Source organism: Lepidothrix coronata, unplaced genomic scaffold (genome assembly GCF_001604755.1).
Source record: "Lepidothrix coronata isolate B3197 unplaced genomic scaffold, Lepidothrix_coronata-1.0 Scaffold15, whole genome shotgun sequence".
Taxonomy (NCBI): domain Eukaryota; kingdom Metazoa; phylum Chordata; class Aves; order Passeriformes; family Pipridae; genus Lepidothrix; species Lepidothrix coronata.
In genome coordinates, this window is record NW_016690195.1 from 316928 (window position 1) to 461106 (window position 144179).

The 144179-nt window shown below is 40.5% G+C and overlaps 2 protein-coding genes across 3 annotated transcripts in view; both read left to right on the plus strand.

The window, feature by feature from the left end:
* Positions 1–4765: 4765 nt before the first annotated feature.
* Positions 4766–65258, plus strand: SDC2 (syndecan 2). Its single transcript, XM_017806416.1, has 5 exons — positions 4766–4900; positions 53013–53124; positions 60732–60865; positions 61662–61797; positions 63017–65258. The coding sequence occupies exons 1-5, from the start codon at positions 4841–4843 to the stop codon at positions 63178–63180; spliced, it is 606 nt and encodes a 201-aa protein (XP_017661905.1). The 5' UTR covers positions 4766–4840; the 3' UTR covers positions 63181–65258.
* A 10381-nt stretch (positions 65259–75639) lies between these two features.
* CPQ (carboxypeptidase Q) overlaps positions 75640–144179 on the plus strand; it is a 162683-nt gene continuing 94143 nt past the window's right edge. For both annotated transcript variants that reach the window (XM_017806518.1, XM_017806519.1), the window contains exons 1-4: positions 75640–75727; positions 95326–95783; positions 108025–108232; positions 130589–130796. In XM_017806518.1, the coding sequence (XP_017662007.1) occupies positions 95357–95783; positions 108025–108232; positions 130589–130796 (843 nt within the window). In that variant the 5' untranslated portion in view covers positions 75640–75727; positions 95326–95356. The remainder of the gene's footprint in view (positions 75728–95325; positions 95784–108024; positions 108233–130588; positions 130797–144179) is intronic.

The following is a 144179-nucleotide window of genomic DNA, read 5'->3' on the forward strand; positions in this document are numbered from 1 at the left end:
CTCCTCGCTCCCTGCTCCATCCCCCTCTGCATCTCCTCACTGGAGCGAAGCCCCCAGCCTAGGTGCATATCTCTGTCTCTTTTCATCAATACTCACTCCTTTTGCTGCACAGTGACAAACACAAACCAGCTCCATTGGCAGGGTACTCCTGGGCTGCTTCACCCAACCCATCATCTTGTAGGAGGCTGTTGCTTGTGCTCTGCCCACAATGTCAGCCTTTTATTTTCTTCTTTATTAGGTCTTCCTACCACTATACTTTTCCACGAAAAATGAACAAAAAAAAAGTTTTGTCAGCTGCACCTTTCTGTTGTCAGTTGTTGCAGGCCAAGCTCAGACCTTCTGCTGCATTCATATAAAGCCCAGTATTATAAACCACCACATAACCCCCATACAGTCCAGCTGTGCAGCCCCAGCAGTGCCACAGCAGACACAACAAGAACTGGTTGCTCAGCGATGCCCTTAGCTCCTGTTGGCTGTTGTTTCAGCTATCAGGGATGCCTGCTTCTGTGCAGACATATTTTGTATTTCATATCTAACCAAAATAAAAATATAGACGGAATAAAAAATAAATAACCTGCATTAGTCTACGATTCAGAAGCCGCATAGCAAAAGAGACCATTGGATCAAAGAGAAGCAAAGATGTCCTAGGGTATTTTGGAGATGCTTGGAAGAGCTACCCTTGGAACAAGAGCCTGTTGAAGGATGCATGTTCATGTAATTACACTGTTAAGAACTGATGCAGAAAAAACCCATTCAGTGACATGTTACCAAAAATTTCTGCCACCTCTCCTGTGATTCAACAGTCCCGTGAGTACCAGTTCCATCCTACCACATCCCTCAATTCAGATTCTAATACAGAAATGAACACAACTGCACTTAAATATATTTTGTGAGACATTTTTATAGAAGAGATGAGCAGTTCTATTGTTCTTAAATTAGAAGCATAAAATTTGGGAGTTTGGGAATGTGGTAATAAATCTTTCTGAACTGTCCTACCAACATATTTTGGGAAGTTTTTTTAGATAATTGCCAGTGTGGGTTCAAACAGATCTAATGTCAGCTGCTTTTTCCCTTTTCACAGGTTCTGTCCCTCCTTGAATAAGGGAAAAATTTGCCACCTCTTATGACCTTTAAGTGTGATGCCAAGGCTATCCCATCCTGGATACAAATACAGCCAACAGTAATTCACATAACAAACATGAGCTCTCGCCAACACCACCTTGCACCCGCTTGACTGCAATTTGAGGCTCAGGGTTGTGCTTTGGGCCAGGCATTCTCAATCACAACCTCTATTACTGAACAAATCTTAATGGAGAAATGGCATGATTAGGAATTCTTCTCCCTATGTAGATCTCTTTCCTTAGCCCTGCTGGTTGTGCAAGTCACCTGGAGGACTTGGCCATGCAGAAATTAATACTTGGGAAGCAGTCTGAAACTTGTGATGCACACATATCCTTAATGGTATCTTGGCAGCCATAGGCTGGAAAACTTTTTCCCAAGATCTCCATGCTTGTTTTTTGCACAGCTCCCATCTCTTTCTAACTGTGACTCTTCTCTAAACTTCCAGTCACTCCATGGCACATGCCACTAGAAGGGTCCTGCAAAGCCCTCTCTGTGCTCCTCCTAGCCTTAGAAATGTTTGTGTTTGTGTGAAGTCATTCAGTGTTTTGACTGTACAGTGCAAATGAGCCAGAGATGGGAACATAGACTATAAATCCAGAAGGCTTATTTCCCCTCTGGAGAGACACAAAACAGAATTTTAAAATTTGGTGGACATCTGGGTCTTTTCTGTAGTTGATAACCACATTGCACAAGCTACATGTGAGGCCCTCTTGTATCCTTCCAGCATATAACACATTTTGAAGAAAAATGGCCTTTGGTGAAGTTTGTGCCTTAATCCCACCTCAATTCCACTCCAGCCTGGTTTGACTCAATGTCAACGTTGAGATCAGGTGGCCTGTGACCACTGGAGGGCTGGGGGGACTCAGGGTGACACAAAGGCAGTGTGGTGATCACTGCCTGACAGTCTGCTTAAGAAATGCCCAGGCCTGTAGCTTTCTCTTGGCACCTCTGTCTCATCATCTGGCTCTGGTTACTTTCTCATTGCAGTTCTTATTACATAATTCATTTGGGTTAAAAACATTTGGTTTCAGCTTTGTGCTGGGCTTTCCACTTACCTCTGTATCTATAAAATCAGGCTGACAAGAAGAGGAGGTGATGAAACACTTGGCTGTGATAAGGTAGCACAGCTGTTCTCCATGGGACCACATGTGGAAATGCTCTTACTGCTGTAGGGTGCTCTCAGACAGAGGACTCAAGAGTGTGGGGAGAGAGCAAGTGGGCTTCATGACAATATTTTGTTATTTCTGCAAGGCTTATTTCTTTTCTATTCTTTACTCTATCTTTCCAAATCATCCATCTGGCTTCTGGCCTTTAGTTCTGCTCCTTCTAGTATTAACGTGTGTGTTTATCTTTGTGTTTGGCATCAGGAATTGTCCCCACAGAGGTTTAAGGATGTGTGTAGGCATTTGGAGATTTTGCAGATCTTAGCCCCTAATCCTTTAAGGGCACTGCCCATCTGGACACTGCAGGTCCATGAGGAGCCCATTAGTTGCTGCTGTCTTTGCCTGGGGAAGGCCTTCTCTTTGCTGGTTGCAGAGGATATTTTGATTTTTGATAGATTCTAACACATACATAAAACCCTGATAATCATGAATTGTAACACAAGAGTAAAGCTGAGCTTCATTGATACATTAAAGACATGACTGTAAGGTCTGAATGCTACAAAATACCCTACTGTAGTAAATCCCCTGCCCCTTGATGTCTGACAACCCCTCTCCCTGCTGCCTGTAAGACCCCACGCCTACGTGAGGTCCTACAGATTTTGCCCAAACAGAGTTTTCCTTCCTTTGCTTCACTGCACTTCACTTCACTCACCCACATCAAACAGTGCTGAAATTATTGCTTTGTTGGATTGCAATCCTGCTGCCTACAAAGGAAGAAGATACACAGAATTAGGTCTTAAGTATTTGCAACATACTTTGAAGGAGAAATATTATATGAAACAATCTGTTTAATATAAGAAACACACAAACAATTTCAGTGTGTGACACCAACAAGGAGCAGATGACTGAAAATCTGGTAGGATTTCAGTGGGGAATGCAGCCTAAAAATCAATGACACGGCATGTCCGGAAGGTGGATCTAGAAATAGCAAGTGTAGTAACTGTTGAGAAGTATCATGTTCCTGGGGGTCACACACAGTGAGAGTACTCCAGGCATGGCCAGCTACCCCTCTGGGCACAAGGGTCCTGCCACTTCCCAGCACTGAGTCAGCCGCTGCGCCCACACTGCACAGGGATCGCCAGGGAAGTGGTTGCCTGGGAGAGGCTGGGAAAGTGATGAGTGGGGTGAGAGATTGCTTGTGCCAAATTAACTTTATTTTCTTAGATAGCATTCCTGTTTTGATAGGAAGGCAACCAGAGCAGGAACTGGAGGTAACTGGGATCTCAACACCACTCGTTCACCGAAGTATTCCACAGAGCATGAGGCAAGCAAAGTGAAGGGCATGGAAAAACATCTGCTCAGGGAATCTCCTTGGGCTCTTCTTGCCCCCTTCCAGGCTGGGGTCCTCTGAGAGGGATATGCTTTGCTAAAACAAAAGAGAACATTACAGTTCTTGTGGCCATTTGATTCGGGCTATAAAACGCTGCTTGCGACCATCTGACTTAAATCACCAGTGGCAGTTTGCAAGTGAGACTGATGTATTTTGCTTTCCTGGTTATTGCTCCTTTCCCATGTCCAACAACTGATGTAATATATGCACACGTTCAGCGGTGGAAACACTCTGGCAGAGGCAAATGGATCGGGCTGAGGCTCCTAAGGTCTTCAATACCACCATTTCCCCCAGCTGAGAAATACCATGGACTAGTCGTAGCAAGACTTCTTGTTTTGGCTTCTGGAGCACACATTCTTGCTGCTGTCAATTCCTGCACTATTTATTTTGAAGACATAACTCCTGGATCCATGTAACTAGGTAAAAATCACGGCCCTCTCTTAGTCGCCACCCCTCACCCCTAAAACTTTCTAGTCTTGTTGAGGGAGAAAAGTCTGAGGGAAAAAGACAAGTGGGAATCCACAATGGGCTGGCATTTTGGAATAGCCTCCCTTCCCGTGATTTTCAACCCCTCCGTTTTACTTTTTTCCGACACTTGAAGCTGCCGCCCAGGTTAACTGGGGAGGGTGGCGCGGAGCAGCGGTGCGGACTCCAGAGGCACAGCGCCGAAAAAAACGCGGCCGCGGCCCGATTCTCCTTTCGAAAGGGGAGCCTTTCCACGTCTCCGCTTTCATACCGGGCCAGCCCTCGCTCCGTCGGCCCGTGGCGCTGCTCATGTTTTCCACTGGGGGGGAGGACGAGAGAGGGAAGACCGGGTCGGAGGAGGAGGAGGGAGGGGGGCAAGTTGGTTGAATTTGCGAGGGGCGAGAGCCGGCGGCAGCGGCGCGCCGCCTCCTTCCACTGGCTGGGGGAGCTGCCAATCTGTGTTGTAATCCTGCAGGAATTTCTGCGGGGTTTAACTGGGAGCCGCGGCGCCGCCGCCGCGCACTCGGGGCGGAGGGAGGGCGGCGGAGCCGGCAGCGCGCAGCCTGCAGCCCGGGCGCCCCAGCGCCGCGCAGCACCGGGCCCGCGGCAGCGGAGCGCGGGGACCAGCGGAAGGAGCGCGGCGAACCGGACCCGGGGCGCCGGCGGCCCTGCCCCGCGCCCCTCGGGCGCTGCCGAGCGCCGCCCGGTTTCTCCTTTGTGCCCGGCCCCCGGCGGCCGCCGCGCCGGCTCCGCGGGAATAATGCGGGGCGTGTGGCTGGCGCTCACCGTCAGCTTCGTGGCCTGCGCCTCCGGGCAGCCGGTGAGTGCTGGGGCGGAGGGGAGGGGGGCGGCGGCAGCCCCGCGGGACGGGACGCGATGGGACGGGACGGGGGCGGCCGCCTCGGCTCCGTCAGCCGAGTGCGGGGCGCGCAGTCCCGGCCCTGCCCCGTGGCATCGCCGCCCGCCGGGGCGCTGGGTTGGCTCGGCGGGGCATCTGTTGATCGCCGAGCACTCTGCAAGCAGCAGGCACCATTTCTCCCGCCCAAGACAAAAAGAAAAGAGACGCTTCCCCCCCCCCCAAAAAAAAAAAAATCCCACGAAGGCAGGCGGAGCACCCTGCCAGAGCCGCGCTCCAGCGAACCTCAGCCGAAGTTTGCTGCGACGACCCAGCCGCCTGCCGGCCCCGGAGCCCCCGCGGTGCGTCTTTCCCTCCTCCCTGGAGGCGGGGGGAGCTGCCCGGTGGCCGTGGGGCGCCCAAGGGGCGGCGGCGTTGGGTTGGGTCCCGGAGCGGGGCTTTGTAGACGTCCCGGACCAGCGCCGGGAGCCGCCGGGCCGCCCCGTGTCCCAGCAGCCGCCCGAAGACAACGTCGCCTCCTCCTGGTTTCACGGGAGGTGAGGTGGGAGCCTTTCCTTTGCAAAATCCACCCTCCCTGGCCGGTTGCTAAAAAGAGAAAAAAAAGGCAGTAACTCCCCTTGGCTGCGCGGCTCAGGACTCCCAAAAACCCTCGGATACGCCGCGCTGCTGTGCCTCTCTGTGTGCGGGTGCGCAGCGCTGCGCATCTCCCGGCCAGCCCCCGGCCAGCCCCGGGCCCGGCTCCGCACAGCCCGGGCCCGGCTCCGCAGAGCCCGAGCCCGGCGCTGGCCCGGCCGGCCCTTCCCCACGGGATTGCCGCGAGCTTCTCGGCATAATGCCGCTATTTACACTTTTTCCGCGCCACAAGTGTATTCGCTAACCGGGCCCTCTGCTTAATGCAATTAGCTCGGTTGCCGGGATTTGTACCTCTGGGAAAGCCTCGCTCCGGCGAACGCTCCCACCGTTTCGTGGTACGGAGCTGGCGAGGGCCGGCCAGAGAGTTTTGGTCTTTTCCATCTGTGGATCTGAGACTGTCTTGAGGGAAGGGAGCATGCAAATGACACTGTTGCAGTGTTTGGGCAAATATTAGGAAATGATAAATTGCGGTTTCAATATGAAATTAAAAAACCATGACAATTTAATCCAATTAAAATGAGCCGCTTCACTGAACTAAATAATGTCACTAGCTTGGGTTAACTTTTGAAGTTCTCTAGCTATTGTATAAATTAGCCAAGTCACAACCCTTGTGAAATCTGGCTCATCATTAGGGATTTCTAAGGATACAATTGTAAAACACTTTTCTTAGGGACTAATTAAAAAGGGTTGGGTAGAACATCGACTACTGTTTCCGCTAAGTATAACTGCGCTGCAGAAACACCCTTGGCTAATGAGGTACAATATACTTTAATTTTATAGAAATACTGTTATTACAAAGTTCTGTGATGGTGGAGTAGCTATTAAACTGCCACAGTAATTAGTAAAGTATTAAGTTTGATGGGTTTTTGCCTTAGGATGAACACACTGCAGCAGAGTGAGGCAGGTTGTTGGGGCATACTGGGTCAGCTCGGTTCGGGGGACAGTGGGGAGAGCAAGGCAGCGGGAGCCTGCCTGGCTCTGCTGCAGCGCCCTTGCTGCTGCCAGAAGGTTGTGGAAAGACTGACTGGAAAAGTAAAAGGAGGTTGGTCTTTTTCCTTTTTTTTCACCCCCCTTCTTTTTCCTTTAACCGTGCCTGGCAGCAGCTTCATGGTCCCTTAAGGTAGGATTTTGTAGACCAGTCTTTGGGAAAAACAGATGCTAAATCCGTCCTTTCTGCAGAAGGCTGTCCTGGTCATAAGAGGAATTTTATATGGATGCTTAAAAAAACCCCAACTAGCTCGCCAGAGCACTGTCAAGTGGATTTGGCTTTAAATTTCTTCTCCTTTATTTGATTCTATTATTTTCTATTATTATCTACACAAAGCCTTACGGTAAAAATCTCTCTCATTTCTGATGAAGTAAATTATCTGTGAGTTTTTTGAGTGGAGGAGAGGAAAGCAGCAGATTTTGTTTCCTAAAGCAGGGAGTTCCCTGTGTTTGTTCCATGTAACCAACAAACATTTTTATTGGGGTGGGCCAATTAGATGTCAGAGCCGTGTTAAAAATGTACTGGAAGTGCGACCTGCCGCTGAACCAGGGAGCGGTTTACCCGTACTGGGTGCATGCTTTGTGTGCCCTGACATGGGCTGTCACACCGCAGATGTGCTCTGCTGCACCATGCCAGCTCCCCCGGGGGAGCAGCCCTTTGAGGACATGGCTATGATGAAGAGGGTGAGAGGAAGTCTGACCTGTTTGTGCCAGCCTGCGCATGGTGGCAACTGTTGCCCACATCAAAGCTGGTGGATTTCAGCCAGGGCTTGTGGAGTGCTTTGCTGCCATCAGTGCAGTGTGTGGTGACACATCGGATTAGAGTGGGGTCTGGTAACCCCAGTGGGCCTGAAAGGATGTGGGAGATTCACCCCCAGTTGGCTGAATGGCAAAAAATGTGCTTTTTAGCTACCTTGAAAGTTTCTTTGCTTGCTTATAGGAGAGGAAAAGATGGTGACATGAAACTGGAAAGAAAAGGAAAACTGTGAATGAGAGGCCTGGTGTGCCTTTTAAAAGGTTGGGTCCAGTCCTGATATGTTGGGAGTCAGCTTTTGCTGATTTTAATAGCACTAGAGGGCACTGCCAAGTATCCAGCTGTAGTTGTCAGCTCCCATTCGGAAGCTGATAAAACTTTCTGTTTCGTTCTAGTTTGCAGCAGTGGGACAAATGGTTTTCCAGAGCTTGTGTGACAGTCTGATCTTCTTTGCATGCCCAACTGCACGTTGAGAAACTTTGCTGGCTAGCAGGTTGTGCTGCATACTACAGCATTATGGTGCTGCTCTCCTCACGGAAGGTTAATCACATCTCTCCTCAGGAGGCTTCTGGGGTCTGCAGGCTGCTTCACATTAGCATTGCATGAGTGTGGGGTTGATTTTTGGGCTTTCAGTGAAACAAAGTGGTCTTTCTGTTTCTTCTGTAAGCATCTGAGCACTGAGTTGTTGGTATAAATAATAGTTATTGAAGGATGATCCAAGTTAATATTTTTCAGAAGTATTTAGTATTTTAGAACGTGATTCTGTAATCTTCCTGCATTTGTTTCCAATGGTTGCTTTGGTTTTGGAATTTGGAGAATTGATAGTGTGTTGGAGAGGAGGAATGTTGGGGTTTTTTTTGAAAAAGGGAGTTAGACTTTGGAGATGGTAATTAGAGGAGAAAAAGAGATAGGTGGCATTTTATATTTATATGCTGCGTGTGTCTCTCCTAAGTGTGTTAAATTTGCATTGTTAAATAAGTTCCAAAGAAAGGGGGAAGCCTTTTCCGTCTTATTTCCACCCTTCCTCAATTCATGTAAGCTTTTTCTTTTATTGTAGCATTAATAAATACTTGTCCGTTCCTTTTTTGTGGCTTGGCAGCACCTGGAATCAGCCAGCAGCATCTGCCATGGCTGCTTCTTTTGCTCTGGCCGAACATCTGGGTTCTCCCATCCAACAACTGCCTGCACTGCCATGCACTGAAAATTCTGTGGAGCTCTGGGGTTTGCCACCAGTCTCAGGTATTACAGGTGCCCCTTAGATGGATGTTCTCAGGAGCCACTTTCTGGAAATAGAGTTCCCTCTCAGGTTATCTTATCTTTTAAAAATTATTCTTGACCCAAGATCAAACACTGAAGAAGTTCCTCTTTTTGATATCTTAGCCCTGAGGTCTGCATTGGAACTGACTTTGTATTCTGGCCTAAAGTGCAGAGTTGTTTTCTCTGCATTTTTTCCTAGATCCTTATCAAGGAAGTAGATGAGAGCATCCTCTTCAGTAACAAGTCGGGACAAATATTTTAGGGTTTGAAGTTGAGTACTGGGATTGTGATTCTTGGGCAGATAACACCTCTGTGGTAGGTTTGAGACACTTGGTGCACCTAATGGGATAAAGATGGCGGACTTTGGAGAATGAGCCGTAAGTCTTGGATTTGCTTGGAGGTTTGGTGGATCTAAGTCTCTACAGTTCTAAGTATAATCTCAGGATGACAATGAAGACCTAATTTCTTGACTAGTAGAGGTGCAAGTTATGAGAAGTCCCATGTCAAACACACAGCCATGATCTAATGCCTGCAGGGAGGATGGTGGAAAACTACCTTGCATCCTCCCTGGGGAATGTGGTGTTTTGGCAGGGAGTCCTGAGCTTGTAGAAGAGCTCGGTCCTCCCTGCAGAGCAGCCGGTTGTTTGATCTCTCCATTTGCCCTGCTCCTCGTGGCCAGTTGTCTCTACAGAATGTCAAGCAGAAGCATATGGATGGCATTTATTAATTACATTTTCTCACCAAATTGACTTTTGCTATTGAGCAGTTTAAATGTTTTGCTTATGGCAAAGAATTGCAGGCTTTAGTAAGGCCCAGCAGCTGAACAAAGAGCTCTTGTCTAGTTACGGAAAAGTGCTCTTTTGTCTTCTGAATAGATTTGACTGACTATGATTTTTAACAGAAATGTTGTGTTTGAGATTGGCAAGCTTATTCGAGGCCCCATATAAGACTCTACTTGACTGTAAGTCATAAAGATGCCCTCTGTGCTGATGCATTTGAGAGAGGATGCAGAAGCTGTGACCAAGTGATTTGGTCCACATTCAAGTTGTTTTGCACTTTATGTTGTAGCAAGCATGAGAGAATTACTGGAGGGTGTTCTGTGAACACCTCGTTGTTTGGTTTTCTTTGGTTCGTGCTTACAAGACACTAATAAACTGCTATCTGTAATCTTTTCAGCACTAGTAATTTATTCATAGGTTACATGACACTATTCAGTGATTTGGGAACAAGATTTCTCCTGCTCACATTGAAGTGTAATTTGCAATCTCTTGAGTAAAGACTGCATTAGTGTTTGACCCTGTAATAATGACAGTTCTCAGTATGTATGTTGTTTTCTTGATTAGCTCAGCCCTGGGGGATGCTTTCAAAAGCATACTAGATATTTAGGCAGAAATACAAAATACATGTAATCCTCAAAAGTATTGGAAAACTGATTGCAGTAGGAGAAAACATAGCATTTAACAACCACTTACAACAAGTGCACTTGTGCTGAACAAATTATTTTTGTCGATGTCTCAAGTAGGAGTTTCATATAAAGTGAAATAATAACTAATAGAGCAGTTATGAATCTGCAGAAGTTGACCTTGTCTGTAGATAGGCTATTGGAGCGTAGTGTCATGTAAACTGTGCTTAACTACGGCCTGAGCTGGATGGTCCATGTGAAAACACTATTTTTAGTTTATATATAAACACCTTCTTCAGAAATCTCCCTTCTAAACTGAACTGTTTTGTTCCCAAGGTGAATTGATTTGTGAAAGTTCAAATAAAAACCTCTTTGGCTGTGTTTCAGTTGTGAGCATGAAGACAAATATGTTGTACTTTTATTAATGGTAAGGAGACAAAGGGACTTGCAGAAGGTCAAACAGCCTGTAGTATGTGCAGGAACAGAATCAAAATGTTCAGAAGCCAGCATTGTGATTAACAACCAGAATGTATTGCCTGTATTTAAATATGATGTTGTCAGACATGTTTTGTTCCTGTTTGATTAACCATAATAAAGCATAATTTTCTCTAGAGGTGCTTCCACACTAATGGAGGTCACTTGTCACCTTTTAGATCACTGTGAAGTGGCCCATCCCTATTTTTTGAAGTGTATTTCGTAAGTGTGACTATCTCTCTGGACTGAGAGTACTGACTTCACAGAGCTGTAGGAAACAGTGGTGCTAAAGTAATATAACCTGGGAGGTGAAGTACTCAGGGAGCAGTTGGGTGCGTGACCAGTGTAGCCTCAAGACTAAGGATGTTTCAAGAGAGAACAAAAAATGTATCATACTTACTGCCACAGGAATGAATAACCTAACTAGGTCTTCCCCCTCTCCTACCTTCCCCAGGATCCTCTCTGGTATGTCTTCTGTCCTTCCATTAATTATACAAGTAGAAGCAAGCTTTCCTCTTTCTCTGGGCTGAGCTGCATTAATTCCACCTGTGATGACTCTGCAGTACCTGCTGGAACATCTGGCTGGACACAGCACCTGGAGGAGACAGCCCAACTGCATGCATTTGATATCTTTTGCCTTTCAGAGCTGAATCCTGTTTGCTTTTTGAACTGGAGCCTGCAGGGGAAGGCTAATAATGGGTTTGAATACGTGGCATATCTTGCAGGCTGCAGAGAGATTCTTCCTTTGCTGAGTTGTTTATCCATGCTCACTCTGGATGTGGAGATCCCAGAATCAGTGTGTCATTTAACCTGATTACCAGATGAAAGCTTCCACAAAACCTTTCCATTCAAATCCCTTTCAAGCATTGTGCAGTTCCAGGTTCAAAATGCAGGCGCGGAGGTGTGATATTGATGGTGTACTTACTATTTAAAATAAAAACCTGTAAGGGAAGCAAAGCAGAAAGGTGAAGGTAGTTCAAAGTAAAGGAAACACCATCATTGGGACATCTAAAAGTTGAGCTTCCATTGAACATAAATTTGTCACATTGTATAAATAAAAATAGGTATGGCTTAGCCCTATAAATAATAATAATGCATAATTCCTGCAGCAAGGATGTGCATAAGATAATGTTGCTGAGAAGCAAGATTCTGAGTTTTTTTGTGGAAGGGGGATTGCAGAACATTCAGGTCCTGTCCTGGTCATGGGATTGCATCTGCTCCCAGTTGGTTGCTCAGAGGCACTTGATACATGCCACTAGTGGCAGTGCAAACATGGTAGAGGAAAGCATTTGTCCAGCAAGTAGAAGAAGCATCCATGAACATGCTGTGTGAAATCTGGTTGTGTTAGTTATGGGCTTGTGTAAGTCTTATTGTGAGAAGGTGTAAGTTCCAAGAACTGCTGTGGCAGCATATGATGTTAGAAGATTAAAGCTTTAGAATAATTGGTGACTTCAGCATCTGTAGCATGTGTGACTCACAAATTTTCTTTTCCATGGCAGAACAAGAAAAATGGCTAGTCCTAGAGATAGATAGGAAAAGTGCCATTGCCATGCATATAGTCTAAATTTTTGTCTTTGGTGAGACTGTTTATAATTTTCCAGTCGTGCAGTCTTTGATTATTTCTCATCCATGAAGGCCGATCTTTTTGATTGTAACCTCTAAAATGTCACAAACTTCTTGGGGTACATTTGAAATTATGTGTTCACAGAGACTGTCTTCCACAGAGCACTCAGCACTGACCTCTCTCCAGCTGTTGTAGTTCTAGCTGGGAAAGTCTTTGAAACTCTGTGTGTGTATGTGTTTTATATAGAACTTTATTCTACTTAGAGCTCTATTTTACATATATTTAAATTTTTTATACTGTCATGTGTGTGTCTTTTACAAAAGGCAGCATGTCTTTCAAGTGTCAGGAAAAGAAATGCCCCACAGAATATGAGCAGGACTCCTAGTTAAATAAACAGAGCAAAATTGCTCTCAGAATTTTCTTGGCCTGAATTAGTGTGGAAGGAGCATCTTCTCTGACCGTACTTACCAGGAAAAAAGCGTTAAACAGAAGGTGCTCTTTGAAAATTGTTTTTGTCTTGTTTCTTTACTTGTAATTTAATACAACAGTTGCATAAATTTTCCTCTGTAAGTAAGATTTGATCCTCTATAGCTCCGACAGGTGCTTTTGGTTGGATACTCCAGTGCAGCCCTGTTAGGGGACAGGCATGGTCATTGTTGCAGAATGTGAGTTGGAAATATTTTGTTCTAAAGAGAAAAACTGAGAATAGTGGTTAGCATAGATCTGGACCTGACCTGACCAGGCTGGGAGGTCACACCAGAGCTGTTGTGACCCAAATGGACCCCTGGCTCAACTGAAATTGTCTGTCCGTATTGCAATTGAATTTGCGCTTTCCTCTTGACCAAAATGCTTTGGTGGACAAGTCTTTCTGGTTCATGAAAACATGACAGAAGTCTCCAGAAATTTTCAGAGGGTTTGGCAGTGAGCAGGAGGTGGGGGATGAAGACCTGTGGCAAACCATGCGATGGTTTTTGCTCTTCTGGTAGGAGCTGTGGTTCTTCCTGCAGAGCAGCATAGAACATCTGATGGTGTGCAGAGGGGAGGAATGGCATGAGGGCATTGGAAGAAGAGGCAAGTCTGATATCATGGCTAGGCTTTATGAACGAAGATTTAAGAAGGCTCTATCCACATTTGTTACAAGCACGCTGGTGGCTAATGAGGCCAATACGAGACAGACATATCCGATTGGCCAAAAGGCACAGCAGAAAGACTGCTTAGGTGGTAAATTCTGCAAGGCACAATTCTTTCTGCGTTGTCTTTTCTCCTCGAGAGTGATCCTGCGTGCGTTCTCAAAGGAAACAGCAGTGTTATAGATGGTGTGTCTCCAGGCCTCCCGACTGGAGGCCAGAGTAGAGCAGTTATGTTGATCAATATGGCCAAGGCTGAGATGTTGTTTCAGGGAGTCCTTGTATCTTTTCTTCGGGGCTCCTCTCTTGCAGCAGCCAGTGGCAAGTTCACCATAAAGCAAGATCTTAGGGAGGTGGTGGTCCTTCATCCTTGAGACATGCCCTGCCCAGCGCAGCTGTGTTCTCAGTAACATGGCCTCAATACTTGTGACTGCTACATGTTCTAGAACAGATGTATTAGTCACATAATCTGACCAGTGGATGTTTAGGATTGTACGGAGGCAGCACTGATGGAAGTGTTCTAGGATATGCAGGTGGTGGTGGTAGATGACCCATGATTCGAAACCATAGACAGCACTATGGCTCTGTAAACACTGATCTTTGTACTTTTCTTCAAGTGTTTATTTCACCAAACTCTTTTATGGAGTTTTCCAAAAGCACTATATGCCTTTACTAACCTGTTGTCTGTCTCTCCGTCGATCTTACCGTCCAAGGAGATGAGGCTACCTAGGTAATTAAACTGCTGGACTGATTTGAGCTCTGATTGGCCAATGGTGGTATGGGGATGATGGGGGACTTCCTGAGGTGCCGGTTGATAGAAAACTTCTGTCTTCTTTAAGCTGACTTCCAGCCCAAAGAGCTCAGCAGCGTCTGCAAAGCAGGATGTTAAATGCTGCAGAACTACTTCTGTGTGGGTGACGAGGGCGGCGTCATCAGCATAGAGCAGCTCCCGGACAAGATGGTTTAAGGTCTTAGTGTGAGCCTTCAGTCGCCTTAGATTGAATAGGCTTCCATCAGTACGATAACGAATGTAGATACTGTCCTGATCACTGAGGTCTGCCATGGCCCTTTGGAGCATCATGCTGAAAAAGACTGTGAATAGGGTTGGAGTGAGAACACAGCCTTGTTTCACCCCATTGGTTATTTGAAAGGGCTCAGAAAGTGCATTGCCATATCTGACCTGACCATGCTGATCCTCATGAAGTCAGATGATTATTTTAAGGAACCTGGGGGGACAACCTAAACATTCCAAAATCTGCCACAGACCTTTTCTGCTCACAGTATTGAAAGCCTTGGTGAGGTCAACAAAGGTTACATAGAGACCTTTGTTCTGTTCCCTACACTTCTCTTGCAGTTGTCTGAGAACAAACACCATGTCTGTGGTACTCCTCTTGGCTCTGAAACCACACTGACTTTCAGGTAGAATTCCTTCTGCTATAGCGGGTATTAGTCTGTTCAAGTTCTTGCCAGGATTTTGCCAGCAATGGAGAGCAGAGTAATACCACGGTAATTTGAGCAATCTGATTTAATTCCTTTCTTCTTATACAAAGTGATGATTACTGCATCACGAAGGTCTAATGGTAGTTTGCCTAGTTCCTAACAGCACACCACAAACTTGTGAAATTTGGCATGGAGTGCAAGGCCCCCATGTTTCCAGACTTCAGGTGGAATTCCATCAATCCCAGCTGCCTTGCCGATTTTCACCTGGTGAATGGCCTTGAGGGTTTCTCCTAAAGTGGGGGCAGTATCCAATTCATATTTTACTGGTTGTTGTGTGATGGACTGAATTGCTGAGTCTTGGACTACACGGTTGGTACTGAAAAGAGTCTGAAAGTGTTCAGACCATCGATTCAGAATGGCAAGTCTGATAACTGACTATAAAAAAATCTATCATTTAACAACCTCAAATAATGAAAAATCATGAACATGTTTGGATAATGTTTGGATACTTCATTATCACTCGATGGCCTGACTGTGCAGGGTTTGAGGGTGAGGAAAGTAGGTACCATGGCCACCTGTTAAAAACAGACTTAACTCCTTACAGTGTGCAGGTGCTGGAGGAGACAGGGCCTTAAAGGTATTACTGGTTGTCTCCAGTCACGTTGCCTATTGCAAATGCTTTTCTCTCTGGTGCTATTTAGCCCAAGCAGCCATGTCCTGTTGAAGAGCTGTGTCTGTAAGGGGGATTCTTTGCCTTTGGTGAGGCTCAGGTTCAGTAACAGACAGACTTTCTGCTGGGGTGGAGAGACAGAGGTGCTGCCATTCTGGGGCTCCCGGATAGAGGGAACTTCTGAGCTCCTGGTAACAAAGAAACATTGGGTCTAAAAGGTCTAAAATGGTTTGAGACAGCACTCTTGACAGTATTGCCGTGATGAAAATGCAACTTCTTGTCTGTTTTGCAACGGTAGGGCATTAGAAAAGGGAAATTATCTTTCTTTCCTTTTGTTCCTGTTCACAACCTGAAAAGCTTATTCTGCCCTTGGCTGGTTTGGGTTCTGTGCTTGCAGTAATGCTGTTTTCTTGACGGTATCTCTCCTACTTTAACAAAAGCTGGTGACTTGGCATCTTGATGTAGGTGCCTTCTGGTGGACACTTGGAACTGGTCTTCTGCCTGGTGGCATAAATCGTCATGTAGCAAGAGCCAGATAAGCTTAAAAGTGATGAAGATTTCCTGATACTTTTTTTGAGAACCATGAATCTTGTCTGTGGGTTAAAGGAGCCTTCTGGGCATGTGAATATTTTGTAATTCTACTAATGTCATGTGCCAGTCATTTTATTTTGGGGTGTTTTTTTTTTTTTTTCTCTGACTTTCTCTATCTGCATTGAAAGAATTAGACAGCTTTGGGTTATGACAAAAAGACCCAACAATCTTACTTTGGGGAAAAAAAGTGTGGTGGTTCTATAATACACAGGTAGGAGTCTCTGTGATGCTTCTTCGCTGTGTTACTTCTTGCTGTTTCACATAATATCTGAGGATCTTGCCTTCACTGGTTTATGCAGTATTTGACTTGAGGAACCTGAGGAAGACTGAGGAGAAAACTTCTGGCAGACACTGTCAGTCTTAAAAAAAGTAGGTAGGATCCCTTGTCATGAAGCTTGTGGCTGTACAGTCAGAACTGGCACAGTTCCCACATAGTAGAGTAGTTCACATGGCATTTCTGTATTTGTGACCAGAGATAAAGGGGTCCTAAGGGAGGATTAGCAGGAGTATTTTTGGGGATTTCTCCATGGCTTCCTAGAGATGCACAGAAAAAGCTAATCTCTTTCTCTCTCTCTCTCATTATTTAATTCAGCTAATCTAATTGGAAAACCTCCTTAGAGCATTCTCTGGCAGCTAGCTGTAGCAGCTGCACAATTAGTAGTGTCACCTAACAGGAGAGCAAAACAAGGAGCAGTAGGAAACTGGAGTAGGATGTTACTGTGTATCTTAACAACTCTCCCAAGGGCCAAGCTTGCTGAAGTGAATTCAGCTGTGAATTTCAAAAGCTTAAAAAAACCCAGTAAAAGTCTGAATTTTTAAAGACTTAAAATTCTGAATGCCTCAATGAAGTAGTTTTGGGCTTTGGGCATTGTTGTAGTTTATTTATGGATTGATTTATTAATGGAAATTTACACAAACATGACTGGGATTGGTGGGCTCTGTTGCCCATTCCTCAGGGCAGTAAAGCTGAGTGGGGAAAAGGTGTATAACTAACTGCTTTATATATCTGGGGACAATTCTTTGTCCTTTGACCTCTCAGCTTGGCTCCTGGACTATGCTTTATTTGGGGATAGCCCTGAAGTCCATCAAGAACAGGAGCTGGCGTGGAGGAGAGCATGAGCCTCATCAGGAAGTGACGGAGCCATTGGCAGTGATGCTCCCTAGTTGCACAGTTCAGGGCTGTACGTAGGCACCAAGGGCAGAGGCAGGTTTGCATTTGAATCACGAACTTGGCACTTTACAGCTTCACATCATTTATTACTAGGATACTAAAGTCACTTAGCCATACCTGTATATTCAGGCAGCATTTAGTTAAGAGTATGTGTGGGGCAAGTCATGATCTCCTGATCTGCATGGAGGTATGTGGTTGTCATATTTGAAATGTGTGACCCATGGTTATAAAGGATAGGTTTTGGAAGCGCTATTAACAGAGTGGCATATGTCAGGGACTGGAAAATCTAGGCTATTTATAATTATCCACAGGTGGAGAGGGAAGCAGCAGTGCATAGTACCAGTAATAATTATCAGCAGTATAGAAGTTCATCTCTTAAGCCGTTGGGTCTAACGCACTAAAAAGTATTTGATCAGAAGTCTGGCACAGCCTTCAAATGGAGCCGTTCAAAGGCGTCCTGACCTAATTTTGCTGCGGAAGTGTGTGAGCCTTTCCTCATTCCCCTAATTTCTTGCAGAAGGTTTCAATGATAAAGTCTTCATCGCCTACATGTGCATATATTGTGCGGCAGAGCTTTTGAATAAAAGCAGCCCTTGCAGGCCAGGTGGTAAATATAGCATGCAGCTTAACAGAAAGGACCTTCAATTAAGCAGAGACGGATCTTTCTCCTGCATTTTGCAGTTGTCAATTAGCTTTCCTTAAGACTTTTTTTTTAATTTGCTGAATCTTTCTGTGATTAATTACAAAGTCTGAAGTTCAGTGCTGGCTCTGTATCTGTGAGTAAAAGCTTCATATTACTCTGAACTTCAATTTCAGTGAACACCTCTAAAATGTAAAGCAGCTTGTAAATAAATCATTACATTACAAAACATTGTCAACAGAGCTAGGTAAATTTATCATTTCGAGCATACAGCATAAGTACTTTGATTTTTCCTTTGGATAACTAAAAGCAGATGTAATGACATTATGTCTTAATGGACTTTTGTCTTCAAATAAAATGGGGAAAAAGAAGCCTATTTTTTCAACAGTGGCACAATGGAGCATACTGCAGGGATGGGTAGTGCTCTGTGTTATTGTCTGTGTAGGTGTAGACTGTTTTTATTGGAAGATAAAAACAAAATAACATGAACTGAGAGCTTTTGAATTCTGACTTGTCACTTGTACAATTTCTCATGCCATTATCACCATAGTGGTGGTATAAGACTACCAGTTTCCTGGTGAGAAAGGTTACTTTTTGTTCAGTGTGGGGTTTTTCGACTTTTGTTAGTGGTATTTCTGAGCAATACTGCACTGTACATGGTAACTATAGTGCACTTAATTGTAATTTATACCTTAAGTTATTTATTTGCTTGCTTTCTTTTCAATCTCTTGTGCTTGCAACCTCATTAGACTGCTTTTTTTTCTTTCCCTCCTGCTGCTTTCGTGCTATCAGGCAAGCCAGGTAACTGTTAGCATTGGCACTGCTCTTCAGTCTCAAGTTGCAAGTAAAAGATCCAAGAGCAGAAGAAAAGGTAGATTAAAAACTGGGCCAGCTCTGGGTCTTTGCCTACCCTCAGGAATCCTTCTGCTCACTCAGCTCATGGCAGTGAAAAAGAGGGGAGGGGGAAGAGTTGTGAGTGACCAAAGTATTGGCAGAGCTGTTGGCAGGAAGGGAATGCTGGACTGCTGACATATCTTGGCCAGACCTTAATTCAAGGAAAAACCTGGAGATGACTGATCTGGGGTGGAAAAGAGTTGCTGTATCAGGGATGCTAACTCCATCTTTGACTCATCAGCTGTGCCTGTTTGACAGCACTGGAGCACACAAACCAAGTGTTTAAGCAGACATGGATGATTTGAGCACTGCATCCCTCATCCCCTTTGCTTTTTGAAAGTGAATGTGTGGTGCCAAACTTTGTAGCTTGGCATTTCTCTCTGTTCTTCGGTTTTTCTTGGAAGCCTTTGTATTCTCCTCTCTGACTGGGGAAGAATGGGAATAGTGGGTGCAAGTTGCTCCTCCTCTGACCTACAGCCTCACTTCAAAACTTATTTTGTGCAAATCACCATTTGTCTGTTTAAGTGATCAGTAACTATGCTCCCTCAAATGGAGGGGGAGCTGGCTGAAGTTGGGACTAGTTGAAGTATCAGGTTACGGAGGGCACTATCATGAAGGTGACAGCTGCTTTCCTTATGCTGTGCTGAAACAAAATATCCCAAACCATTCCACAGAGCCTCACCAAATAATTAACCTCAGTGCTTTTACTCTTTCCACAAGTTGGTGGAATACTTAGCACTCTCAGTTAACGAAGTATTGGAGTGCTAATCTCTCTCCATAGATACCTGGGAAAATGTTGAGTGTTGCTACCCCAAGAGTGGAAATGTATGCTTGACCTAACGACCATTTTCAAGGCCCACAGAGCAGGGAGGGAAGCAGTTTCTTCCTGAAGTGCTTGTACACCCACTGTAGGTGCTGAGCCTGGCATAGGGGGAGAGGATTATCTGTGGCTCAGCAGCTGCTGTGTGGATGTACGACTCTTCATACTGTGTGCAGTGAGCAATCCGTTAACCCAACCCTGTCTCCCTCCCACCTCTTCCAAAGTATTTACACTTACCCTTAAGTAACCATTTCTTTCTTTGACTACTTGAGCTGACACACTTTGAGATACTCAGGAGTGAAAAATGGGAGGTGCTACTTGAAATAGCCTTGATGTACTGCACAGGAGAAGTGTGTTTGAGGAGCAGGCTATAAGAGTCCTCCCTGAGCTCTATTTTTACCTCTCTTCTAATAATACCATTTTATTTTTTTTATTTTAAACAAAAACTCCTATGGGTGTCTTAGCCACAGAAAAAGAACCCACAGAAATACCTTACTGAGGTTTGGTTGCAGTTTGTTTCCAGTAATGAAGGGCAAACCTTTGTAGGGAAGAAGTTTAAATGAAAGAATAAGGTAAATTAAGACCGTGAGAATATGCTGGTGCTGGGCTTTGTGGGACCATGAGTAAAGTTTTGGGAATCACCCTCTGATGCAAAGTCTTTTCTTAATATTTGCCCCTTCAGAAAGAAGTGGTCTTGGGATTAGTCTTTGGTCTGCCAGAGACTTACTCCCAGAGTGGTCAGAGGGCTGTAAGATATGATTTCTTTTGAGGCAGAGGGACCTTTTCCCAGGCCTCTGAGGAAGGGTCTGCTCTGACAGAAGGCGTCAGAGAAAGGGAGGTTGAACTGGGAAGCCTGAGTCTGTAGAGACAGCAGGGATGAGAGACTTAAAAATTGTGGGGGGTAAAGCTGAGAGTAATCCTCTAATTGCTGAGCTGCACTGTATGGCAAGCGTAGCTTTAGTTGTTACATGCCAACTGCCTCATCCCCTTTCTGGTTAGGAAAAGCAAGAACAAGGAGTGAAAGGATGCTGAGAAAATCACCTGGGTCAAACTTGACTCACACAGGTCTGATAAAATGCACCGGGAGTTTCACTGAGTGTGTTTTAATAGATAGCTGTAACAGCCTGAGGCAGGTGGAGCTGCAGCAGGAGGGAAGCTGGGCAGCCTCCGGCCGCAGGGTTTGCAGGAGGCTCCTTCCCTACTCCCTCTGTGCAGCCCTCCTGTTCCAGTGGGCTGCCAGTGTCACTGGAAACCTCACCTTTCCCTGACCATAGAGCTTTCTCCAGCTTATGGAAAAGAATGTCTGTATCACTTCATTTGTGGTCAATGATGTGAAATGTTTCCAGAGCTGAAAGTGTGCTCTGAGCAGTGCTGATACTCCTGTCGGGGCAAACAGGGTGAGAGTTAAGGTATTGATAGAGCACCAACTTTGCATTTTTTGTCTTGCAGCTGCTTGGCTATTTCAAAGCAGCTGGTTTATCTTTTTATCTTTCTCCGTCACACCTAACTTGAGCAAAGCCTGTGCTCTGCAGAGCCTGTTGGAACACATGCATTTTGAAGTGGAGAAACTGCTCAGCAGTGAGGAAGCAGGAAGATCTGACAAAAAAGTTTGGTACCTCATGATTCTTACTCTTAGAAGGTCTGGAGCACTAGGTGCCCCAATAACAAATCTCTCAGGAGCATAAAACTAGGTGATGCATACAGGCTTTGCCAGGGAGACTATTTAACCTGAACTTTTGCAGGAGGATGAGTGGGGTTTGCAAAGTCCCTGCTCATGCAGCAGAGATCCTGCACGCCTCACCTCACCTCCATTTGCCAAATTCTTGAGGCTTCTTTGCTTTAAAAAGCAAGTAGAGGCTGAAACTCTATGACTGACCTCTTCCATGAGGTGATGCCTTCTTGCAAGGGAGAAGGAACAAACCAAGGAAATTAAAGGGAGAGTTGTTGCAATAAGAATTTTTTAGCGCTGTTTTGTTTTCTTTTTCCGTAATTATTTTTAATCCTCTTCTGCTGGCAATGTAAGAGGCATCAGAAGGCGGCAGTGTGTTCATTAGGTGTGGTGCAGGAGTTATGGAGCCTAACCAAAATGAATAAGCTTCACTGGATGGTCATTGAGCACATGCTTTGGAAATAACTCCTCCATTTTCTCTTGGGGTTTGGGAGATGAAGGGAGACATTCTTTCAGGCCTTCTACTTTTAAAATAATATGCTGGCATGCCAAGCAGAGCAGGATTTATTTTTTTCTGATGCTGGGAGAAGAAGTCTGTGATTAAGAAACTCTGGCAGTCTGTGACACTTGGTTTTCTTGTATTTTTGATGCTTGTGTTTGTCTGCTAGGGTGTTCACAAAAGCATAAGAAAGTGTATTTTTGGGAAAGTTGTGAAATGGATGACATTTTCCAAAAGGACAGTATGTCTCTTGGCAGCATCACTGTCAAACAAGTAAATATGTGTTTTGGTAAGGAGCCTAATTTTGAGAACATCTATGGATCTGCCCTGTCATACCCTCCTTAATATGATTGCAATTCCAGGCAGTCTTGGAAATACCACAAATAACAAATTCAATTATTTTTCCTTCATATTTCATGAATTTAAAGTTATTTTTTAATTCTATGATAATGGCCTGGATTAATGGACTGTAAAAACTCTGGACTTCTAGCAAAATTAGCACAAGTTAGCCTGGAAGTGGTGGTGTCTCAGCACTTTCTGTGGAGAAAAAGGTGGCTGAGTACCAACTTCTGTTCACTTTTTACCTCTCAGCTGAAACTCTTGCTAACAGAGCTTGTTTGGGTGTTTGTATTTCCAACATAGAGGGATCTTCCCTCAACTAATGAAAAGTGTCAAACTGCTGAAAATTTGGTGGAGGGGGAGGTGTAATGCTGCGCTATTGCTGCTGATCTCTTGTGTGAAGGGAGGGCATCAACAAAGTCAGATGGAGAGACACGATAAATGATGACAAAAGAGTCACAGCATGACTTTACATGCTGAAAACCATCCTGTGACTTGTCACAGCCGTTAACTAATGCCATTCCAGAAAATTATGCATGTTTTGGAAGTGGCTGCAGCAATGGATGGGAGAGAGGCAGCTTTCCGTGAAAAGGAGGAAAAACTCTTAACTTTTGATTCCTTCTGCTTTTGTTGTTTTTTTTTTGGTTTTTGTTATATGCAAGACATAACTACAGTCAGTTCCTTGCTCTATTCTGCCCAAGGGCCAAGCAAAGCACTGACGGTACCTGGTGTTGTCACTCCCAGCACAGGTGCCAGAGGGTGAAGGAGTTGACATGTCTCACCAGTCCCTGAGCTGCTCACCTCCTCCAAACCAGTCCTTCATTGGGGAAGTTGTTGCAAATAATATAGTGTTGCAAATAATGCTGTGAGAGATGAGGGCGAAGGTAATGGTGGATTTATCTGTGTGACTTCTGGAAGATGACCTAGGGAAGCGGAGGTACTCTTGTGTAGCTCTTGTGAAAGCAGAGGACCACCTTCACTAGGAGAAGTGGGACAGAGTGGCAAGTTGGAGCTGACTATTTGGGTGAAAAAAAGCACAAATACCCCTTGTGGTATTTGGTATCTGAACTGATATGAAAATGCACAGACTGATGTGGCTGTTATGGCAATACTTCAGCAGAATTTAAGGAATTATGCTCCTTCTGCAACACCAGCAAATCAATTATTGCTCTGTTATGCTCATGTAAGAAGTAAAGTACCTGTATTTTATCAGTTTTATCTTTGAAAATCTGTGTTATTCAGGGCTTTCAGTATATGAATTAACCAAGTTAAAGTCCATGCATCACAGTGCATATGGTTAAAACATTCTTACTTATATGGTGAAAATTAGCTAATATTTTGTATGAGCTATTAAAACTTATTTAGTTCTTGCTTAATAAATATTTATTAGCTGCTAAGTATCAGTTATTCATGCCTGATGAATGAGGTTCTCCAGGAGACAGCTTCAGCTGGGAAGGCATCTCTCTTCCTGCCCGGATCTACATTAAGCAACGTCTTTCCCACCTGCTGCTTTTTGCCCACCATTGGAATATCCCTTTTTGGTGCTTGTCAGCGAGTCTGGATGGAGATGTGGGTATCTGGCACTTCCCAGCACTCAGAAAGGGGCCAGTTCTCCAGGAAAAATCCTCTTAGAGATATGAATTTGTTTGTTACACAGGGAGGATTGAAATGGATCATCTACTCAGGCGATGCTGTGGTTTCTCCTTGGGAATTTAGGTGGATATTATGCATGTCACATAGCTGAGTTTCTGAACACATTTTTCTTTTTAAAATCTGTTTTTAAATGTCAATAGACTCATCTCTGAAGCTTAAGCATCCAGAATTGACAGGTATCTCTTCAAGACTAGAGAGTCTTTGTGAAGAGGCAAGTAGTAAGGCAGTATTAAAATAAAGTATTAGGCTGTTTGGGATTGCTGTTTATCTTTAGTGTTGGAGGGTGACAGGTCTGGATGTACTACAGATACCATTTTCCAGGACATTGTGGACCATGTGAATGCGTGTAGACTTCAGGCTGGAGGGGACAGGATTTTCTACAGGACAAGAAAACAGTAATTCATTTGTATGCATTATGGCTGTTTGATAGCAAAGGCAAAACTCCACTTATATATGAAAGGCAGGACAAAGGGAAGCCAGAAAGAGCTGACCAGAATTTTATTGGTTTGTTTAAGAAACAATGGACTAGGTACAAACACAGCAAAAGAAAAGATCCGCCCCAAAATTCTGTACTGCTTTTAGTGTGATCAATGAGAGCCTAGCAATGTAGCCTCAAACAACAGCTTGGGATGTGCTGCTGGGTCTTTTGAAAAAAATGATTGGTAAGTGGTATTTTGCTGATGCATTAAGTGGCAGTTTGCTGCAGAATTGCCTTGAGGAATCAAAATAAGTTAGAGACTTCACTTTTTCAAATGTAAAGTTTCTATTGCCTAGCAGTTCAGGGATTGCCAGGCCATCAGCATGATCTGCCCAGATTTTGGAGATGGATTTAGTTATATACTTTAACCTTATAAAAGAGTCAATGCTTCTTAGCAATTTTATATAAGGAACACTAGATACTGTATTAATTTCCTTTTCAGTCAGTGTGTTCTGTGTGAGATTTTATTTATTTTTTTAAAGAGACCACATGAAACCTTGAGGATTAAAAGTAACTTTCAAGGGTGTAATTACAATGCAGTTCTCCACTGCATTACACTTGTTTTGTAAACTGTCACTATGAAGCTGAACTTACCCTTTGAATGAAGCCTTATGTACCACCCAGAGTTAATATTTAAACCAAACCACACGCTTAAAATTGGCTACCCATTACCCCAGTTACATTAAATTAGAAACTCTCATAACAAAGTGAAAAGGTTCTTGTTTATAAGCATAAGCCGCTTTCCCACCCTCAGGCAGCAAACTTACAATATTTTAAGTCTTTTGCTCTGAAGAAAATAGAATTCAGTCCTCCAGCTGCACGTGGCCGTCTCAGCACTGCAAAAATAGAACCTGGTGCTATCCCAAATGCATAATTCGTCCCATAGCTTGGAGGCATTTGTGCAATACGGCAAATGGCAGTGGCTTCTTGAGCGTGCCGTGGGTGAAGAGGGCACGGGGGCTGTGGGGTCCATGGTCGTGTGCCTGTTCCCAGCTTGGACTCTTCCGTCCTGTGCCAGGTGAGAAAGGCACCCTAAGGATGATATGGGCAGCTTGGCAGCCTCGCTGGAGAGTGCAGGGACCGCTCTGCTTTTGGGAAAGTAAAGACCGACCTTGCAGCCACTGAAGTTGCGGAGAAACCGAACCTGATGTTGTCTTGGTTGAATGCAAAGAAAAAGAGTTGTAGAAGTGAGTAAATCCCAACTTTACTGGTGTCCTTTGGATGGAAATATATTGATTGAAGCTTTAGAGAACATGATTATGTTCTGAATTTGTATAGGAAAAAGCAGTTTTGTAAGCTATATAACTGCTGTGTGGTGTTTTGCTTCTTTCCTTCTTTCCCGCAAACCAGTATTTGTTTCTCCCCTTCCATCAACATCAGTCTTACTGCCACCAAAAGCAGAGTTGGGATCAAGGTGGTGATCAATGTTGACTATTAGAGAAGCGCAGCATAAAGTAGCTCATGTTAATAGCATTACCTTGTCTGCTTCTGAGCAAAATTTACTAGAGCATTTATTAATTACCATTAATAAATTTGGTGTCCTAAAGTATTTTAGAGTTGTAAATAAGTAAATAAAACAAAAAATAAAAAGAACTTGTATTTTCAGAGTAATTCCTTTACAGTATCATCATCATGGCGAGGCTTCGCGAACGAAGATTTGGGAAGGCTCTATCCACATTTGCTACAGGCACGCTGGTGGCTTATGAGGCCAATACGAGACAGACATATCCGATTGCAAAAGGCACAGCAGAAAGACTCCTTAGGAGGTGTATTCTGCAATTTACGGTTCTTTCTGCGCTGCCTTTTTTCCTCGAGAGTGATCTTACGTGTGTTCTCGAAGGAGACAGCTGCGTTATAGATACAGTATGAATTAAAAATAAACGGGAAAAAAACCTCAAATCAGATGCAATCCATAACTTAAGCACACGCTCTAAGTTAAGCACACTGAGCAAACCCAGATGGGGTCCCTGGTGGGACTCCTTGTTGTGTATAAAGTGAGACATGCATGGAGCCATCAGATAAAGGTCCAAGTTCAGAGTCACAGGTGCAAGCCCTAATCCAAAAGTGATAGCAGGGTACAGAGCCAAAACTGACCAAATGTGTTCCTTAGAGGGTTTGTTGGCTTCATTAAAATGCTCCATGAAGTGTTTTCACGGTTTTGGATTGATTTGAGGCAGGCTAGAGCATGCTCTTGTCTGCTGGAGATCTGTTAATGTATTTATGAACTTACAAAATAATGTAAACAATTTTAGTGCTCTAGGTGGAGGAGAGAATGGTACAAAATTCAGTATAAGCATGAGATGGCATGAACACTTAGACTAACACTGCACAGGTTGCTTTATTCAGTATCATATCTTAGTGAAAAGACAGAATTAAGCCAAACTTACCAAGTGTTGCATTGAGAGGAGCAGGCTGAGCAGGAGGAGCTGACAAATGCAGAGAAGAGGCAGCTGGCTGCCTTGCAAGTTTGTCCTAGGAACTGTTGCCTCTTAAAAACAGAAAATAAATCAAATTTTATATACCAAAGGCAGTTTATGTGCTGTGTTTGGCAATTAAAGTTAGAAGTGCAGCTGAGAGGGGGGATGCAAATCACTGCAGACAAACATAGAATTGTCTCAGTGGAAAAGATGAGTAAGAGAAGAAAGTGCTGTACAAGTGGCTCACTTATTTTGGTCAGCCCTTCAGAGAGGAAATCAAAATTACAGAACTCTGTGAATCTTAACAATTTTCCACCATGCTAACTGGGAGAAAGGATGTTTCTTCTTTGCCTCATATGAAGGACACCAGGGGTTGTCATTGCCTGTGTAATTCTGTTAACCTGCTGTTCCTGTGTGTGACTGAAGTACAACATGTGGGAGATGTTCCTGTTTCGGTTAAGTAAGACTTTCCGTCCCAAGCTCTCCTTGCTAAGTATTTGTGAAGCAGTCATGTTTTTCTTACTTGATAACTGGCAGTTGCCTGCTCTTTTCTCTTCCCAGATCCTCTTACCCCCGCCCCAAACTCAAGTTACTAAGCAGTGTAGGGATAAACCCATGGCATCTTGCCTGTCTCTGAAACTGCAGCCTGGGGCTGGCTGGAGCCCAGGTTTTTGGATGGCCACTGCCTTGCTCTTGCTTGAGGATGCTCCTCAGGGCAAAAGCAGTGGATTTTTGCAAGGGCTGGAATTACACTATAGCATCTGGGAATCTGCAGCTGTAGACTTTGGTCTAGCATTTAGTTGAACAACTCATACCAGGTGTAGGGACTGGTGCACATGAACCTCAGTGACATTGCAGAGTGGGTGCTCCAAAGTCTGTGACATATGTGACATGTGGACTTAATTCTACTCTTACATACTCACCATCCCTGGAAGTTGTTTGTATTTCCGATTCTGTTCTTTGTTTCCTGGCAGAGAATCTTCGGTGGTATGTCCCGTATAGATCAGGGACAGATGAGTTCTAGATTATTGGAGTGAAGAGTTTGCTTGAAACTGTACTCAATCCTGTGTTCCTCCAAAGGTGGTTGTTCTGCCCCTGGACTGGGGAGCTGGCAGGATTTGTAGGCACATACCGTGCAGTAAGGTCGTACCTCCAAAGCCTGTAGTCAGTTCTGTTCTGTTTCAGGGGATTTGGCTTTGTCAAATCCTTCCCGCTCTGCCGTGAGGCCTGGCAGATGAACGTGATTAAAAATAGATCTGGCTTCTAACTGTTTGAATTCCCAGGTGGCTGAATTTTTATGTAATAGGACTTTCACCATAATTTATCCTCTTGGGGTGTATTAGTGATGAAAAGCCGCCTTTCCGCAATCACAGTTTGATTCATCGTGTTTTGTTGCTGCAGTTGCTCAACCTTTATGTCACTCATTTTTGCTACTAGGTTGCTTTTGCTACTGTAAAATTCAAGGTACTCTATTGAAGAGAAGCTATACTGGGAAATTACCCTTTTATTACACTTGTTCTAATATATCCTTTCCTTCTTTTCTTTCTCTCTCTGTTTTTCTCATACCACTTCAGCCTCAGAGCTCACATGATGAGACCTCTTTTGCTGTCCGGTAGCAAGGCCTTCCTCCTGACTGAGGAGTAGCCAGCAGGCAGCAATTTACACCTGGGCATTCATGTGTCGCAACAAACCCTGTCTTGGGTGTGCACGGTGCTCCTGCGGTGCCTGCTGCTCCCATGGGCAGGTCTGTCCTGGGCGAGGGAGGGCTGGGCTCCACCGGAGGCTGCCTTGCCAGCAGCAGAGGGAGGGGCGATGTCTTGGAAAGTAGAGCTAACTGGTGTAGGCTACATGGCAAAATGGATTTTCTTTCTGGCAACTCTGCCAGATTTCTCTTGACAGAAATTCCAGCAACCGTGCTTCGTGTGTGACTCCTGGGGAAGTAGGTTTCCAAATCGTAGTGGTGCTGTGGCTTAGCTGGTGCCAGCAGTCGGTCTGACCTATATTTGTCCTTCAAGGTGTGTGACACCTGCTTGTGTAATGCTGATAAAAGCAAAATATTTAGAGGAGGTTTTTTCCCCCCTCCCCTTGTCCAAGTGAAGTGTCAGCTTTGGACCTCTCTCCTCAGATATGCTGTCGGAATACACCTCAAAAAAGGTGTTGTGTGAGTTTGAAAGCACGGTGTAATCTGCAATGTGGAATTTCTCTTGGCGTGTCACCTCATGCTGCTTCACCAGCCATTCAAGGAACTTGATGAGGAAAGTATTAAAAAAGTATTAAATTTATAGTTTATGACATTTATACAGAAACAACAGTATTTTACCGTAGTCTCCTATTTTTCATTCTCTTCCCATAACTCATCTTAAACTGCTCAATTTTAGAAAATGTATTCATTATAAATTGATTTTATGTTTCTATATCCTTTACATATATTCTGCAGGAAGTTTTTATAAAATACAACTTTTTAAAATGTCATTAACTTTCTATATAATGTTGAATGAGCGTTCCTCCTGTTTCTTGAAGCATCTTGCCTTTGTTAGTGTATAATGTTTCTGCAATTCATTAAGCTTTATAAGAGTTTCTTCATAGTGAATGAAAAGAATTGCAGGTATTTCAGGAATCTATGAATAGCTATTTCATAATAAAAGGCTAATAAGAGGAGAGTATTTTTTTCCTGGTAACTTGAGTTTCAACAGAGGTGAGTACTGAGAGCTCAGTGTTAGAGCCTCCTCCCTAGAGCTTGATACTTCAGTTGTGTAAAAGAAAGCTGTAGTCTTCAATGAGATTGCAGAGAGATAAAAATACAGATCCGTGCTGTGTCAGAATATTTCTCACCACAGCACTGATCAAGCACTGAAGTCTCTTTATCTAAACCAGAAGTGACAGCACTGTTGCCTTCAACATGGCCAAGAGCTAAGGTAAAAGGAGGAGGACTGGATAACAAGTCCCATTTGAGTGCCTGTAAAAAGTAAATAATTAAATTACTTGCAAATTCTGTAGTATGCTGTAAGTCCTTCTCTGTTAAGGAACATTAAATAATTCTGATTTGGAAAGACATCTCAGGATGACCATTTTACTTTTTAGAAAAGGAATTATTGTAGATTTGCTTTGCTCGGTGTAGTGAATTGCAGTAGCTGCTATGAGAGCCCTTCAACCTTAATTCCTTCCTTTTAGGAAGTGGTATTGGTAATGGGAAGTTGTTCAGATTAGGTTATATCAGTGCCTGGTTTCTATCAAACAGCTTGGCAGGAATTGCTGCATTCTCTGCTAATAGATTCGTTCCTCTAATGGCATCTCTTTCTAAATGCAATCTCAGATGAGATGCTGTAGTACAACTTTTGTTTCATGACTGTATTTAAGAGCATTGCCTTTAAATCATGAAGTCTTGTTGAAGGCTTATTGTGCTTCAGTTTATTTATGTTTAATTTTTAAGCAGGGATTCCCTTGAGCTAGGTACTCAGTTTTACTTAAGGCACGTAATAAGTAAGTATCAGATGTGGATGATTATTTTACCGGCTATGGATTTTTACAGTATAATTAAGGTTAATGTTTTCCTAAACTTATTTGGTTTTGTATCTTTTTGAATTAGTGTCCAATATAAAAGATAGGTTTGGTTTTTTTTTTCTAATGTGATTCAATTATTTCTGAAGGGGAAAAACATCTCTCTGGTTTGGCTTCAGTGTTTCAGCAATGTGTGACCTTAGAGGAATATGCTAAAGCCTGAACTTTTCTTTTTTTCTCTCTCATCACTGATTGTCAGGAACAGGTTCCCATAATTTAAGGCTACCTCTCCAAGGACAGTAGTATTACCTATGCTTTGGATTCAACCCACACAAGGTGGGTGTCATGGTTTAACCCCAGCCAGCAACCAAGCCCCACGTAGCCACTTGCTCACTCCTCCAACCAGCAAGATCAGGGAGAGGATTGGAAGGGTAAAAGCCAGAAAACTCGTGCACTGAGATAAAGACAGAAAGCAAAGGCCATGTACACAAACAAAGCAAAATATGGAATTAATTCTCTGCTTCCCATGGGCAGGCAGGTGTTCAGCCATTCCCAGGAAAGGAGAGCTACACCATGCGTAATGGTGACTTGGGAAGACAAACACCATCACTCCAAACATCCCCTCTTCCTCCTTCCTCCCCCCACATGATGTCATATGGTATGGAATATCCTTTTGGTCAGTTTGAATCACCTGTCCCAGATGTGTCTCCTCCCAGCTTCCCATGCATTCCCAACTTCCTTGCCAGTGTTGCAGTATGAAAAGCAGAAAAGGCCTTGGCTCTGTGTAAGTGCTGCTCAGCAATAACAAAAACATCACTATATTATCAACCTTGTGTTCCAAATCCAAAACATAGCCCCATACACAGCCACTGTGAAGAAAGTGAACTGGACCCGAGCCAAAACCAGCACAGTGGGTTTCATTACAGGTGCTGAAGGGGGGACATCTCTCAGTCAGTAGTTCCAACAAAATAAAGGTGGGATTTTTTCCCGTTGTCGGAAGCAGCCTTAGGATTTTGCTAAGGGAAAATTTTGTTGGGGAAAGTTACTCCAATTAAGTCTGAATTTATACATAGTACTAATGCTCTATCAATTTTGAAGATAATGCTCATTCCTTTCTAAGTAAGAGACCTTTGGTTTCATGCTACTGATTCAAGGCAGTATCAGGAAGACACAGACAAATAAATCTTTCCTGTGTATTTGAAAACAGTAGAAACATGTAGATGATTTCTCTCTTCACACAGGAAAAATTTTAGGCCCAGGTAATAGAGTTCATTGAGCAAGTTTGAACTTGGAACATGTTTTCTGCCTTAAAAGGGCAGAACATTGAGTAAGCAGCCTGCTAATGGCTTCTAGTTTCCTGTGACTGTTGTTATTGCAGCAACCATGCTTCATGTGAAAATCAAGGAAATTTAGAATTATATCCAAGTTTTCTAAATTTCTAATAAAGATTAAAAAAAAAATCCTCTGTCTCCTAGCCCTTCCTCACCCCCCTCCAGCCTGTGTTGTGATCCTCAGGCTATTGTGAAGTTTGTGTATTGTTTTCTGTTCCTCACAAGAGGTACTTGTATTTAAAAGAAATTAAAAGCCCCTGTGGGAATGGCTGTTCTGGAGGAAGCTGTCAAGGCTTCCTAGCTGTATATGCAGTAAAGCCTATGTGTTACTTGCACAAAAGTTAATTGCTCCTATGTTTAACTTAATCACAGACCTCAAGCCTATAAAGGAATTAAAATCTGGGACTTGTCCTTTCTTGGTGTTGGCTAGATTTTGTGAGGGGGGTTTTACGTGTGTTTTTTTGTGTGTATGTGTGTATAGAGCTTTATTTTTTCTCTAAAATTGTCCTTTTGTCCCCTTTAGAATTATTGCAATAAAGCAGAATGCTAATTTTTAATAGAAGTGAGTGCAGTATGGAGTACAGTCATACATTTATTTATTTTTTTGACTGCCCGTACAAATTAAATTCTACATGCCATCCTGCAGCGTGTTAGTAGGCAGTCTGATTTATGGTTGAAGAAAAATACCATTGCTACTGTTTTTGAGAGCCTGGGAAGGAAGGAAATAGGTAGCCTTTCTGTTGGTTTTTAGTGGAGTACTCTGAAATATTTGGACTTGAGTCAAGAGAACAAAAGCCCTCTTGTTGGTTTATGAGGTTTTGGGGTGTGCCTACACCCTAAAAATGTCATGGTAGGATTTATTTTGGAAGTCTTATTTGGAGCTTTCATCACCACCTCTGTGAGGAGGGGAAAGCTACTATCAACTCCCCTGTCTGGCCCATTTGTGGCTAAATCCACCCAAGGGGAAAACATCAGTAATAATGCATCAGTCTGTGCAAATTTTGCCTGGACCTGTCTTTCTGGCCTTGAAAAAAAGAATGAGATGTTCACCAAGATTTTCTGCTAATGTCTGTGTAAATATAACTGGTGATCTGTACAATGGGAAGCTCTGGAACTAGAAGGTCTACATGTGTTTTAACACAAGCAACTGGTAATACTTCACTTTGCTGTCTTCAGTTGCCCATTTCATGTCAGGATTACAGCCTACAAGTCCTTTTTAATGTCCTTTGAAGACTTACTTTAGTTTTGCAAAGGGACCACGTGTCCGGGAACTGCTGAAAAGCTACATGTAAATCTGTTCAAATCACCTCATAGCTATGGATCTACAGGCATAAGACCAAAAATTATTTTCTGTGTGGTTGTGGAACCCAGAACTGGTGAAAATGCTGATCTCTCACTGAGGAGCCAGGACAGCACAAGCGTGGTGAGAAAGGTGCCCTCCTCTTTCCCACCATGACCTTGCTAGATTTTCACTATGGCAAAGAGGAAGGAGGATTGTTCCTGTTGCAAGAAGCTGTGGCTGGTATAGCAGCCTGCACTCCCACAGCCTCTGACATGGATGTGTCAGAGGCAGCAGGGGATGAGGGGAACTCAGTGATCTATAGAAAAGCTCAACAGGGACAGCTTAGATGTGTCCCTTCACTGGTGCAGGAGCTATTGCAGATTCTCAGGGTCTTTCCTACAGTAGAAAGGAGAACCAGTTTAAGCAACTGTAAGTTGTGGTGAAGAAGGCAAAGACTGGCATTCTTGGTTTTTTAGTTGTTAGAAAAATTGTCAGATAGATTTGTGTTAAAAAACACTGGTATTCTTCTCACTTCTATGAGCAACAAGTTGTTTAAATTAGCTTTGAAAGTCTGGAAACTTTCTTTTTCTGTGCTTGACATTTTTAGTTAAAAAAGGCAACCTGAGAGGAAGAAAAATGCTGAGCGTAGTTCTTGTACCCTACATTATAATCATCTAGCACACATGGGATACGGAAGTCTGGGTTGATGTCTGCTACTGTGAGGAGTATCTGGGGGTTTGGATCGCCAAAGCTTGCCTTACTGTGCAGGAGCTGCTGTCACTGAAGGGTGATAAGCCAAACTTTGTTTATGTTACAAAGCTGAGCATTCCAGAAGTGTTTCAGACATCTGCAGAAACTTCATTCGGGGTCTTCTCTCTTGTATGACACAGACCAGCCCCTGATTTGGAGACAGCCTCTTCCTTCTGCCTGCAACTCCAGCCCTCCTAGCATGGGAAGAGAAGACAAATAATCTTAACCTTTTGTGACATTTCAGATACCTTCTGGCACTGGGAGGTCCACATAGTCCAGTCCTGGAAGGTGTGATGGAACCTGCAGGAGGCACATGTTCATCTGGAGCAGGAGCTGTGAGCAAGGCAGGGTACCTGAGACATCACAAGCAGTGCTATGTGCCTGTGTTTAGGAAGCTCAGGAGGGCCCCCCTGGCCACAGTGACTAGATTTCCACTGATTAAAATAGGATTTTAGACACTGAGCTCAAGGCAAATCCCTGCCTAAAAGTAGGTGTCTCTGGAGACAAATGCCTCACTTTAAGCCTGGCCCTCTGGGCAGTTTGAGCTCTCTAGGAATGGGTGTTAAATTCTCTGTGCTTGTTGGTGCTTTTTCTGTTTTCCTTTTCCCCTATCGCTGATGAGCAACGATGGTACTTCAGCTTGGGGCCAGGAAGCTTGCCAATATCCTGTAATTGCTTCTCAGGCATTATCTGGGAAGTTACTTTTGTATAATTGTCTTGTTTTGTTCTTGCCTTGTTTGTTCCCACAGCCTCCTATTACATTAGGACAATACGTCCCACTTGGAAGGTTCTCTAAGCCACTGTAAGGTAATTTCATCTTGCTGACCAGGACACCACTGTTCGTAAGTGCATTATATGCAGGTATCCTTAGGGGGTTTTCATACTGTTTGGCCATTTATCAATACCCTGGCTCAAAAGAGAAGGTGGCACAGGAATAGCAACTGGAGTGCTGTCTTATGCTGAGGAAATAGGTTCTTATTGTCTGCAGATGATAGAATAGGTGTATAATTACCAGAAACTTTAGGCACCTTTTAACACAAGCACTTTTAGAGGTTGGCCTTAGGTCAATTTTTCTGAAAATCTGTAACTGATAAGTATACAATGGTCTTTTGCATAGAAGAGAACTGTGAATTTTGAACTGGTTTTACTGGTTTCTGTCCCATGGTATGATAGATACAGGATGTTTAATTTTAAGCCTTGATAGATTACACTTCATTCTCAATGTGCATGAGAAAATAAAGTAAAATACACAGTCTGCAAGTTTTACAAACTATTACGTCCTTCTGGAATAGCTCAAGTTTGAATAGTCATGTATCTTGTGGATTTCAGTTACTGTATAGCAATGCAGCTACTCCTTGGGTTTCCTTTCCTCAGAGTGGCACATGGAAAATTGTATTTCTAAAGCATTATGTTCAGCATGCATTGTCCTCTACACACTGGATGGCATTGAGAACAGACCTGATATATGTTACTATTCATTTAATGACTGTTCAGGGTAGAATTAATAACTACCAGAGTTGCAGTTCTCCAAGTGTGGAACAATATAACTTTCATAGCAGTCATCAAGTGACTATAATCAACAGAGGAAGAGGTAAAACATTTACCTGGAAGAATTTTTTTGGCACTTAATGCTGTGATAATTAGTCAGCAGAATTGGTTTTCTATACAGCCAGATCCACACATTTAGTTTCATGACAGTGATGTCTGGATGCTTGTACAGCTGAAATAGCTGCTGTTGTACATAGCCAGAGAAATACCACCTCTTCTTGCTGAAAGAGCTCTGAAGTCAGGAGTTATGCTGTTGTTGCTTTTTTCCCCTTCCTTATAAAGTGTCCAGAGAAATGACTACTTACTGTCCCAGTCCAGGGACGAGTCACCTACTTGTTTGGGTTATACTGTGTCAGTACAAATGAACAGAGGTCTCTTTCTGGAACTGTCAGTTGCACAAGTACGTGTCTGCAGCCTGAAGTTGTGGGTTTTGAGGTTTTTCAGTGCATCTTACGGCAGCTCTGGGGTACTGAGGTTTCTTTCCAAGCCTCATAAATGTTCTGTTTTCATGGTAATTATTCCCCTGGAAGATGCAGATGATCTGCTGTTTTTACAATGTGCCTCTCTACTGTTTTATTCCAAAACTCATTCAGACCTACTGGAATATGATGTTGTAGGTGCCATTTCAGTCAGAGATTGCCTCCCTTGCTTAACATGTGTTGGAAAGACTGTTCAACTGTTAACTGAGGAGTCTGAATTCACACATAAATTGAGGACTGTGAACAACCCTCTGGAGAAATTTACCTCTCTCCGCTGATCTGTAGAAGGACCTTTTGGCCCTAAATTTAGCTACTCTGAATTGAAGTAAAATTAGGTGCTTGAAATACAGTGACTTTCTGTCTTCCCACCTCATCCAAGACTGCCACTGTATTAAAGCTCTGATTGAATAATCCAGCATGAGGCCAGTGGATTCAAAATTTCAAGTGAAATCTATTAGCAATTATTAGATCTAATTGTACATAGGTACTGAGAGGGAAAGGAGTGTGCATATGACTCTTCAGGGACTCACTTTAACCTTTGTCTCCCTGTGCCAAACAGAGGGACACAGAGAGTAGGAGTAGTTGCAGATAACATTGCAAAAATACTTTAGGTTTCATCCAAGGCTGATGTTATGTTTCAGGCCGTGGCAGTTTTCATCAGGACAGCTGAAACCCTTAGCCCATGTAGGAGACACTATTGAGGTTGTGTGGCTGCAGTCAGCAGCAGAGATGAGTGAGGAGCAGTACCCTTCCTCTGTGCTTCTGGTCCTGACCAGCTACCATGCCAGGCACTTGCTAGACACTCAGGATTTATTAATGGATAAATACGTGGGGCAGGAGCTGCCTTTAAACTAGTTGTCAGAGAATTGTCAGAGAGGTGTGAATTCAAACACTGATATCCCTCTTATGGAAAACTATTTCACTTTGGCCACAATAAATTGAATGATGTAACTGGTGCATTTGTGGGACAACCTGTCCACCCAGTTCAGATAAAGCAAGGGGCTCTGTCACATGAAACCTGGCTTTGGGGCAAGGGTGAAGGGATAAACAGGTGATGGATGTTAGTCATATGCTTTCTATACCATGCCAGAGAGAACCGTGCAACAACCTGTGCATGACAGAATAAAGGAACATGTAAAGATTGAGCGTTAATCCCCTCTGGAAGCCATCTCCTGCGTAAGAGGGATGGCCTGGGCCTGTTGACATCCAGCTGAGGAAGCAGGGTAATCCGGGTGTGACCCTGTCACAAGGTGTGCTGAGCCTCTGGGAGCTACCTGGCCTCTTTAGCTTTGACCTCACTCCAACCCAAATCCTGTACCTGGGCCAGAGTGCCCACATGTCCTTCTTGGCCCTCCCCTGCTTAAGTGGAAACACCTTCAGTTTTCTTGAGCAGAAATGTCAGCTACTGGTGTGCATAGTGTTTTCTGGCAGTGTCCATGTAGCTCCCTAAGAGCAAGAGACACTTAGATCTTAACCAAAATATGTCAACGTAGATTACGCTCTTAAAAGAAGTAAGCCTTTGAATCCCCAACAACACAGTCTTAATCCCACAGTCATTACAACATCAAGCAACAAGTCTGAAAAAGACGTTGAGTTTGATGCCGTTGCTTGCATTGGCTTCCAGCCGGAGCAGCCAGACTCCATTGGTGGCACAGGACCACAGCTGTGTCCTGTGCTCTCTCTGAGCACCTCTCTTCTGAAGTGCTGAGATTTCAAACAGCTTGAGGATGAGGGCTCTGATGGGATACTCTGCTTTGCTTTGGCAAGTCCTGAGAGTATTTATTGCAATGATACATTCAGAGGGGAAGTAACATGCCAAATAGCTGCCATAACTGGAGGTGTCATGATACTTTCTGTGCTTTGCTTTGAAAATACAAGCCTGAGGCTTGATGTGTGCCAGAATCACTGTGAATGCAGACTGAATCTGTGTTTAATTCCTCTTTAGCGCTGGGGTATAAACAAGAAGTATGTGCCCTGGAAATTTTTCCATCTGCTTGCTGAGAAGCAGTAATGGAAGCTCAGTGTTGAGATTGATTGATTTCCCACAGATTATAGAGCAGCAATTGCAGACAGTTTTACTGTTTAAACACTGCTTGGTATAAACCACTTTTATAGCAGACTGGAAATGCAAATGTCCATTTAATCTGTTTGGCTTCTTCAGCGCTGCATAATGTCATGAATGACAATCTTCTCCAGCAAGATGGAAACCTTCAGCTGTGTGATCCAATGGAGTAAGCTTGAAAATGAGGGAAAAACTTGCTCCTCTTAGCAACTCTTTCAGTGAACATAAGTTTAACTTACAGATGACAGGGCTGATTATAAATTGATAATAGGATATCCTAGGATATAGAGGATACTATATATCCTGTTTATAAATCAATAATGGATATTAATTTCCTAAGATAGTATAAGATGGAACAGTGGTGTGAGGTATCCTTAACTATCCCTTTATTTGAATCTCATATATTGGTTTAAAAAAGAAATGACACAAAAAAACCCAATACTGCTGCACCCATCCCTCATCGTACAGAATGTATATACTAAGGTTTTGTGGTCAACTCTTTAAATGCTACTTTTATCCTTTGTTTCAGTAAGTGCTGAAGGACTGCAGTTGGCTGTTCCAAACTCAAGTGCTTTCCATTTTGTGTTACCTCTGAATTGTGGCTGTAATGAACACAGAGAGGGGAACAATACAGCCCTCTCTCATTCTCACAAAATGGGGTTTCAAAAACCAGGCCCCATTGGCTGGCCAGTGCTAGCTGGGCTTGCGTGAGAGCTGGCACAAAGTGAGCGGGGACAGATTAGTGTCCAGTGGGCACATGCCTGGAGATAGTTTGCTGGAAATTTCTCCCCAACTTTCTGATGACAAAATGAGGTTTTTCTCTCTGAATGCAAATAGTGTGCCACTTCAAACCAGCCCTACTGGGAAAGTAACAAAGAAAACGCCTCACTGTCTGTAAAAGCAGGCTGTAACTTGCCTGGAGGGATGCTTTTGGCTCTCAGTGCTGTTTGCTGCCTGCCTGAAGCTGGAGGCTGCTGAAATGGTGCACTGGAGGAGCAGCAGCATTCCCAGGGCCAGTGGCTGCCGATGCCATGGGCAGGGGAGCAGGCAGGACAGGCCTTTACCTCTCCCTCCTGCTCCATAGCCTGTGATCTCCAAAGCCGATTTCAAAAATATTAGATCTGCAGAGCATGGCTTAGTCTTTCTTTTTAAAATTTTAAATGGGCTCATGTAGGACATGGTGTCTGGGGAGGAAATAAAGAGGGATTGCTGCCTTTCCAGGAGGCATGGAGGCCTCCTGATGCTGCCCTCACACTGGTAATTGGGAGCTGAGGTGTCACCACACAGCTTTGCACTTTGTTTTATGTCACTTTTTTTTGTGGTGTTCTTCATAACCCATCATTTCCCCCCCCCTTCAGACTCACTTAAAAAGAATTAAATGGAGGCTTGTTAAGCCTTTCGGTTGCATACATCTGAGCTGTAAGCCAGTAGTAATCGGCTCTCCCAGCCCATCAGAGGCTTCCTGGGGGAGTGCTCCATGGGCCTGTGTGTGTGCACATGTAATTACTGGAGGAAGGACAGCCCCTGCCAGGAGCTGGGCTGGGGCCTTAGGTCTCTAGAGGGGCCTGTGCTCTGTCAGGCTGTGAGGTGAGCAGTTTCAGCACAGCAAACTCTCAAGGTGCCAGCACATCTCAATAAACCAGTTTTTTCTGCAAGTGAAGTGCAGCTATGTATTCCACTGAACAAGTATCACTAGTTTTAGGGGCATGTGTCCAGTACAGACTCATGTTTTTTAAAGAAATGAAATGAGCTGATGAGTCTGCTTTATCAAAATGCCAATAGGTATTTTGTTCCTCCGCCTAGCAGTCTTTGTTTATTGTGTCATTATGTAGTTGAATGAACTTATGAGTGACTTTTAAGAAGAGACATCAGTTATTGACATAACTTTAATTTTCAGCAGGAATGATCTTCACATTCTCAGTTCTCAAATGCTTCTTGGTCATCATCTGCCTTCCCTCAGTTATGGTCCCTGAGAATGGCATGTGACAGTGTCTTTCTGGTCTCTTCTGTCTGATCAAAGCAAGTAATCAAATGCTGCCTTCCATGATGTAACATGTTGCAATTGCCTCCTTCTTCTTCCCAATATGCCATAAAAAGCTGCCTCCATTTGTATTGTTTGCAGAATTGTATTTATCAGTAACTTCTTAATCTAATTTGCTCATATATGTTTACAGCCTTCATGCCCTGCCCTTTGAGGAGAGGTTTGTTCTTGATGCAAATGTCTAATTTGAGAAGAACTTGAATACAATATTATTGTATGATAGAAAACTCCTTTATGCTTTCTACTAAAATCACATTACAGGAGCCTTCTTCTATCTAGCTTCTATTAAACATAGCGGTATAGATGCTTATGTTAAAATACTGCTTCATGTTGCATTGCAGTCCTTGAACTCTAGTTTCTTAGCTATACATATGCAACTTTACTAGTAATGTTGCAAAACTATTCTGTGCTGTCTTGCAGTGGTCTGAATGTCTTGCTGTATGGTCTCCCTAAGCAGAGTTTTTACACCTTCCCACTTTGTCCTTGGATTTTTTTTAAGCTCACAGAATCCAGGGAGGTGAACAGGTTTGTACGAGGTCAGGTCTGTTAAGCAGCTGACATCCGTAACACTTAGGCTGATGAAACCCCTTTTTGCTTGTTCCATTTCTGAGTGCTTAGTGATGCTTTTACCGAAGCAAACAGAAACAGGAACTAAGAAGCTTTCTAATGCCATCAGTATAACAATCTTTTTCTATTGCTTGCAGAGAAAAACCTGTGGTTTGAATTAAAGTTTTGTTATTAATCTGGGAAGAGCCTTGCAAAGTGCAATTGCTTTGGACATATCTGCAAGAAAACTTAAGAGAATTTGTCCCTTTGATTGGCAGCTGTATGGAGCAGATTATGTGCTGTATTTTTGAAGCTGAACTGTTGGAAATAAAGTGCAGATAATTGGAATACATCCATGCTTTATCTAGAATAGCACAGGGTTGACAGGTTACTTATTCATTGTGTCTGCTATTTTTGCCAACCCTTAACCATGTTAAGTAGCAGAAAGATGTCAGTGTTGAATTAGTTTCTTCCGTAAGACATTGCTTAAAAGCTCTTTTTGTGGTACTCACAAGCAGTACAGAATTGTTAACTCAGAAAACATTGGTTCTTTCTGTTCCCTCTGCAAGGGTACAGGCTTAACAAGGAAATAGAAAAGCTGATCTAACATCTAGAAATAAAATATCAGTAGCAAAGATTTTCTGTATTCAAGTTTATATCTCTTTTACCCTTCTCCCTGGGCAGCTTCCTCTGTAGAATTAGCCCTTAGTAGAAATTCTCTTGACTCTCAGCTGAGAGTCTAGTTATCAAGTGTGATACAGAAGTTGGTATCAAATCTAAATCTTCTCTGTGCCTATGTGGGCTGTCAGTTGAGTAGATTTTATAATGTGCCCTTGGATTAAAACAGGGTAAGTCCTAGTAGTTCTGAGGGCACCAAGGGGTAGTATGGGTCACTGGGCACACAAGCTTTCAAGATATGAAGCTTCAAATTAAAAGTACGAGTTGCTTCCCCAAACAGGATCACCTCATAAATATTTCTGATAAGTAGAAAAGTAGAAGAAGAATGGATGTGGCTGCTCGACTGTGGCTATTCATAAGTTACATCCAAGTAAGACTGCTGTGCTAGCACTGACCTTCTCTGTTCATACCTCCAGGCACGAGCCTGCACAAGACCATGAGATTGCTTTTTGATGTATGCTGATATGTATTGGGTTTAAATTTGCTTTTCCTACCATGCCAAAGAAATCTGATCCTCAAGCTGGAGACCTTTATCTGATAAGGAATTTAAAAATAGAGCAGAGTGTTTGGGGTTTGAGTTTAAAGTCTGAGAAATTTACCTCTCTTTATTGTTCTCTTCCTCATCCCCCAAGTCAGGTAATGTGTTTTCTTACTCAGTGGGTAAACACATTTGCTAGGTTCTGTTTCTCTAAGATATTTATATAGATAGATATAGATGTGTATAATTGCAAGGCAAAAGAACAAGGCAAAAGAAAGTGCGCTAGTTAGAGAACGTGGTCCTGAAAAAACCATGGATTTGGTCTGTTTTGTCTGCTGTGCATTCACTTTGCCCCCTCTCAGGAGGTGGCTCAGGTGCATAGAAGGATTCCTGGCAGCAGGGCAGTGATTTGTAGGGTATTAGAAACATATCTAAGAAGTGGAGAAAAAAAGAAATAAAAAGGGAATTTGACAGACCTCTTTCTGGTTTCTGCTTAGTACCTCCCTGTTTTGTGCTGTATTGTAAGCAGTGCTTTAGCAATAATACAGACAAAGCCTAACAAAGAGACTTGCTTGCTGGCAGAATGTTGCTTAAAATAACTTACTGAGGATAAAGAGGCTGCCCAGGTCAATAATTCTGTGAAATCCTCAATGTGTAGCAGCTCCAGGAGGTTTTGTAGGCATATAGATTTTTAAAAGCTTTAGACTTGATAAGGCAGTAAAGATTGCAGAGTGCTGCTAACCTTGTATTGATAGTGCTGGGACATCTATATGAAGATTTGAGGTTTGGCTATAGAAATACTGAAATCTTTGTTTCCTTCAGCAGAACTCTGATTTAAAGTATGAATGCTAGAAAGAAAGAATTGTTCTTTGTTAGAAGACACTTAATACCGTTAAGAACCTTTGTTGTATTTTACTCTTCAGTCAGACCTATGACTGTTAAAAATGCTGTCAAACAACTTACTTGGCTTGCTTTCCTTTAAATTAAGGGAAGTAAATTTATAAAATACAGTGTATTTTATCCCTACCTTCATTACGAATGTAGTTCTTTTGTATTTCTTTTGTTCTACTAGTTTTATGTAGCATTATTTTTAAAACATCAGCTGAAGGTAATCAATGTGATGCTTATTTCAGACAGTTTTATTAAAGGCAATTGCTCATGATAATTGGGAGAGATTATGTTATCACTAAAGCTTCAGTTAAAGCAGCATCTTTCTTGACCATGCTTTAAACCAAAAAAAAATTATAATGTACTGGATGAAGGTAGTCCCTTATGTAATTCCAGTTTAAACTTTTTTTTGAGAAACTCCTGTATATTCATTTTCAGAGTTGTTAGATCCATATTCTGCCATATCCCTGTGCACAGCTCATAGGCAGGCAGTAGCATAGGGCAAAGGAGCAGGAGCTGGGATTTTGGTGGAGTGGGGAACCTACATAGGAAATCTGGAAAGCAGCCTTTCTACTGCTTGTGGAGTAGCCCTTTTATTTTAGTGTACCTTCTAGTATGTGGTTTCAACTTGATGCTTTCCAAGTTTATTTGTAGGGTTTTTTAAGAGCAGACATATGTTGGCTGGTTCTTCTTAGGAATATGAGTGCATGTTAATTTTTGTGGTGTGTGGAAGTGTGACAGGTATGGAGGCTGACAGCAAACTGCCTCACCAAGGCTCTGCCTTGTTTTGTCTTGCTGTGCAATTGTATGGGCAACCGTGTGGGGAGAAATTCCTAATAGTATAGTAGAAATTCTCTTTTAGTGATTCTGCTCAGTATATCCATCTAGTTTCTGAATGAAGCTCTGGGCTATACATATCTTCAGAAGAAATGGTCCCCATGGTTCCCTTGTCCAGTCTGACTGCAAGCCCCAGGGAGCTGTCAGGAGAGTCAAAGACAGAGGGAAGACAGGAGATAAAAATCCTTCCTTCTTGCCTCAACCCCACCTGGCTAGGAATTTGGCTGGCACTGCTGGCAGGATGCTGTGTCCCCCCAGCTCAGCCTGTCTGTCATCTTTGGCTGGGGAGTCAGGCAGGCTTGTGTTGATGGTGCACTAGTTCTTTCTCCCTGGTGGAAGGAGGGAAGTCATGCCTGAAGGGCAGCATACCAGACAGAAGGCTGCTTCTGAAGTCAGGTAGCTAGTACAAGAAACCCTATCTCTGATTTCACTCAACTGCTTTTATAGTAGAAGTTATTAGAGCGGTGTTTTATCCCATGCAGAGTAAACTCATTTCTTATCTTTGTATGCATCAAAAAAGGATATGAAAACCAAGCCTTTGTAGCAAAAATTCAGTTAAGTAAGATGGGATCAGAATGCTGAATCCAACAACTTAATCTTGGAGACCGGTGAGATGAGTGGGAGTTGACACCTGGAAATAGCAATAAAGTCATCCTTGTTGTCTTACTGTTTGGGGATGTGGGATACCAAGAGGTATCTCACAAGCATGTACCTGGTCTCTCAATGCTGTCTGTGTTTGCTCTGTGTGCCTGAAGAGACTATACCAATGGAAAGAGTAGCAGTGATATCAAACTGAAAATGCTCGCTCTTTAAGCTATGAAGTCTGATTCCTCCTCACCTTTGACAGACTTCAGTTGCCATACGTAACTTTTGCTAGTAATATTTAATTGGTGCTTAATGTAGCTATAATAATATAGTTGGTTTATATGTAACTTCCCTGTTTATGTGAAAGGAATGTAATTGATTGAGACAGTTTATTGCTAATTCTCACTACTAATGGCAAAAAGATCTTAATTTAAATGATTTCATGTTAGTTGAGTCTGGATTCCTCGCATGGGGTTATTTTGTTGAAATCCATGGGCTGGAAAGGAATCAATACGGGGCTTTTGAAACTGGTGGAGGTTTGCAGTGCTTCCACTACAATTGATTACAGCTGCATTTGTAGGGCTTTAAAAAGAACAATCTGTATTAAAAACATTATTCTTTGGTATGAACTAGAACAGCTCTAAATAGGTTTCCATGGGGTCTGCCCTGCAATTTGACCACTTCAAGGGATTGCAGTAATCACCAGTGGGCCAGGGCATCAAGGCAGAGGAAAGGCTATTAGGTGGGGAGTTATTGGCATGCATGCCAGAGAGGTTACCCTGGCAGCTTTAATCATTCATCCACATTCTCAGGAGGAGGGACAAAAATATAAGTGTTAGTTCTTGTGATTGATTAGCAAAACAGGTCAGTAAAGCATGAAAGGAGAGAGGAGGTGTGTGTAGAAGAGCCAGTGTGCGTTAGACTTAAAAGCACTGAGGCAGGTACATGTAGTTATGACCTCTATACCAAATGCTACCTGCTTCTCCTGTTACTGTCAGACTTGTGACTGGTCATTCAAAGGCAGGCTGACCTCTTCATTCAGCATTTTCAAAGGGGAGCATTTAGGTTCTTGGTCATGGCTGTGCCTTAAATTTAACCTGTCTGCACATGGGCTGATGTGTCTTTAAAAAAATGATTAGCATTTTGAGCTGTGACAACAATTTGCATGGTGGTTTTGATCGTATTTTTAGGGAAACCGATGGGTGCTTTTTGGAAAATGTGCAGAAAATTGCTATGCTAATTGAGATAAATCAATCTGTGATGCACATTGCTGGCTGGTGGCTTCTGATGCTGTTTTGCCTGCATTGCCCTTTAATATTTCAGTCTAGAGTAGCACTTTGACAACTGATTCAGCTGTAGTCCCTTTAAAATAGTTTTCCTGTTGTATTGTGCCTACGTCAAAAGCAGAGTTTGAGAATAAACTGTTCTTTGCACCAACTGATTGCTTGGCATGAAAGCTAAAAGAGCTTTGAATCTTTAAATTTGGGAATGCCCAGAGAAACTTTGATATTAAACTTCTGCTTTTACATGGGAAACGGGAATTGCTGTGTACTGTAATTGACTGTTAAGCTGTCTTCAGGTTTTCAAGGTGAAGGCGACAACTAGACTGCAGGGTTCATTTCTGAGTTTCACATACAAGGAAAGACCTGTTGGTGTGGGGGTTAGGGAATGTGATATAATGTCAAACTGGGGGCTTTGCATAAACAGCACAGCAGTACTGTTTGCTTGAGCTGACATATCAGATTTGCCAGGCCCCTCTATCGTTTCTAAGTAACGATTTGAAGTTGGAGTAAGTTTAGGTGGTCATGGGATTAGGAAGGTCCTAACCTGTAGACTGTGTAGAACTGCTCTTCACTGCAGTATAGTGGTGGTGCCAATACACAGAGATAAAGGTTTGGTTTTCCAGAAAATTATTGTAACTGAATGAAGACATACGTAACTTCTGCAGGGTAGATGATGAAAACATCTTTGGAGTCGCACGCTCAACTGTGGTCTCATTCAGCTAGCAGTCTTTTAATACTGCTTCATAGGGGCTTGAGCCTAGCTGGATAGCCTAGGAAGGCTATAGGATAACTCATGAGGATCTATTTTTGATCGTTTACTAAATATTTGTTGTAAAATCTGTTGTAGCTGGAGAGCATGGAGAAAGTTGTTTGATCTGTCCTTCATCACAGATTGTGCTATTGATATTCAAGTGTAAAGATAGAAAGCTCTGCTTGATCTCGCTGCCTCGCTCGCTCACCTCCCTCCTGCATCATCATACAGCAACTTCTGTCCTACCCTGGGCAACACAATTTTTGGATAAGGGTTAGAATTAGAAACTAAAGTTTGGTCTCCGTGTGCATCTAGTAGATAAATGATACACCACTGGAAATGAGACACTGTGAAAAGAAGTGGAAAGATAGAAGCTGTTTCCATTGGAATTTCCCACGAACAGACCAGAGCTTTAGAGGACATTTATTTTTCTTCTCAAGGTAGGACAAGCCTCAGCTCCAAAGCTGTAAGCAGGCCAAAGACCCACTATGCAGTTTTGTGGTCTTTATAATGGGATGAAAAACATTTTCAGTTAAGCTTGAACAAGTTCTCCTATTACTGTTTTAAGTTCTGTTATCACATAATGTACCATACGGCATGTAATTACATGAGGGAATATTTCTAAAGGCATAGATGACTGTTAGAAAACAGGCACACGAGTTTCTGTAACTTTGTGAAGAGTGTGAACTTAAATCTATCAACTGCAGCACTGTAATTTCTTTGGCACGTGGCCGTGAGTGAACAGTAGCTGACGTGGTGGTAGCTTGTTGGTGTCTTCTTGGATGCAGTGTATTTTTGTATTGTGAGCCATGACATAGACTGCTGAAATGCCTAACACCAGCAAGAGTTGTTTTATTAATGCAGTCCCTGTCAAATACGCCTCTGTTTTGGTAATTAGTCTGGCATAACAGATTGTGTGCATCTTGAAAGCCAGCATATTTAGGCTCTTGGCTCTGACATGAGGCAATCTCTGTAAATCAGCTCTTTTGGTGGACTCCTCTATTGTTGAAACTAGCAGTAGTAGAAGCAGTTTGCAGTACTTGTGTTTATTTTGGGCTCTCCGCCTTTCCTCAGCAGCCACGAGCGGTCAAACCCTTTCTTTATCTGTCGTGAGAGATTGGAGGCCTAGAGCTATAGTTTTGTGCAGCATCAGGAAGTTATACATGAGGTACAAGGAGCGTGAATAATCTTTCTGGCATGTGCTCCAGCTGTGGTAGTGGCTCTGCTCTGCACCATACAGGATGACAGCCTGCTGTGCCGCTGCTGGCACCAACACTGTCCCTGGAGGCAAACACAACACTAGTGGGGACACCTATACGAAGACAGTTTACTCTTCCACTTTTATCCGAAGAAGGGCAACAAATGTCCTTGTGTAAATGAGCTTTCCAGAACGAGTCATGGCGATCAAAGTTTGTTATTTAATTGGCCAAAGGCAGCAGTGGGGGAGATGATGGCTTTTGCAAATTCAGTCCAGGCAGTTCCAATGGCAAGGCTGGTTTTCACATTGGGCATGTGGATGAGCATGAGGACTGGCATGGAAAGGGACCAGCCTTGGGGAGTGTTTGGAGGGTTTTAAGCCATTTTAAGGTAACACTGGGAGGTGGTAACTCTGCCAAAATTATTTGGAGGAAATGTGCAATGCAGATATTGACTTCTGTATGAAACCCTTGCTCTCAAACTTGGAAAAATCAATCTGGGGGCCTGGTGTTACAGAAAGAATATTTTTGCTGTGATGACAATTACCCAGACTGTGGTGCAGGGCAGCTTCCCTGTGGCCAGTACCCACTCTACTAACATCACCATTGTGCAATCGGTATGGTTTCTCCAGGGGAGGAAATGGGGAGTCCTTAGAGTGTTGTGCTTAAATGATGTCACCAATTATAAGTGTCTTATTTCTCAGAAAATTCCACAATCGCCCACCACCCTGCCTCCCACCACCACTTTTGCAGAAGGCCCCACCATGGTTGGTGCAGTGCCCTGAGCTGGGGTTTGCATGGAAAAGTTTGTGTTGTGAGTTCTTCAAAGTGCCAGTGTCACCTTGAAAGGAAATAATGGGGACTACTTCTCTCCTTTTCTTCTATTCCCAGCTGCAGGGCATACCAGTGAAAGGAAAGGCAGGCATCTGTACTAAGACAATTAGTGCTAAACATACCTTGTAACATAAAATCCTCCTTCAAAATTGCATGTTTGTAGTTGGGTACATATGGGCAGCCTAGGGAATTGCAGACTGAAGGAGCTGGCAGAGGCTCATCTCTGAGAACTAGTAACATGATGAAAAATGGAAAGTGGATGCTCTTCTGGTTGGCATGTTTCTGTGGGAAAATCTGGTGCATTGAGGTGGAAATCTGATTTTGAAGTTTTGCACTTCAGATTTTTTGTTTAAAATCGTGACTGATTCCTGGGCAAGGTTAACAAACTCTTAATGGGACAGTCTCACCTGTGAGACAGCTTTCCTGGTGTGATGACACCAGGAAAGCAAAGAATTGGCAAACAGTGATGGGAAATACCTGCCTGCTTCAAGGTCAGCAATGCTGAGGTCTGTTAGGACTAACTCCTGTTAGGTGACAGATCATAATTCCTTTTGCAGGAAGCCTAGAGAGAAATACAGCTTCTTCACAACTGCCTTTTCTCTAGCCTTCAATGGGAACCTCTGCAATGGCCCTGAGGCTTTAGGTGAATGCATTCAGGTAGTTAGCTTTCCAAAATTGTAGTGTATATAAAGAATACATCACTCTTGTGAACTCAGACTCACCAGCTGAGCATGCTTTTATGCAAGCATGTAACTGCACTATGTATTAATAGAAGAGGAAAATCTGTTTTCTTTCTCCTTCTAATGTGTAAGATCTCTGCCTGATCAACAGCTGTAACACTTGCAAATTTTCAGAGGCCCCTGGCTTAGATATTTGTAATATAACATCACTTTTTAAATATTTGTCTCTGGTTCCATGCATACTAAACAGGTTACATCTAAAAGAATTCCATCTAGGGAAAAAGGGAGGCAATGTACCATTAGTAACCCAGCTGCAAATCTCAAATTCTCTCTCCCATGCTTATACTCAAAAAGGCGGAGAATAAAAATTTGAATGCATCTGTAAATAGTAAAATGTTTCCTTCTATGTCAGCTACTCATTGCTCTTGTGTCTGAGTTTCAAACAGCCATGACAGCCATGGTAGACATTACTTCTTCACTGCTCCTCTCACCAGCTTTCTTGGCTTCATCCAGATGGCATCAAAGTGTGAAAAGTCTTACTCCTAAATCACCCCCACGTAATGGGAGGACAGACAGTAACAGCAGCACAGAAAAAGGGAATGGCTATGACAGGGTGCTTTGTTCTTTTTTTTTGAATGAAATGTGCCATCCATTCCCAATCCTCCTGTTGTCTGATTATTGTTTTTCAGTTTTTTTCCGCTGTAATTTTGATTAATGATTTATGCCTTTCGTGAGATGATGATACAAGAAAACCTTTTTTGCTTTGTTTCCTCTCTCATTTACTGTCAAAATGAGGGTTTGGGCTTGGGTATTTTTTTGTTTTTAATATGTCCTGGATTATCTAAATTTATTAAATTAAAAATTACTTTGAATGTAAGCTTTAGTAAAATAAAGACTTTGATATTTCAAATTCAACATATTGCTGGTATGAAAATGTCTTTTATCTAGTACTTAATGGGTGCTAATCTACACTACATCCATGAGATTTAGATTTATGCCAGTGTAGTCAATAGCCAGACAGGAATCAGTGGTCATTGGTATGCAGCATGTGAAGTATTTGGGTCACAGGATTTTGCAGCATTATATTCTTGGAATAAAAACATAAGTGGGATAACAATGATGGACAAGAATGCAATCTCTGTCAAGAGGTAACGAGCAGTTTTTGTGGCTTCAGGGCCAGATTAAAGGACTGATAACAGAGGCATCCTTTCCTGGTGTTCCTGCTGCTTTAATAGGCCTGAAAATAAGGCTGTTACATAAAAGTGATATGAGGGCTTTGATTTCAATTGTTAGCTATAGGTAATAGTCCCTTAAATATTTGGCCTTCATAAAAACTAAAAATAGTTTTATGTAGCTAGAATTTGCAAACTTTTTTTTTTCCTCCTAAGCATATTGAAATGCTAGTACAGACCTTTCTCTGTCCAAGCCTACTGACTACAGACTTGTTTTCCCAACTTTTCTTTTGTGAACATCCTGGAAGTAGTCCATGGACCCCCATGGATTCCCAGCTGACAATCAAGAAAACATTTCTAGAGCAAATACTAAATCAAATTTATTTTTACATAGCATAAAATTGCAAAGCATGGCTTCAGTGCTTGATACTCACTTAAGCACCGTGAAGTATTCTTTTATTTTCGTTAACCATCTCTCATTTTTCTAAGCTTAATCTTCACAGACTTATTTTTAATGGTCGTGTATTTTTTGTTTAATGTTGGACTTTTCTTTTTATTGTTAGCCTTAAGGCATTTTTCATTCCAAGTGATCTAAGGCAGCCATGTGCTTCTAAACAACTGGGATAAAAGGTGCAAGCTGTGGGTGTAGAGCGAATGCTCCTACTAAGAGTCTACTCGCCAGCTTGCAAAGAGAGTCTGTTTGGGAACGGTGCAATGAATGCATTTATCTGTGCAGGTGCTTGGGGATTTTTAAGCTAGAGTATGCTTCTTTGTGCCTTTGGTTTGAGAGGGTGCTTGTGTCCTGCCTGAGTTCCACCAGTGGGCAGAAGCAAGGGGTTCTGGTCAGAGAGGCTACAAGGCATCTTCCTCAGATGGAGCTTGATGTCTGATCTGGATGCATTTGGAGTTCACTGTACCATGTATTTCTCCTATAGTAAATATTGTACTAGTTCAATAATACTGTGGGGAATAGTTTTCTCATTCTGGTGGAGTTGTGCCATCCACAGTATTAGATACTAAGTAATGTTTCACATTGTATCCATTGCATCCCCAGAAAAAAATACAATGGATTCTGAAATTGGGGCTGAAAGCTACCCAGGCTTTTCTTCCTTTTCTGTTCCTCTGTTTTCAGCTGGTTTAAATCCTGAGAACATCCCAGCACTGTAAGAAATAAAAGCTTTTGGCAACTGAAGAGCCATAATTCATCGAAAGAAAGGGAGTGAATATGATGGTGGGGAGCCTGGCTGCTCAGGCACTTGCAGTTTGGGCTAGGTTGGGTTAGCTGCTCAGCTAATTTAGTTCTTACAGGAACTAAATTGTTATAAGAGCTGCCAGGAGTCATTTCTGTCTTCTCTGTGTTCTCTGCGAGGCTGGAAAGAGCAAGAAAACAGGACTGCTTGTTTTGACAGGGGAGGGGAAAGTTTTTGGAGGTTTTATTTGGTTTTTGAATTTTACTAAGTTTGCTTCTGACATAGACAGAAGAGGGAAATGGTCTAGGGAATAAATGATTGGTAAGTTCATATGTTTATTTAACACAAAAAATTCTGGGGATGGATGTGTGATGCTTCTGTTCCCAGACTAGTTTTCATTCACCGACTTTTGCAAACTCAGGCTATTTCTCACCTCTTGCCAAATGCAATTTTCATTGTTAGGAAATTCCTGGATGTAGGTCTTCAATTTTTTTTTCCCGATTTGGCATTGGGTAACATTTACTGCCTCTGATATCTTTTGAATATTGTGTGGCTTTTCTACACTCATGGTCAGCCACCTGCATTTCCTTTTCAAAATGTTTTGGTTTTTTCCTGCCTGATATTAAGGAGTGGTCTCTTTTGTACCATGCTTGTGTCTGGAAGTAAAGTGGGGTGAAGTGGCTTGGTCCATTGTGGCAGCTGGATCAAGAGCAGGATATTTGTCCCGTGACAGGGAGTTGTTTTCCCATACGGAAACAGTCTCAGCTGTGTCTTAATTACAATACCACCTATACACCTACCACGGTACTTCATGACTTCCTTTGGAGACATCTTTTAAAGGAATTAAGTCATTTGATGGTGACCAGACGTCATCTCGAATTTCTGCTTTGGACTGCAGCCAGTTCCAGGCAGACCATGTGAACCAACAGCAGATGAGAGCAGGCCTTTTGTAAACTTATATTAAAACCAGGGTTCTTTCCCCCTCCCCCCCACAACATGTCCCATGTGGGGGGAAAAGTGGCCATAGAAGGAGTAGACTTTGACGAAGTATCATGTTGTTTTTCTTTTCCTCTGTAGAAGAAAACCAGGGTAACGTTGTTTTAGTTTAGAGCTGTCCAGAGATGTGTAAGGTACCCCTGGTGCAAAGATCTTTTTACTCTGACATACACTAATAATCAGCATGGCCTCTCTGCTTTCCACGAAGAATGATTTTTTATTGTAGATAAAACTGAAGAGCAGTTTTTTGCTGTGAAGAAGCTTAAAACAGGAATCTGTTGCCACAAACCTCCTAAAAAGAAGTAAAAAATGTTTTCAACAATATTTTTTAGATCTCTGGGAAAAAAAGTTACCTTGGAAAGTCTGATATGAGTCTTTGCATACGGGAGTTACCCCATACATAGTTTGGCACTCCTTTAGAAAAGCTTCAGTGAATAAAATTGGCAGTCAATGCCATGCAGTAATAAGTAAGGTGGAAACATTTGGGACTCAGAGCAGCAGTTTTGGGTGCTTATTTGAGATACAGAATAGATGCATTTTGGTATAGCATTTTGGTGTTTGGGGTTTTTTTTTACTCAAAAATCCATTTAGAACTGTCATACTTTCTTCAACAAGTCATCACAAACAGGCATTCACAGAAATGCTGGTAAAAGTAATAGCAATAATAGTACCTTCTCAGTCATCAAAGATACATGGCCCTCATAAGGAAGTTTATTCTCTGTTAGAAAAGCTGTGGAGGAAGGCAGTTGCTAGTATTTCGAAGCCCGAATTGTCAGTTTAAAAGATGTTTGATACCTTGTTCTATTTTCAGCTGATTTTAGCAGAATCTCTCTTTAGTGGAGAAATACTTGCAGACATAAAAATCTGGTGCTAGTTACAAGAAACCAAATTTTTAGCCTATTGAAGCTGCAGTTAAATTTTAGGAGAGACTTGTTCATTTAGGAATTGGAGCATCATGCTGCCTGATCCGGCTGAAAATGTGATAATCCTTAATCAATAGCACTGTCTTAGAAACATTTGTATTCTGTAGTCCCAGTTGTTTGTTCTAATTTCTAAAGAGTTTTGTGACGTTTGGCTCAACTAACCTCTGAGGTAGTTCTTGATACATGTTCTTGTTCATTCCCATTTGAGATCAAATGAACAGACTTCACGTGACAGCCTATAGATTTGTATATTTGAGATCTCGACAGAGGGCTTCAGTCCTGGGATTTGCTTCTTTCTTGTTACAGAAGCTCTGAAGAGTGCAAATCCTCTTTATTCATTCATGCATTTAATAAGATGAAGTGCGGTTTTCATTGTGCGGCCTTGGATTTTTTTTTTATGCTGTAATTTTTACAAATTTGTATAACAACTTAGATGAATGCGGGGCATAATCTGAAAGTATAAACTTCATTGTGCCATCAACAACTTAAAAAATAGAACTGAAGATAAAGAGACTGCTATGCTGGAGAACTGTTATCTTTTTAACTATTCCCTCTTATCTGTTTTCCAGAGAACAGATTTGACCTCTGATAAAGATTTATACCTTGACAACAGCTCTGTTGAAGAAGCATCAGGCGTCTATCCAATTGATGATGATGATTATTCTTCTGGGTCAGGTTCAGGTGAGACAACATATCACAAATTGATTTAAAAAGTGTAAGAAGTAATGCAATTATTTGAGGAAAAGCCGTGCAGTTTTCCTTTATAAGTTGGGGATGATACTTTCAGTGAATATCTCTCTATTTATGGAGCACTAAGCACCCCTGCGGGCTGGGTTTTAAGTATTAACTTTCTGCTCTTTTCTCTTACGCCTTAGTTGCATCATTTCACTGCGTTATTTTCTCTCTGCTGGGTATCTTCTTTCCCTCTGGTTTCTGTGTAGGTCTCTCTGGAGTTTAGTAATAAGGATTAGGCAAGGCTTAGTTCTCCCATGACATAATGCTAATTTAGCAGCAGCAATCTTGTTTTCTCTTATATGCAGTCAGGTTCACGTAAACATGGTGTCCATTTCTCTTTTGTTGTTGTTCTTTTAACTTTAGAAGTCTAGATACTGCCGAAAAAACATGAGTTTTCTCTGAGGTAATTACATGCATATAGTGAATAAAGAAATTCTTAAATATAACATACTGATTTCTCAGACTTAAACACTCATTAGAGGCATGTAGCTAGCTGAAAATTTAAAAAAAAACTCATGTGAAACCTCATTAATCATTACTCTTAGAAAGCCTCTTTGAGGAGTATCTTCTAGACTAGCTTGGTGGCTTCAACCATTAAAAGCTAAGTGAAGGATTTTATGGTAGTTCTGGAAAAAGACATTTCCTTATTGTTGTGAGTATTTGCTGAGCTGTTGTGGAAATCTCATTTATTGTCCAAGTATGTTACTTATTTTTTGTTATTGTACTTTTTGTAATATATCTTTTGATGTTTATACATACTGGTTTACTTTTAAAGGATGAGCCCTTCTTCTAACACCTTGTCTATGTTATCTTGTAAACCACACTTGAGATTTTTTTGAATTTGTGTTTTTCCTTTCTTTTGGTGATTCAAAGATATGTTAAATTAAGTCTGAAGAGGTCTGATTATGCTGCCAGGCAAATCCGGGCCCATGGTCATTGGTATCTGGGTGATACTCTGTGTTTTGAGAGTCCTCTGTAGGGGCAATTTGACATTCCAGTGAGATCAGAGGCTTAATTGGACCTCCTTGCTGTAGACTTCTTCAAGGAGAGATGTAATATTTCATTTGAAAAAAAATAATTAATGAATCAGTGATTTCATTCAGTTCACAGTACTGCCTAAGGAAAATTCTGACCTCCAGGAATAAATGCGCTTTCAGTCAGCATCCCCTTCTGTCATGTCTTCAGGTGCTGGTGACTTTGTAAGCTTCGGGAAAGGACATATATTGACAATAAATAGTTGTATGAAGAATGGTCTGGTTTAGGTTTTTTTTTCATCCCTCTGTGGAGTTTGGCTGTTTCTGATGTGGATAATTCAAAATACAGCCCTGCTTTTGAAGTGGAAAAGACTACAAAAGAACTGGCTTCAGATTTTATTAACCCAAGGTTTATAAAGGGCAAGTGTAGGGTACTACACCTGGGGAGGAATCACCCAAAGTACCAGTACAGGTTGGGGCTGACCCACTGGAGAGCAGTTCTACTGAGAAGGACCTGGGAGTCTTGGTGGATGACAGGTTGACCATGAGCTGGCAGTGCCCCTGCGGCCAGGAGGGTCCATGATATCCCAGGATGCATCAGGAAGAGTGCGGCCAGCAGGTCGAGGGAGGTGATCCTGCCCCTCTGCTTGGCCCTAGTGAGGCCACATCTGGAGTACTTTGTCTAGTTCTGGGCTCCTCAGTTCCAGAAAGACAAGGAGCTACTGGAGAACGTCCATTGAGGGATACAAAGATGATGAGGGGTCTGGAGCATCTCTCATATGAAGAGACAATGTGAGAGCTGGGCCTGTTTAGTCTAAAGAAGAGAAGACTGAGAGGGGAATCTTTTTAATTCATTTAAATATCTCATAGGTGCGTGCCAAGAGGATGGAGCCAGACTCCTTTCAGTGGTGCCCAGTGACAGGATGAGGAGCAATGGCCATAAACTAAAACACAAGAAGTTCCACCTCAACATGAGGAAGAAATTCTTTACATTGAAGCTGGCAGAGCACTGAACAGGCTGCCCAGGGAGGTCATGTAGTCTCTCTCTCTGGAGACATTCAAAACCCACCTGGACATGTTCCTGTGTATCCTGTTCTAGGTGACCCAGCCTTAGCAAGGGGGTTGGACTGGATGATCTTCAGAGGTCCCTTCCAACCCTAACTATTCAGTAATTTCTATGATCTCTGTCATAAAAGTGGAGTCGAAAGGACAGAATCTAGCTCTAGACATCACCAACACTAACGCCTTGGCTTTCTTTTCTTTCTTTTTTTGTGCTCAACTTTGAGCTGTGGGTGGAAGATGGAGTGTATAGCATGCACTTTTGCTGTCTCTGGCACTCTGTTTCTTTCCTACAGGAAAACAGGAAAAGTCTCATTGTAGACTGAGACAAGCTGGATGCCCCTGCAGATAACTCATGTGACAGTACCCAGATCTAATATTTTTGAACAAAGCAAGAAGTCTTTAGTTCAGGGAAGCAAAGTAGCATCCTCTCCACCCTACTCCTCCTATGCTTACTGCTATCTTTGTTTTATGTAGAAAGTGTCCTGCAGGTGTAACATTGATCAGTTTTTCTGATATTATGTTCAATCTGTCTCTCTTTACTTGATCCTCAGTGATGTAATATTTCTAACAGAAAGAACCTTCCCACTCATGAGTGGTTTTCTTGCTATGTAATTCCAGTCCAAGCAAATTTGATCCAGCAAAAGATCCAGAATGTCAACACGCTGACTCCTTTCCTTGCTATGAAAATTGTTAGCTGCCACCAGGCCTATGGAGATTAAAAGGAATTGTCAGCACCACCATTAATGCCCTTGCAGGTCTTCAAGCAGCATTAACATGGACAAATGTCACTGTAGGCATGACACATTTCAGACTAGAAATTGGCTTTCCGTAAGGAGTACCAAAGGTATTCTGGTTTTTCCTTTTCTCTCCCTTCATAGCCTCTTTAGTCTCCATGTACATTCAGCTACTGTTGTGCCTTTGCCCAAGTGTTCAGTCCAAATCCATTGATCAACAATTTGCGAAGGAGCCATACCTGCTTCCTCATTGTCCTATATCAAAGTAGAATATCCATAGTGAATTCATTAGTCCATTGTTTCTTTCTTGCAGTCTCCATCTCTGAGGGAATGCTTCAGTCTATTGTCACTCTTTTTAGTGTTGGTGGTTTATATAGGATAACAATAAAAAGTAAAAATAGTTTTCCTGCCTATATACAAATTGAAATGCTTTTATAACTAGTTACTTTTTTCTCTGGCATGAAAGATTTTCACCGAGCCTTGATCTTGGAGATAAGTGCAAGTAACTGCTAAGAAGCGTGACTACCCTTATGTTAAGGAAAGGTACCATCACTTTCAGATTTATCTGCAAGTTCTTTGGAACACTGCCTGTCTTGTTCTTGTGTCTTCTCTTAAGTTACTCATGGTAAATACATACAATATATATATCAGAAAATCATGCAGATTTTCCCTTGACTTTCTTGTCTTCCCCAACCCACTATTTCTCAGCAGCTTGAGTTGAGAAGGTTAACTCAGGATGAACTAGGTGTAGACTGACTGGGGACTGTTCTTGGAGGAAAGTTGTGGTGATAGGATTGGAGTTTCTCCAGGCAACACAAGAGCAGATCTGTTTTGGCTCTTGACCTAAAGGGAAGCTGATGGGGGGTCACATGGCTGGGGAGTTGAATGGCGGGGGGCCGTGGGGCTGGGGAAAGGGAGGGCACATGTGCTCTCCCAGGTGCTGAACAGGAACCATCATGGGTCCATGGCCAACCCTGGATGCCCCTGGCCTGTATGGCAGTGTGTCTGGCAGGCATTCCAGCTGGGGCCACACACCCTCTCCTGCTGTGCTTCCTCTTGTGGTGCACACAACACAGAAAGTATTCATTTTCCCTTTCCTAAGGTTCCACTTGTAAGTGCCTTTCAGATCATCTTGGAGCAAGAGCTTCCTCTGTCCACCTGCTAAAACAGCCCAAGCATGCTTCATGACATTGGTTGCATGGTTGTCCAGGTCCTCTGACATAAAAGGCTTTGTTGGGGTTTTTTCCCTCCTTGGGTGAGAGTTATCAGAGACATGACATCCTTGCACTGTCTCCAATTATTTCAGCTGCAGTTCCCTGACAGGGCACTAGTATTATGTTTTTAGTGTCATCTCTGGGTGCCTAACACTATGTTGATTAGAATTGCTTTAGGGACTTTGCAGTGAATAGGAATGAGGTAAGCCAGCTAAAAATGTGTCATTCTGGTGTGTGTCACATCACTGATAAAGATCGAAGGTGTGAGATGGTGGTTATGTGTGTGCCCACCTTATCACTAATTTGCTTGTGGTGGTAGTACTCCTATAGTGTGATGTGCAATAGCAGACAAATATGATGCCAGAAGACGGGGAGAAATGATTGGATTTGTTTGGTAGGAAGTGTTAATCACTGGCTGGTTTGCAAGTAAAAGTGCTAACTATTATGGGCTTTTTTTGTCTACAGCTATCTATAAAGTAATTTCTACTTTCTATCCAGTAATTTAAGCTGCCACAAACTTGATTTTCTGACAAGTTTCCTCAAGCACTGAGCGTGGTAAAGAGTATTCACGTTCCTGTCATCCAAGGGGTGGCTAATAGACACATCACGAAGGGTTATATTAGATATTTCCAATACAACAGCACAATTTAGAGCTATTTTGACCACTATGAAGACAGCAGTTGGGCATCCTGAAGAAGTTACAGTGGATAAAAGATGGTGTGTGATGGTTGAGAGCTCTCAGCTCTCTTCCACAGAGATGGCTATGGGTTTAATTACTGCAGGGTTTTTGTGGTGCCCTGACTAAGAAGGCAGTATCTATTTGTAGGGGGACTCAAGGCAGTGAATACCCAGCACCATCACCCAAGCTGGCCAAATCTAGAAACCACGTATAGAAACTGTGATATTTTCAAGACGAAGAAGTAAGCTCTTATACTCCAACTGCTTCACCATGTTCCTCTTAACGAACCTAGTTGGAAGTTCCATTCCTGACACTAGGTATTTTCTTTCCAATCCTATTTGGATTCAATGAGGGAAGTGGTTCTCTTTTTTGTGCCTTTTAGGGAGCATGATACTATGTAAAATGCTACTGCTGTGTTTTGGAGAGGATTAGTGATGGGTTTTTTGATTTTTCAGTCTTATTTTACAGGTAATTCTTAGAATACTACTGTCAGTATAGCAAGGGCAATGTCTTCTCCTTGTTTAGATCTACTCCATGCAAATCTGAGGCCTGTCTAGATAAAGCTAATTGGAAGGCAGGAACCATGGGGATGTGTCTGAGCCAGTAACTGAGTCAGGCCTAAACAGTAGGTGCTTTGATGTTTTAGGAATTGTCAGAATTCTCCTGAGACGATATGCAAGAGGATTTGGGTACCTTTGGTGAAAATCTAGTGACTAGTCCCAGAGTTAGATCAGTCACCCATTTGTTGAAAGACGGTAAATCTGCATCATCCTTAGCCAAAGAAGTTCAGACCTGTAGTGCTTACCATTTTATCTGGCAGACACAACTATTGCCTGAAGCAAAGGTGGCATCTAAGGATTTGGAGGAGCAGTTGTGATTAAATGGGACTTTTCATTTCATAAAAAGAAGAAAATAAATTTCTGTACTCTTAAAGTGGGTTTTATCACATCTCTAATCTGACAATCAATTTTAGTTTCCTTGACTGTGAAAGCCTTGTGTAATATGGAGGAACTTTGGAAGGTAAAGCAGGCTAAGCTACCCATTGGGCCATTATTTCTCAAAGAAAACTCTTGAGTCAAAGCCAGAAAAAAATTCCTGTTGGATGCCTTTCCTCACCTCTGTTTTGAAGCAGGATGTTGATTTTTTTGATCTCTGAGTAGCATTTCAGGGAAATACCTGATTCTTGTTATGAGGTCTTCATTCTGAAGGTTGTGCTGTCATTTTGGTACATCCAAAGGTTTTTTCCAGTATTATTCTGTGCCAGTATCTTTAATTACTTTTTTTAATGATTCTAAATTTTATTTTCTACCATACAAAGGTTGTTTTAGTTATTGTCTTGTTAATACCGTGCCTTTCAATGCCAAATGTATGTAATTCTTGATCGTGAGTTCAAAACATCATTATTGCACTCATATTTTCATCCTGTTTTATTTCTCTAAGAAAATAAGTTAAAAAATCTGTTTGGAATGAGTGAGTCATACTATTCTGTTGTAAGAGGATATCTTTTTATTTGTTAGGAACTATTCTTATGCACATTTGCTAGATTTATTACCCAATAGTTACTTGGGTAACCAGTGCCTGTAATGAGCAGAACACATTGAGATTCCTAAGGAGTGTCCAAGAATAGGTCAATTCTTTTTCCTCTTTCAGGTCTTGCAATAATTTAGTCTCTTTCCTGTTCTTCTTCCTTTCACTATCACTAAAGGATATTTATGAGACATGTCCATTATCTTATTCTAAAGGAGCCTTCATACTCCAGCAGAGCTTTGAATGTGAAGGAAATTAAATTTAAGGTAATCTTTAGGGAGTTTTTTGTCCTCTTACTCATTTCAAAAGAAAAAAGGCTTCTGAATTATGTGGAGTTTAAAACCATGGGAATTCCTAGTGACTGAAACATAAAGTAATAACAATCTTCTTTTAGATAGAAAGTGATTGGTTTTTTGTTTGAGGGTTCAACAGATGTGCTGTAGAGGAGAAATTTTGTTGTCGAAGGAGTATGTTACAGGGAAAAACTGTTCAGTTCAAAGTTTAAGTAAGATTAAAGAAGTTTACTGATTTATTTATGATATGTAATTAACTAGCAATCATTGAACTATACTTTTAGGCTTAATATCAGCAGATAACCACAATACCTGCCACGTATAAAATGGTAACATACAACTCCAAATTTCTAAATTACCTTCTGTAACTGATCCCAATGTGTGCTGCATGCACATAGACATCCTTCTCACAGGCTATGGGTGTGTAAGCTCCCCTTATCTGAATGTACCAGACTCTCTGCCCATACACTCTTGCTGTAGGATACTTACATACCCCCAGCCCCATGTGATCCAGGGCATCACCACCTCCTGCCACCCCCAAGAGATGACCCTGCACCCCAGGGTGTTGGTTCCAGCAGTGGCCCCATGGTGGCTGGATGCTGGGGGCACCCACAGGGTGGTGAGTGGCACTGCCAAGCCCCAGCAGAGCCCCTGGTGTGATGAGGCCTCATCAGACCCCATGGCACTGGGTCTGCCCATGTCACATCAGCCCTGATGGCTGCTGCTTCCACTCCAGACTTTCTACCCCTGTTACAAGTGTTAATGCTTTTGTCTTACCTCTTTTCAGGATGGGTCCTTCTGTATGAAAAGTATCATGGTCATTTCCTGATTACTGTTTATTCCAGCTGATGCACTCCCTTCCTTATTCATGGGATCACCTGGGGCAAATATTGTCCTGACAGTTTGGGGCACACTGTTTGCACTCACATCTTTATCTTAGCAGGCACTGTCATCTAAGCCCCTTGCCTGGGGTGGGCTGTGCAAGCACCTCTATGTTGGTGTCATAATAAAACATATAACTGGTCTGGAAGAACTTCACAGGTTAATGAAGTGTTACGTTTTGTCTCCAGGTGCTGAAGAAGAGGAGGATAGTGCAGTTATAACAACATCCAGAACGCTTCCAAAGTTACCAACTACTAGTGATGCATCTAGGGCTGAGACCACCACGGTGAAAATGCAGACCAAGGGGCCTGCACAAACAAAGGTGCGTAGCTGGAGAGCAACACTATTTAAAATTACTCCACTGTACCCTATTGATGGCTTGATGTTAACACTCTTTTATTTATATGGATTAAAAAGCCCCCACAAACTTTACTTAATGCTACTATAGCCTGTTAAATGAGTCCAGAGCTGTTTGGTTTCATTCCTACTAGAAAGTCTGCATAGAAATGTCTGGATTTCACATGAAAGAAAAGAGAGATGCAAAAAAGAATATATAATGATACACAGGACAGTTTCTTTTGAGTCTGAGCTGTACCTTTTTTACACCTCTCAAAGAGTTATTAGAAAAGTCTGCGTGAAACTTCCCTTCTCAAGGGAGAATGCTGTGTGGTTTGACCGTAGTTTGAACACTTGCCAGGTTCCATTAACTATTTCAGTATTTCTTTCTACCACCATAAGTAGTACTGTCCAAGTTACCTTCAAAGGCATTCTGCATATAACATACCTGATATATTAATTTCAGAATTGTTATTTCATTCCGAAGCTGTTATTCTGATAAACACAGGCAATATTAACAGCTCTTTGCTAAATATACGTTTGAAGGTTTTAAACTTGCAGGTAGTGTTTTTCATTCTGACATCCTGATGACAAATAGATCCAGTTACAGTGTTGTATAGACCATCTTTCTATGGTCTAAAAACTTTCTATGTGTTGTGTTTGGTGTTGTGGAGTATGTGCGTGAAGCCACAGCTACATGACTGCCCATGACAGGCAGTGACTGTGCTAACTTGTGGTGTGCCCTCTTTGTAAGCAACACTCTGTTTCTCTTTGTGCCACAGTCACCTGAAGAAATTGATAAAGAGGAAAGGTCTGAGGTGGATGCCAAGAAAAAGAGCGATGAGCCAGGGGATGACACGGATGTCTTCACTGAGAAGCATTCAGAAAACCTCTTTCAGAGAACAGAAGTTCTGGCAGGTGAGGCAGTGTTTGCCAAGGTCTATCTCACCAAAAATAAATAGAAAACAGAAGGGATTCATATAAAATAATGCAAACTCAACATTTGAGTTTTCTTGGTATATTCATGGTATTAAACACATTAGTACCAAGTACGTTCATAGTTGGTAGCCAGTGGTTGATTTGAAGAGAATGAAATGGGCATCTTCAGGAGATATTTGGTAGTTAAGTCTATTGCTAATTGATTCAATGCCCACAAGTTGAATACTGCCAGCTGAGTATCTGAAGCTTCCACAACTCATAAAAGGAATTACTATTTGATTGATGCTTGCAATGAAGAAATGTATTTCTCACCTCCCAAGAGCACGTTGCTGTCTGGTCCATTGGTACAGATGGACACTGCCTGGGAGGAGCTCATGGCAGGTGTGGGGAGAGGGAGAGGGATTGATGAGCACCAACTGTTAGGGTACAGATACCCCTTAGGATACAGAGGGTCTATTTCCATGCATTACCCAGGGAGGCAAAAGATGGCCACCTTTGTTTTCACTACATGTGAGGGGTTTTTTGGTGTAAGAACAGTGTTTACAGGTACACTTTTCCCCCATGTCCTTGGAAGGGATGTTGGGAGCCATGAAGTCACATAGTTTTGGACCACATCTTCCAATGAGCATCAAAATGTGAAATAGCATTAAATCCACATCAGTGGAAGCGTGTGGGTTTGCTCCTGAAGTCTAGTTGGAGTTGATACTGTGCACACACTCACAAGTGCAAGTGTTCTCTCCTGTTATTCATCAATAGGAAATTCATTTCAATCTAGAGTCAGTGAAAATGGACAGAGAAAAGGGAAAACCCATTTCTTAGCTAGGGTAACAAAATACTTCTTTTAAAGCTGAAAATGTAATTGTTGAAAAATGAGTTTGAAAGACAACTTTATGCTCCGGCAGTACTAGTGGCTTTCTTAATTGGGGTTTTGAAAAAATTCTGATAACTTTTTTAGAACTGTGTGTTGTTGGATCACTGACTTGTAGGTGGAACGTCCTTTTAAATGATTGCCTTCGTAAACACAAACAAGCTTTCTGACAATATATTTCAGGATACTAATAATGAAGACAGTTGCATAATGGAAGCCCTTTTCTGCAATTTGAAAATAATAGCAAACTCGTTGTGTGGGGTGAAAAAGAAGCATGGTGCTTAACTTGTTTTTCTGGCATATTGTAAATCTCTGTTTCTTTGATTACAGCTGTTATTGCTGGCGGAGTTATCGGTTTTCTTTTTGCAATCTTCCTTATCCTGCTGCTGGTATATCGCATGAGAAAGAAGGATGAAGGCAGTTATGACCTTGGTGAACGTAAACCATCCTGTGCTGCCTATCAAAAGGCACCTACTAAGGAGTTTTATGCATAAAATTCCAATTTAGTGTCTCTATTTATGAGATCACTGAACTTTTTTAAATAAAGCTTTTGCATAGAATAATGAAGATTTTTTTTTTTCATTAAAGAGCCATTACGGCACCTTTATGATAAAACCCCATTGTATTTAAAACTTTTCATGTATTCTTTTAAAAATGTAAAATTAAAACTTAACATTTGCAGTGTTCTGTGAATAACAGTGGCAAAGCATTATTTTATAAAACCATTGATGTTCACTGAATGATTTTTAAAACTTTATGCATAAATATAAAATAATGAAAATTATTGTTTTATCCTATGGTTCAATGAAAGTTGTTTAATTTTTGTCAGCATGTCTCAGATTGATCTTACAAGTTAGTTTTTATTTCATTAATTTATCTGTTTCCAAAAAATGCCTTTTTGTAGTTGTCATGGTGCAATTTGTCTTCAGATAATTCAGATAACAGTAACTTTTAGTGTAAATGTAATTTTTCAGCTATGTAAACTTTAACCTTCACTTTGTATAAATTTGAGTGTCAGATTATCAATTTTACACTTTGCATTGTTTCTCAGCTTACCTGTAGCTTCAGTGAGATTTGTAACAGTAAATTAATGTGTAAAATTGGATTATTACTACAAACTGTATAGTCGTATTCTTACTAAACAAATCTCCTGTAAGGAAGATTTGGAGTAAGCTACTGACGAACCTAAGCAAACCCAAAGACTCTAACAGTATTTTGAGAAGTTGCTGCAGATTTCTATGGCCACTGTATTTGTTAGTTATTTTCAATTTGAAGGTACAAGTAGAGGTTTAAATTTTTGTTCTTTAAAAATGCATTTAAGTTGTAAACGTCTTTTAAAGCCTTTGAAGTGCCTATGATTATATGTGACTCGTCGCAGACTGGTGTTAATGAGTATATAACAGTAAAAGAAAATGTTGGTATTTTATAAGCACAGACAATTCTAATGGTAACTTTTGTAGTCTTACATGGATAGACATAATTGTAATTTGGGAACATAAACACTACTGAATAAATCATGTGGCCTAATACTGAGAATTCCATTGTGATATACTTTTGTATGCTTTTCATTTTATGTCTACTTGCTTATGTTCTAATGTCACAGAGTACATCTAGTAGATCTTAAAAATCTAGACCAAAAAAAGAAAGGCTGTTGATCAGACTTATCCTCACACCAGATTTATTGCTGAAGCGGCAGAGAAAAACGAGAATGTTCAATTCTTGCATCTGGTGTATGAGTTATGAATCATTTGACTTTTGCATTATATTTAATGGCAGTATTGATGCAGACCTGTTCTTCCTGCAAATGTTGTTTTCCCTACTGTAAAATTCAAAGGAATACCCTAGCTCATTTACTGTGTGTATTGGTTTTTGATTTGTTGTTTGAGTTTGTTTTTTTCCCTGGCCCGTTGGAGAATTTTGGTTTATTCTGCTTGGACTCCAGTAGAAGAGTTGAGACAAGTGGAATGTCTTCATAAGAGAAGAAAGAAATATTCCGGATAGAAGAGAAAAGGTTCTGTTGCTTAGACCTTAGAAGGGTGTTGGATAGAGGGACATGTGGCGAAGACGATAGTCTGCCTCCTTATATTATGCTTTGTAACAGACAAATGGCTTCGTCTTCTGCTCTGTTGACCTCCTAATTTTTTATTTTTGAGATTTCCAAAATATAGGTGTTCAGGATGTCAAGCTGAAGTACATCTCAGAAATGGCAATGTATTGTAAATAAGATCTGGTAGCTCTTCAGATAAGAGTTGCATAATTTGTATTTGTTGCTGTCCCAAGGTCAGTGGTCATTTAGGAACAAACAAATGCTATCCTGTGCTCAAATATTTAATATATTGCTTTTTACTTAACTGGCAAGTTTTTTGAAGCCATACAACTTCAGCAAGTAAAAACAGGGTAAGAATTTAACAGGTATATCTTATTGTGCAATATTTAGTGAACTTCAATTAGTAAAATAACTGCTTGAAATAACTGTGCCAAGAAAAGAAGATTTCTGGCAAATGCTGTGCCACTGCTGTAAAATAAAGCATTTGTTAAAGTGCCAAAATAAAGTCTACCATGCCTAAACTAATACTTTATTTGTATAGTCTGACATCCAGTTTTTTGAAGCCCACTTTGCTTAAGGTAGTAGATCTGAATTTCCTTTAAGGGTGCAATTAATATTGCTGCAAATATAGCTATAAATATTAAACACAAGATAAACTGACTCCTCCTTCTTCTTAAGCAAATTAAGTAGCTGTTTTGATCTTACTTATATATGTAAGACTCTGCCTCTATACCTACTGTACAGGCCACTTTATCCTACATAGACATCTGTCGTAATGAAGCAGGCTGCCAAATATTATGCTTGTCTAGTTTCTTCTGCATCTGTTTACAAACAGAAGCAATGGTAAAGTTTCAGCTTTATTTCACCATTCACCTTCTTTCCCCTACACATCCGTTACCCACTCTGTTATATGCGGAAGAGTTAATGCTTCAGCTTTGTAGATGAACCTGAATATTCCAGTCCTCCCACCCTCTCTAACAAAAACCTGAAACCTTTTTAACATGCAGTAGTTGTGTTAGCAGAATTTATCATCTTGTGATCTCTTTGCCTTTCTGTTTTAAGTGCCAAACCATACTATTAGGGAAAAATTCTAAGAGTTTTGGTTATAAACATCAGTTCAGTTTTCATCAGTCTGAAAACCAGGCCGACGCACTCGGCTTCCAGCAATGCCGTTCAGAAGAAATCAGCAGCTGAATGTGCATCTCTTATGCAGAGGCTTCCTAGCACAAGTTGGTCTTTGGTTTTCCTTCCCTTTTGTTCTCCCCTTCCTGGATGTGTTTCTAGCAATACTCTGGCTTCTCATGGATGTTGCTGGGCAGCTGGGAGTCTCAGTGCCAGACTCTGGGTGCTGCGCCGCCTGCCTGCAGCTAGCAATGGCTTCTGTACCTCTGGGATGGCTTTTCCTAGAGACCCTTGGCTCTGCTGTGCTGGAGCCACTGCAGCAGCTCTGGAATTCCTCAGCAACCTGATACGGTGTCTCCTTGTGATTGATAGGCTCTAGTATTTATCAAAATGCCACTTAGCTTTGATTTACCCTGGGTTATAAATGGTTACTTCCTCTTAGATTCTTAGCAAATGAAGCCAAATGCAAGTAATATAAAGCTGACGTTGAAAGAAGGCTTTCGCCTTGGCTTTATTCATGGCAAAATAACTTCAGAAGTTGAGTTCCTGGTTACTCTGCTTGCCAACTTTACGAGTGAATTGTAGTTCATGTTTACAGGCTGTATAGTTAGCTTTGTCTTCATTTTGAAATAGGATAAATTAAAATAAAAATTGTCCTCTTGTATCCTCTAACAAAAGAGCAGCATATTTATAACTTTGACTACTTGTTGCTCTTTGTTTTTCCTTGGAGCTGCGTATGGAAATGACGGTGGATTTCAGTCTTAAATGACAGATGCTAATTTTAAGCAATATATGGAATACGGGAAACTTTTGTAAGGACAGAAGTATCCAGATAAACATTAAATAAAAACTATTGGAGTGAGGGAGATGAGGATATTATGCTGAGTATTATGTACTTTTCTCAAGTAAGCAAATGAGAAGGGAAGAGGAATCCAAGGGGTGAAGCTCTCTAGGGAAACCATTATTCTTATAGATGGAAATAATACAGCAAGTTTTTTTAGGCTTGCAATCAATTTTATTTGTTACTTAGCACTTGCTTAATCAGACTGACATAATTTCCTTTAAGGAAATGTTTGTTGTCCACTTTTAATGAGCATAAATATTAATTTTGTTACATTTAAGGTTTTGTCTGTGTATCCCAGAGGTCTGAACCTTGGTGTCAAAACTCTGTGCTGTGGACCTTCAGAGTACTGCCTTTCCAAAACTTTCATCAGGCTGAGGAAATATGACTTTGCTGTACAGTTTATCTGAGAAAAAATACAGCTCATATACCACTCCCTGGCACGTCTTCTGGTCTTGGGATCGTTCATGGCTGGAGGAAAAGAGCAGTTTCGCTAAGGAGCTGGAGCAGGAGAGGGGGATGCTGACATGTGCATTTCATTTCCTCACGACTCTTGAGCTGACCAGGCACTGAGTTCAGCTGCGTGGGTGGGAGTGGGGGAACTGTAACCCATCCCTGCCACTGGAAAAAAAGATGCCTTGCTGAGATTTCTTCCTCTGTGAAGTAAAGTAAGTTGTATATTTTTTGCTTTGAAAACAAACAAATGATAAAACTTAAGCTCAACAGAACTAGAAATGGAAATGTGGGCTCCTGCCCTGCCCCTTGTGATCCAGTTTCACATGTGCATCGGATGTGCTGAGTAGCTGCTTGTGTGGGTGGAAATCTGAAAATCCCTCTGTGTATTTGCAGTATCTGAGCATAGTTTCCAGTGGGGATGGGGGGAAGGGACAGAGCTCATATATAGAGCTACAGACATTAATTTGGGGTGAGTGGAAAGAAGGTAGGAAGAGAAACTGTCCTGACAGCCCATGTTTTCTACTAGAAGTTACAAGGCATTTTGTTTTCTTTGAGTAGTTGCCTTTGCAAATTTGGTCTTAACAGAGACAATCTGTAGTCAGGAGAGTTGGTGTCATACCCTGAGAGACACTCTTGGTTGCACACAGCTTCCCAGCACATCAGAGATCTGTGCTACTTCTTGCAGGTGTTGGCAGTCATAGCTTCTGCTAGCTGCTCGCCCCTGGAATTTTTGCTAAAGCAAAATGGATGCAGGACCTGCAGGGTTGACCCTGCATGTCTCATGCTGCCCAAATGAGGTGCTGGGAGGGCAGCAATCAGGGTTCTGCATTGCACTTGGCAAGGTCTGGGTTGTCTTTTAACCGTGGGAGGTGGGAAGAAAGGGATAAGATGTGCAACAGGGGCTTTGCAGTCAGGATGTGCTGTTGCCTATTGAAGCAACTTTTCACTTCTTTTCCATTTCTTTTTCCTTTTGGAAGAGGTCAAGCTTTCACTACCTGTAAATCCTTTAATATCAAATGTTTTTATGGCATAACCTGAGGAGCTCTTGAGGGTTTTAATTCACACCACAGCTTAAAATCTGTAGATGTAATAGATATGTAAAATTCTGTAGTTGGACTGGGGCTGAGGGCCTCTGTCTCTCATGGCTGAAGTTCAGGTCCAAAGAATTCCTCCAGCATGGCAGTTCAGCCCTGGCCTGGAGTGAGAGGAAGTAGGAATGCTTGTGAAAAACTTCCAGAAAAATATTGCAAAACCTGTAATAGTTTGTTGAAAATAAAACAGAGCCCAAGTTCTCTATAGGGGGTGGCTTTAATTAATTTAGATTTCTTCTGGGGCATTATGCAATTTTTTTTTCCCATGGACTTTTTGTTGATTTGCTGAATGCAGAGGAAGCTTCTGATATTTTTCTATTTTTAATCCAAGTGCTGACGTATAAAGAACAATAACTCCACCAGACAACCTACTTGACGCTTATCTAGTGGTGGGAAACTAAGCTCAGTACAGGAAAAAGTTCTGTGTCCTAGTTACCCACCGACCTTGTATAGTCAAATGTAGTTCTAGAGTGTAAACAAAGTTTGGTGCCCATTTTCCTGAGCTCCTGCAGTGGAACAGGAGCTTTCTCTAAACACTGCAGCTCCCCAGAGGATACCAAAGAGAAATGAGAACAGACTTTCTTTTTGATGTTTTTGTGTCATAACCCATAATACTAACGCTCATCTCCTTCCTACTCCCGGTTCTAAATATAGTGGCAGGGAGAAGTCAACAACCATCACACTAAATGGTACTGAAGGAATGTAAAACAGCCCAAAGTTCAGTTTTCATCATTCATCCCTGTAATTTCGATACCACAGAGCTAACAGAAGAGTCTCTTATGAAATGAAGAGAAGCAGAGCATGTGCTTCCTTCTGGACTAGCCCTTAGTGCCAGCTGAGTTAATGCTGACTTGGGGAAAGTCTCAGATGGCAAAGGGCATGTCTTAACTCTTGCTCAAACCAAAAAGGCTTGAATGAAGGACCCTGCCTTGACCTGGTGCCTCACTGCCAGGCTGGTGGCTGTGCCGCTTTCATGTTGCTGAGCCAAAGCTTCAGGAACAGGTCTAGTGAATCTTCATGATTTGAGCTCCATCCCATAGGAAAACCTTCGCTGAGAATCACAGTCATCTTAAATTATTGACTACAATCAAAGCCGCAGCAAGAAACCTGTCTTTACATTATCAGCTTTCACTTTGTTTTGTATGTGCTCAGATATTTTCCTAAAGAAAATTTTCATTGGCTGGTAAACAAGATGACTTGTTAACTAGCAATTTATTTAATTTTTACAGTAAATTTTGTACTTTTTGCTCTGCAGGAGTACAGACTATTTTCATCTTTATACCATTACAAAGCTTCCATTATTTATATTTTAGTTTTCCCATTCTGTTATGTTAAAATGGTAAATAAATATGTATTTACCACTTGATTCAGTTTATAAGTTTATTTGTTGCAACTTGCTTTTCAATGCAAATTGAGAATTCATTATGAATGCATAAAATTAACACTTTTTATAAAGCAAAATTTATTAGGCCCATCAGAACAAAGATTAGCAAAACCATTTTGACTTTAAAGCATATGTAATTATTGTAACTTACTTATTAGGCAAAAGCATTTCTGCTAGTTATTGAATTGAGTAATTCCAATCACAATGTCTGTTAAGACTTAAGAAGCAGCAAGTCTCAATCTTAGTACTCTTCTAACTTATGGGAAAAAGAAAAAGAACAAAGATTCCATTTTTTCAGCTTCTAAGTGGTTTTATAAAAAAAAAAAGCAACCTGAAAAGTAAAAAAAAAAAATGCCCACAGAAGAGCTGTCAAAGAATCTAAAGTTTTCTTTTATCATCTCAAAAATTGGTTACAGGTGCTCAGCCATGTGACTTCTCCCAATTCATGGTTTGATTTTTGTAACAACTCTGGCAGTAGAAATCATCAATTTTTCCCTGCCAGTCTATGCTTTTTATAACACACATTCAGCACTAAAAGCTGTGAGGAATTTTACTTCAGCCTTTCCTGATGGGACTTTTAATGCAGATTCTGAAACTCCACAGACTTGTTCAGCTTTGGCTCTTCAAAGAAGTGCTGTACTTGTCCTTAAAGAAGCAGTATATTCTTTTACACAAGCTCCCAGTATATCAACTTTTCACTTTTCAGCATGTTTATCAAAACTTTCCAATTATGATCAGACAGACTTTGCAAATTTGAGTAAGAATCATGCCATTTTCTAAATACAGAGGATCAGGACTCCAAAACTTTAGGTAGTTTTAGTAGTAACACATTGACTCTCTTGCAGAATCACAGTTTTTCTGAAGTTTAAATTATGACTGCTATATTATTTCCTCTTGGCTAGAGCAGCCTGTTCAGAGTCTTACAGTTAAATCTAGAATGAGGTAGTGGTGAAGCTTGGTCTCAAAGCATGAATCCACACTGACTGGAAACTTTTGTCTGCATTCAAAACCTGTCACAAAATAACACACCTCTCACTTTTGGGCCTGTTCAGATGATAACAAGCTATTTTAGCACTCAGTTTCTGTTCATCTGTCTAGTATCTGCCACTCCAAGAACACTCCCCTTCCCCATAAACTGACTGGTTGAAATATTGTTACCAAGAAAAGTCCCACTCCTGCTCAGCCTCCCATTTGCCTCTGTTAGATGGAGATTTTATTGTCTCATCCTGTATGAACACTGTCTGTAATGTGTTCATAGAATTATAGAATCATAGGGTGTTTTGGGTTGGAAGTGACCTTAAATATCATCCAGTTCCACTCTCCCTTCTGTGCAAGGGACACCTTTCAATAGACCAGGTTGCTCAAAGTCTCATTCAATCTGGCCTTGAACACTTCCAGGGATGGGGATGGGGGACTGTTCAATACAGTTCAACTCAGCCCAGTTTGGGCCAGGGAGTAACTGTGTTTTCATGCAGGTTAATGGGGTGCAGTGGATGTCCTTTGAACTTGGAAGTCACCATTACAGTAGATGTGTTAGTAAAAAAAGGGCTGTATTGGTACACAGCAGGATAGAGGATTCCCTTTACCCTATGTCCAGAAATAAAAGATGTATTTTATCAGCATTTTTAAAAGTATCCATGGGTTTAAACTTGTTTGGGACAAATATAGGTTGAATAAATTGAATTTGGATTTTGAGTAAGTTAAACCTGGATTTCATCCTCACAAAAATATTGAGAAGAACACAGGTACCAAGCTCTCGTGGAGAGAGTTGCTGAGAGAAACTATTTATAATTTAATTACTTCATTATAAGAAAAGCTATTTAGAGCAGTATTTAATGTACGTTTAATGCAAATATATGATAATTGATGTCAAACATTCAAATACCTTTGCTTTGTAAACACAGGAGTGGAGGCAGACCTGTCTATATTGCTGGACCAATTGCTACCTACTGGAGATCCAGAAGAATGCACAGAGAGGGCTCCTTGCCCCTCTGGTTTTACATCAGGTGCCCATGCTCTGTTCTCTGCCCATGGCTGCACAAGTCACACAGGTTATAAAGAGGTTCAAGCGGAAACATGTTCCACCAATTCTCACAAAAACCCAGGCCATTGCCCCTGTCAGAAAATTTGTAGTAGTCTGCAGGAGAAATTACCCTGCCAGACTATGTCTTTTACTAGCAAGTTTTGCTGCCAGAACTTTTGTGGGAACATGAGTTGCTGGCACTTTTATGTCCCTGGAGCATGTGTGTTCATCAGTGCTTTCCTGAGATGCTGCATGCCCTTGCTGCAAGAGGCTGTAACAGCAGAAGGGCTGCTGCACACAGGGCAGGGACCCAGGGCTCACAGTTGCCGAAATCGCCTTGCTCTTGGAGCATGTGTACAGTGGCATTTTGCTACCAGTTGTATGTTGGTGGGTGTTGTTCAGAGAGGAGATTTCCCTTTGGCAGGAGAGGATTCAGTTTGTTGGCTTGCATCAGCTTGTATCAGAATGCATGGAAACTTGAGGCAACTAATGCTGAGTTCTGATAGTAAACCTGCATTGCACTGGACATGCCCGAGTTAAGACACGTCTCAAGCAAGTACACCCTACCAACCCACTGCTGGCAGATGTTCTGCTCTCAGCTGATGATTTGCTCGTGATACCTGAAAAAAAATGAGTCTCTGATAGAGCAGCAGAAAAGCAAACAGAACTGTGTAAAAAATACTTGCTTTGAATTGCTTGTTATTTTTCTTTCACAATGTCCCTATTTTTTCCCCATTCTTTTCACTATTAGGATATATTTATTTGCTGCTAGGCTGCCTCAATGGAGACATTTAAGTCAGGGTCAAGCTTAAATGCTTCTTCCTAGAAGGAACTGAAAAGCATGGATTCTTTGAAACTTCGGACTATTTGTTTTCAGCTCTTTTAACTGGAAAATAAGAGGAAATAAGAGCTAAAGTTTGCATTAATTAGCAATCCATATTTACCTGCCCACAGTGCAAAGCAACAAAGAAAAACTTTAAATGAAGAAAACATCTTCTAGTGGTACTAAAATCCAATGTGGACCTAGAGGAGGCTTTTGGGAGACTGAGAAAAAAGAAAAAGTGCTTTGCCAAAGTAAATAAATGTCATAAAATAAAAACTGAGAGCATACTTCTAAACAAGGGTAACTGGTATATTGGTAATTCCTTCAGTCAGGTACAGTGTGCTCCCACTTCAAACACCTCTGGTATTTGGACCTGTGCTGGCAGCTTTTCAAAGGAATCTCATACTTTCTTCCCTCCCCCTCCCCACTTTGCATAATAATTAGTATGTGAATATGCTTGTGATTTCTTATTATTTTTTTAATGAAGTCACATTTCAGAGACTTCAACAAAGTTTGGAGCTCCACCAAAGCAGTTCTTGGTCCAAAAACCATGCAGTCTAAACAGAGTGGAAAAACAAAGCACAGCGAAATAGCATCATCCATCACCCCCATCCTGTGCAGGAAGGAGCATGGTACCAAGCAACTGTCCTATCAGAAGAGATTCAAGATGCATTCAGGCACTATCCTATGCCTAGCAGCACACTTCACCAGTTGCTTCATATGCTATATAATAGAAAGTGAAAAAAAACCCAGTAGTAAGAAATATCATCTATCCTCACTTTAGGTTCTATCCCCTTTCCATGAGTTAGATACCAGCTTATTCCTTGAAGCACCAAACCACAGTCAGATAATTCCGATTATTTTTGACATTCATATATATCCAATCCCTTTCTCGAATATTATGTTCTTGACTCTGAGACTGTTACTAGCAGTATAATCACAGCAATCTTGTAAAGATGCATCCATACAGGGACCTTCAAGCACTTGACAGTCTTTATGAGTTCAGGAGCATGCAAGATGGATGACACCAGCGATTTCTGGATGGTAGGGCTAGGATTTGCCCTTCATAGTATCTTATGAAGTTTGGGAAACTGAGCACAGGTGTCCTCAGCTCCAGCCTCTCCCTGATTTACAATTACAGTCCTGAGGAGGAAAAAGCAAGCAATCCAAAAGTCCTGAAGCTGCAAACTAAAGGAAAACAAAACTAAGTATTTAGTGAATAATGCAAAATAGGAGAAAAGCATGTAAGAGATGGGTGTAAGGGAAATACCTTTCCCAAGGCTAAGTGGGTATTAATGTATTTCAAACCTGTAAACAGATGTATGCGTGCTGCTGGCTGAAGAGGCTTGAGGGGTGGAGCTCTAGGTTTGTTGTTATGCTTCTTTATTTGCTCTTATTGCTTCTGTGGCAAGGACAACAGGAGACAAGAACAGAGTGCTCTCTACCCTCTGACCTGTGATTAATGACAGCGACACCAAGATATTTCCATCCTTCTGACTATTCAATAGAGGAGAAAAAAGATGGCCTATTATCACTCATCCTTTTGACTTCTTGGCTGTGGAAGGATTAACAAAGGGAAAAACTAATGGGAAACCAGGTGAGGGAAGTGATTTAATTATAAAGGGAGCAAACAAAATCACTCCCAGGAATCAACCAAAATCCTAAATTCAAATACTGCCAGTACTGTTTTACATGAGCTTGTTCATGCAGACCTGTCCTATGTTCTCTCTCACTGGAAGTAAAAAGGAAGGCCGTATTTCGATATTTAAGTTCAAGGTGTTGTGGGTGCAACAGCCAACCTTTGAGGATAGCATATTTTCTTGCATGACTTTTACTACTTAATCACTGTGTGTATCTCTTTCCAGGGATACAGTCCTAGATGAATGCTTACAGCTTATAGTAAAGAATATATAGAATGTGCAGGAAAGAGGCAGCTAGGCAGGCAGATCTATGACAGACTTTTACTTGTGTAACATTTTTATTGAATCATTTATTTTGTTACCCTCAATGGAACAGGACTCTCAAGGACTGTGGCACTTGGATAAACATATTGTTGCATCTCACCAGCATGCTCCCTGATCAGTATTGTAGAGGACAGGGTCCCATCTGCAAAAATGTACCATTATGATTTTGCACTGAAAAATACAAGTGAAAAAATACAAATGAGTCACCTCAAATAAACGGGTGGAGGAGTCAGGTTGGCTCGAACAGCCATTATCTTATAATAAGGTGTTTCAAATCCCTCCTCAAGGTACACACCCATGAATCTCATTAGTATAACAGTCATTTCACTGAGGCAGAAAGTTCATGAATATTGGAATACTGTGTTGAATATTAGAGGGAAATTTTTCACTGTCTTCTTGCTACAGCAGCTTTTTGGAAATGCACCAAGGGCTTTGATCCTAAAAACACTTACCTCTAAGCACCTGGGTAGTCCCATTGACTTTAACAGAATCAAACGAGAGCTTTAATTCAAGTGTTTGCAGATTAAGACCCATGTTTGTAATTTAAGATCTTATCTACAGAAGAAGTTGCACTCATTTACCTAAGTGTTTTTATAAACACACCTTGATTTAAGCGAGTGCAATGTTACTTGTGCAGGCGGCCACCATCTAAGGAGTGGTGGCCCTACCTCGGTTCCGAACAGCGTGAAGGCAGCAAAGGCTCTCAGATAGCTGGAAACCATCAATGAACTACACAAGAATAGCCATGCTCTGAAGTACTGAGGAGAAGGACGCTGCCAGCAGGAAAGGCTTCGCATGCTTCATCCATTGTCCGTGTGCCCTTGCACCACTATCACACCTACTCTGTAAAACCACAATCATAGTGGTCATCATAGAATGGTTTGGGTTGGAAGGGACCTTAAAGACCATTTCGTTCCAAAGCCCCCTGCCATAGGCTGGGACATCTTCCACTAGACGACCTTGCTCAGAGCCCCATCGAACCTGGCTTTGAACACTACCAGGGATGGGGCATCTACCCCTTCCAGTGCCTCTGAGGGGAGTGCTCTCACTCCCCTGCAAGGGCTGGTGACGATGGATGAGAGTTTTCAGGCCTCCGCGGACTGGAGGCATTTCCCGAGCCGGGCCCGCCGGCCTCGGGGCGGGCTGCGAGGCGCCACGGGCGGGCACCGCGGGCACCGGCTGGGCCGGGCTCGCCCCCGCCCACCCCCGCGGCGGCTCCTCCTCCCACCGTCCGCCGCCGGCCGGGAGCCAGGGCTGTGCCGGCGCCGCCGCCCGATCTGCGCGGGGAAGGTGCGTGTTTGCTCTGCCCACCGCCGCCTCCTCCTTCTTCATCTCCTCCTCCTCCTCCTCCTCCTTCTCTCAGGGAATCCCCACTCGGGAAGCGCTCCCCCGGCGCCCGTCCGCCGGGCTGCAGCGTTCACCCGGGGGCCGCGGCTTCGGCTCGGGCTTCGCAGAGGGGCACGCCGGCCACCATCGCCGGCGCCTCGGCGGGGCTCAGCCCCGTCTCCTTCTCATGCCGAGGCCTCTCTTTAAAGCCGTGCAGCGGGTGGTGCCCCCCCGCCTCCAAAATGGGGCCCTCGGCCGCCGGGCCGCAGCCTCCCGTGGTGCCGGGCCAGCCCTGCCCGGGGACGTGCGCTGGGGCCCCCAGCCCGGCCCACCTCGCTGAACCCACTGTCCGCCCTTCGCCGGAGGGGTGACTGACACTAGCAAGGTCGTCCTTTAGGAGCACGGACATGCCATCGCGTGACACAGCGGATAAGAACCTGGGGGTGCTGGTCGACAGCCTACTGAAAATGAGCCAGCAGTGTGCCCGGGTGGCTAAGAAGGCCAAGGGCATCCCGGCCTGGATCAGGAATAGTGTGGCCAGCAGGACCAGGGCAGTGATTGTCCCCCTGTACTCGGCACTGGTGAGGCCTCCTCGAGTGCTGTGTCCAGTTCTGGGCCCCTCACTACAGGAAGGAGCAAGTCCAGAGAAGGGCAACGGAGCTGGGGAAGGATTTGGAGCACAGGCCCTATGAGAAGCGGCTGAGGGAGCTGAGGTTGTTTAGCCTGGCAAAGAGGAGGCTCAGGCGTGACCTTAGCACTCTCTACAACTGCCTGAAAGGAGGGTGTAGCCAGGTGGGGGTTGGTCTCCCAGGCAACGAGTGACAGGATGAGAGAACGCCAGGGGAGGTATAGATTGGATGTTAGTTCGGAGGAATTTCTTCACAGAAGAGCGATCAGACATTGGAATGTACTGCCCAGGGAGTTGGTGAAATCGCTGTCCCTGGAGGTGTTTAAGGAAAGACTGGACGTGGCACTTTGTGCCATAATCTGGTTGACGTGGTGGTGTTCAGTCATAGGTTGGTCTGGAAGATCTCAGAGGTCTTTTCCAACCTAATTGATTCTGTGATATGAAGTCATTGTTTACACTCTTGTTCCTCTTAGTTTAAAAACAAATATGGACCCAAAGTTGAAGTTGGCAGTCGCACAGTGCTTGGGGGATGCACGATCGGCGTTAGGCGAGACACGGTGCTCTGCTGTGATCCTGAAATGAGCAGAGTTGACAGCAGTCACTGACCAAAAGCTGCGTCACTGCAAATGGATAAACCCCATAAATACAAATGAGTGCATTAGATATTTAAATATGTTTTATGGCACACCTCATAGTGGAGAGGTCCCAGCATGTAAAGTGGTTTAGTGCTTCAGAGTAAGAATTTCTAGTAACTAGTAACCATTAGGTTTGTCTTGACAGGTCTTCATTCTTCAAAGACCACCTTTTTCAATTTGATGCATAGAGGAAAAGTATATAAAAGAAGCATTTTTTATATGTAGATACAATTTTTATGTGTGTGAATATGCATATACATATTTTATAGAAGTACTAAAATGTATATGAGTGAGAAAAAAGTGAGATACAAAAAAACATGAAAAAATGTAAGTTCAATGGGCTGAACAGATTTGACTAAGGAAGCATTAGATACGAAGGAGCCTTTTGAATCTGGTGGTTATGTCTGACAAGTTACAAGTCTGCTCAGAATTATGAAAAAGCAAATTCAAAATACAAGGACAAGAATTCTGTTTGCTTGTTAATTACTTGTTTCTTCCTTCAGACTGCAGTGTTTTGGGGACCTGACTTTCCTAAGTGCTACATGAGCACCAGAAACACCTGCTCATACAGTGCTGTACACAAGAAGCACCTAAAATCCTACTTTCTTGTTTAGTGAGCCTTAATTTTCAAAATTTTGTCTGTCTGTTGTTTTCACTGTTCAAAATTAGGTTGGTGTTACTGTTTCTGGAGGTACTTCCAAGACTGTACGAGTGTTGTTATGTTCTGGTGAAAGGGGAACATGTGAGAGTTTCTTCTTATGAAGCATTCTTGGTACAGCTGTAGAACAGACTCCCTGTGTGCGAATGTAAAGACTGCTTATATCTTCATCTGTCTAGAATATCTCTCTCTATTTTAGCTTGAGAAAATTCATAAGATTTAACTTATGGTGACAAAAGTTGGCCTTGATTTTATTCTGGTTAGTTTTCTACCAGGATGAAGGATTTTATTAAAAGTCTTTCTCATGCTTACCTACTGTCAGTTCTTAAAATCACCTTCCAGTGTTGTCTGGTGCTTCCTCTGTTAGATTATTATTTTTAATAAAACCTCAAACACTTCTTTCCACAAAGAAACCCCTCAAAGCCTGCCATGTATATGAGACTTCTTACGTCCCTTTTTTCCTTGTAAATTTTGTCTCATTCTCTTAGGCATATCCACCCTATCTTGGAGAGCATTTATAAGTTGTGCCTTGGAATCAGTTTTACTTTACTCAGACTTCTATCTTTCAGCTGAAGTCTGTGCAGATAAACTTGGATCAAAGCCACCACAGCTTTAGAGATTCATACGAAGGCTTTGTCTTAACCAATCTTGTTTCTTAGTGTTTAAAATATATATAATTCTTTTGAACAGCAGAACAATAAGATACTAAATCAGATAAGAACAGATTGCAAATCTGGGCTGGGAAAGAACAACCTGGCATTGACCCCTGTTGGGAGACATCTGTTAGAAAAAGCTCGTATAAATTCTTACTTGTTTTATAACACGTTTTTGCAAATGCCTGCATGTCTTTAATGCCAAATTGAGAAAGGAAGCAACTTGCAATATTGTTATTGATACAATTGCACAAACTCATAATGCACATGAGATTCTTTTATCTATTCCTGCTATGTTTTATGAAACTTCATGTCTTCAGATTGAAAACTTTGCCATGTCATTTTTTTCTTCCTTTCCAGTTGTGGGAGGATGAAGGATGACAGTACATGTAAGAGATAGCAGCTGCAGGGGTGAAATATTTTGCTTAAAGAAGTACTTTGTGCGTAGAAATGTACTAAATGATTACAATCTCGAAGCTCTACAGTTCTTTCTGTTCTGTCTCAACAGGAAATACTATCTGTCAAAAACTGCATTGCAGTAATCTTTCACGTTATGTTACCAAATGTCTGCAATAATTTCAAAGTAGTGAAATAAATGTAAGTTCTTGCTTCAGTTGACCTCAAGTCACTTATATTTTCACTGTGATGGCAATAGTGAATTTTTAGCTCCAATTTGTAATCTCTTAAATGCCAATTACTTGATTAAGTCAGTATTTCTGACAGAATGTGTGGAGAATGCTTTGCTTTTTTTGTTTCAGTTTTACAATAGAAGAAAAGATTGTACGTCAGCTTGAGAAAAATGTTAACCTAGTTAGCCTGTAGTTTTAAAAAATGATAATTTGGGTGCCTTGATCTTACAAGAGACTTGATTTCTGTTTTTGAGATAGGGAGAATGGACCAATGTGTGTAGGTTTGCCTTTAGTTTATTTATTCATTTATTGACTTATTTTTTTGTTTAATGGAGAGTATTCAGACACCTGGCTCATTTGGATATTTTTTTTCCTGTACTGGTATTAATAATAGTAATATTTTCTCAGACTCTTTTAAATCTAAATAACATGGATCTCTTTGATGAATTTTCCCCACAGTGGGTGAGAGAAAAATGGGAAAATCCCTTTGGTGCTGTTGCTGCCGAGAGGGATTTGGTAGAAGTACCCAATGAACAGATATATGGATTAAAATACATCTCTAAGACTTTATTTATGCATTTTGGTAAAATGTTTCTCTGTACTATGCACTGCAATCAGAGGTATGGCAAAAGACCTATGATCTTAAAACATGACTTTAAAAGATACTAATGCTGTTTTAAAAAAGAAAAATGTCACTCAAATTTATCTTAATTCTCTAAGATAAATTTTAATTCAAGGATCTTTATGTTATAGTGACAAGAGGTTAATCGCAGGTCACCTAACATTTCTTGCATTGTAGGAGTTATAAACAACTAAGATTTATTTTAAACTTGCCTGAGTGACCATCCTGCATTTGGTACAACAGTGAATTTTTGCCAGATAAGGATTTGCCCAAACCTGTCTTGTGACCCCACAGATGCAGCATCTTGTGCAACTGAGAATTGTTGTGACCCTTTTGAAGCCTGTCTTAGTACTGATATGACTGTTCTGATTTTAAGTCTATGTGTGCTGTTTGGGTTTTTTTCCTTTCTTTTTCTCTAGTTACTGGTTAAGGTGCCTGATCTTAAATGTAGTGATGGTACATTTCCTACTAGAACACTCTATATGAAAGGGAATGAGACCACTCTTCCACCCTTCTGCAAATTTTCTAGCTTTCATCTGCTACACATACATTGATATCCTGTGCCTTTAATTTTTTCTTAGTTTTTTTCAGAAGAGGCACTTGACTGTGAATTTACCTAAGACAAGTGAGTCAAAAGTAATTTCGTGTTTCAAGTGGCTCCACAAAAGTAGCTTATATAATATTATGCATGTATCAATAGTCATTTGAGAAAGAAATGTGGGGTTTTTGAGTTCTTAAAATCAGATCTGAGCCAATTGACTCCAAAGGGAAAGCATCCACTATTTTATCTATAATGTTTGCAGACCAAAGCATAAATCTGATTTATCTGTAGTGGTTTCCCCATCTACTCAGCACAGGTTTTGAGATTAGCGTTTCTGATCCTGTTGATCTGTACTGTTCTGAGTCACTGGGCTCACCTTCTGTTTCTCTCTGTCATGTTCTCCTGTACAAGACATGAGTGCTCTTCTGTGGAAGACTGTGAAACACTTACTGGAGTTTTAGTTTATTAAAATTTCCTTGTTGCTGTGGAAGCAGAAAGAATTGTAAGTTACTAATTTCTTAAAGATTGATCTTAGGATCATTTTTAAGATTGATTCTGTTTTCTGCTGTGGGCTGTTAATATTTTCTCTTATGACAACTAGGTAGGGCAGAAAAGTACATTGCTAATCTTGGATAATCTCTTCAGTGCAAACAGAGCAGACAGTTTCTGTCTCACTGATGCACTTTGAGATACACTAGGAAAACAAAGTCAACTTTATTTTAATTACTTGTCTGGTTTGGTTGTCTTGAAATAGCTGTTGAATTAGAAATCTCTAGAGGTTTTCCAGAAACAGAAAAGTCTCAGGAATAGGCTTGGAAAATTCCGTGCAGGCTCTGAGTTACTGCACTTGTCCGTTTTCCTGCAGTTGCTGCAGAGCTTTCCATCCCAGCCACCCACCTATCCCTTGGATTCTCAGCCAGGTAGTAGTGGTGGTGGAAAGAGCAGAGCTGTCTGCTCCTCAGACTGCAGGGACTGTTGCAGTCCAATCTTCCTGTGAGTAGTACACCTTCATTTTCTCTTTGGCAGTAACTTGCTGGTACTAATGCTCATTATTAATTTCTGCAAAGTGTAAGTGTTTTTCACTGGATTGATTCTCAGAACCAACTTGCTGCTGATCATATGGACGAGGTTCTGGTGCAAGTGAATGGCAGTTTGGAGGGCAGAACCACTGTAGCTGGGATTTAGATGGATTTGAACCACAACTGATCTGAATCTTCTGTGTCTCACTCAGTCCATAGGCTGGTAAAATACACGTACACCAATGTTAATGCAAGTTGCTACAGCAGCTAAGGTCTGTGGTTCATGCTTCATTTTGGACATAGGTCTTATAATTGAAGAGAAAACTTACAGAAAGAGTGGTAGTGAGCAGGAATATTTCTGGCTGCCCTTCAGAGAGTAACCGAATGAGGAGAGATGTGCTTGTTTCCAGCAACTGATGCCACCCAAGTCAGCAGATACATCTTGCTCTGGTGTACAGTACAGTGGTTAAAAAGACCTGGCATAGCCAAATGCGGTGTATCCAATATGGATGGATCATACAGGGCTCTTTGGTAGTTGTCAAATTTTGGACTGTTCCAGAGGGTCTGGTGGTGAAAGAGGAGAAAGTGGTCAAATTGGAAGAAACTTGGAGAGAACAGCTTATACTGAGTGTCAAAACAGCTCTTAAAAGCTTGCTGTACTCACAACAGGTGACAGCAGTGTCTCTAGCTGCACTCTGAATTTTGATTTGGGCTGTGAATTTTACGTGTCAGTGAAAAAAAGAGTTGGGTAGAATAGTACTATTATCTTTCTCTGTTTACGCCTGGAAGCAGGATGAGCTGAAAACTCGTTTGCAAGTTTTTTTCTCTAGAGAAGAAGGTGCTGAGTGGTGTTTCTGTTAGCAGTCCCCTCACTGCTCAAAGTAGGTCTGAGTTTTTGGCCCAGAATATTGGTTTTGAGTAAAAATTATACTTCTGACACAACAGTGTGAGTTATTTTGTGTCATAAGTGAACAAGACTCTGTGCTTTCTCTAGTATGGGAGTTTTGTCATGGCTAGAAATGATTTTTTCCCCCACATCATACTCTCCCGTGTGATGATGTTTATGAAACAAATTTCTGAAAATTGCTCTGTGGTTTAAGCTTTTAGGCTGAAAGAAGTCAATGCATGTTTTAAGCTTTATTTAAGGAGCTGTCATAGTCAATAGTGATGAATCCTATGTTTCTTCTATCCAGATTGTATGACAAGTTTTTTTTTAATGTAGAAGTATAAAAAAACCCATACAATGTGAATCCTGTTTTGCTGACACTGGCTTTAAGTCGGGGGTGAACCCAGCAGTTAAAAACCACATGATATATTTGTCTGTAAAGCATATCTAATGTTTATATGCTTGGTTTCGGTTGTTTTGTTTTGTGCTTAAACCAGTGCAATTTTCTTGTGATTATGGTGCATCCCTCTCAGCTCAGTTATACACCACACTCTTGACAGTCCCGAAATCATGCATTTACAGTTTTCAGGGGCTTATGAAAGTAAGAGCAGTTAACATTTTGGGGGAGTAGTAGTCAAATTTTCTGATTTTTTCCTCACCTTTCACATGCTACTACGTATCTGTTTTGGCTTTTCCTCCTTGTTGTAGTGCTCGAAGATATGGACTTCTCTGTTGCTTTTGTTCTCAGTGCATCTGTATTAGAGACAAATGTATTCAGAGCAGAGAGTTGGGGCTGTTCAGTCTGTAGAAGATAAGGCTGCAGGGATACCTTATGGTGGCCTTTCAGTACCTAAAGGGGGCTTATAAGAAATACGGAGAGAGACTTTTTAACAGGGCTTGTTGTGACAGGATAAGAGGTAATGGCTTTAAATTAAAACTAGAGTTAGACTAGATATAAAGGAGACATTTTTTACCCTGAGGGTAATGAAGCTCTAGGACAGGTTGCCCAGGGAGGTGGTAGATGCCCCATCCCTGGAATCATTCAAGGTCAGGTTGGATTGGGCTCTGAGCAATCTGATGTAGTTCAAGCTGACCCTGCTTGTTGCAGGGGGGTTGGACTAAGTGACCTTTAACGATGTCTGCCAACCCAAACTATTCTATGATTCTATGTTGGCTCTTCTCTGAAAATCTGCAGCATACAGCCTGGTTGAGCAGCTGCAGACAGGAATGGGAGCATGGGAAAGTTCCTTTGAAGAATGTTATATAAAAATAACTATTGGGATCTTATCAGTATGTGAACTCTGTATAAAAAAACCCCAGATGCACACTGGATAAATAATAATTAAGAGTAGGCACCTGTCTAATGCAGCCTCCCAAAATTATCAAAATGAAACATGTTGTCTTACATCGACTGTCCCTACAGACAAGTGTGGGCTTGTTGGTAAATGTGGATTAAGAGGTGTAGGATTATTGTTGCCATCAGATCTGTTCCAATGGATGCCTGGGAAGTTGTCATCAGGGATCAGGACTGATAGATAATTCATTGCCCAAAGCACTATTTATGTCCTGACCTGGCTTCCAAATAGTGTCAGAGAAGAGCTTTCTGAGGAGTGACCCTATTGTGGGAATCACGGAAGGCATATGTGGTGAGACTGTTATCCTGAAAGGATCAGCACTTGGTCAAGAAGTCATAGATAACTATTTGGCTGCTTCTGAATGAAGAAGCAGTAGTAACTCCATGTGACCTCTACCTCATCAATTGCCTCTGCTTGCAAGCTGATATATTATGTGATAAGATCGAAACCAAGTGTAAGCAATCCTCCAATACCAGTTTCGTGTTAACTTGGAATTGCATTTAGTTCATGAAGGGACTGACACTTGTAACACCTGGATTTACTGAAGGATGCAGAGGCTCCATTTTTTTCTCATATTAGTAACACCAGAGCCCCAAATGTTAAATAGTCTCTTTACTCATGCTGTGGATAAAGCCCTCTGAATTTTATGCAGTTATGACAGTGCAAATATGAGGCTTTGAAAATCAACATTTATAGATAAATCAGAGTGCCCTAAGTGGATTGTTTCTGCAAGCTTTTGTGTCCTCAGTGATTGGTCTTGTGACTAGAAACATTTTAAGGCCGTGTTCACAAAGCTGTGCTTACAGAAGTCTACTTAGGCGGTAGGATAAAAGCCAAGGGTGCCTTAATACTCTGGGATCCCTGCCCAGTTTGATAACACTGTGTCTGAATAGCAATTTAAAGAGTGTCTAAATAGCTTAACTTTTTATTTTGTACCAGGCATAACTTGTCCAGCAAACCCAGGAGGAGTTTGTGGCTGTCACCTGCAACAGCAAAAGGATAGGAGGAGCAACTGGGGTATCAAGTGAAGCTGTGGGCTCTTGGGGCTCTGCTTGGCTGAAGTCCCTGTGTACCTCCTGAGCTCAGGTGTAGTCACTTATCTGAACCTGGTGGGTTCTTAGCAGTTAGTTTTTTGAGTTGGTTTTTTTCAGAGATGGCCAGTGTGAAAATTTCTCTGTGTGTTGGCTTTGCCTTATGCAATCTGAACTGTGCAGAAATCCTTAAGACCTAGGAGGAAACTCCTGTCTGTTTTGTTTCCTCACATGCTTTCTTGGCATAATTTAATCTCTGAGTATTATTATTGAGATGCGGTGTCAGAATCGTGTCAGTGCAAAGTCAGGGAGATATGTTAACATATGCAAAGATAGAGTTGATCACATTCTGTCACTGTTCTCACTGTACCATTGGTGTGTTTATTCTGTTTTAATTGTCTGTAATTTTTTCTTGGTTGTTTTTTTTTTTTTCCATTTTCCACTTTGATTTCCAGTTGACTTTTTGTAATATGACCATTTGCTTCACTGCAGCAAAAGCTTTTGACTGTCTCTTCCTGGTAATGTCAGAAGAAGGGGCCTGAGTGGTCATGATAATTGAAATGTCTTTCATGTGGCAACTGAATCACTTGGAAATGTCACTTCTGAGTTCCTCCTCTTCCAATTGTTTGTCCATTTTGCCCGTTTGTAGTTGTAAGGCATGTTTGTCTCAGTGTGTCTGTGCAGTGCATAGCACTGTGGACACTGGTGATAACTGGAATGAGTTGAACATTGCTTGAAATAAAAAAAATTAGTGCTGATAGATGTCTGCTGTCATAGCTGAATTTTTTTGTCCTGCAATAGCAAAATATTTTGATAATTTTTTGTCTTTTAAATGGCAGTAAAAAGTAATTAGAACTTAAATACAGAATCAGAGCTGCCTTATGCACGGTAATTGTAGTGCTCCATGATCAAATGTATGCTGCACTGGGAAGTAGCTCTGATGAAAAGGTGGTGTTGGAGCTTTCCTCCACATCTGAAAGAGGTCTAGTTTTGCTAATGTATTTCTCAAAATTGGCTGAAAACCAGTTTTCTCTCAAGCTCTTTTAAGTCAAGTCTATTTATCTTCCTTGCAGTCTGTTGTTTGATTTGGTTCTTTAGACTTTTTAAGCTTCCTTTTTTTTTTTCCTACATTTCAGTGCAGTCTTCAGTGGGATGGTGGCCCCAATTGTACATTGTCACTGAACTGTAGTAACTTGTTTCTAATGTTGATATGTTGGAATACAGTATGATATTTGAGTACCAGTATTATGCTCTAGTGAACATGATGAAATCATAAATTACATACTTCATATCTCATTGAAATTAATATCCTTCCCCACCCTTAATATAAGTAAAGAAATGTGTGCATCATAAAGATCATTTTTCTGTCAGTTGTAATGAGACATTCTTGATGCTGTGCCCTTTTCATATAGTTGTATTTACAAATTCATCCTTTGTTTCTCTGGAGAGGGAAGATTCAGTGGGTGTATCCTACAGTAAGGAGGGAAAACACTAAGATATCAGTTTGCAACAAGTCTAGCAATATGTTCACCAGATTTCTCAGCTTCGCAAAACTACTTGAATGTTGTTACTGTAACAGTATGAGGAACATACCTGTTCTTGTAACTGTAGAGAAAGACTGTGTGAAGAAAAATTACAAAAATGTTTTAAAAAGTTATTTTAATCTGGAAATTTTATTTACTAGTATTCTTACATATCTTATATTCAGCATTGCTGAAGAAGTATTGACTTAATTTGGAATTGTTGCTATTGGTATTGTACATTGATATTGTAGGTGTATGGAGTAAAATAGCTAAAATGGTTGGATACTTTTGAAAATATTGCTATTATCTTTTTTTGATCTTTTTCTTAGAAGTGTTTAATAATGTGCATAACTTTTCTCTGAACTTGTTGACTTAAAATGTAAAATTTTGTTCCATATACAAAGCAAAAAGTGCTTTGTAGGTGTGTGGTCATAGAAGCATATTATTCTTGTCATGTATGAAAATCCTAAGAATATAACTTAGGAGTTTCTAATTCTGGAGTAATGTAGGTAGGTGCAAATATCATCTGGTGTAATTTTTGTTAAGGACGGACAGGTCACTTCATCAGGAAACTTGGCCTGTTGCACTATATTATGTAATTAACAATTAAGGTTGCTTATTTTGGTGATTTCATTTTGGCAAATATCCTGACATCTTGTCTTTAAAACTGAGATTTAATTGTTGGAAGGAGACACTCAAAGTGTTTGTATCTGCTAGCCAAAATACGGAGCACCATAGAGCATGCATGCGCTCTGTAGGGCTGAACAGCCTTCTGCCGGAACGCTGCTTGGAGGAGCACCGAGACGTGCCTGCAAGTGCCAGATGCATGGCAATTTGAGTCCTTTTGGCTTTCAGAGGGGTGGCAGATCAACTTGTGACAGTAACAGCCCTGCACTGCTTGTTGTCAACAAAACTTGGTTTGCTCCTGTTACAGAGTCCATCAATCAATTTTACGGCTTTTGAGCTTTTGCTATCCACAGATATGGCTTGATTGTTTGCTTATGGCTCATACCTTCTGTTTTAGGCTTTCTCCTGGTATGAAGGTACGTTTCATCATTTGGCTGGATGCAGTCTACTAGTCTTTCAATAAAAACTCAGAAAGAAAATATTTAGCATCAGAACTGTGGGAATAATTTAACTCAATACAGGATATAAGATGTCCTGTTGAACCTGTTTTCAAAAAGAAACTTAGTTTAGAATTTTGGGTTATAGAAATATTGGGCCTTGATGGCAATTCTTGCCTTTGGTGCCCATTAATTTGAGGCCTCTTGTTTCTCTCTTTCGTGTACTTTATTCTTTTCCATAGCCTGATCCATCTCCTCAGATAACAATATACAGAAAGTACAGAAGAGGTTGTAAGAGAAGATTTCCGTGGTTATGTTGCTCCAATAAAAAGAGAGTGCTTTTAGGAAAGACTGAAAGAAAAATACGCGCTTCTGAAGAGTTTGTGTCTCATTTATGAATTTTGTGAATAGATAGAAGATATGTGTCTATTCCAAGAGGCTTTACAATCAAGAAAGGTTTCCTAAATTAGAAAGAGGCCACTAACATTTTGTTTCTGAATGGATGTGTGTGAATATATTAATTTTTTTTCATAAACCAGTTTTTCTATGTCTTAAGGCAACCTTGTCTTGCCTTTTACACTAGGGCAATAGTTGTGGACTTGCAGGAAGTTGAGCATAAAAATACCAGGTAGTATAATTGCAGCCCTATTCTCATATGTTTTAATTTAATTGTCCAAATCTTTCCCATCCTCCCCTCAGCTGTCTTTCAACACTATCGGCTGGCTTTAGCTATATACTTTGCCATTTATTGTAATATGAACAACACTATATTTCGGTGTCATTGATTCCTAAGTGCCTTCCATTCATTCAATATTTCTGTTCTATTCAGTTTTTCTCATCTGAAAATCCAGCTGAATTCCTGTCTTTTGCCTCTGAAAAGATAATGTTCTCCCTTTTGAGAACTGTTTGTATTTTGCATGCTCATTAAGAAGAATAATGTCAGCTGCTACACGGCCAAGGCACTGTTCAGTGGTTGTGGGATTTTCTGTTATTATTAACTTAATTTTTGTCTTGTCTGTCACTGCTTCTTAGGGAAGTAGCTGACTGATCATTTTTGTAGCTTTGCTGGTGCAGTACCTTGCACGTGTGTTATGGTGGGATTCTTCAGGATTATTGCCATCCGTTTTAGCAGCAGCTACTGAGTAAGATTATATCAGGGTAACCTGTTATTATTCTGAGGCTTGGAGGTAAAGAGAGAGGGAAGAATGGCTCCTTTTGCTGCCTCCTTCCTATGTTAAGCTACAGTACTTCCCCCATACTGACTATACATAGGGTATCAGCTCCTGCCAAATGGGGAGCTAAGACTACAGTGTCTCTTGGCATGTTTGGACTTTCTCAGTCCTAATCCTTAGACTTTTTAAAACTTTTTACTTCCTATTCTGTCCCCATAAGTCAATATCACTACTTGAGCCTATCTGGTCCTAAGTTACGCTTATCTTTCCAAGGATTTCAGTATGTATCTTCAGTGGTAGCAAATCAAGATAATTCTTGGTAAGTTGGTAAAGGTAAAACAGCTCAGGTATTTCCTTTGGTGTTTTAGATTTTTTGGTCCAACTAATAAGATTATTCAAAGTCTTTTAGCCATATCATGTTGTACTATTCCTTTTCTTAGTTTTAGATGTCAAAAGGCTAATTTTAAGGAGTTTGTAATGTAAACGCTAGCTTTGACTGTGTGTATTCCCAAACCCAGCATTTTCCAACTGATTAACTGTTCTTCCAGATAAAGAATCTTGACTATTCTGGAAAAGTAGTCTTTGAAGAATGTCTGCTTTTCTGCTTCACTCTTCAAGATCATAAAGCTTGTCCCCCTGTCCTCCTCATTTTTATAAGTGATGGAAGAACTCTCTGACTTTATTTTTAGGCAGAAATCTCCTCGTCATTTTGCAAGTTCACCTAGCCTTCCAGCCATCCTACTCCACAGCTGTCACAACAAACTTTTTTCCAATGCTATTAAATGTATCAGACATCACTCTGCAGCATGTGAGTTTGTTACCCTAGGGCTTTTCAGTCTATTCTCATGTCATCAAAACCACTGTGTGATTTCATGATTTTATACATTTCTTGGAGGAAAATCAAATGGTATGTGGTTAGGAAACTGATAGATACTCTGCAGATATAGCAGATCTCTAGCAATTAAGTGGTTAATACCCTCAATTTATTGTTTTCTTTCCTCCATTTCCCATAACCATGACTCCTGTGAACTCTCTGTATCCTTTTATCTGTATTTGCAACTGGGATTTTGGGAAAACTTTGCCGCACTGGAGAAGCAGCAGTGCTCTAACTTTGTTAATCCTATTTTTGTGCCCTTTGCTCCTCTTTCTCTTATCTGATTGCTGTAGACAGTGTTCTCATCTGAGAAATTCTTTGTCCTCTCAGTCTCTCTCTCTCTCATTCTTTTCCATCTGTAACATTTAAGTAATTTATACTGTAATGATTTTAGTGGTGGTAGCACCAGTTAGCCTAGTTACAGATTGGGTGTGCTAAACCTCTTTTCTATAAGGGCATCATTAAAAGATGAAGAGCCCAATGATCTTGCCCTTTAGCATCAAAGACAGCAGTTAGCAACAGACAAATGGACCAGACAGTAGGTAGGAGCATCCTTAAAGTAGCTACTCTTAAATGTATCTTATGACATTCTCTGCACTACCAGCATAGTATTGTAGTATAGTACATATATAATATGTATGGGGCCTCTGGTGGTCTAGTGGTTAAGGTGCAGGACTCTCACCACTGCGACCCGGGTTCGATCCCCGGGCAGATGGAGCTCGTCAGCCCTGTGTGGCAATCCATCTAAGAGAAGGTCACTCTAAACAAACCTATGTTCTGAGACCCTCACTGCCACTGTCCAAGCGTGCTTGGCCCCGGCAGATGAACCTCAGGATTAAAGGGTGGGCTCAGTTCAGCGCACGCTGTGTCTCACCTAAAAAATCCACTGCGCAGGCTCGAAGGGTTAATGACCTTTCCCAAATCTTCGCTCGCGAAGACTGGCCATTAATATGTATATGTAGTATAGTACATTTTGTTCTCTTTCATACTCATTTGAGCTGGAAAAGACTAATTTCCTGTCTTTAATTTCTCTTTTTCTTCTGCATACCTGCAACTTTTCTCCCTTGTTTTTTAAAATCCTTTCAGCTTGTATTTATGGCCTGCTTTCATATTCTGAATCTCAGATTTAATTTGTAAGATATGTTTTGAGCTCTAGTCCTAACTACCTGTTTAAGCAGGGTCAGCTGCAGCAGGTTGTGCAGGCCCATGCCTAGGCAGGTTTGGAATATCTCCCCTATGGACACTGCACAACCTCTCTGGGCAACCTCTTCCAGTGTTTAACCACCCTCATAGTGGAAAAAAAAAAAGTGCATTCTTGTGTGCAGATGGAATTTCATATGTTCCAGGTTTTGTCCATTGCCTCTTGTTCTGTTGGTGGGTACCACTGGAAAGAGCCTGGTTCTGTCTTCTTTGTTCCCTCCCATCAGGTATTTATACCCAGTGATGAAAACCTCCCTGAGTCTTTTCTTCTCCAAGCTGAACAGTCACAGTTTCCTCAGCCTCTTCTCATAGGATAGACATTCCAGTCCCTTAATAATCTTTTGCAGCCCTTTGTTGCACTCTCTCCGGTATGTCCATGTCTCTTGTACTTGGAAGCCCAGAAATGAACAAGTGCTCCAGGTGTTGTCTCACAAACACTGAGTAGAGGGGGAAGATAACATCCATGTGCTGGCAACACTTCTGATGCGCAGCCCAGAAGGCTGTTGGTCGTTGCCAACATGAAGTTGCTTTGCTGACTCATTCTCTACCAAGCTCCTTTCCAGCTGGATGTCCCTAGCCTGTCTTAGGGCATGGTGGTTAGTCCTCCTCAGATGCAGGACTTGTTGAACTTCCTAAGGTTCCCCCCTGCCTGTTTTCTCATGCACTCTGAGTGGCAGCACAACCATTGTGTACACAGGCACTTCTCCTTACCTTCCTGTCATCTACAAGTCTATTGAGGCCACAGTCTGTCCAAGCATCCAGATCATTAATGGAGATATATACGAGTACTGGACTGAGTATGGACTTTTAGGGGACACCACTGGCTACTATTTGCCAACTAGATGTCACACAAGTAATCAGAATCCTCTGAGCTCAGTTGTTCAGCCGATTTTCAACCCACTTCACTGTCTATGTTATATACATATATACATATATATTTATGTTATATACATATATATCTATGTAGTATATCTTCCAGCCTATGCTTTATCAGCTTCCCTGAAACCTTTAGGGAGACTGTCAACTGTCTTCCTATTGTCAAGGGAAACAATACCCACTGCTCTCCCCTCTTCTACTAAGCCAGCAATTTTGTCCTAGAAGGGTATTGTGTTGATTAGGCACAATTTCCCCTTGGTAAATCCATGCTAATTATTCTGAGTCATCTTCTTGTCCTTCATATGTTTGGAAATAATCTCCAGAACTTTTCTCCTGTTCCTTTGCCAGAGCTTGATGTGAGGCTGACTGATCTGTAGTTCCCTACATCTTACTTCTTGAAGATAGGAGTGACATATATAATATATATAAATATAATGGAGAGTGGCCTCACAATGACATCAGCCAGCTCTCAGTATTTGTGGGTGCAAACCATGAGGCCCCATGGATTTATATATGTAGTTTGTTTAGGTGCTCCCTAACTTAATTTTCCTCCACCAAGGGTGTGTCTTCCTTGCTCCAGACCCCTTTGAAATGTTCTGCTAGGATTTTGTAGGATGAAATCTCTCTCTTCTATGGCCTACATTCAGACCATTCTCTTCCCTCTGAGTATGGATCCATGTACTGCCATGGCTGGATGGCCCCTATCTGCTTCATGAACAATTAAATACATTGATCAATTTTGACTGTCCTATTATTTTTTATTTATTTGGCTGGCACCATGATGTTCATTTTTTGAGTCTTAACTAGTTAGATATGCAAAAACAAGTAATCTCCTTTCCTAGATGATTCACTGGGGGTGATAAAGTTGCAGACGCTGGGACAACAGGTGTGCAATCTTTCCCTGAGATAGCAGTAGAGTGATTCCTGTATTTCAGTCCAAGTATTATGTTGTTTTACCTAGCAGGGAATTATTTCTGATAGTTGCTTCTGAACAGATTATGCTGGACTATTCAAGGGAAGCACAATAAATTACGTTCCCATTTTTGTGTCCTTGCCCAGGGTTTGAATTAAGTTACAATGCATTGGCAGGTAGTAAAATGCTGTGTGAGGCAAAAGTATGTTACATCCACAAAAGCTGTGGAAACATGTCTGTTCTCAGTGTTCAGTGGGAAGTTCCTGGAAGAAGTACAGTGCTTAAATGCAGCTCCTCTGGGGCAGCCTTTGGAGTGAGGATGCTGCTGGTTTTGAATGAGGCCAGAAAAAACAAAGAAAGCATTTCTTAGTTAAGGGAAATGTGATAACTGCAGTTTCATTTCTTCACTGAAAAAATGCATAAAGTTGGCAACTGGGAGATCTTTGAGGTGGCCAGTGCTAATTAAACAATCCCCCTGTGTTTTCTGTGTAACAGCTAAGTGTGTCAGCTTTGTCTGGTAGATTTTGCAAACCCTTAAACAAACAAAATACCAAACCTTAGGTTTTTGAAACTAACTCTACAAAGTTTTTGTCTTACTCCATTCAGCAAGAATTTCTTATGGCAGAAATCAGATTATCTTGCTTGCTTCTTTGTACATGATGAACTTGGCAAAAATCATCATGCGAAAATGAGCACGGTCATCCTGAGAAAATTACTGATGTCTCTAGCAGAGGATGTCTATGAGCTTGTAATTAACTGGTCCAAAGGGAAAGAACATGGAGAAGGTGCAGAGCATAGCAATAAAAATACACTGATACCCTCTGTGTAGTATAACCACAAATAAACAGTAAGTCAGATTATAAATGGCATTTTGCAGTTCTCAGGCAGTGTCCTGAGATAACCCAAGTCTTCTGCTCCTGGTTGTTTAAGACCTTTGCCCTGTCTTTCTCACAGAGAGAGATGAAATCTCTGTGATAGATTTGTCATTCACAGATGAAATCAGAGATAGTTCTTCACTACACTGTGAAGAACTTGTTACTTCCTTGATCTCAATTTTAGAGGACATTTGAATAGTTAAGGAGAATAGCTTAATGTTCTTATACTGCTAAAGCTATTGTTAAATTGCTATTTGTGAAAAGACCCATAAAGGCCAATGGAAGGCTGGAAATTTGTGCTGGTTATCATATGAGCTAGGATGGTGGCTCCAAAATGTTTGTGTATGTGTTTTTTGTGGGTGTTGGGGCGGTTTTGTTTGTTTGTTTGTTTCTGAATTTGGGTGGGTTATGGATCCTAGAAATGTGGTTTCATACTTTCACTCTTTCTGTGCCTTATTTCTGGGTTGCACAGGCAGTGTTTCAGATGGTATCTTATAGATGCATGCCTGGTGGGTCATCCCCCCTTTTTGGGAGATGATCAGAAGCTCTCATAAATGTTGTGGGTTGCCTCTTCTGTTTCCATTGATGAGTCTTTGCTTCTAAGTGCCTGTACACTAATATGCACAACATGGGGAATACATACAAGAAGTTAAAGATCCTGGTGCAGTTGTAGGGCTGTGATCTTGCTGGGATCATGGAGATGTGGAGGGATAGCTCACATGACTGAGATGCTGCAATGGATGGATATATGGCCTTTAGGAAGGACAGACTTGGAAGAAAAGGAGATGGAGTTTCCTTCCATGTGAGAGGACAGCTGTAGTGCTTGGAGTTCTGCCTGGGTATGGATGATGAACCGAGAGCTTATGGATAAGGATTAAAGAGCATACCAGTATGGGTGACTTTGTAGTAGCTGTATGCTATAGGCCACCTGATCAGCAAAAACAAGTAGATGAGGCCTTGACAGCTAGAAGTAGCTTCTCATTCACAGGTTCTGATGCTTATGCTATACTTTACCATCCCAAGGTCTGCTGGAGGCTCATCACAGCAGGTTATAAGCAATCCAGGAGGTGCCTGACACAGGGTATAGAGAAGCCAGCAGGGAGAGGTGCTCTCATGGACTTCAGACAAGCAAAGAAGGGGTGGTTGTGGTATGAAGGTCAAAGGCAGCCTTGGCTGCAGTGTCCATGAGATAATGGAGTTCAGGATCTTAAGAGCAGGCCAAAAAGCAAGATCACAGTACTGGACTTCAGGAGAGAAGACTTTGACCTCTTCAGGGATCTGCTTGATAAAAGTCCTGTGGGATAAAGCCCTGAAAGAGGAAGCAGGATACAAAGAAAGTTTTTTTAGTATTCTGGCTTAGTTTAACCCCAGATGGTAACTACATACCATGTCAATACACACTCACTCCCCCTCCCGCCCCTCATTCATACAAGGAGGAGAAAGAAGTACAAAAACTCATGGGTTCAGATAAGAACAATTTAATAGGTGAAGAGAAGTAAAGTATTATAATAATAATTATGATAATAATAATAAATAAAACCCAAGAAAAATAAGTGATGCAATTACTCACCACCTGCTGAAGAATGCCCAGCCCATCCCTGGCAGTGATCACTCCCTTCCAGTCAATTCCCCCAGTTTGTGTACTGAACACGGTATGGAATATCCATTTGGCCAGTTTGAATCAGCTGTTCTGGCTGTGCTCCCTCCCAGCTTCTTGTGCAGATCCTCACTGGCAGAGCATGAGACACTAGAAAGTCTTTGACTTAGGGTAAGCACTACTTAGCAACATCCAAAACATTAGTGTGTTATCAACATTATTCTCATATAAAATCCAAAACACAGCACTGCACCAGCTACTAAGAAGAAAACAAACTCTATCCCAGCTGAAACCAGGACACTTGGGGGCATTAGATCTAAGTCACTCTTACATCTTTTTAGTCAGTCGAAAGTACTTTCCTGATGATGAAGGTGAAGATTAAGAAGCACTTTTATTCATGAATGGTTTAGGAAAAGTTTTTGTCTGGATGTTTTGTGTAAAGAAAGACATTTGATTTGGCAATTCTGGCAACTCCTGCTCCAAATACAAAGGAGATACAAAGCTCCTCCTGGATGGGAGCAGCCCTGGGTTTTGATTCAGTGAAGAATGTGATAATTTAAAGAGATGCAGCATTCCAAGGATATTTCTAAATACCACAACAAAGATTGTGTCCAGTGGTCTGATTATCTTTTTCATTTGCTTTCAATAATTCTGTCTTCAAGTTGAGTTTACTTTCCTGCTAGTTCTGATCAAAGCATTTTCATGATAAACTGATTTATTTTCATTTCTGTCTGCCAATCCAAATAACAAAAAGTATTGCTGATACCTGTATAATTTTTTTAATATTTTTTTCTGTTTGCCTCTCCAACAGGCCATCTGTGAAAAAGAAAAAAGAGAAAAAAATGAAGTACTTATTCCTAGTATTTCTCATGAACTTATTATCACAGTATGCTGGGAAACCTTTAAGAAGAGATGGCAGTTACCCGAAATCATTTGAAGACATTAAAAATGAGATAGCTGGCTATACTGATATTGCTAAGGCTATTATTGATCTTGCTGTTCATGGAAAGGCTCAGAACAGATCCTATGAAAGATTAGCAGTTTTTGCTGATACCATAGGACCTAGACTCAGTGGCTCAAAAAACCTAGATGCAGCCATCAAATATATGTTCAGTGCCCTGCAGAAAGATGGGCTGGAAAATGTGCATCTGGAACCTGTGAAAGTACCGCACTGGGAAAGAGGAGAAGAGTTTGCAATGATGCTGGAACCAAGGAATCAGAGCATTGCTATTTTGGGACTTGGGAACAGTGTTGCAACTCCTCCAGAAGGTAATTCTTCCTTTTGGAATTACATATCACTTGCTTTTTAACACCAAACTGTATTACACCCCTTGTGATTTTCTTTCTGCTGTAACAGTTCTGCAAAACAAGATGCTGTTTTTCTGGGGGATTGTTTTGTATGTCATGGTTGTGAATGATGCAGTTTGTATTTATAAACTGGCTTGTAGAATTAGAATTGATTCCTGAACTCTTTCTCCATTATGTCTATACCCTTTTGTTTAACACTGCTGAACCACGTGGTCCTCCACTGTGGTTGATAGGAAAGAAGTTTTCTGTGGGGTGTTGAGTTGACATGTGATTTCTTCTTTTCTTGCCATGCCCTATCTTGCCAAGCTCAGCCCTTACCCTTTTTACTTCACTTGGGTAAAAAACAAGACAGCAGGAAAAGGAGGAGTATCTTGTGCTGAGCTTGGGAAGTTCCAGCTCCTTGCTATGTATGGCCATTGGTATCTCTGTGTCCTTTCCTTCCATTCCCCCTCTCATGCTCACCTTGGAAAGTCTTTGTCATTTACCTGTTGTTGAACTGTGTGTTGCCTTTTAGTTGATAATGTACGATATGTTGCTTGAGGAACAAGAATGACCATTAGCTGGGCTCAACAAAATTCTGGTCTTTTGAGCCCCCAAAAATTAGCTTGCCTACCAACAAAATGATTTATAAGGCTCTCTTTTTGTACATATTGATGTGGGGCTTTCTCAGGATTTTTATTTAAAGGCCAGATGATAACCTTCTTCTATGACTTCTTTCCATAAAAACCACTAAACTTATTCCTAGACCACTTCAAAAGCATTCATATTCCTTTATGAGAAAATAAATTTAGTTTAGGAAATAAAAGATAACATGATGCTCATAATTTTTTACGAATTGTAAATTTTTGTGATAGTGAGCTTTCTGTTTGAAATGAAACAATATATAAAAGCTGTTTTGTTTAGAAAAATTATATAGCTCTTCAAAATGCAAGTAAAACTGGATAATTTAAGACACGTTTCAAATAAATCATACTTGGTTTGCAAAATTGCTACTGTAAATTTTGTCTGAGGTATTCATGTTATATTGAGGTAAAGACATGCCTAAAATGCAAAACAACTAAAACCATTAATAATATCTGTTTGTACCATGATATGTGTAAGGTTTAGTGCTTTGATAGGAGAATATTTACAGCAAAGTTTAAGCCTACAACTTATTTTGTATCCTTTCCAGTCCTATTACAAGCTTCCCAAAAAGGAAACTAAAATTAGAAAGACATTTTTGGTGTTGAGCAAGTGTTACTGAACCTTCCAAGATAACCTGCAATTTAATCTTGGCAAACATCTTCACATCCCAAGAAGTCTGTTTTTTGTTTCTCTTTCTTAACCATGTAGTTATTTGCACTTGCCTGGTTTTACTCCTAGATTTGCCTTTTCTCTTTTAGAGAGATACTGAATTTACATGTTAAAAATGCTCACAGAGGCTGATCATATCCTACTTTTTCATCTCTAAGGTTCTTATACTGGCAACTGAATGGTCAGGCTAGTACCTGTGGCTGGTAATGCCTTGAAAGATAAGATTCTGTTATCCAGTGCTGGTTTATACTGAGTAATGTTTAAAAAGCCCACATTTATTCTTTCTGACATTTTTACTTTCCTCTGAGATCTACCATGTTTCTGAAGAGATGTACATGTTGGTGCTAGAAGACTTCATGGCAGTGAGATCTCTCATGAAAGAGAGGGCAGTTTCTCACACTTGGAATAATTTTGATTCAATTACTTACCTTCTGATTTCTGACTATCCTGTTTCTGGCTGTTATGATTTCTGCTGGTCTCATCTTGTTCTGTGCAAGCTGGGACAGGTTTTTGTGCTTGAGAAGGTTATGTGGGGTAGCTGGTGCCTGGTGAGCTCTTGGCTCTCGTTCTTCCAATTTCTGGGCTGTCCGCCTGGCTGATGGAAATTTCTGGTGAGAACCGCTCATCACCAGTCTCTCTGGGCAGCAGCGCTGGAGGGTGTGCTGCTCAGAAAAGTGCCTGTCCTAAAACTCTCACTCATCCCAAGCATGGAATAAAAAATGTGTAGTTGCACATTAAAACCACTGCCTTATCACTTCTGAGATATTTGTTCCCAGAAATGCTTCCTCTGCTCTAACCAGTGATTATCACTGTGCCTTATTCCTGAGAAAAAGGGATAGAAGGCCACCCTAAATACCATCAGAAATATTGGAACAATTTCCCTCAGTGAGAGTCTATCAGCAGTTCTGATATGTCTTGTTTTAGCCAAGAAGCTGCAGGAATGTGAGTGTTCCAGTAATCAGAATAGTGCAACTTAACTGCTGTTGCTGCATGAGATCAAAGTGGGGAGATCTGCTGCTGTGCTGAGCTTTGGCAGAGGGATATGTTAAAGGCCAAGGACTGTCCATCAGATGTTGGCTCTATGATGGTTCCTGGGTTCCTTCACAGCTGCCTCTAAAGTGGACTATGCAGATCATCCCTGAAGTTGTTTAGTATTAACCTGATACTTATTGCATATTTTAAATCAGTGTTCCTATCAAGATATGTTTCAGACCTCTCAGTTTACAAACCACTTACTCTGTATAGTCCAAACAGATCCCTTCTGTGACATTACTGATGCCTACTTAGCACCAGAGGACAGCACTGGCTGGACTTCTTGTCTTTTAAGGTGGAGGGGTGAGGTTAAGATGAGAGAGGATGACTCCCCCATCCCAGCAGGAGGTACAGGAGACCGTTTCCGGTTTTCTCATTTTCTCGGTTATGTCCTGTATTCCTCCCTTCCCATGATTTTTACCCAGGCTTGTGACCGGATAAGCTGAGAAAACCACATTGGCAGAAACTTAAAACATGGTGCTGGACTTGGTGGTCCTTGGTGCCCTCAGCTCCTCCTGGAGCTCAGCAGAGCCCTTCAGAGCTAATGCTCTGAGGGGCTTTTCATTATCATGGCAATAGCCTAATAGCAATTTAGAAACCTGGTTTTGGATGCTTGAAATTCAGGGTTTATTTTCCCTTCTGTCCCTGGAAATTCAAACCAGTGTTTCCTGAGAGTGACCCAATGGCCAGAGCGCATGCTGGAGTTGCTTACTTTCCATTTCTGCATACACCATGTGAGTGTGGGAAAAAATCCTTCAGTGCAGGAATAGGAAGACCTAAATAGTATCAGTATCTGTATTTTAGCCTTGAAGTCCAAGCCAGAACTGACTTCATTATACCAGGAGTGTCTCTTCCTGCAGGTCTTCTCTCACCCATTCCTATGGAGTTGAAAGCCTATTGGGATGTGGGCAGAGCTTTCCTCATTTATTTGATTTTATGAGGTTTTCCCACTTTAGCTCAGATATGAAACAGTTGGATGATATGCAGAAGGCTTTTCAGTACCTTGTGATCTTGTGGATAAAGTTCTACTTTCTTCTTCATGACTGGGCAACATGCCAGGATGTCAAGTTTCCAGATTCCATCTGATTTACAGCAAAAAAAGGACAGTACAGAAAAGGTTAGATTTTCTATTGAAGAGGGAAACTCCCCAACATTCTCGCTCTCAGTGTATTCCCAGATATGAAGGTGTTAGGTCAAAAATAAAGTTTTCAGTTACTTTGATCTCCTTACAATGAGGGAGTAACTTTACTGCCTGTCTTAGTGACAGGGAGAGAAGAAAAATGAAACACAGAGTGACCTGGATTTCCAGAAGCCAGCAGAGACTGAAAATGGTCACCACCTCGAAGAAATGGATTCCTAGGTAACAAACAGTATTGAATGTTAGAAAGTGCTGGGTGCTGGCAAACTGGAGATTTACCATATTTAGTCAGTGTCCTTGTCTCATTTGTTCCAACATTGGCAAAACATAAAGATATATAGAGAGAGACTGTGTTGATTTCTGGTAGTTCTGATTATATCCCTCAAATTCTGAGGAAAATAGATATAATTGTTGCTTTGAGAATCCCATAATTGAAGGAAAGCAGTAGTTTAGCAGATGTTTGACCGTAAAGTATCAAAGAATTCATATTTTTTGCATGTGTTTTAAAATTCACTTTTTTTACCCTGATGGGTGACTCTGCCCTTTAATTTTAAAGAAATACTGACAAGCAGAACCAACTCCAGAATGCAGCCTGCCTGAAATGTCTCCTTGAAAAAGGAGCAGTCTCTGGTTTTTTTGTACTGTTTGTTGCAGCAAAACTGAAATAACATAAATATGAAGATGATGTATTGGCAGACTTTTTCCTAGTTTTTATGTTCAAGTCATGGTTTTTTTTGTTTAACTGTCAACATTTGGTCCAATTGTGCTCTTATGGAAGGTGATAGGAGTTTTGCACTTAGATAATATGAAAATAGTTCCAGCCTGTTATGTATAAAGCAGGGATAATACATGTCTTGAAGTTGTTGAAGGTGTGTGCTGTTGCTGTAGGCTCACCATTATATTAAGCCAGGCCTGCTGCTGAAAGAAGCAGTCTGGCCCCAGTCTTGGCCAATCTGTTTTCCCCCTGGTGTTGACCCTCCTTTTTTTTTTTTTCTCCGTGGTGAAGTGGATTAGGAAATTCAGCTAGATAAACAAAAGGCCAAGAGAAGAAAAGTTAACTTTAATGTGTGTCAGAGGATTTACCTTTGAGTTGCCAACATCTTGGGTGGTCACTGACCTACTGGAAGAAAAGGCTGTCATTCTGGAGGCACTTGAGTACCCCTTTGTCATGTGAAGGGTGGGAGTTCAGATTTTTGCTCATCAGTCCCCCAGGAAAGTTGAGACCTTGGTGTCCGACAGTCTGTCAGTGTCTCGTAAGGAGACCCTTCACCAACGGCTTAGCAAGATCAGAGAGTACTTTGACCTCCCTTGGTAGGGGGAACTCAACAGAGCCAGGACCCCTCAACGGGTCCTGCCAAGGTGTTATCCGCCACCAGCAACTGCAAGGACTCACTTTAACAGTTTACGGAATAACACTTTTTATTAATACAAGTTGTGGCAGATTAATAAGGTTTGAAGGTTGTTGGTGATAGTGTCTACTGCAAAAATATGTTTTAAAGCAATGTACTGATACGCATATTAAGCAAGCACAAGCTCTGATACGAAGCAATCTAAATAATATGCTGTGGGATAAGCAAAAGCAAAAGCTCTAGTCCTAAATGCAGCATTTAACGCGTGTAGAGCATATTTCTCACCCAAGACGTCCCTCTGGGGGTGGAGAAGATAGACTCAGCCCGTTGACTGATCCCAGCAGTTTTGGTGGAGGTCTTTTCCCACTTTCCACTTATCCCCAACTTACTTTTATACTATTTTCTTTATGTTTGGGTGGAGTTTGAGTGGCTCTTGTCATAAATACTTTTTATTTCTGATTGGTGTACCTAATGGGAGAGGGCGGGTGGTTGTGGTTTGGCACCCGAGAAGGGGATTCAACATGGTGGTTGGCTTCAGCAGCAGAACATCTTGATTCTCCCTTATCAGACAGGTACTGTACAGTCTTAGTACTGCAGTGTTCTCCCATTATGCTGAGATTAGAATGGAGGGGGGCCACGTAGTCTCCATTCCACACTCTGTTCTGTTTCTCTGAGCAGATGTTTATTGTTGTACTGGGGAGCATGTTGACCTCAGTCCATCCAGGGAGTTGTAGCTGCTTTTTACCTTAAAATTGTGAATCCCCTTTAGATTTAACTCTATCATCCCACACCCTTTGATGAGGGGTTCAATGCTGAGAACAGGGGTTGGAGAGAGTTGTAGGCCTGAGACCACAGTGCATGGTAAAACCCTTCTTCTGCCTTCACTGGATCCCTCCTTTTTCATGTGTGAGGAGCTATTGACTCACATCTTGAGACCATGAGCCTCAGTACTGGGTGCCTGGATTGTTTACTATTATTTACAGCAATGCTGCTTGTGGTATGGTAATTATGCTATTGTTTTTCTTGGAATGTAAAAGATGACATCCATGAATGACCTCAGACACTGTGGTTTTCAGTGGCTCAGCATTTGGGCCAAAAGTTAGTGCAGTGGCATTCCAAAGATTCAGAGAGTAGGAGTAACTGTGTGGCTTTGAGGTGGACATGCTGTCTGGGAAGAAGTTGAATTCCAGTTGCTACTTTAACAAAGTGAAATGTGGATTGCCAATGCCAAGAGATGGAATTTTCAGGTCTTTTCCCTTTTCAGTGTCACTGAGTTGAGGGCAGGACTTGAATATGATTTTCTGCATGTGTGGGCTATGCATGCACTGTTGGATGGCACTGTTACCTTCATCCCAAAGGGTAGCCAGCAGTGACTGGCATCTTGACTCACTAAGGAGAGAATGGTTGTCCTCTATACTTCCTGCCTTGAGCACCTGTGTTCTCAGAAACTGACCTCTCTGGATCTTGTTCTTGAATACCTGATTCTCCCTGGACGTTGCATAGCAAGCATGTGCCCTGTGCAGGGCTGCTCCTGAGAGAACCTAACTTGTTGCCCTGCTCTTTTGGCATCCAAGGCTTTGTTGTAGGTGTTGGGCCCAACCCCTTTTCTGCTAGGATTTGCTACTGCACAGTAAACTACATGTTATTGAAACCAAACTATTCTAAGGAGATCCAGTACTTGCTGGAAATTGTAAGTCATATTTGTAAGAAATGTAATTATTTATAATGCTTATTTTTCCTCTATGTTCTTAAGGAATGATGCAATACGTTTAGTCTCTGTGCTGTGCATCAGAGCTGAAGAGCCTCATATCCTTTTGGTTAACTCCTATGTAATTTTAGTTTCATGAAGTAATTATTTTTGCTGTTCCACAGAGTAGGTGAGGTCACATTTTCCAGAAGTATATTCAGATTTTACAAAATCTTTTTTCTCGATAAAAGCCCTCTTCTTCATTTCACAGTTCCCCTAAAATATTTAATGTTTTCTTCATGTTATAATTCTTATATCAATACATATTGATATGTGTTGACAGAGCAAATGTGTTTCTAGGTGGTAGAAATATTTCACATTTTCAGTACATGCTATAATTTTTGAGGGAGAAAAAAAGAAGTGATGATATTAATCTTTCATTTGCTTCAGTCTGACATGAAACCTTAATTGGATGAGTTCATTACAGATGGAATTTGGGTTTGTTTTTCTGAAAATCTAGTTGAATTGCATGCGGCATTGGGGGAAAGCCGAACTAATTCCTGGAGAGAGATGGAAAGCAACATGTTTTTAAAAGAGCTATGATAGAAGTTGAGGGGAAAAATGTTTTCTGAGCTGATTTTACAGGGCGCTGAACTTAAAAAAGGATATAATGCCAGGTCCTAATCTCACCTTTGAATATATTTGCCTTTTCTGTCTGCTCCCCAAGACCTTCTTTCTTTTGACCTGTCCCAACAACTATCTTTTTCTCTCCAGACTTAGATATCTGACTTTGAATGTGCAGCTCTATCCTGTGACCCATGCAAAAAAAAATCTAGGTTCTCTGTGACTCTATGAAAGAAGCTACTTTGCAAATGGGCACAAGACAGTGCTTGTGGGCCATATCTGAAAGAAGCAAAGGCATGGTACTTTTATCTTGGGGAGATGATCAGCATCTGAAGGATAATGAGATTAGCCAGGCTGAGGGCAGAAAAGCTTGGGACTACTGCCTGTATGTGCTTGGGGTCGGCATGGAATACAGTATAGCTTCATGCATCAGCTACCAGGCTTAAGTAGCTTTGTGGGGAGAGCTGAGGTGGAAACAGAGAAATCTGGGAAGTGGCAGCCATCCAGGAGATAGGTGAGATACAAGGGTGCTGGTCTGTGAGGCAGGGCTGCCATCTTCATGCACTGTGCTTGTGGCCTGGTTTTGCTCCTACTCTCTCCTACTCTACCATGGTGAGGTGTATTGATTTCCTGTTCTGATATCCTGATGCCTGGTTCTGATGAATGAGGTGGTAGCACTCTGTCTCCCTCTTGCTCTCACGACTGCAGATGCCAGGACATGTTTCAGATAAATCTTCTCCAGTTTCAAAATTTCTACCAGTATCAGAACAATTAGATGTGTTGTTGACTTTCTGTGTTGATATTTCAAGGCAGTGTCTTATGTTTAGGATGAAAAATTTTAAATATATAATACACAGGGAAGTTTTGTGGAGACTTAGTTGATACAGTTTCCAGCTTTGTTTTGTCTAGGCTTAAAATTACCGTATTTTAATTGTTTTAAGCAAAAATTACTTTGCTCATCACTGTATTTATTTGACAGTGGCAGCTTCAGTGCATGTGGATCAGTAGCATCACTGTCCAGTAGTGTGATTTGTAAGACAAATCGTAATTGTTACATTAACGGTGTGCAGTAAATGAAGTTTGAGAGGTACATAGGTGTGAGTTGTTTGCTTGCTGCTATCGAAAAAAATGTATTGTCAAAGTAATGATAGCTGCATTTGGTTTGTAACTAGGTATCCAAGGGACTGATGCTATGAACTGGATGACAAAAATGAGACTGGGGGAAAAAAGAGAGTAAGGCCATAATTAAGTAATGAGGAAATTGGTATCCAGTAAGATTAAACAGTATGCAAATGATATTTCTTTCTGATTTTACTAAATTCTTTTAATACAGAAATAGATTGTAACTAACTTGATTAAATTTCTGTGTGTTTATGAATACAATGTTTCTAAGATAGTAATAAATAAAAACCAGTAGAGACTGGGTTCACTAATCTCAGGAATTCCTGATACTCGATATGGTAAAGTCTGGCCCTGTCTTGCCCTAGTGTGGCCAGGGACATCAATATTCCATATGAAGTGTCCTTGAAGTTTTAATAGAGGTTCATCACGTTATACAATCTGATAATATGGTGGATTTTCCTTTTTTTCTTACTCTTTGCTGGAACTTGTTAGTAACACAGACTGATGCATAGCTCTAGATACTAAAGTGAGTTAAATATTCACTGCATTTAATCTTGGGAAGAATAAGTTACCTTGTGAGGAATCCCCTTTGAACTAATTTACTCCTTGCATCATTGCTGGCAGGCAAGCAGGTGCTAGGAGGGGACTCTTCAGACAGAATTGTTCATGCCAAGAATCAGACTTCTTGTTTATGGCAATGTTACAGACAGCTGATTTACAGATGCTTTTGTATATATGTGTGTGTGTGTGTGTGTGTGTGTGTGTGTGTGTGTGTGTGTGTGTGTGTGTATAAATGGACTTTCTGCTTTCTGTAGCTAATAAAGAGTAACTGTAATCAGTCTTGTATTCATCCTGCCTGTGACAAATTTTAGATTGCTAATACGTACCATGCCATTTATTTTGACTGGCAATGTGATCATCAAAGTTGTGGCATGTTGAAGCTTTTAGGCAGAAATACACATTTCAGCATACAAAGAACCTTGTAAAATGTAATTTTGCTGATAATGGAAAATTGCCATCTTTGCCCACCGTTAGCACCCTTCCTGTACCTTAATTCTCAGAAATAACAGGGTGCAATTTACTGTTTAATAGGAGAAATGAGAGGAAACCCATAGTACTACCTAGATTCTTTTGCTCACTTACCCAACTCACCAATATGTATCACACAGTGAGATCAAATAGTCTTCAGCTTTATACAGATCATGTTCATAATTCTGTCTTCTGTGCTTCATGCCTTTTATTTATCTAATTTCCCAAATATTCTGTATTCATCTCTTGAATGTTATAATCTTTATATCTTGCTTAAGTAAGCAGGCGATCCATCTCCCTCCTTACATGGGTTTTCTGAAGAATTCTGTTCAATAACACACAGCCAAGCTCTGGATCAGTTAATGATGGAAGTAAGAAAGAGAGAGAACAGCTTTTGACGCAGGAAGCAGAGCCATGAGGCACTGAATTGATAGAAGATGCTAGGGCAGAGTTTTGTTAATTTGCTTAAAGGCTCAGTAAGGTGAGACATTTCCTGTTTCTAAGGGGAATAACTCATTCTCCTAAATCTGTTGAGGTTTTTGTTTTGTTTCTCCTTTTACACAGGAGGTCGTAGAATGGTTTGTGTATGTGTGTCCACATATTTGTTTAAGATAAACATTACTCTTGTCACTTCAATAGAAGGTTCTGAAATGGTATAAAATGGGACTAAAATGCAAACGAGTGATTGAATTAGTCAGAAGTTACACAAGAGTGAAGTTTTACTTTGTTACTGAAAGCACTGTAACTGATGCTTTATGTATACCGTGCTGCCATTAAGTTAAACTAGCAAAGAGAGCCTTTGTTTTGTTTTGTCAAAGGATGGCTTTATTTAGCTTCTTTGGGATCATTCAAAAGTAGAGATACTGAGCTGGAGTTTGCAGCTCTGTTCTTTCCCGTAGCTTTAATTCCCACAGAGCTCACTGTGCAAACTCCTAATGCCTGTCATCTAGGAAGGGCCATAAATTTACTTCTCCATGATATTTCCTAGGAATTACAGATAGTTACCAGCTGTCTGTAGCTTTCTTTAAAAAGCTTTCAGAGTTGTTGTTTGTTCATGAATGCAGTAAAGTAATGCCCAGAAGTGTTACACTCCTCATTTCTCTTGACCAATAGTCACTAATACGTGTGTCCTTCCAGTGCCTGCTGCACGATCCAAGTGGAGCACTGGGGAGAGCTAATATGAAATACAAATTGCAGTATCAACCTACTGAGGCCATGACTTTTCTTGTGGAAAATGAAATTTTGCAGATACTTGGCTTTATTTCCAGTGGCAGGGTTTCATACCCAAAATGATCCTGTTGCTGGGATGTTCCTTAGCTGGGCAGCTGAACCTGCCATTCATTACAAGCAGCTGGGGTCTGTTAGTATGCTCACCTACCTGCCAAAGGCAACTGGTAAAATTTGAAGGTGATTCTCTGGTTTCCCTCTCTTAAACAATGCCAGGTAAAGATAAGAATCTGAATAGTTAAAATTTGTACACCTCTGACACTAGGGTATTTCTGTAGCTAAAAGTCATAGGCTTTTGCTGTAGCAGTAGATTTCTATTGCCCTCTTAGCAGTGAACTCTAAAGAAACCAAACTTTTGTGTGGAATGGTTTCTTTAAGGTTTTGAAGTGTGGTTTCATCTTAAAGAAGCCATGAGCCTGGACAAACTGGTGCTGAGAGAGATTACCTTCCTATTTTGCTAACAGTTCTTCTCATGTATTACAGCCTTAAATACAAGTCTTTGAAATCCTCTAAATAATTCTTATACAACATACACAAGCAAACGAGCAAAAAAAAAAAAAGGAGGACTTTTCCAAGGAAAATCAATTTATTCTTAAAAATATGATAGTTTCACTTCTTTGACAGATCTTTGCTAGACATTTTTTATTAGTTTTAGTTTTTACTGATGTATTTTGTGACTTTTAGGTGAAATATATAATGCTAAAATTTCAGGCATCCATTACTTCTTCTACATTTAGAAGCAAAGAACCAGCCCATGTTGTTAAGCAGTCTCTACTTATCTCTGTAACCAATCAACACAATTGGATTTTAAGCACAGTGGTCATTTTAATGAATTACTTCTCAAATGCTGTGAAATATAGTTCCTCAATTAATGTCCTAAAAAGTTAGAAGGGTTCTCTGGCTTTGGGGAAAACTACTTAACTATAACATTCTTTATGTTTTCAAGCAAGATAATACAGAAATTTAAAACTATTCGAACTATTAAAAATTAAGAGCTGAGTGGAATCTAACTTACCATGTGTAAATAGTTCTGCAGAAGTACCTGCCTGTGTTTTCTGAATCATAACTGGGACATATGGAAAATCTGGAAAATCTCCCAGAAAGGCATCCAGTAGAACTGCAGTATTCTGCTGAATTAAATATGAAGAAATAACAATAACAATAATAATGCATACTGCAAAATATCTTGAAACTGCAGAGATTTAATTATTTAATTTCTGGATTAAAAAATTTTATAAGTGTTTCAGTCTAAAAATATGTGTTTCCAGTTGTCTTACGTTAAGCTAGGTTGTTTAGCAACATATCAAAACATTTCCATGAAAAGATTACTATCTTTTTTTTTAATTAATCCCATAGGCAGCTTTTGCAAATGTTTTTGTACTATAAATGATTACAGTGAGGCATTAAAGCACATTCAGAGAACAAAATTCTCCCTGTGCATCCTTCTTGCCCTTCAAATTATGTTTTAATACCAACCTGATAGCAGGGTTTACAGACCTGAGTGGACTTGCTCAGAGTGCTATTACATATATTTAGTAGCAATCCCTGATGAAGTATTTCACATAGTCTTCCTTTTCCAGTAAAAAATTAAATCTCTGATTTCCTGAGTTCTGCACAGTCCGTGCTTTTCTGTCTATTAAAAGTGGCCATAGGAGAGCTATAGGACAGCAATGCTAAAACCACTGTAATACTTTCTTTCAGGAATTACGGCAGAAGTCATAGTGGTAGCCTCTTTTGATGAACTGCATAAAAGAGCTCAGGAGGCCAAGGGGAAGATTGTTGTCTACAATGAACCTTTCATCAGTTATGGTGAAACTGTGCAATACCGAGTACGGGGAGCAGTGGAAGCTGCTAAAGTTGGAGCAGTGGCATCCCTCATTAGATCTATTACTTCTTTTTCTATTCACAGGTAAGCATTTTTCTCTTTTCTCCCTGTAACTCACATTTCAGCCCTTTAGTTCACATGTCTTTTCTGGGCAGGCATTTTTGTTCTCTGTGACTTAAACATTGCCAGTTACGAGTGGGTGTTTGGTTTAAAACTATTGTCTGCACAATAGTTCTTTTCCCTGGTGCTTTGTCATTCTTTCAGAATGTTTTAATTTTTATGTTACTGATCCAAATTTTGTATGATATTTGTTTTAAAGAACTTCTGGCATTCTTAAGGCTGCCCTAAATATTCTGACATCAACCAAAACCAAATGTCTTTCCTGACAACATTTATCAGACCATCAGTGATCCTATGAACTGGTTATTCTGTATGTTTGACTAGAATATAAGTGTACAGTTTTCAATGTATTGGTCATTTTCCTAGCATGAGGCTGACTTGTACTACATGAAGGAGTAGTCTGCTTTCAACATAATTATTTAAAACACTTTAGCAGTAAGGCTTGTAATTCTCACACTGCTTTTTAAGTTTTCACTTTTTTTTAAAATATATTTAGATGTCTTAGTACATTACTTATTTATCACATATGGCATTGTGTTACTGAAACAATATTTTTCTAGTTTTCTGGTTGATAACAAAGTATTTTATCTAGAAATTTTTTCCAACTCTGAAAGCTTACACTTAAAATGCTTATCTATTGTGAAAAACATTAATTGAGGCATAGAAAGAAAATGGAGAGTAGTCCGTCCATAAAGTAAAAGGCTGACAGATGCACACCATTCTTTAACATAGTATTTTTTTAAATCTTACACAGTTATTGGTGATCTTAATGCCTGCAGTGATCTTTGTGTAGTAGCCTGCTGGCTGTGGTGAGAGTTCTGGTCAGGCAGGCCCAGACAGCAGAGCTGGACTGAGGACTGCAAACTGGACAGACCTATCTCCCTGCCCAACTTCTCGTACCTGAGCAGGACTATAAGGGGCTTTAAGTGGTGCCAGACACAAAGCTTGACTGCTTAAACTGTAGAGCTCTGTTAATAAAACCACTTAATGTAAGACAGCATGAAAGACATGCAGTTTATACAACAGGTACTGTATTTTGTAACATCATTCTTTCTTTGGCAAGTATGTGTTGAGAACAATACAGATCATTTTTTCCTCCCTCTTGTTACCTGGTAACTCTGTACCCACAGAGGAGTCATTGGCAGTAGCTAATCTGACCCCAGATGTGTGCCACATTGTAACCTGGAATTGTATTCTGTTTAGATAACACCATGGTTTCTTTATAATCTCTGCTTCTGTGTTTACTTTCTGCAGAAGTCTAGGCTAGTAGGTGGAAAAGGTCATAACAGCTTTGGTCTTTCTTGAGGCTAGAACTGGGAAGTCGCTGGGGCAGGCACGTGGAGACATGCTTGATTCCACTGTTTCACAGAGAACATGACTGGTCACATCTCAGCAATATGAGAAGTGTGCAAGCTTCATCATTTGAATGCTTCAGAGAGTCAGAAACCATTAATGCCAACTGACTGTCTTGGAACAAGTGCAGAGAACAGCTCTGCATGTCTAGAATCTATGTAGAAACTACCAAGAAACTGTAGTTTCTTAGTAGCATTTTTATATACTTGACCTGGTTTCAGCTGGGATAGAGTTTGTTTACTTCTTAGTAGCTGGTGCAGTGCTGTGTTTTGGATTTTATATGAGAATAATGTTGATAACACACTAATGTTTTGGATGTTGCTAAGTAGTACTTACCCTAAGTCAAAGACTTTCCAGTGTCTCACGCTCTGCCAGTGAGAATCTGCACAAAAAGCTGGGAGGGAGCACAGCCAGAACAGCTGACCCAAACTGGCCAAAGGGGTATTCCATACCACAGGATGTTATGTTCAGTGTGAAAACTGGAGGGGGTGGGTGGCTGGATGGGGCCAGCCACTGCTTGGGGATGGGCTGGACATTGTTCAGCAGGTGGTGAGCAACTGCATTGTGCATCACTTGTTTTCTTGGTGTTTATTTATTTGCTGTTGTTTATCTTGTGGGTTTTTTTAATTACAATTATAATTTTTATTATAATATTTTTTTCAACTATTTAACTGTTCTTACCTCAAGCCATGACTTTTTGTTCTTTTTCTGAGTCTCCTTCCCATCTCACCTCGGGGTGTAGTGAGTGAGCAGTTGCATGGTGTTTAGTTTCCAGTTGGGGTTAAACTATGAAAATGCTACATATTCCCCTAAAGAAGCCAACATTACCTGTTTAAAATGCTTTCTCAAATATAAAGCACTTGATTCAGATATTACCCAAACTATTTTTAGTGTATTTCTTGGCGACAAACAAATGTGATGTTTATGATGTATTTTCAAAAACTTAGAATTTTCTAACATAGTTCATAGTGACAAACAGATAGATAGTACAATATGTTTCAAAAACAGTTTTATGAAAAATTGTATGTTTTAAAATAGTCTTATTTGGTATCATCACAGAATATTGCAATCTATAATGTGTTGATTTACTGAAAACCAGAAGATGATCTGTCCTGTCCTTAGTTACGGTGCTGTGCAGAAGGGTTCGTGAGAGTGGCTCTTTGTATGTTTTGTTTGCCAGAGTATCTATGGAAGTCAACTTAAAATGTAATGAAAAATTTAGAGATGAGAGATGGAGACTGAAGGTAGGCCTGTTTATTAGGACTAGGTATGGGCATTACAGCTATTTCAAAATTGAATGAAAAGAGAGGAGAAATAGATGCCAAATGCATGTTTGTTTAGAGGTATTGAATCCTTAACTGAGACTGGGAGCTGAGGTGTCATTCCCAAAACCAAATTCAAATTTAGACACTACCAGGGAGCATTTTTTCACTAAGTGTACTTTCTATACTCTCTTCATTTACCTTTGGATGTGGAAGTGATTGATTTATCTATTTTTTCCTATGATATGGGTGGTATTCAGGTCCAGCCCATCACTTCTGATACTTGGTTTTGACTAGATCTTTTTGTCTTGTTTTTAACAAATAGATATTACTGTAGGCAGGATGGATTTTCTTACCTCCATGCCTTCTCCTATGTTTTCTCTTAATCACCAGCTGTGTGTCTTCCTTGTCTATCCTACCAGTGCGCTGTGCTGGATGGACTATGTGCTGGATGTGGTGCTTCTTATCAGTCTGTGTCTGGGGCACTGTTTGTTCAAGTTACTTGCCTTTTTGATTAACTGATGGGAAATACTGTGTATGTGTTAGAAGGGTGAGAGATGAAAGGTAAAAAATAATAGGTTTCTAAATGTTGTGAAAGTAAATCTTGCATTCTTGCAGTTTGTATGCTGCTGCTTTGTTGACCAGAGCTGCTTTGTTGACCACAGCTTCCTTGGCCTGTGTTTACATGTTCACCAGTAATATGAATAAATGATAATGGGATCGTGGAGTTTTCTAGAACATCTTGGAAATGTCTTAAATATCCTCCTTCTCACACTGCACTATCCTACTTTGATCGGGTAAATGAAAGCTGAAACATCACAATTTTTCCTATGCTGTATCAGCTTTGGTGGATTTTTGGGGGGAGGGTTATTTGTTTGAGGGGTTGGTTTGTTTGTTTTTCAAATATTTCAATGCCTTTTGGACAGGGGACTGCTTATTTTTATTTACTTACTCTCTTTGCTGAACAATGTAAGCCAATCTGTGGTGTGATTTCTAGGTGATCTTGCAATGTGAATAATACTGATCAGTTAAAACTAGGTACTTTCTAGTAGATTACCATCTTAGGCTTATTAGGGCTCATTATTAAAGCTTACTGACAAGACATAATGGATGAAATCACAACATGAATTAAATCACTGTTCTCTTGCTGGTAGCTTGATGGCTGTTCCTTGTTTCAGAGATGGCAAGTGGCTGCCGCATTTTCAAGGGCAGGAAGTGTGAAGGGAATCTTTGACCATTGATTATGTGACAGTTTATTTTTCTTTAAGGTGTGGTAGTATAGCTATGGAGTGAGTGAAGTGCCCTGGGGGCTCAGGCAGGTAAGAAGGGATGAACTTGATTATACTCTGGAAAACTCATTGATGTGTTTGTATTAGGGTTCATGACACTCATTGGTGACAGTGAAGGACTTGAAGTATTTGCTGTTGAGTTTCAAGGAGTAGATTAATTTATTTAGGGCAGCATTGCTAAGTGAATAGGAGACAAAATTAGCAACTGCATCCTTCTTGACATGTTGGCACTAGTTACATGGTCGATATTGCGATGTTACGTGGCAGTTGTGTCTCGTGGCATTGTCTGCCTCTTGTGTTAGAGTGAAATGCTACTATATAGGTACCATGTAAGAGTGGGGGGTTTTTTACTTAGGAGAAGGTCACTGTAATTAGTACGTAATTTCATCTGATTCCAATTCTTGGAAGGGTGGAGGGGACATCTTCCACTAGACCAAGCTGCCCAAAGCCACATCCACCCTGGCCTTGAACACCCCCAGGGATGGGACATACACAGCTTCTCTGGGCAATCTGTTCCAGTGCCTCACCATCCTCACAGTGAAGGATTTGTTCCTAATATCTAATCTAAACCTGATCTCCTTAATTTTGAAGCCATTCCCCATTGTCCTACACTACAGGCCTTTGTAAAAAGTCTCTCTCCATCATTCTTGCAGGCTCCTTTCTTGAAGCACTGGCAATTTGGTGGTGAAATGTTTAAACACAGATATTGAAATGTTTAAACACGGATATTAGGAGATAAGAGTAACAGAACTATTTTTAATGAACCTTCTCAAATTATATGTATTATTATAATCACTCAGCAGTATCCATGTTATTTGGCCTTCTGTAGAAATCTGAATACTTACTTTTTTTGCTTTAAAAGCTTGGCTGTGCTGAGGTTAATAATCTTGTAGAAGTTAAAATAATACATACATTTACTATTGTGTACAATAAACGGATGAGTGTTCCCAGTTTGTAGTGGATTTTTTTTGCAATAAAAATACTCAATTTACAAGGCATGGTTAAAAAAGTGATTGTAACAAGCTAGCCTGTTTTCTTTTGCTTCCTAGCTGTACATTTTTGAAACATTTCATAAATAAAAAAGGTATTCTTTAGCTGTTGAAATGGTCCAGTATTTATCCTGTGGTGAATGTACTCTTATGAATCTGAAACTTTCAGTAAATCCTTCTGTTTCTCAAGAACCACAGATTAGATAAAGTTGTAACACTGTGTCTTGTAATAATAACTCCTTTAAGGGCTCTGGAAAGAAGCAAAACTGAGGGTTTTTTTGAGAACTCAAAGAAAGTTCCCAAGTATCCTCAGAGATAAATGCCAAGACCCCATTTTTTTTTTTTTTTTTAGTGCTGCAGGACAATCTCTCCAAAATACAAGAAATTCAACAAACAACATATTACAAGACCAAAATAGACCAAGTAGTACTTCAACACAGTCTGGAGACTGTTAACAAGGACACATATTTGGTCAAGTTCTTTTCTTTTTGGACTAAGTTCAGCATCTTATCTGAAATAAGTATTTTCCGTCACTTTCTCTCCCCTTCTTCGGGCTACGGGTGTCCAAGACACAAGGTCTGCTTGTGAAGCTCAAATAACTCTAATCAAAAGCTTTGTCTGGGTGAAATATGAATTCATGAATGGCACAGTGCAGCTCAAGATTTGTGGCTGAGGTTGCCTAGATAGCCCAAGTCAGTGCATATGACACAATTAAGTGCAGGCATGCCGGGGCTGGTACATTATCTCATGGAATGTATGTGAATTTGAAAACCATTGCTTTTCCATTATCCTAATTTCCCCTTTTTGTAGCTTCACTTTGTTTAATTTTTTTTCTGTATAGTCATGTATGCCTTTTTGTATGTACACTGTTTTCCTTTGTATTCCTGACTGCTTTGTAGACAGTTCATTCCCTTCTCAATCTTGCTGGCAAGTTTGTGAGTTAGGGGCATTTTTCAACTGTTGGGTGTTAGTGCAGTGAGTTCTTACCACACCACCTCTTCCTAATGCTTGGTCTGCTGCCTTTGGTTCCAGACATGAGAATTGCTTGCTAGGGAGATCTTCCTCCTTTCCCTAAAACTCCATGTCTGTGGAAAGTAAGGGCTTATTCACATCAGTAGTGACAGACACATTCAATTTCCTCTGCTCACTCTGCCATGTTTTCTGAATTCTGGGATGGTACAGTAGTTTTAGTAGGATTTCTTTTGCTTTTTGGTTGTTTTTTTGGTTGTTTGGTTTAGGTTTTTGTTTGGTTTTGTTTGTTTTGATTTTTTAATAGCAAAAAGATGCACCTGGCCTTTAAAATGGGTGTTCTGTCTTTGAAACTGTATCCTCTAATTTTGTCATGAGCCCTGAAGGCTCCTTCCTGTTCTGTTCTGCTGCTTCTTCCACTATAAATGCCAGTATACCTAATTTTTTTGTACCATCTTGGGAGTCTTTCTTCATGTGACCTGTTCTGCTGTCCATAGAGGGGAAGAAGTGTCATATCTCTGTGGGATTGTATTTCAACTGGTAAGCACTGGCTAGGACTTGTATGTGAGCATGAGAGCAGTTTGCTGTTAACAGGGGACTCAACATTGTGTGACCTGAGCCCAGCCTACTCATGAGGTCGGGTCCCTGAGCATCTCTGTTGCTCTGTGTGCACATGGTCTAGCAAAACAGACCCGTATTCCCTTTCATGTGTCATAGGCTGGGAGTCATGCAGGTGAGACAGGTCACTTTGCCCGAGAAAGCCACCCCTGTTGGCCATTAAATGACCTGGACCACCAGCTGTTATTTTCAGACAAAAAATCTTGACATATATGTAAATTTCTAAAACTTGACCTACATGCTCAAATAATTTCAGAAGCCTTACAGCTTAAACACTTCATTTTTACTACCTCCTTTATTTTGATTACTTAATAAACAGAACAATTGCTGTGAACAAGCAAGCCTATGGTAGCACAAAATAGTTTTGTCATCACTGTTTTTTCAGTAACAGTGCCAGTTGTAGCATGGCGATGGTCATCCAGATTAATACTCAACTAAAAAAATCAGCTTTCCTCAGGCATTTGAGTTTAATTAAGATTGTTTGCTGTTTCTGCCTTTCTGCCTGTTGAAATGAAAAGAATGAAAATGGTTCATATGTACAAAGTGAAGTAGAAGTTTTTGAATAAATAGATTTTGTAAGTTTTTGCTTAATTTCCCTCTTTTCCCTCAGTGTTGGTATGCTCCTTTTTCTGATCAGCCTATAGGACCCCTGTGACTACAAGATTTTCCAGGCTGCTGAAGCTGTGCAGCCTCAGTGGCATATCTGGCCGTGCTCAGGGGCCAGCCTGTCTGATGGTCACAGGGTGTACAGCTGGAGAGGAGCTGACACATAACATCTCTGGCCACTTGTACAGGCTTAATGTGTGTGAGCTGCCAGTGCCCTGGGTGCATTTGAATTTTGGGCCCCCTCTTCAAGTGCTGTGTCAGTTCAGGAATTTGCGGTTACTCTGGCATTTGGCCTGTTAGCACATGTGGTATGTGAGTTGAACAGTTCTGTTCAGTCCTCTCAATTTTTTTCTTTGCTTCTAATAAAACTAGCCTTGGACTCTCAGGTCTGAAGGGGTAGTCCATCTGTAAACCTGCTTCCTTGTTTTTGGTTAATAAAATAAACTTGTGTCTTGTTCTCTTGGGATTAGGGATTGGTTGTCCAAACTTTTTCCTCTTCTAATTGCAAATCATTTTTACATCTTTCAGAACAAAAATCCTGGTGTCGCAATGGAGTTTTTATATCTGATGTTATAATTAAAGGGAAAGCCACTTTAAAAAAAAGTTGCATTAAAGATTTAGGTGCGACAGCTGAGACTTAGCATGTGTTGAGCCTTGCTAGGTGCACTTGCTGAGAACATCTTCTGGTTTAGTTTCATCAGAAAGAGATATAACTCTAGTGCTCAGAGACTGCTTGGTGATTGGGCAACCAAGGGTTTTGGGAGGTTCACTTCAAAAGTCCATTCTTTATTCATACTCATGGACATACCACATGAGACATTTAAGAAATTCACATGACTTGTGTAATAATTTAAACTGTTTATGATGTAATTTCTGTACTAGTGGCCAAAGATGTGCCCTCTGTGATATAAAGATTTGCTTCATCAGTGCAGGTTGTAGTTCTTGATTATCAAATGGCAATTCCAAGAGGGAGTGCAGGGACAGAGACAAAGCTTTCTGTAAGTCAGGAAAGATAAACTTAGGGATACTCACTGCATGCCAGCCAAGTAAGTCTTCTTGATGCTGATGTGTACATTAAATCAAACATTATTATTATTATTATTGAAATCTTTTTATAGAAATGGCTAAACCAGATTGCCTTTTTGTCAAGAAGAAACACTGAGAAAGATGTGTTTTGAAGGGAGAAAATTACTGTTACTTTTCCAGAAACGCTTTTCAAAGGATGTCTGGGGTGCGAGACATATCTCTGAGTGTAAAAGTAAACTGTTTCTATATCCCTTGAGTAAAAAAAATTGACTAATTTTACCTTCTTTTTCCACTTCCTGTGATAGTTCTAAGCTGGTATCTGGAATTTTCTGTGATTGCTCGCAATGCTATGTTCTTTGGTCCTGGTGCATACTGTGATAAGGATTGCCACCACTCCTGCTTCCAGGGAGTTGGCTCTTGTTGGAAGTACTGAAAATAAAGAGTTTGCCCACATTATGTGTGGATCTGATGCCTTAATTTATTTGCTCAAGAAACTTCCTTTGCTTTTTACCATCTTTCAGTGAGAGAGTACCTGGTCTTATTATGGCCTTATGTTTTCAAGTGGGTTTTTTCCTCCTCAGCATGTGAGTTTTAAGCGCACGGCGGGAGGGAGTGAATGTGTGTTTTGAAGAGTTATTTCCTTTCAGTGGGAAGGAGAATGCAGTTGTGGTCAAGGTAGTTTAGAACTGATCTCTGAGCGAATTGGAAAACGGATGAACTTGACTCTGCCCTGCTTGATATTCTGCATGTTGACTTTTAACAGTGCAGAATTTTTATAAAAATTGTCTCTTTCTGAGTAGGCAGCATCTTCATCTGCTTTGCACAGGCTTGAGGAATGCACAAGGCATAAAGGCAGCAAGAACTTGGGTGATAATTGTAGAAATGCCCAGTAGTGCTGTAGCACAACTGAAGAAATCAGGAAACACCACTGATTATTTGTGAACATTTTTCACTTTTGGGTTTTGCATAGCAACAATAGTTGATCATAGGAAGCATCTCAATGAAAGACTGTCCTAAAGCAATATCCTGAGGCAATAGGATACAGCAGTATTGTCTCCTGTTCTACTAAGTGAGCAGCAAACAAGGATGAAACCCTTGTTTGTGGTGTAGAAAGAGGAAATAAGAGCAGACCATGTTTTGTAAGTCTCTGGGGAGCTTGTGGAAAGATTCTAGTTATGTTTTATAGCACTGTGCATGTTGTCTTGCTGCCCTCAGAGATATGAATTGGTGGTGTGCTGTGGGATTTATTTTCTTACCCTGCACTTAGAGGCTTTCCCTCCAGGGTGCCTGTATATGTTGTTGACTGACAATTTGTTAATTTTTACTTTGCTTCCTATGTTCCCTTAAGGCCAGCATGCCAGACTGTATTCTTCAGTGTAGTCTTTGTGCTCACTTTTGGGCAAATCCTATCTGTCACCAAGAGAACTTAGATGTTGTTAGAAGAAACGGAACCTGTGTTTTAGGAGCTGATCATATTGTACAGTGGTTCTTGCTATTTGCACAGTGATTAAGGAATCAGATTTCAGGTAACTTCATAATAGTGAGAAATCTGTAGATGATGTTTCTTCAATCCCAATCTCTTTGGCTTTTGCCAAACTTTTTGCTTTGAACTGCTTAACTCTGTATTTTGGTTGGTTTTGGTTTTTTTTTTTTTTACAGTAGACAGGGCTTCATGTGACATCTGAAGCCTCTGGGTAATTTCACACACCTGGCATATTTGTTTTCTTACAAAGTCAGTAAAATGCTGATGAGACTTACAAGCACTTTCTCTACCTCCTCCTGGTTTTGACTACTCCTGTTCAGGAATACGTTCATATAATTGTGAAGAGTTTCATCCATTTAGTGTACAGTAACATAAACAGTGTCTTGTAACTTTGGTAGAGACAGGCTAGTAAAATCCTTGTTGACAGACTCTGTTATCCAGAAAGATGCTGTAAGGATAAGGGCCTTATTGAAATCTTAGCTTCCTCACCCATAGCTTTTCAAGGCAAACCTTTATCAATGAAGTATTCAAAAGTTGTTTTCTTCTTTTCTGGCCTAGCCACTCCCCTACCATTACTAAGTCACACATTTTGTTGGTGGCTAGATGGCCACCCATGTTGTGGTTAACTCTGATCTTGTTTGGGTACCATGAGCACCCACTGATTAGGTTTGCTAATATTCTGGAGTTATAAGATTTAAAGGAGCAGTTTTATTCTGCCTTTGCATTACGGTTCATGTATATAAAGATGTTGAGTGTATAAAACAGCCAAATCTTGGGTTTCTTGTACTGATCTTTAAGGAGTTACAGCTGTGCTTGCTCGTGGTTGAGCACTGGGATCTTCAGCAGTTTTCTGTGATTTCCTGTTTCTCCCTAATCAGCTCTGGCTTTCTTCAGTGCTGCCAACCCCTTCTGAATCTGTATGAGTTGCTGTGCCTATGAAAGCCCTGTTAGCAAGTTCAGAACCCTCTGCAATGATTGTAATGTCTTGATCCATCACTTACGGGTTTGTTTTAATATTCTTACAATATTCAGTTTTCTTGATTACACTGACAACTGTCTCACTAGTATGTGGTGACTATAATTGCAGAGGATTGAAGGAAAACCTAACAACAAAAAGCTAGTGATTACAGAGAGGGATCTAAGTAATACAGTGCCAGGGAATTATTTTCAAAATGTGTGTATTTATTTTCAGCTGCTGATAAGATCTGAGAAGTATGTGGACTGTTATTTTGTTTCTCTGTAATTCTCCATGTTTTTTCTGTATAAGTGCAGCACTTAGGACTTTATCTGGAGTGTTCATATCTAGAGCACATGAGCACATGGCTCTGGGCAAGTGGAAAACATTAAATACTACCAGAATGGCTGTGCCAGAATGGTATAGAATTGGTGTTGGGGGTGTCCTAGCCTAATATTCTTCTTTTTCATTAAAAAGAAAAGAAGGAGTAAACCACATTCATTTCAAGTTACACTCAACAAGCAACTCACTTTTTTTATTTTGGTCCAGGCAATGCTGAAACAGCTTGTACAAGGTCTACTGTATAGATTCACCTACATATCATATTTTATTATTGTCATGTCTTATAATTGGTTTTCCAGATTGTATTTACCACTGAATATAGTTTCTACTTTCTGTATTACTCAAGATACTTATTCTGTCTATTTAGTATTGTTCTTAATTGATGATGGTACTAAAATTTGTCTACAGGTTACAGAACCATTTCAGCTTGAATATATCGAAGTTTTATTTATGAAATATGTTGTATCTGGTCTAAAGCATCTGAAGTATTCTTTTCAAGGTTCACTGCTCATTTCCAAAAGTGACCACAGATTTATGTAGGGACTCTGGCTGGATTTGTGTACTTCAAAATCTATCTCATGTATACAACATAATGTTTTATTTTGATACGTAACTTTTTACTTATGTCATGCAAAACAAACAGGTAACCAGATATAGGTGCCAATTTTAAAATATATTTAATGTGCAACTCAACCGTTAATATCCACAGTCTCTCTGCTCAACTCCTGATGCATGCAGAGGATTTGGAAATGCCAGTTCCTCATTTTGTTTTGCTTTATTTGCTTAAACGTGATTAAATTTGTATGGTTTACTCCAACATATTATGATTTCTCTTTATAAGCATGCCTGCACTGTTTTTCAGGGGATAGGGGGCCTCTCGTTTCTGCTGTTTCTTCCGCTTCCCACAGTCTTGCTTGTGGCTTGCCCATATGGTAGGGTATTTCTGTGTTATTTCATGAAATGTTGTCTTCACATAGGATGGCCTCACCCTGCTGTGTTACTATGATGTGTGTCAGACATTTACGTATGATTAGCTAGACCTATTTGTATGATGAAACCCCTTATTTATGGCACACAAATTTTTAGGAAGTCAGAGCCAATTATTCCACAGTTGTTGGTTATAATTTTTTTCTAGATGTAGCCTAATGTCGATGGCCAAGAGTAATAATGAGCTCTTCTCTGTAGAAGCAGTCTTGTGCCTTGCAAGTGTAACCATTTCAGTTGCTTAAATCCTTTTCTCCAGATTTCTTTTCCCCTTCAAATCCAATCAGTCACCTGTGCATCTCTTATTGTGTCCATCTTGTTGCATCAAATACTAATTCTTTGGTCTTGCCTGCAGGCTAGGGCTAAATGGTGAAAATTCTTCTCCTTCAGGTTTATTAAGTGAGGGGTGCCAACTCCTGTCTCTGCTCCGCCAGTGTTGCCAGCTTTGATTACTTGCCTGTTGTCCTCTCCTTCAGGCATCTTATACTTTCTCTCATTTTGTTTCTATATTTAGGTGGGTAGTACAAACCTAAATCTGTAACTTTGTTCTCTTCCAATATGCCTTTTTAAATCTGGCCTTTGATATTTATAGATTGTTCCCATTAGCTGGGTAGGTGACTGGTGTCTGTGACTTCTGCTAAACTGTTTCACCTTACCTTGATTTCCTGGTCACTGTTCACAGGACTTCTGCCTTGGCTGTCTAATATGAATACTGCAAATACTCTGGGAAACAGAGAGGGGTTGTCTTCTTTTCATTATTACTATTATTAAGTAGGATTAAGCTTTGACTGCAATTTATGGCTTTTTAATCTATTGTGATTGCAACAGAAGAACATTTATTCTAAGAATAAGAAACAGAATATAACCAGTTGTTTCTGACTTATTTATATTTGGATTTCTTCTCCTTAGTTTGCTGGTGGCTGTGAAGCACACAAAAAATGCCTCAACAAAAGATATTAAAACTATGTACTGTTTAGCTCTGGAAAATCAAGACTGATTCTAGACGTTTGTGCACCAGACAACAAAAGATACTTTTGTCAGACAAGGGAGAGTAATCATATGAGTCAACTAAAACCAGAGATTCTGAAGTTCCATTCATTGCTCTGCCTTGTGTCCCTGTGGGATCTTGAGTAGCTCACAGTAATATCTCTCTTTCCTTGTTTGCAAGCAGTGGTAATATTTTTTGAATATTAATTTATAATAACATTTGTACATTGTTTACTGTAAAGAAGACAGCATTAAAAGTCAACTCTTCTAGCCTGTGATTAAGTAGTCAATAGTAGATTCTGCAAAAATTTGCCTGTGCCAAAAACAAGTAACAATTGTGTTATTACATAGCAGTGGGAGACTACTGCTGATAAATAATCCATTATAGAACCATGGGGTTTTATTAGGAAATAAAATGTAGTGTGTTTGATTGTTAACTTCAGCTAGATTGAGATTTCAGGTTGGCCTGACTGGGATCTGTGGGAAATCTCTGGCAGCAGGTGAATGACAGAGAATATAGTTCATTACCTTGGAATATCGTACTTTCAAATGTAAATGTTTAGAAATAATTAGTTGACTGTAGCTCAGAGGATCTGGATTTTGAGTTCAATTCAGTAATAACTCACCATGAGAGAGTTGAAGCCACTGGAAAGAGCATGAAGGAGATGGAATTAGTTTGACAGCTGCAAGGTAATTTAGCCAGTGTACATTAGCTTGTAGAACAGAGTTCTGCTTCTAAAAATTATATGATGCATTTCTTTCTAAGTAGGTATAGTTTTTTAACAGATTTTCTATTTATATTATTCATTAAGTTATATACATGGTCTCAGTATTAACATCTGTCTTTCACAATCAGTAAGATAATTTTCCTGCACAGTGTTCTTCAAGGGGGGAAATAATTCCTAGCTAGCATTTGAACACTGGGGAGAAAATTCCCACTTTTTATTCTGTTACTGTCTTGCAGTGTTGCACTAAATGTATTGAGCCCTAAGGCTGTGGGGTGTACACCACTCCATGAATGCAGGTGACTCACTGCAGGCCTCTCCTCATGGAGAGAGAGGCTACCTGAGCAGATGAGTGAGACCCTGGACAGATGGGTGAGGAGGAAGTGGGGAAGACCATGGTCACCCCGACAAGCCTCTTCTCCTGGAGCTACCAGAGGTGAGCTTGCAGAGTTCTGGCATTCTCATGGCTGTCACTTTTCAGATAGTTTGGAATCTCATTGTGTCCCTAAATTCATATCACCTCAACCACCAGAATTCATTAGATCTGACTGGCTGTGTGCTTGTATCTATTGGTTAAAGTCCAAAATCACTTGTGCATTTTGATTTATGTACAGACTACAAAAGTCATTGTCGTTATTCTACAATATAACAAAAGCCTCCAGCCTGCAACCTTTTTTCCAGCAACATTTTCCTGAGCAACATGGATCAACTGATGAAAATGAGTGAAAATTGTATTGCTTCAGAGTCCCTTTTCCAGCACAGACTCCTAGGCACTATTGGATACTAAAGAAATCCTTAAAATGTAAGAGTGGCATTGAGAATAATCTTCTCCCTCCCCTTCTGCAAATGATGAAAGAATCAGTGTATCTCCAGGATTAAATCAGAAGAGCACAAACCATCAAACATTAAGCAAGATAATATGACTATACAGTATACGTTGAAGATCACAACAAACTTGATATCAAAACCAAAACACTGAGAAAGTGTTGCATTTTGTCAGCAATTTCTCTTTTGCTTTTGAGGAAGGAAAATGACTTGAATTCTAAAGACTCAACTACTTCCTCAGAAAACCCCAACATTAATTTCCTCATGAAAACTGCTCTATACTGGGTGTTCTTCCTGCATGCTCCCAAAGAAACCTGTAGCATGACAAGATTCACAGAACTTACTCAATCATTCTCTCAAACATGGTTTGCACTGCAAAGATTTTTTTTTTCAGCCTGACACTCTTTGTTTCCCAGTCACAACACTAATGGCCAGGAAAGGAGCTGTTCAGAGGAAAGACACACCTATTGGGACATTTTTTATTTCATCTGATGTAGATTATGAAGCTTTTGGGACAATCTGCCACAGTCAACAGTCAACAAATACAGCTGGGGAAAGAACACTCACACTTGGCATGACATTTTATTGTGCTCGATGTTTAAGTCTTAGTTTTTAGGAGCTGTAATACTATAATAAGCTTTAAAAATATATTCTGTTCCTAAAAAGAACTTTTCTGTTTACAATGGATGTCAAGATCAAGAATGAAAAATTCCAGGTGTCTCTGTAACTTTGGAGTGACAGGCAAGACTTGCCTGAATTTTGAAAATAAAAGCATACCGTTTATTGGAGAACAAGTTTATCAAATAAGTGTAATATACTATTAGATAGTTTTCTTATCACTTAGGCATTTACATTGCATTTTACATGCACAAGTGTCATTGTATAATCTGTAAACTAGATAACAGGCAAATACAATGATCAGGTGATGTAAAAACAGTCCCTTTCATGTGACACTACTAAAATCTCTCAGTTGAGGGGAAAAATAAGTGGTGCCCCCGTCTCTTATTATTTTTACTAACATATTTTTTATTCACTTTTTTACTTGAATGGCAAAGGTATTGGATTGGTTAATAGAACCAATATTCTATATTCTATATTCTATAGAAGTTAGATCTGTGGGAGCAAAAGAAGCATTTATGTAGTGAAAATGTTTTAGAGTTTCGATTTTCTTTAGAAAATATAGGGGCTCATCCAGACAGATGTCTTGTAGTGGCTTTTGGTTTGCTCATGGCTTGATATTGAATCCAGTCAGGCCCTTCGCTCTTTCTTCTCATATCCAGTTGGGTTTTAAAACCTTTTCCCACTCCACCCTCTCCCGCGCCCCCTTCTGTTGAGGTTAATGGAAGTGTTGCCACAGATTTTCAGTGGAAACAGTGCTATACCCACAAACAAAAGATGACTAGATTTCCCTGTTTCCTCTCATCTGTTTCGCTTCTGTGATTTCATCATGGCTAGGCTTTGCGAACGAAGATTTGGGAACTTCTGTGATTTAATTCTATGATATCTAAAGTCATAATAACTATCTTATTATACTGTAGTTTTTTACTTTTAAAAAGTCTCCCCTTTTATCCATTCACGTAGTTGCCTTTAATACTAAGATACTGTTCTGTGTTCTGCTGTCTTCAGAGACATGCTTCCCCTCTGTCACTCCCATTCCTACCTTACGGTTTTTTTCTAGACTGCCTTTGTGTTTCCTGTTGATGCTCAAGTCTTCCTTTTTACACTTTGAAAATGTGTCTCCATGAGGCTTTGCTTGCACCCCTCCGACCTATTGAAGGGGAGAAGTATTTTTAAATGCATTTAAGATAGGTTTGTAGTTCAGTTTTTTAAGGAGGTCAGTGTCCAAAGAACATACTGCTCTGAATGGTGTGTGGCATGGAGAAGGAAGGAAAGAAGAAAAACACCATCCACACACTCTTCTATGAGTTTGAGGCTTTCTCCTGCCTCCTTTCAGACCTTACTCCCTTTTACTTGCCTCTGTGGTCAGCTGATTAAAAGGGAGAAGTTTTTTTACTGGTGGTAAGACCAGTATCCTCCATTCCTACCATTTTCCTTCAGCTCAATGGATGTTGACTGCATGTTATCCTTTACCATGACCATGTTTTGAAAGGAGGAGGAACCTCCCTGTATTGTCCCATGATATATTAAATTCAGTGGCAGAGGAGACTCACATTTCTGGTGACTTAAGGTGTATGCCTCTGTGTGTGAGATCTTGACCTTCTTTGCTACTTCCTGTCTGCAATGAATCAGAGACTTGGAAGTACTGATATGGTGATTGATCCTACCTTGAAAGCTCTGGTGCCTCTTCACACCTTTTTGTGCCTGATAATTTTAATGTAAGAATTGATTATCAATAATAAAAAACATCATTAAATGGAGGAAGTAAGAAGGCCAGGTCAGTATTCTAGACAGCTAGCTGTTACTTAGTTTGCTTTTTGTATTGCTAGCCCTGTGATGCATCTTTGATTCGCTGCTTTCCAAATAAAGAGAATGGAGGGGTTTATTGTTTTGGTTTTTGATTTTTTTTTGTTTGTTTGTTTGGATTTATTTATATCCTTCCTGTAGGTATAAAATACAACATCTGTTCTCAGTGAGGTTTTTTAAAGTTTTTCTTGTGTGCTCACTAGTCTCTGGTGATAGAGGGGTGTCCGTGAGGATATAAATAAGGCTCTGGCTCAAGTCTGGGAAGCCAGGAGTTCAACAAGAAAATAAAAAAAAAAGCCCATGAAGCCAGAAGCCTTGCAGCTGCTGGCAATTAGGATTGTCATTGGTGTTCCCTTCAGGAGCCCTCTGCTAACATATCTATGGTAGCATGCAGCAGGCAGCTGCATTCTCACAAGGCAGGGATGTAAATACAGGAGGACAGAGCTTGGTGGTTCATATTGAGCAGAAGGAGGCCAAACAGGTGTATGAATTAAATAGTTCCCTCAAGATGTTGTCAGCTGCTGGAGAGTCATCCTCATGTCTGTAAGATTCAACAAGTTTCTTTTTCAGTTGGAGAGCAGATGATGCAAACTTCCATTTCCTATAGATCCTTGGAAAGCTTTGTGTGGACTTTTCTACTTTCCCAGCAGTTGGATAGTCCTGGGGTGGAATTCATTGGAATTCATTCAAATTTCTTCATTTGATCATTTTACCATTCACAGTTGTTTTCTGCTTCTTGTTTGAAAACCCGTATCTAATTCATGCTGTTTTAAAAAAAATCTGCACTTACCATAGAATGCCCTTGGTGCTTGTGGTACTGAATATTATAATGGAATACAAACATATACGTGTTAGTTGCATTCTGTAACCTGGGACATATGTAATCATGGCAAAGCTATTATGCTTGCTTGGTAAAGCCTAATTTTAATGGGTGCCTAGTACTGATTAAATGTGGTTTTCTGAATATTAATGTAAATGGAGTCCATGTGGTAACAGAGTAATCTTGTGCTCTTTTTCAAAGGGAATTTTCCTTGGTAATGCTGGTAGTTTCTGGAGCCTCTCTTACACTTCACTAAACTTGTGCAGATGCTACATCAATTAAAGATTGGTACAAAGCAATCTGGAAGAGACTGTATGGCTAGATTCCAAATATTCTAACTTTGGTACCAGACTACTTTATTATTCATTCCATATTTGTATTGTATTTTTACTCCTTAGCTTCTTAAAGTTTTCTGTGCATATTTCTATTTGGTTTCGAATTTAACAGTCTTGTTATCATTTCAACTTACTGTAAACCAGCAAATCAAATCCTAAAAAGACAATATAAGAAGCAAATGAAGCAAGAGAATCTTGGGACAAATGATGACAGAAGCACAAAATTAGGCTGAATTTATTTCTTTTATATTTTGCCAAGTGGCTGTAAATAGGGAATAGTCTTGATTTTATTTTGTATAGACCTAATTCTTCTGAAAAGATTAACAATACTTTTGACGTTTGACTAATTGCAATTGCAGTTCGGCCTCTCTATACAGATAGTGGTGAGAATACACAGTTTGAGTGCACACAAGGACAAGTTTTGTTTTGTAAGGACATTATGGTGCTGGAAAAAGGGATTTATTTACTTGACTAGAGTTCAGGCCTTGCCATGCTGCTTCTGATGCAGAGAAAGTTACAAAAGTGAGGCAGTCAAATAACTACTCTCCATAGCTGAGCACGAAAGCAAAATGTATAGTTTCCCTTCTGTTTTGCTACAGTATGTTTCTTCACTCACTTTGAAGTGTAAAGGTTTGTATATGGGGGGATTTTTTTGCGATATGTAGAATATATAAGTATAAAAACAAAAAGCAAAGTATGAGGAAGATGTGAGGCTATTACAGAGAGTTAAGGCTGTGATCCTGCTATGGCTACAGCTAGTGATTACTATAGTCATGGTTTCATTCATGAATGTATTTTATGATTTAAGTCAATAATAACAAACTAACTGATCTAATATGAGCTCTTAGTTTACATGTGGTTCGTACAGTGAAAATTGCGTGGGTCCTGTAGAAAATAGGTGGTCAGATATGTAATTAGAGTCTTGCAATGTGTTTTATTTGAGTGAGTAAACTAAAGACACTTAGATAACATTCATTTTGTATTTCCAAACCCTAGATTGCTTTTTGAGGTTGATGTGAAGAATGGTGCATTGGGGGGGTGTGCATACACATTATGGCTGAAGTAGATCTTTGTAAGCTTTTGTATAATCAAGTTTTGGTTGTTTTTTTTTTTCTTTTAGATATGTTAGAGTTCTCGTAATGTCATGCTTACTTCTCTCTTTAGGAGATTGCTATCTTCGCATGAGGCTTCAATTTGAGATATATTTTCCATCACAGTATCCAGTTTAGCTTGAAGCACTAGTTCTTACAGGGATTATTTTTCCCTGGGCATTTTAGCTTATCTTAGAGATAAGGGTTGGAAGTGCAGGAACAAAGTAAAGAAGCATGCAAGGTCAGCTACCACAGTAATAAGACTTAGAACTGACCTGACACCAGCAACACATCTTTTCATTCACGTTGTTTAGTTTCTCCACATTTGATTGTTTTACTCAGAAGAGAAACTGTCTCTTGATTTTTTTATTCTTCCTTTACACTTGCCTGTAGGATAGAAACCTCATCTGTTCCTTACTAGTCATTTGACATGCACCTCTAACAGAGAAAATGCTTTTTTTTTCTTTTGGAGCCTTTCTTCTGCTATGTTATTCATACCATGATATTTCTCTTAAATCCTTTCTGAGATGTGAAATCTAGGCGATTATCAAAAGCAAAATTCATCCACTTTATTTATCTGAATCTTGTCAGCTGTTGAACAAGAATGTCAAGACCAAATGACAATGAAGGGGCACCTTGCTTGCCTGTAGGTACCAATGTTGTAAAGTTGAATGCTGATTTCAAGTAAGGGTTGCTTTGTGATCTCTCTAGCTGGTTTTATGTGATGCTTTGCTTTTCTTTTCCTTTTCAAGGGGTAGGGAATGGTAATATAAGAGATTTTTTTTTTAAGTAAAATCCTTTTTCTTTAGAAGTAATAGTCAAAAAGTCATGTTTATTCAGACTCAATGGAAAATATCTTCCTTGCCCCCAGTACAAAAATCTTTCTCCTGGACTACATCCTTTTTGCCCTATTTTGAGCCAAACTCAGGAATGCTTCTCTCCATCTGTTACACACAGAGTCTGCAAATAATTTCTATTTTATTTAGTTAATTCTTGCTCAGGTCTTGCCATATGGTCAGTAGCCTTTCTAGTTCTTGGTTATCTCTGCATAAAAGGGCCTTAATTTGCTTTACTTTTTTTTTTTAATGTACTCTTTGATGCTTTATTAAGCAATTTATTATGTAGATGTTATACTTAATACATGGCATATTTTGCATGTATGTAAACTTTAATCAGGTGCTTCCCGGGATTTTTAGTGTCTGCCACAAATGTTTTCTATGTGAGTTTATCTTGTAGCATTAGGAATATACAGTACTGTGTTATTGTTTTGTGCCTTTGTATTGGTAATGCTTAGGGTCCATTTCCCTTTTTGTAGCAATCATTTGGACAGTCATCCATTCCCTTCAGGTCCTGGTATCTGCCTGCCTGTGCCAATATATCTTAATTTTGGTAGTTGGGTTGACCTTTGTAAGGTTGGCAAAATAGTAGTTTGAACATAAAAGTTGCACTACCGGGTGACTTACAGGTTTATTTTTTGACTAGCTGGGTAGATTTTGTACCTGCAAGTGTTCGTTCATTTGGGGTGTGTAAGCACGTGTGAATCTCAGCAGGTTGTCAGAAGCTTTCTTCACAGTTGTGGTGGAAAGTTGGGACTGAGCATCTGAAAGAAATGTAGTTGCTGCTTATATTGGAGAAACAAATACAGTTTTAGGGGCTTCTTTTGTTGAGCATCTGGGAAATAACAAGGACAGTGAAATCAGTGATAAAACTTGAATTACTGCAATTCAGTGTACATACTATGTTAGTACTAGGACATAATCTTGCCAGAAGACACAGGTGAATGGATTCATTTATAATGAGCAGAAAAAAAAGAGTTACTGCTCAGTTGTTGAACGTAGGGGGTTTTTTGAACATTAATACATGAAATTGTCATATCTCTCTTTTTTTTTTTTTTCCCCAGGGTGTTGTTTATTTTACATTGTTTGGAAAGTCTCCTGGTTAACATGCTGGGTATATCCTCAAACACTCAAAGAAATATTAAACATATGCAGCAAATTATCACAGTTTAAAAGTAAGGATGAGGATTGCCTTCTTTTTTTTTTTGTTTTTCCTACAAGGACAAAGGAAAAGGAAAGAAAAAGAAAAAAGAGATCTGAACTTATAAGTCTACATAAGTTTATCCCACTCAGGGAGGATTATGTGGCACAAGACATTCTGAGTACCAGGGTAACTGTTATTCCAGAGGTGAGCTATGGGTCACCCAACCTGCAAAGCTGGTGGAAGAGGCACCGGCCTTCGTATGAGGTTCAGCTGTAAACAACTGGGAGAAATAATCTCCTGAGCTGTTGCCACCTATAAACAGATCTATTTATATTCTGCAGCAGCTCCTCTAAGACCTCTGTAACTGTTTTTAGTATTTTCTTGTCAAATAAATATACATATCTACTCTGTGAGTTATATTATTGATTATATTATTGCTGAGAAGGATTTATTCTTCTAAACAAATAGAACTGAATAATCTGTCCCATTTTACCTAATCTATAACTTTACAAAGTAGATTTCTCTCTTCCTCCTCACCACATCTCCTCCAGAAATTAGGTGGGGTTTTTTTTCCAGTCTGGAAGACCTAAAAATAACCCAGATTTTGGGGGGGGTTTATGGGTGGGTTTTTTTGTTTGTTTGGGATTTTTTTTTTTGTTTAAATGTAAAAAAAAAAAAGGGTCTGCTACTTTAAGAAGGCTCATAGGTGAGGATTTTCATGTTGTACATTATTCTGGCCACCTGGCTCTGGGTGGCCCTGCTTGAGCAGAGGGGTTGGACCAGATGACCTCCAGAGGTCTCTGCCAACCTCAACTCTTCTGCAATTCTGTTATATAGTATATGGAAAATAGCATTAAAATGTAGTAGTGAATTTTCATTTCATTACTTGTCACAGGGGAAAAAAAGAATGTACTTCTTGTAAACTGTTCACTTACAGACTTTTCATTGCTTTTCTTCCTGATAAAGCTGCGAAGAAAGTGTGGTATCAGAGCATGTCAAAGCATGACAATGACCTAAATAGAGCTGACACAGAATAGATTTGCAGACATATATAATAGTAACAGCCAGATATTCTGATTAGTGTAAAAGCACTTGATGTATTTTATCAAAAGGTTTATTAAAAATAGTACATATACCCTTTTTGAGGGTCTGCTGGGGATAGTTGTGAATGTATTCTTTTTAATAATTCTATGGTAGTGATAAAAACAATTGCAGAGCTAAGTTGTTAACCCTGTGTTTTTATTTTTCTTTTATTAGCCCACATACGGGGGGGCAGAGTTACCAGCCTGATGTACCCCAAATCCCCACTGCTTGCATCTCCGTGGAAGATGCTGAAATGATGTCACGAATGGCTTTCCGGGGCACTAAGATTGTTGTGCACCTGAAGATGGGAGCTAAGACCTATCCAGACTCTCCATCTTTTAACACCGTGGCAGAGATAGTTGGAAGCAAGTACCCAGAGCAGGTGAGTGAGACTATACAAAAAGAAACTTATTTTTTCTTTGTAAAAATACAAAAAAAACGAACCCAAAGAACGGCCCTTTCTAAGAAATCACTACAACAAGTAACTTTTATCAACCTGCTCTTCTACATTTTGGACATCTCAGCTTCTCAGTCTTTTTCAGGTGACAGGTTTTGTTGCTACGTTGAACAGGTGTTGTATGTGTGTTTGGAGGAATAAACCATCTGCACCAAAAAGTATCCACCAGTTCTGTTTGAACATTAGTTAATCCTACATTGTTGGTTTCCATTTATAAGACTTTTCTTCTCGCTTTCTCTTTTCTTCCAAATTCTTAGCTAAAAATCATACAACCTAAATTCATGGTCTTGAAGGATTTGTACCTGGTATGAGGTCTTCTATGTCAGCTTCCAGCATGGAATGACTTTTCTGGCAATATAGTTTATTGTGAAAATGCTGGTGTAACCTCAGTTACAGCAGCACTAGAAATTTCCGCTAGAGTACCTACTGATCCACATTTTTTTTAAAACATTTTAGTTTTATAGCTTCAATGGAATTACTATCTCTTACCTTTAAACCAGGCATAGCTCTTGAAAGGTTTTATCTTTTAGGAGATGGTAGTTCTGTAGCTCTGGCTTGTGGTGTCTAGAGATCCTCAGTGTTAGCATGAATGTACAGTTTCAGAAGCTTGAGCAGGGAAAAAGTAATTACCCCCATAGTTGATTGGTTTACATCCCACCACCTGTGAGTCTAGCTTCATGAAACACATATTTACCAAGCTAAATGCTCCAGCTTCTAAATTAGGGTGCAGTTAATTTAATTTTGTCATCTGCATTTTTAACCATGTTTCTAACCAGTTGATTGGCTATCTTTCCTGAATTACGTTTTGTGTATTCCAAAATTTGACATTTCAGTTCAGGTTATAAAGTATTCAGATGTAGACTTCAAAGATATGTTAAGGTGCTTGCCTGTACTTGATTTTCTCTTTGCTGTCCTGCTCTGTTTCTTTAAGTAATGAAGTGGATTGGGATCTCTTTGCTTCTTCCACCAAGAAGCTAATCTTTTTGAAACACTGAGTAAAGGCTTATTTACAAGCCCCCTGCTGATGTTAATGGAAGTGGTAGTGGACACACTTTCAAAATGTAACCAAGAAACAGGAAAATAAAACAAGTGAATGTTTAGGTTTTTTAGTACTCAGTTCCTCTTGGAGCCTCAACGGGTGCTTCACACCACTCATTCCACTGTGTTACTCTAGTAAGAATAGGAACCATGTAGCTATTTAGGCAATAAAATACACCACAGACCCAAACTCTTACAATGCCTTTTATGCCAAAGTGTTTCAAAATGCAGTACAAATCCAGGGGAACAAAAAGGTGACATTTCCACGGACCAGATTTGAGTTTAATTTTTAAACTGAAACAAAAGCAAATATGGATCTCTGAACTCTGGGTGAGAAATCAGCAGTGGATGGTATTGCTCTTACAAAGGTCTAAAGCAAAACAGTTTGAAATTAGGTTGAAGCCTGTGAAACATAACTGGTCAGAGGTATTGCCACAAATTATAACTTAAAATCCTGGAACTTAATTGAAAATGCAGGTCGCTGTAGGACACTGAAGAAGTCTGGTGAAAAGTGATTCAGTTTGAGATGTAACTGCACATTTAGATGTGCTTGTGTTCATCTATATGTTGACCAGAATTTAATATGCTGCTTGATTTATAAATAATTCATTAACTTCTCCCATGGGATTTTAGCATATTTAATAAAAATAATCACCATGAACTGAAATAATATTTGTCTGACAGTTTTATCTGTAACAAGCAATGTTGAATATTATTACTCAAATCCTTTGGAGGAGAAAGCAATTTATTGTTTTTTCTTCCCTGTTTAAGAGGTTTTTGGAGGTTCTTTTTTGTTTTTGTCCTTTTTTTTCTTTATTTGACCACTTTTGTAGCATTTTCAGTTCAGTTTGTCCTTTTTCAATCATTTTTCCAAGTGTTTTATGTGGATTCTTGCATTTAGCAATTGGGGTGGTCGTGGGGGGGTAAGGAAAACAGAAAAACAATAATTGACATGTTTCTGATATATTTTCCCAAAGGTTTGTTGTATTTTAGACTTTGTGTTCTGAAAGTCATTGCTGCTGCAAGAAATGTTTGCTATCACCAAAATTGCTACTCAGAATTGTCAAAACTGCACTCCTTATTTTAGGCACCGATGCTTAACTTCAACACATTTACGTTTCTGAATAACTTAAAGCAGTAAAAGAAATGTGATTACTGCTTTGTGAAGCATCAAGCTCTCAGGGATGCATTCATCTTCAGAGGCGATGATGTGACATGAGTGCAGATGTCCTGTTGCTTTTTGAGGCAGCTCTGTACCGAATGCACAAATACTTTTGAAAAATTAACCCACTGATACCTCAGGTTTCCTTTCTGCTTTATGCTTTCTGTTTGGCCAGCCAGTAGGCAGTAAGCAAATGCTTCAACTAAGAAAATTGTACAGTGAAACCTACTGCAAATTGCAACTTTGCAGTATCAAGTTTTCAGATGGTGTAGAAAGCTTCTGAACAGAAAAAGGAAATGGATTTTGTCATGCTATCAGTGAAGTTCAGTGTCTCACTAGTGTCTCTTTTCTGTTTATCGTTTTGTTATTACTTCTAAGTTAGGAAAGGGCTGCTCTCCCCAGACAAGACCCTTGCTAATGTCAGAGCAGGCATGACTGTGCATGTTTTGAGCACAGACATCCACCATCCTCATCAGTCATGAGGTCCTCAGTTAGTGGCTTCTGAGGCACAATTACCTGTAGGTGCCCAAAGGAGGTGAACCTGTGCCTATAAGATAATGAATTCAACATCAGCCATCTGCTCTACAGCCAGGTAGAAAGGGACCTGGGAGTTTGGATTGACAGGAAGCTGAACATGAGCCAGCAGTGTGCCCACGTGGCCAAGAAGGCCAATGGCATCCTGGCCTGGATCAGGAACAGTGGGGCCAGCAGGACCAGGGAAATGATTCTTCCCCTGTACTCAGTGCTGGTGAGGCGACACCTGGAGTACTGTGTCCAGTTCTGGGCCCCTCAGTTCAGGAAGGACATTGAGGTGCTGGAGCAGGTCCAGAGAAGAGCAACGAGGGTGGTGAAGGGACTCGAGCACAAGTCCTACGAGGAGAGGCTGAGAGAGCTGGGATTGTTTACCTTGAAGAAGAGGAGGCTCAGGAGAGACCTCATCACTCTCTCCAACTACCTGAAAGGAGGTTGTAGCCAGGTGGGGGGTTGATCTCTTTTTCCAGGCAACTATCAGCAAGACAAGAGGGCATGGTCTTAAGCTCTGGCAGGGGAGGTTTGGGTTAGATATTAGGAAGAAATTCTTTGCAGAGAGGGTAATCAGGCATTGGAAAGGGCTGCCCAGGGAAGTGGTGGATTCTCCATCCCTGGAGGTTTTCAAGGTAAGACTGGTGCCACCACTTAGTGCCATGGACTAGTAACCACAGCGGTGTTGGATCGAGGGTTGGACTTGATGATCTCGGAGATCCTTTCCAACCCAGCTGATTCTATGATTCTATGATTTCTTCCTATAAACAGATGGGAAGCAGTGGGATTAAACATGCTATGACTTGATGCCCTTGCAGCCTTTCTGCACTTGGGATCCCATTCTCACAGTGCTTAGGACAGCAGCAAGACTAGAAAACCTGTGGGTTGTTGGACTTAACATATTTAAGCTTATATGACTACTGACAGTTGAGCCAAAGAGTTTGTGAAATGAGAAGTATGGTGGCAGAACTTGCTGAGGTCCAGGCTATTGCAGGCTAGAGACCTTTGCAGACCATTCCTGGCTTTTGTCTTGGAGGAGTATTTGAAGCATGCTATTGCACCTAGGACCATGCTGTTAGCATCTTTTTGTACTGTATTGTGCATTGGTGAGATGTTTTATTTAAACTATGTAAGTTGACACTGGAGACTGACTGAGAAATTCACAAGTTAACTAATGTGGTTTTCATTTGAAATTCAGGCAGAGCTGGCAGTAAAACATGTTTGTCTTCTTATTTCAATACAGATGTAACATGATTGGTCCTAAAGTGCAGCAGCAACTGTTCCTAACTCTGGGGAAATGCTATAAATAGCAGCTGTTTGTTGTTAATCTAGCTTCAATGTACCTAAGGTATCAAAGTGGATAAAGATATGACTCTTCTATATAATCCTGACTTTCAGTGTCTTTCCATGCTGTGTATTTCTTGGTGTGCAGTGCTGTTTTACTTATCCTACAGTTACTAAGTGATAAAAAACTGTTTCCTAAGTGCCCTACGAAGTACATCAGTTGAATGGTTGCTCTTTATTCTGTGATCTAGCATAAATACTTTAGAGCAGAAACAGATGAACTCATAAGTGGCTTTTTCAGAATCCTGAAGAGCTGTTCCAGGAATTCACTCTACAAAGCTTTTTGCCTCCTGTTTTTATGGAATGCCATATATACAGTATGTACCATTTGAAAAGTGACTCTGTTGAACACCACAAGCATGAAAGACCATTGAGGAATGTACTGTAGCCAGAGCCAAGTTTGGACAGCCCTTTGAAAGTATGAGTCCTAGGGATGACCTGAGAAACAGAGATGCTAAGGTAGTAGTTTGTGAAGGTCTTTACCAACCTGTGATTGATGTAACAGGATCTGTTCTGCAAAGGAAATAGCTGCTTATTTACTTCTTCATTCTTCTTCCTTTCCCTGTTTCAAAGATCAGCCCTCTCTCAGGTTTTGTGATACTGGGCAAAGATCCAGGGAGCAAGAGAACATAAAAATTTTCCAGGCTCCTGAGCCCGTTAGGCACTCATGCACATAACTGAAGAAATAATTTGTAGACCAAAAAAGCCCATCCCAACCCTAGGAAAAAAAAAAAAGACAAACACAAAACAACCAGACTTTTCTGAAGATGTGTAATACTCAGTACAATGTTGTTTTATGGCCTGGCATCAGTTCTACATATGTTAACAAAATGTCTATCCATTAGCTCTTTGATGTGGCTTCCAGACATCCCTATGCTCAAAGTAAATCATGCATACAATAGAGCTTTGAGGAGAAATGTTTTAAGAGCTTGATGCCATCACGTTATGGCTCCATTATCACATTTTCTCCATGTGGATTGTTTTGCTATTCATTCCAATATGTTGAAGGGTTTCTAAGTGCAATCTGTGAACCTCTCTCCTGGGACTGTGAGCTGATGCCTGTTGCTGCTAGAATTTAAGTGTATTTAAAAGAATTAGGAGATTGTTAGAGAGTTTTGGTTTTGAGAGTTTTGAGAATGCCAGCCTATTACTTCATGACAGATAGGGAAGGAGAAGTAGAAAGAGAAATGGTGAAAAAGAAACAAGAGAAAGGGTGAAGAAGGAACATTGGCATTGTTAGGAAATGTTGTATTTTCTTTAACATATTTGTGTCTACGTTTGCTGAAATAAGTAGTACCTTCTGGATGTGTTTGTTTTATTAGTAACAGGATTTTGTGCTATTAATTGGCAGGGTTATCTTTTATCCTATGCCTTCTGGGAGTGGCAGTATTGCTGTCATTTGTTCTTAAACAGAGGTCTTGGCATGATGAAAACAGTCAATAAAAAACTGATATGAAGGAAAATTTCTCTTTGTAACTTGATAATTTTATTTATTTATTTGTTTATTTATTTAAACTACCAGAGGGCCTACCAAATTTTAAGACTAAAGTCCATGCTAGATTTTGTGGTGTAAAGCTTGGCAAATATTTTAAAACTTGATTTGCCTGCTTAAAACCTAAGAGCTGACTGAAAGCATTTAATTCTGGTAGGGAGAACTTGGCCATAGTTTGGCTTCTGACTAATTGACTGTTGCACCCTAATTCAGTCATGTGTTTTGGACACTTTGGTATCTGGGTATGCAATAGCTACAACTTAAAAGTCATTTGTATATATGGGGTTGAGGTTGTTAAGGGGCAACATTTGAAAACACTTAGTACTACTTAGAGGTGTGTGTCTGAAATATTGGTAGAACAAGTGAATGTGTACATATGGAAGAAAGATCCAAAACAACTTAGATATTTTCAAAAATTTTTTTCTTGATATAATTTTTCTGGAAGGAATCCGTTCGGTTTCACCAGTATAGTGTGACCTTTGTGAAGTTCAGATATTTTCAAAATGACTAAACCATATCTATAAATGGGCAGGTGAGAGTGGGGAGAGGGTCAGGTGGTACCAGTCTCTGCTGATCTGGGAGACACCTGAAGCTGCTGTGTGTCTCAGCTTGGTGATGCCAGAGGAGAACCAAGGGATATGCTCTACTAGATGTGGGCAAGCCAGCAACTCTTTGAAAGGGTTCTCCTCTTGCCAGCTGAGGACACATATGAACCATTGCAGTATGAGAGAAAAATGTATTAGCTTTAGTTACCACCAATGCCTGGTCTCCAGAGGGAGCAGCACCTTTGACTCAGTTCACTGGCATGCAGCTGGTGATGTCCCACGTTACTGCAGCACTAGGGTGACAACATCAAGGGATAGGGAAATCGAGGTGGCTTTCCTCACTAGAGTAAAGTGGGGTTTGGAAGAACTGAGTGATGCTGTCACCCTGTTATACATATTCCATTTCTATTCTCCTGATGTTCAGACAGTGGGCTTTCTGCTTTTCACCTGAGCTTGGGCATAGATATCGCCACATACACGACAGCTGGCTGCCCTCCCCAGCCCCGTTCTTTTTTTGAATCCAGGCTGGTGTCTGCCCAAAGCTACTTGCTGGACCTTTGCTCTCTCTGTGCGCTGCTTTTCAGAGTGTTTGGTTAGGTTTTAAATCCTCTGGATCCTAAACTGCAACCAACTAAACTGTGAGACTAGAAATTAAAAGGCAACATTTAGAGTGCTTGTTCTGTTGGCTAGCAAATTCTTCAGAGCATGCAGTTTTGTAGTCCTTTTGATGGTGTGACTATAAACAGATACACTATAATGTTTTTTCTTTCCACCCATTCCTTTGTCTCAACTCCACACAACAGTTTAAAGAATTACTGTGGAGTTGTATTTCAGTAATAATTTACAAATACACATAGGATTTACAAAACGATTATAAAAGCTTTTTTTCTTCACATTGAAAATGTTATCTTCTAAAATTACACTGCATCTTTCTTGCATTCTGATATGCAAGAGTATCTAAAGAGTAGTCATGGGTTTGGCAGATGATACTTGTCTGCGGCATGAAGTAAGAAACACCACAGTATTGAGGAGGAAGGAGAAAAGAAACTATATTTTACTTATCATTATGAATAAGTAGGTGCCAGAAACACTAGTGCCAAGTGTCAAGGATTAGTCTAAAAACAGCTATTCACTACAGGGATAGTCAAATACCTGTTGTTGTATGTTTGTATTTGTTAGGTGAAGACTGTATGCTTAACTTAGTGCAACAGAAGGAGGACTACCAAGATAGTTCTTGTCTTTTGATGAATACTGTGCTAAAAAAATGCATATTTTCTATGCAAATTTAATGGAAAACCGTGGAGGTCAAAAACTAAGTGATCCCAGGTCAGGGATAGAAGCTGGAATATTTATTGAACACGCGACATGCAATATAAGGGTCTTGGAGGCAAGACATGTTAATGAAGAGGACAGGTTATGCTAACTGAGGGACGGATTATGCTAACTAAAGGGTTACACAATTCTCTATTGCAATTACACAAGGTCATTAATATTTTTTCATAGCGAGGACTACATGGCGTGGAGAGAATGAAAGGGTTTCTACATCATCCGACAACATCACCACAAAGTCTTTTCATATCTTGCTGAAGGAGGCAGGACAGTCAAACATAGCTAAATATTAACAAGTCTTGTAATGAGGCTCCTCAGAGTAAGGAGTTTCTCCCAGCTCCTGCTGTCCATGGCCTGCTACGTAATCCTATCAGTTCCTTTTCTGCTGATAGCGGAGTTTTGGATCCCAACAGAAAACTGCTTGTCTAAGAGCATGTGGGTTGGATGTAGAGGGATGTTTGACACAGATTCATAGATTCCCACAGACAGGACCAGTGTGGAGGAAGATCTGACAGTAAGATTTTAGGTAGTGGACAGAGGTAATAAGGTTAATGAAGTGAAAGGGAAATGCTAAAAGCAGTGAAATGTAAAATGGTCAGGTTGGGACTGAGCTGAAAGGGGGAAAGAACTTGGTCTGCTTAATCACACTGAGATACTGACAGGGGAGGTGTTACTCTAAGAAATGCGTGATTGCAGCAACTGAGAGAGATGGTTGCTCAAGGATGTAGCAGAGTTCATAGTTTTGGTGGGGAGAGAGACCATGAAACACGGAACCAACTTCAGAATTGTGGTTAGACTTGTAGGGTTTTATGCATTGCTTTGCTGCTTTGTGAGAACTGGGAATGGGGAGAGATGGTGAAAACAATAAGCTGACCACAGTTGGTGTGGTCTTTAAGAAAATTACTCTCCAGACCTTGCTTTACTAACAAAGTACATGCTTAAAAATGTTGATATAATTTGTCTTTTTTTTTTTAAGTGCTGTTTTTATATAGTTTATACAATGTCATTGTCTAGAAGGAGTTGCCCAGGCTTCTGAGACGTTAAAGGCCTTGAACTTTGCTACTCTAGCTTCATTGTAAATGTAGTTGCAATGATGCAAAACTATTTATTATCGTTTGGCAAAGAAAAATACACTGTAAAACACATAATACCAGTAAAATACGTCCAAAATGATTGTTAATAAAATGTTAAAGGTCTGGCAGTCATAAATCTTAATTACATTAAAGAACGAGTTTTGTTCATATGAGTTTTTCATTTATTATGAGTACTTATACCAACAATATGTCATGATGTAATATGTAAGTTATCTAAAATTTCATTGTGCACAAATATAATTTTAATTCATTGTCATAGGTAAGGGAATTTTGGACAAAATCCTGATTTACATGGTTGACTCTTTTCAATAGTATTTGTCACGAATGTAAACTGATTTATGTGTTTAGCACTGAGATCCCATTTCTTCTTTGCCAAAGTTGCAAAGGAAAGAAAAGGACATGTTAGAGGGTCTTTAACAGAAAATGTATTTTGTACTACAGGTGCTGTAGATTTGCTTCTTTATACATGCTGAAAAGCATGTTCCTCGCAGTCTGCATTTGCTTTTCACTTTAGTTTTTATTCTGTCATTTATCCCATAGACTGTTTTACAAATTTGAACAAAAATAAACTAAAATGTGTATTCGTCTGATAGTTACGTAATTGCTTGACATCTGATTTCTATCACAGTGTTTGAATTTACAACCATCATTGTGAAATATTAGTCTCAAGAACAGTGTACAATGTCCTGGTATAAATTACAGAGAAAAAACACCCTGGTGTTCCATTTCATTTAATCAGACATTATTAGATAGAGGATGAATGGAATAATATCATGATGTAAGATGAAATAGTCTGTAAACCATATTGCTTTATAAATTGCATAAAATCAGTGGGGTTTTTTTTTCACTGAGTGCATATAACCAAATAGAAGTAGAATTCTCCCTGTATTTTAAATATTTTCACTCACCAGGGAAGGATATTAATGCTGTGTCAGTACTTCTGTAATTCTGGGCTTTATTTTTTTAATTGTATACCTGGAGTAATGATCATTGTGCTTAGTTTTTACTTTCAGTAATGTCAACTGGACAAAGATTTTTCTCATCCTCTTCGTGTGACAAGTTTAATATCTTGCTTGTTGGAGAAGGTACTTCATGAAATAATATTCTTTCACTGTAATGAAATTTATTGCTACAAGACATATGTATGTGTATATATATGTGTGTGTGTGTATATATATGTGTATATATGTGTGTGTGTATATATATATATATATATATATGAGACAGTTTTAGGACACCGCCTTCTGTGGCATTCTGCTTGGCAGAGTAGAGCATATTCTACCATTCCAAATAGGAAATCTCTGTGATCCAGTTTCTTGCCAAGTGAGCGATTACTGAGATCTGAAAAGCAATGTCCTTCATCCTCTCCTTTCCCCTTTCAAATAATTAGGAAGAGGACCTGAGGTCACATGATCCTTTGTTAAGGAAAGGAAAAACTGTATCTTTAACTGTTCCTCTCTGTCTTATCTTAGAAACCAGTACTACAGCTTGTGGTCTGTTCTGCTTGTATGACTTTGTTCCTTGGCATTGTAAATCTGAAGTCTTGGATTTATGTTCTCCACTTCTGCCAGAAGTCCACTGACCTTAGTTTACATGTTAAGTGCTCCAGGGATCTGTTCACTTAGCTGGAATTAATGTTCAGATGATACTTTATTTGACTGTCTCTTAACACGTTCCACAAGTTGTTCTGTGAGTCCTTCTAGAAGACTGCAGCTGTGCATATAAATAGGCTATAGTTAATAAGCCTATTTATAGCAAGCCCAAGTCTGATGTTTTTTTCTCATTCATTAGAGTTTCCAACCTTCAAATAAGTTCAACAAAATAATTGGATTGCACCCTTATCCGCTAAGTATGGTCCATTTACTTTTTCATCGATTAATTTAGCACTTTAATTTTAAATTGCCTATGCTGAGTTTCAGGAGAGAGATACAACTAAGTATAAGGATATATAAATAAACTGGCTTTGATAGATTGGTTAAATTTCAACACAATTGGTAAGGATAATATTGTAGATTACATGAAAATACATTAACTTTATATTCTTTTATCTGTGGACTTTGTTATGCACACAATGTCCTGTTAAAGATCAACATAACAGCCCTCGCTGCTCCTGCAAAATACCCAGCAAGCCTTTCAGAACGCTTGAGATTACTCCTCGCTATAAGTCAGCAATGGCTAAGACTCAAATTACTTCAATTTTCTTTAATCTGTAGCAGGTTTTTCTGTGAATTAAGAAGAACTTGGGGGATGTTCAGAGTCATACTTCAGTGTGACCTTCTGAATCTGGTAGTGACAAGACTAGGGTGAGGGCAAGTGATTACAGGTGCTGCCAGAGTCAGAAAGATACAAGTACTAAGTACTCAGAAGAAGAAAACAGCAATTCAGAATAGTCTTGGCAAATTCATAGGAACTGTTCATACTTATCAGGGTGAAATGTGATCTGCTTTTCTTTGGGAAGCAGAAATCTAGTGTTCAATGTGCCACTGAAAAAGTGCCTCATACAAGATCCTTGCCCCTCTTCTCTGAAAGCAGTTGTGAAGTACTTAGGATTTAAGAGGCATGGTACAAATTGTCCCATGAGATTATATGCAGCTCTTCCTTGGAAGAGCTGTCCTGCCCTTTGGGAAAACATATTTTGGGCATATTCACAACTTGGGAGTTGAAGAGTCACTCTTGAAAGAACCTGTTTGTACAGAGATGAGTGGAGGCATCTAGACAATCTTCCATGAGTGCAAATGCTTTCTCAAGCATCTAGTCATTCACCATGCTGTAGTTGCTGCTGTTTGTTTCAAAAGCCTCTGCACTAAAGAGATATCTTTGTTTTCTAATTATCTATGTAGCCAATTTAAAGCTCGTCTAGTGACCTTTCAGCATAGGATTCTGCAGCATCACAAAGCACAAATGTAAGTTATTTAAGATCCAAACAGTAATATATAGTTGGGGAAATACAGAATTTGCATGTCTGTCAAATTAAATCACTTGCTGTTAAATTCAATTTTGGTAAAGGGTATAGGAATCCAAGTTTGTGTTAAAAGCACAAAGACCTTTCCTTTTTGTTTTCTAATAGGAAATTTTTCCCTAATTGGGAAAGGCTGTGTATGTTTAAAGGAAAAATAACAAAAAATTCCAACCAAACCTTCCCCTGCTTAACAGAATCACTTAAGGCATTTAATTAAGATGATGTCTGAAAGCCACTAAGAAGTTGAAGAACGAGCAGCTAGCTTGCAGTAATTTTAGCTGTTAAAATCTAGTGACATTGAAACTGTATGAATTGCTGTAAGTACAGTTATAGTAGTTTGAACAAATCTTCTTTGTCTATAATTGCATTTTCATTTAAATGTATATCTTTTAGGAATAGATAAAGATTTCTTCTCTCGGGGTGGTACAAAAAGACACTAGCATATTTTCAATAACTTCATTTTGCTTCTCTGAGCACTTTAAAATCTATTGTTGAATCTTTGAAGCAGGGAAGTGATTTTTTTTTCTTTTCCCTTATCTGAATGCACATATTTGAGTGTAATTTGAATCATAATTGTTAATACCAATTTAAAACTGGGCTGTTGAAACAAGCAGAACCTGAGATCAAAGGATTATTTGCACTGTGTTCAATAAATATATCATGCTGCTTTATGGATGCAACACTGACCTGGGGTTTGACTGTAGTGACTCAGATAATGTGGTGTCTTTCCCATCATGTAACTCAAACCATCCATCTCTTCTGGTGTAGAATAAGAGATATCTTTGTCCCCTTCTTCCTTGATAAACCACCTACAGATATAATCTCTATCAAATCATAATCCACAGAAATTATTTATCTGAAACAATTAGCATAATGTTGTGCAATTGCTCTTAAGCTGACCTACTGAATTAGTAATTAAGAAGCCTCAGTTTGTCTAAGGTTCTCTAGACAGTCCTGTGAAGAACTTCCATTTTTTCAGAACTCTCTTAATTTTCTCTGCAGTGTCTCACATTTAATTAAACCTTTGCCTCTAGAAGAAAATAAAATTATTTCCAGCACAGGTGTAGCAAACATGTATCTTTAATGATTTTGGACTGCAGTTGAAATTAGAATTGATTGGAGGTGTGTATCAGTACATAAGATCAATACTTTAAGAAGTGATAAATAAAAAATGTTTATCACAATCTTCTTTGAACCTTGGAAAAGGTATCTGAAAGTAACTAGCTTTTTTCCCCCATTTTTAACACTGTTTTAATGCTTTTTGAAAAGAATAAAAAGGAAAAATGGTAGCATAGATAGCAAAATTGACTCAAACTGTGAGCAACGGAATGAAATAATTCTGCATAACTTTTTCACATGCATAATGAATAACATAAAATATTTAACTGTGCTAAATAAAACCACTCCATAGGTAACATACCTATCACAAATTTACAAATCCAAAGCAAATGTGAATTCAAGATACTGTGATGTGACTGCCTGTTTCAGTCTTGGACCTGGAGGTACAACCTGTATCACTGAAACACTACCCACACAGCAGGTATTGCACTGCATTGCTTTGGTGGGGGCTGCCGAATTTCTAGCCCACTTCCCCTCACATCCTATCATCATAAACTAGCAGCCTTCCCCAAGATGTAATCTGCACCATCTGGCTTACTGCAGTCCCTTTTTGAAGTGGTGTGGATTGTCTGTCCTCCTTTTCCCATTTGTTTGAAATTAAATGCAGGAAGAATTGTTTAGCTGCGTGCTACAGCCAGATTCCCGCACTGTGGCCTGCAGAGTACCAAATTATGGAAATCTTTGTGGTGGTCAACAAAGTGAGT

Coding starts and splice junctions, on each gene's coding strand:
- SDC2 (XM_017806416.1), top strand. CDS start 4,841: ATGCGGGGCGTGTGGCTGGCGCTCACCGTCAGCTTCGTGGCCTGCGCC. Junction 60,866..61,661: donor AGGGGCCTGCACAAACAAAG/GTGCGTAGCTGG, acceptor TTTGTGCCACAG/TCACCTGAAGAAATTGATAA. Junction 61,798..63,016: donor GAGAACAGAAGTTCTGGCAG/GTGAGGCAGTGT, acceptor CTTTGATTACAG/CTGTTATTGCTGGCGGAGTT.